Here is a 134,215-nt window from a genome sequence, read left to right as displayed (position 1 = left end):
GCATTCATAAAAACACAAAGCAGTAGCAACTCCGGAGTAACCTGAGGACCACGAGCCCAGGAATGTTCCCTGCAAACTGCTGAGTCAGGATTCAGGAGCTGTGGGAAGAACAGATTACTTCTCAAGTCCGAGGGACTCAAACAACAACAACAAAAACTTGATTTGTTCCCCGAGCACAGTAACTGAGAGGGGAAACTGTAAACGTTGGCGAATGAATGGAATTAGTAAGGATCAGGGTTTAACTACAAAGTGAAACGGAAAAACCTACTAAGAGCCTGAAATACAAGCTGATCTACAGTAAATAAACTAAACTGAGTCAGGAGCAGGGTCTGGAACACAGTCACACCTCGTTTTATTATGATTTTCTCTCTCTTTTTTTTTTATACATTTATTTTATTTATTTTGGCTGGGTTGGGTCTTCGTTTGCTGCGCGAGGCCTTTCACTAGTTGTGGCGAGGGGGGGCTACTCTTCATTGCAGTGCACGGGCTTTTCATTGCGGTTGCTTGTCTTGTTGTGGAGCACAGGCTCTAGGCGCAGGGGCTTCAGTAGATGCGGCACGTGGACTCAGTAGCTGTGGCTCACGGGCTTAGTTGCTCCGTGGAATGTGAGATCTTCCCGGACCAGGGCTTGAACCCATGTAGCTTGCATTGGCAGGCAGATTCTTAACCACTGCACCACTAGGGAAGTCCCCCAATAAAGTACTTTTAAATTAAGTTATGTACATTGTTTTTTTTTAGACATAATGCTATTGCACACTTAATAGACTAAGCATAGTATAAATAGAACTTTTATATGCACTAGGAAACCAAAACACTTGTGCGACTCAGTTTTATTGCGGTGGTCTGGAATCGAGCCATGGTGCCTGTCATTTGGTGTCTGTGGTCCATGCTATGTATTGCAGTGTGTCCTTTCTGTGCCCTACATGCCTGCTGTGCACTGTACCAAAGAGAACGTGTTGAGGGAAGGAGAGCTGGAGGAGAAGGAGGTCATGAGCACACAAAACACAGGCTTCCATTTGGGGAAAAGAACCCGGCTGCCCCCAGCCCACCCCACTGGAGGGTTACTCCTGTGACAACATTAGGAAGGACCACCTCTCTGGAGGGCTGTCCTGGGCCAGTTTCACCACAGTTTATGTTAGACATATACAATTTTTTAAACCTTCTGAAATTATTGCAAACAACTTTACCAGCTACATTGCAATGAACCACATCACTGACCTCTCAGCTTCCAGCTCCATAGTGCCACCTGGCTGCAGGCATCTCTGCCTACTAGACAGACCAGGTGGAGCTAAGCTCAGGGCACCTAAAACTAAACTCAAGCTCAGGCCGGCCCTTCTTCTTCCTGTTCTGTCATAAACGTGCACTACTAACCCAAGCTCAGAGCCTGAAATGTAGCCTTGCATCTTCCACTCTACCTTCACCTAATCAGCTGTTGGGTTCTATTTTTCTTTGGAAAATCTTTCTTTCTTTCTTTTTCTTTCTTTCTTTCTTTCTTTCTTTCCTTCAACTTTTTAATTAAATTTTTATTGGAGTGTAGTTGATTTACAATGTTGTGTTAGCTTCAGTTGTACAGCAAAGTGAATCAGTTATAACATACATATACATATATCCACTCTTTTTTATTTTAGATTCTTTTCCCATATAGGCCATTACAGAGTATTGAGTAGAGTTCCCTGTTCTATATAGCAGGTTCTTATTAGTTATCTATTTTATATATAGTAATGTGTATACGTCAGTCCCAATCTCCCAATTCATCCCACCTCGCCCCCCATCACCTGGTAACCATAATTTTGTTTTCTACCTCCCTGACTCTACTTCTGTTTTGTAAATAAGTTCATTTGTACCCTTGTTTCTTTAGATTCCAGATATAAGCAATTAATTTTTTAAATTAATTTTTATTGGAGTATAGTTGGTTTACAATGTTGTGCTAGTTTCTGCTGAACAGCAAAATGAATCAGTTACACATATACATATACCCACTCTTTTTTAGATCCTATTCCCACATATTTAGAAAACCTCTTGAACCTGCCCTGGTCTTCCCATTTCTGTTGCTTCATTTTGCCCAATGGCGTCACCTTGGAAGCTTACCTCTGCCTGGTCCAGCCCCCCTACACCCTACTGCTGCATTAAGCTCCCAGCTCCCATCCCAGCATTCCCCTGCTGTGAAATCTTCAATCCTGCCTATCTTACGGGGCCCAGCTTTTTCTGTAAGGGGTCATCATATAAAGGGCACTGTGGGCCAGATGGTCTTGTCAAAATGACTCAACTCTACCTGCATAGTGTAAAAGGTACCCATAGGCAATACCTGAACAAACGAGCATGTCTGTGTCCAATAAAATTTTATTTACAAAACAGGCAGTGGGCCAGATTTGGCCTGTGAGCCACTATTTACAGATCCCAGGATTAAAATAACAATTCCTTAGTTTGGAATTCATCACTTTCTAGAATTTGGACTCAAATTAAAACTCTAGCCCTCTTTCCCACCATTTCTCTAAAATATGCCTTTTCTCCCCAAGACTTTTAGAGAGGTAATGAATTTCCCACACTGCAAATATACAAATACTTTTACAGATACAGAACAGCTACTGGTCCTGAGACAACAGTCTTTATTCCCATGTTTTTCATTGTCAGTGAAGCTGACACTCAGCACTTCATTGTTACTTCTAGAAGACATTTTTAAGAGCTACCCCGCATGAAGCCACCACACCATCATGAATGACGACTGCCCAATTAGGTGACTTTATAGTCCAAATTACTCCAAGCTAAGAGTATGGGTGCTTGGGAAAAGCCGATTTCCACATGCAGCCCTACGCTTTCCTTCCTCTGGGTCCAAATCCCAGATTTTGTTCTATGTTCGGTTTATTTTGCATGTTTAGGAATCTGCTCAGAGCTCGAGAGCCTGTCTGTGTTGTCCACACATTGGGCAAATGTTAAAGGAAGCAAGAGGAAACCTCAATTACGAAAGACATTTTTGTTTTTAATGATCACTCTGGGATAAGTACCATGGATATTTCTCAACATGCTTAATTTCAGTGCACGTTAGTCAGAGTTCTCTCATCTTAGCTGTTTTATTGCACAGTTGTCTAAAATGAGAAAATAAATGAATCCTAGAAACTAAAAGTCAGGCTGTGCGGTCAAAATTTCAGTTTTGCCACTAATTAGCTGTGTCGGTCAAGACTCTCTGAGCTTCATTTTCCTTATGTGTCAAATAAAAGGTTTGGACAGATCCAGTGGGACAGAGATGAATACAAAAGTCCAAACCCTGTGGGAAAATGCTGTCTATTTATTTGTGTATATGTTTGTCTCTCCTAGACTGAAGCTTTTGAAAGCTTGTTCATGTCAGAATCCTCTCATTGCTAATGTGGCAACTTGCACAGAATCATTCGATAATCATGAATAATATCAACCTCTAAAATGTGGCAATGCTGAAAAGGGGGAGGGGCATCTTGCTCACTTGGGGTGTATAGAGGTTGCTGCATGTGATGAGGGGAGATCAATTAGATTTGTATTTTAGGGCTTCTTCAAGTTCTTTCTAGTTCTAACTTAGTCTGCTGTAACAATCTTAGAAGAGTTATTCTACTCGATGTAAAATGTAAATAAACATGACTCCTCCCCCACCCCCTTTTATTTTAAACTCATAAGAGTCATGGTTAGTGTACTCATTCCTATGAAATAATGGATGGGAAATCATAGAAGGTTACATTCCATTGATAACCATCACTAAAATGGGTTGCAAAATACCATAACAGGTATTCCTGGCTGATAGTATTTTGCGGCCAGGCAGCCTATGAAAACAAGTTGAAATGGCTCTACCATTCTCCTTTTCAACTCAACTTTCCCTAAATTAACCAGATTCTAGTACACAAAAGAAGCAGAGAACCCTCACAAGTTTCCTGGGAATGTCAATGTGTCTGTCCTTCCTTGGTAGAGCTCAGATGGAAACGGCCACGCAGGGTCCTGCAGCCTCAGCATCATTCTACTGGTGTCACCAAGTTCCACTCAGGGGACACCCACAGGTCATCAACTGAGAAATTCTTTCCCTCGAATTGGTTTTCTACACTTTTAAGATCACTTTTTTTGTGAGGGGAGTGGGTCTCAATTGAATTGTTAAATGTGGTAGGAGGCATGGAAATGCCACCAAGTAATGAATGTTCCAACCTGGTGCCACAATCAGAGTGAAAGTTGTGAAGGAAATGTGACGGCCTTCGAAGTGGCTTAGGAAACAGGGTGTGATGAGGGAAATAGGGCTTTATGAGGTATTAAAATAGGCATAATCCTAAAATTAACAATGGGAGTTATGGGAAGGGCTGGGCAGTAGGATGGGGAATGGAGGAGAAACATCTAGTCCACAGGCAATGGAATCATGCAAACTGAAAAATGAGCCTCAACAATGAGATGCAACTTCACATCCACAAGGATGGCTATTATTAAAAAGACAGACAATAACAAGTGTTGGCAGGGATGCAGAGAAAACAGAACCTTCCTATGTGGCTTTTGGGAATGAAAAAGGCACAGCTGCTGGGAAAAAGAGTCTGGCAGTTCCTCGAACGATTTATCATAGAGTTACTGTCTGGGACTTCCCTGATGGTGCAGTGGTTAAGAATCCGCCTGCCAATGCAGGGGACACAGGTTTGATCCCTTGTCTGGGAAGATCCCACAACCTGCAGAGCAATTAAGCCCTCATGCCACAACTGCTGAAGCCTGCACATCTAAATCCTGTGCTCCACAACAAGAGAAGCCACTGCAATGAGAAGGCTGAGCACCGTAACAAAGAGTAGCCCCCCATCGTCACAACTAGAGAAAGCCCGCACACAGCAACGAAGACCCAATACAACCAAAATAAATTAATTAATTAATTTTTAAAAAAAGAACTGGAAACATATGTCCACACAAAAAGTTGTACATGAGTGTTCATAATTCATAATAACCCCAAATGGAAATAATCCAAATGTCCCTAAACTGACAGATGGATGGATGTACTTAGAAATAGTGAAAATGGTCTATCCATACAATGGAATATTATTTGGTCATAAAAAGGAATGAAGTACTGATACCTGTTACAGCAAGGAGGGGCTTGAAACCATTATACTAAGTGAAAGAAGCCAGTCACAAACTGACACACATTATATGATTGCGCTTATGTGAAATGACCATAATAGGCAAATCCGTAGAGACGGAAAGTATATTAATGTTTGCTTAGGGTTAGGGGGAGGGAGAGAAAGGGGCAAATTACTGTTTCGTGGGTATCAGGTTTCTTTAAGGGGTGAGGAAAATGTTCTGGAACCAGATAGTTGCACAACTCTAACTATACGAAAAACGGTTCAATTGTATACTTTAAGAGGGTGAACTGTGTGATATGTGAATTATATCTCATAAAACCATTATTTTTTTTAATTGAACTTCAAATTTCCTCATTGTTCTTGTCGAAACTATGATCCAGGCAACTGTGAACTTCTCGGCATTGGAAAACCCAACACTTCAAGTCTGCAGAGAACTTCCAGAAATTTCTATACCATCCTAAAAGTTCTGGTTTATGGAAGAGGAGGAGAAAAAAGGTACCCCTTATAACACATATTATTATCTGTTGTTTAAATTTGAGTTTTCCCAGCATAAATCACCTTTAAAGACACACCAAAGTTTTCTTTGCCATCTGTCATTTAATTCTTACCACAGCTAAGACGGAGAGGCAATGAATAGAAGGCACAAAGTTCTGTTCCAATTCATTGATCGAAAGCAGTCAGCATTTTTTTTAAAAAAAAGATCCTTGGTTACACCTGAAACTAATACAACATTGTAAATCAACTGTAGTCCAATATAAAGTAAAAATTTTTTTTAAATCCTTGGAATTTGCACAACTTTTTATGTTTTGCCCTTAAATTAAATGTTCTTTTGATATTTACATTTTGAGTTGTATGAGAAAAAGTTATCTGTATGTGGCCTCATGTACTGTCTCAAAGAAAATCACCGATGTGTTTTCTTCATGTCTTAGTGTTTGTGCACACTGATGTCAGCTTAAAAGGGCTACCTAGTATAGTAGAATTCCAGGACTCTTGGCTTTTTTTCAGCATTCTTGAAATAGAGGTTGACCATATTTTATTATTTAATAATAGCTTATGACGTCAGACAATATTTGTATAGGTTTTCCTACTCAGCTTTAGAACAGATGGTGGTGGAAAGCAGTTCATTCTCTCCACCAGCCTCACGGCTAAGAATAAAATAAGTCACTATAGTCACTTCTATATCATAAAAATTTTTTCCTCTTGATCAGTCATTTTCTGACCCCAAGGTCACAGCTATTGCAAAATTTTATTGTGGCTTGACAAATTCTCCATGTCAACTCCATATTACAAGATCTTTCATTTCTTCAATTAAACAGATGGAAATGGATACCACCTGTGCTGTCACATTTATTATGTCAATAAAGCCCTCCATAATTACACGGTGCTGTTGAAAAATGGCATGCCAGCGAACTGACAGGCATTTGGGGGTCACCATTTCACACAATACCAACCACTGATCAAATTATTTCAAAGGCTTCAAGCCACGGATTAATAGGAAAAAAGACTGTCATATCCTTTTATTTATGTTTTGCCAACCCCTCCACTAAACAAAACATTTATTGTATCAGTCTCTTTACAATTGTAAGGGGAAAAACTTGAAAACATGTTGAAACATGATGTTCTTTGAACTATAACTAGAGAGAAAAGATGTTAAAGTTTACAACAGTGATTCTATACAGATTCCCCTTTAAATAATTATTTTATGAGGGGAGATGTTAATACAGGGCACGTCTTGGATTTATAAGTCTTAATACAATTTTTAATTTATTAACCCACTGGGCAAGACAGTAAAATGTTATAAGGAGTAAGAAATTAGGAATGACAGAGACTTCCCTGGTGGTGCAGAGGTTAAGAATCTGCCTGCCAATGCAGGGGACACGGGTTTGAGCCCTGATCCGGGAAGATCCCACATGCCGCAGAGCAACTAAGCCCCCGCGCCACAACTACTGAGCCTGTGCTCTAGAGCCCATAAACCACACTACTGAGCCCGCTCGCCTAGAGCCTGTGATCCGCAACAAGAGAAGCCACCGCAATGAGATGCCCACGCCCTGCGACGAAGAGTAGCCCCTGCTCGCCACAACTAGAGAAAGCCTGCGTGCAGCAACAAAGACCCAACACAGCCAAAAATAAATAATAAATTAATTAATTTAAAAAAGAAAAGAAATTAGGAATGACAGATTCAAATTCTAGCTCTAAGACGCATCTTCAATTATTAATATCTGAAAACCCTTTACCTACTTTATGTGAATGCTCCCAGAGTTCTGGCCTGAATATAGGTTTGCTATTACAGTGTTTAGGAAGGAGTCAACCTATTAAAATAGAAAAGTTTCCCAGTTGGATCAAGTTTGTCTTGTATCAGTGTTTTTTGTTGTAATTTTAAAATATTAGAGTATAAAGACTGAGTTCTGTTTAGGATAATGATAAAGTTCTGGAAATAGATAATGGTGATGGTTATAGATGCTGTGACAGTATTTAGTGTCACTGAATTGTACACTTAAAAATGGTTAAAATGGTAAATTTTATGTTATGTATACTTTATCACAGACACAAAAAAGAGTGAATTTTACTGGCTCTATGAATTATATCAACTTGAGACTAAACATTTTAGAGAAGTCAAAATTGTGATATTTTCCAGTTTTCTATCCTCTTGAGGATGGCAGAAACGGTTGTTTAATAAAATTGATAGATAATTTTTATGCTGTTCATTGTACTTATCTTTTATCTGGTGTACCTCTGAGTATCCTTCTTAAAGATCTAAAAGTACACTCTAGGTAAACAGACTCTTTATTCCACTGTGATATGGAGGCAGGAGAGTCTAGACAGACTCTTAACTGCCCGGGTCCTAAAAGGCATCTTGATCACTTTCCCAAACATGATTTGCTGTGTTAAAGTGGCTGAGAAACAAAACAAAACATCAAAACCCTGCAAAACTTATAGTCTTGTTAATATTTTCATTAAGACATTAGCGTGAAAGTTTCCCTCTGTGAAAATTTTCTGAGTTAATTGGGACTTTTGCCATTGCAAGTGACAGAAAATACAATTTAAATGGCTTTAAAGAAAAAGATAGTGGTGGTAGTGGTGGATGTAGAGTTTATTCGTTCTAGTAACTGGGAAGTCAGGGTCGGGGACCAGGTGGAGAGAAAACTTCATCCAGGGGCTTAAACGGTGTCCTCAGGTTTCAGCTTCTCTGCATCCCTGTTGGAGATCCTTTTCTCTACAGATGAAACGAAAGGTCTGGGTCTACCCATGTGCCCCAATGTTCATAGCAGCATTATTTATAACAGCCAAGACATGGAAGCAACCTAAGTGTCCATCAGCAGATGAATGGATAAAGAAGAGGTGGTATGTATATACAATGGAATACTACTCAGCCATAACAAAGAATGAAATTTTGCCATTTGCAGCAACATCGATGGACTTGGAGGGCATCATGCTAAGTGAAATGAGTCAGAAAGAGAAAGACAAATACTTTCGATACAAGACAAATAGAATATCATTTACATGAGGAATCTAAAAAATACAACAAACTAGTGAATATAACAAAAAAGAAGCAGACAGATATAGAGAACAAACTAGTGGTTATCAGTGGGGAGAAGGACAGGGAAGGGGTGATATAAGTGTAGGGGATTAAGAGATACAAATTATTAGGAATAAAATAAGCTACAAGGGTATATTGTATGACACAGGGAATATAACCAATATTTTATAATAATTATAAATGGGGTATAACATTTAAAAATTGTGAATCACTATATTGTACAGCTATAAATTATATAACATTGTACAGCAACTATACTTCAATTAAAAAAAAGTTCTAGGTCTGCCTGTCATTGGCTGCAAGTGGGTCACTGTCCCCATCCTGAATCAACCTTATGACCAGGGGATGGAAAACATTGATTGTCTTGGGCCTACTTCAGATTCCCAGCCCTGGAGTTGGGGTGAGGTCGTCCCTCCCAAACCCACAAATACAAAGGAAATTGGGGTTCCTTCTAATGGAAAGGCCAATGGACACTAAGAGGCAAAAAAACCCATGTTCTCTACACTTCAGACACAGAAGGTTGATCTTAGACCTGGGTAACCCAGAGGACAGTTGTCCAGGTAGCAGCAAGAGTATGAGCTTCAGAGTCAGACTGTATCGTTTAGGATTCGGTTCAGCTGCAAACAGAACCGGCTACAGAATGTTCAGGGCCCTGTTCAAAATGAAAACACAGAACCCCTTGTTCAAATATCATTAAGAATTTCAAGATGGCAACAGCAGAGCAGTCAACCAAGGGGAGGGGCCCCTTCTAAGTCAGGGAGCCTGGGCCACTGCAAAGTGGTGCACCCATGAAGCCCACCCTGACTGCAAAGGAGAGTTAAAAATATATATAACAGAGGCTAAAACAAGATGGACGTTTCTTTCTTTCTCACATTGAAGTTCAAAGCAGACACTCTAGGGCTACTTGGCAAAGCTGTTGGGGACCCAAGCTTTTTCCAGCTCTTGCTCTACCACCTCTAGAGTGTGGTCCCATCCTCATGGTCCAGGCTATCCAGGCTGTGTTCCAAGTGGCAAGATGAAAGAAGAGGCATGGGGAGAGGGCAGGCCCCCATCCTTTGCAGGAGATTTCCTGGAAGAACCACACACACTTTGATTTGTGTCTCATATACCCAGGGCTTAGGGAGCTACACAGCCACACAAGGTTTCCAGGGAAGCAGGTGGCAGTGTGCCCAGATAAAGCTCAAACTTCTGTTATCAAAGAAGAGGGGAATGATATTGGGGTGGGTCAGGGGGTGTTGTTAACCAACCTTTTCCGCCCCACAGATGGCCTGAGTTTCAATCCCTCTTCAGTATCCCTCAGGTGAGTTATTTGAGGTGCATTATGTAACCCCTCTGGGTTTCAATTAATCTATAAAATTAAAACAATGTTTTCTCTTACCTCCATCACTTGGCATATGTTCAAGGAACTGAGGAAAGGCAAGGGGCTAGGAACGAGGGGTGCATGGAACACCGCTGGGGCCGAAGGCAGGGGCAGCTAAGAGATTTAATCCAGAGTGTGAGCTGGGAGTGACTGGTTTACTTTCTATTCTTTTTTTTTTTTTTTTTTTTTTGCGGTATGCGGGCCTCTCACTGTTGTGACCTCTCCCGTTGCAGAGCACAGGCTCCAGACGCGCAGGCTCAGCGGCCATGGCTCACGGGCCCAGCCGCTCTGCGGCATGTGGGATCTTCCCGGACTGGGGCACGAACCCGTGTCCCCTGCATCGGCAGGCGGACTCTCAACCACTGTGCCACCAGGGAAGCCCTACTTTCTATTCTTGAAACGTGTTCCTGACTCCCTCACCAGGCTGTGGGCAACCTGAAGGCTGGCATATCTTGTATTTTTACCTCGTATATATCCAGTGACTGGCACAGGACCTGGTACAGAGAAAATGCCCAACAACAATAAAATATATATATGATGGGTGGGTGGGATTGTTTAGACCAAGATGTAGCATTAGCACAGCAGTGGCTCCCTCCCCTGATCAACCCTGGAAGAGCTGGAGAGGCAAAAGGGACAACCTGTGAGCACACCTGGGTGACAGGAGCTCCTGGGTGACAGGGTTGTTTGAATCTTCTGGCACAGAAGCAGCCCGTGGGCTTGGAGGTAAGAACAGGGGAGCGGTGAGCTCCTCTTTGGCCTCTGCCCACCATCACCTTTGGACCAGCAGTGCCTGCCTGCTCCCTGCGCCTGAGGGGCCCCACACTTCTGGTCCAGGTGTCCCCAGGTAGAATCAGGAGGGCCCCAAAGCCCAGCGCTTGTGAAACATGAGCAGAGCAGCTGCTCTCCCGCCACTCCCCGCCAGGACCCTGCTGGAGGAGGACAGTCTGAGAAAGGTCTTCTGTCCTGTGGCTGCATAACCAAAAAACTGAGTTGCTAAACCAACAGAAATGTACTGTCTCACAGTTCCGGAAGCCAGAAATCAAGATCAAGGTACCACAGGGCCGTGCTTCCTCTGAGGGCTCCAGGGCTCCTTGCCTCTTCCAGCTTCTTGGGTTTGCTGCAATCTTTGGTGTTTCTCGGCTCGTAGATTCCAGTCACAGGCCATCTTCACCCTGCATCTTAACATCGTCTTCCCTCTGTGTGTGACTAACTGTACCCAAATCCCCCCTTTTTATAAGGACACCAGTCATATTGGATTAGGGCCCAATCTGCAATGACCCTATTTCCAAATAAGGTCACATTCCGAGGTGCTGGGGCTTAGGACTGAGACACAATACAACCCCTAAGAGGAAAAGATGATAAAGACTTGATCTGAGAGGTCGTTTAATGGGGTGGAGAATGAGCATGGTTTTCTGGATATGGAATGTCCAGATAGGCAAAAACATAGTCTTTCTTTTTTAAGATTTTAAAATTATTTTATTTACTTATTAATTTATTTTTAGCTGCGCCGGGTCTTAGTTGTGGCACGCGGGATCATCGTTGAGGTATGCGGGAACTTTTTTTTTTTTTTTTTTTTGCCGTACGCAGGCCTCTCACTGCCGCGGCCTCTCCCGCCACGGAGCACAGGCTCCAGTCGCACAGGCCCAGCGGCCACGGCTCGCGGCATGAATCCGCGTCCCCAGCATCGGCAGGCGGACTCCCAACCACTGCGCCACCAGGGAAGCCCATGCGGGAACTTTTTATTGCGGCACGCGGGCTTCTCTCTAGTTGTGGCCTGTGGCGTGCGGGTTCCGCAGCACGTGGGCTCTGTAGTTTGCAGCATGCAGGCTCTCTAGTTTAAGGCATGTGAGCTCAGTACTTGTGACGCTCGGGCTTAGTTGCCCCGTGGCGTGTGGGATCTTAGTTCCCTGACCAGGGATGGAACCCATGTCCCCTGCGTTGTAAGGTGGATTCTTTACCACTGGACCACCAGGGAAGTCCCAACATAGTCGCTTTGAAATTAGATTAGTGGTTGCTGGAGGCTGGCGGTAGGAGGAAGCAGGGATTGGCTGCTAATAAGTACAAGGTTTCTTTTTTGCATGATAAAAATGTTCTGGAATTAGAGAGTGGTGATAGTTGCATAATTTTGTGAACATGTTAGAAATCACTGAATTGTGGTTTGAAAGGGTGAATTTTATGGTATACGAATCATACCTCAATATTAATAATTTTAAAGATCACTACCAAGACCTTGTACTAAATGTTGCAACAGTGAAACTGCAAGCCTAAAAAAGGAAAGGACAATGGAATAGTATTTTCAAAATATTAAAGGAAAATAACTTAGAACTTTGTATCCAGTCAAACTGCTTTCAAAAAATGAGGATGTGATAAAAATATTCTAAAGACATACAGGCCTCAGAAGCTTTCAGACACAAGACCCAAGCAAAATTGTTTGGGATGAAGTAGTTAAATAAGAGGAAAGAAACCACAAGAGAAACTACAAAGATATAGGAAGTACAGATGCTAAAATTCCTTGAAAAATATTATTGTTGTTCTTTAGACATCTCTAAGTTTAGATAAAAAGAGAAAATATATCCACAGTAAGACAGAATTAAAAGTCACCAACATTATGGGATGGGAGAAGACCAAGGAATGAGGGTGTGCTAAAGTCATATTATTGTGGGGGAAATATAGACATCCATTTTTTAAGTAAGGAAGGACTAAAAGGAAATGGAGAAGATAAACTGAAATGATAGTAGGAACAAGTCCAAGTATGTCAGTAATGACAATTAATGTAAATGGACTAAATTCACCAGTAAAAAAAACAAAGGACAGGTGGGATTTCCTTTTTTAAGTCCAGGTTAATGAATGGAAAAAAATAATCTTTTACATGTTTGCACCTTCTGCAAATATGTAACTGTGCAATCCAACTCTAAAAGACATTGAAAATATCCAGACCCAGAAGAAAGTGTTTTAGGAGCTGGGAGAACAAAATATGCCATCTAGTTCAGGGGTTGACAAACTCTATCCCATGGACTAAATCTGGCCACCATGTGTTTTGGTTTTTTTTTTGACTAGAGAGCCATACGATAGTTTTTACATTTTTTAATGGTTGAAAAAAATCAAAAGAAGAATAATATTTCATGACATGTGGGAATTATATGAAATTCAAATTTAAGTGTCCGTAAAGTCTTTTTGCAGAGCACAGGCTCCGGACGTGCAGGCTCAGCGGCCACGGCCCACGGGCCCAGCCGCTCCGCGGCATGTGGGATCTTCCTAGATTGGGGCATGAACCTGTGTCCCCTGCATCGGCAGGCAGACTCTCAACCACTGTGCCACCAGGGAAGCCCTAAGTTTTTTTTTTAATAGATCTTTATTGGAGTATCATTGCTTCACAATACTGTGTTAGTTTCTGTTGTACAACAAAGTGAATCAGCCATATGCATACATATATCCCCATATCCCCTTCCTCTTGAGCCTCCCTCCCACCCTACCTATCCCACCTCTCTAGATCGTCGCAAAGCACTGAGCTGATCTCCCTGTGTTATGCTGCTGCTTCCCACTAGCTAACTATTTTACATTCGGTAGTGTATATATGTCGATGCTACTCTCACTTTGCCTCAACTTCCCCCTCCCCCTCCCCATGTACTCAAGTCCATTCTCTATGTCCACATCTTTATTCCTGCCCTGCCACTAGGTTCATCAGTACCATTTTTTTTTTTTTTTAGATTCCATATATATGTGTTAGTGTATGGTATTTGTTTTTCTCTTTCTGACTTACTTCACTCTGTATGACAGACTCTAGGTCCATCCACCTCACTACACATAACTCAGTTTAGTTTCTTTTTATGGCTGAGTAATATTCCATTGTATATATGTGCCACATAACAAAAATAAACAAATGGACCTAATTAAACTTGAAGCCTTTGCAGAGCAAAGGAAACCATAAACAAGACAAAAAGACAACCCTCAGAATAGGAGAAAATATTTGCAAATGAAACAACGGACAAAGGATTAATCTCCAAAATATATAAACAGCTCATGGAGCTCAATAACAAAAAAAACCCAAACAATTCAATTAAAAAATGGGCAGAAGACCTAAATAGACATTTCACCAAAGAAGACATACAGATGGCCAAGAGACACATGAGAAGATGTTCAACATCACTAATTATTAGAGAAATGCAAATCAAAACTACAATGAGGTATCACCTCACACCGGTCAGAATGGCCATTATTAAAAAATATAGAAACAATAAATGCTGGAAAGGGTGTGATGAAAAGGGAACCCTCCTGCACTGTTGGTGGGAATGTAAATTGATACAACCAATATGGAGGTTCCTTAAAAAATTAAAAATAGAACTACCATATGAGCCAGCAATCCCACTACTGGGCATATACCCTGAGAAAACCGTAATTCATAAAAAAAATTCATAAAAACCAATGGTTTCTATAAAGGAATTGCTTTATGGTCAACATGGCTGAAATGCATCGATTATACATAGTGGAGAGTAATTGCATTTGAAGGGCTTGAGTGGCAACCAGTGTGTTTTAGAAACACATTGCTGGTTTGTAAGACAGAAACAAATTGAGCTATGTTTTTTTTTAAATAAATTTATTTATTTATTTATTTTTGGCTGCATGGGGTCTTCATTGCTGCGTGCAGGCTTTCTCCAGATGTGTCGAGCGGGGGCTACTCTTCATTGCAGTGTGCAGGCTTCTCATTGCAGTGGCTTAAATATTGCTAAGATGGCAATACTCCCCAAATTGATCTACAGAGTGAAATGCAATCCCTTCTAAAAATCCCAACTGGCTTCTTTGCAGAAATTGACAAGCTGGTTCTAAAATTCACATGGGGGACTTCCCTGGTGGCACAGTGGTTAAGAATCCACCTGTCATTGCAGGGGACACGGGTTTGAGCCCTGGTCTGGGGAGATCCCACATGCCGTGGAGCAACTAAGCCATGAGCCACAACTACTGAGCCCTCGAGCCACAACTATGAAGCCTGCATGCCTAGGGCCTGTGCTCTGCAACAAGAGAAGCCACTGCAATGAAAAGCCCTCACACTGCAACGAAGAGTAGCCCCCGCTCGCTGCAACCAGAGAAAGCCTGCACGCAGCAACGAAGACCCAACACAGCCAAAAATAAATAAATAAATTTATTTATTTATTTATTTTAAAATAATAATTTAAAAAAATTTTTTTAAAGCTATAGAACATTGTTGAAAGAAATCAATGAAATAGAAAGACATGTTAATGGATTGAAAGATTAAATATTGCTAAGATGGCAACACTCCCCAAACTGATATACAGAGTCAATGCAATCCCTTTTAAAATCCCAACTGGCTTCTTTGCAGAACTTGACAAGCTGGTTCTAAAATTCACATGGGGGACTTCCCTGGTGGTGCAGTGGTTAAGAATCCACCTGCCATTGCAGGGGACACAGGTTTGAGCCCTGGTCTGGGAAGGTCCCATATGCTGCGGAGCAACTAAGCCCGTGCACCACAACTACTGAGCCCACACACCACAACTACTGAAGCCTGCGCACCTAGAGCCCATGCTCCGCAACAGGAGAAGCCACCGCAATGAGAAGCCCACGCACCGCAACGAAGAATAGCCCCCGCTCACCACAACCAGAGAAAAAGCCCGCGCGCAGCAACAAAGACCCAATGCAACCAGATAAATAAATAAATTTTAAAAAATAAAATTCACATGGAATTGTAAGGACCCAGAATAGCCAAAACAATCTTGTAAAAGAACAAAGTTGAAGGAGTCACACTTTCTGACTTCAAAACTTACTTCAAAACTACAGTAATCAAAATAGTGTGGTACTGGTGTAGGCTAGACACAGAGATCAATGGAATAGAATGGAGAGTCCAGAATAAATTCATCCATATACAGTCGATTGATTTTTTGACAGAAGTATGGGGAAAGAATAGTCCTTTTAAGAAATGGTGCTGGGAAAATCAGATGTGCAGATGCAAAAGAATGAAATTGGGCCCCTACCTCACACCATATGCAAAAATTAACTCAAAATGGAACCTAAATGTAAATGTAAGAGCTAAATATAAGAATTAAAACTATAAAACTCTTGGAAGAAAACTTAGGCGTAAGTCTAATCCAACCAACACCTGCTACAACATGGATGAACCTTGAAAACATGATGATAGGTAGGTAAAAGAAGCTAGACAAAAAAGGTCACATATTGTATGAATCCATTTATATAAAATATTCAGAATAGGCAAATCCATAGAGATAGAAAGTAGATTGGTGGCCACCAGGGCCTGGGAAGCAGAAAATGGCGAGTGATTGCTAATGGGGATAAGGACTTTTTTTGTGGGGGGGAGATGATGAAATGTTCTAAAACCGATCCTGATGATGGATGCACAGCTCTCTGAATACACTAAAATCACTGAAACACACACTTTGAAGGGGTGAACACAAAAGCAGATATGAGAACCTGGCTGTCTTCTAGAGACTTCTATGAGGCCAAATAGTAAAAAGATTTGCCAAAATGTAAAACAAAACCACTCTTCTTGCTAACTTTTCTTGTTTATTTTGGAAACTACATTTATTTTTCATAAAACATGTTATTTATGTAAACATCTAATGGATTTATTACTGTTATTTTTAGCCGAGTTAATAAATTTTTAATTTTTTCTCAAGTTTAATTTCTAGTATAATAAGTGTCAATGGATATACCCAGGATTGGCTGATGAGTGTGTAACCTGCATTATCACACAGGGCCCCAGGCTCAGAAGGACCCCATACTTGGCTTCGTGGTCTGCTGTCTTAAACTTCTTATAATTTTATCTTTGAACTTGTGTTTTTTAAGTGAAGTCGATGGGGCAATAGAGCATGTGCTGGAACATGGGTATCAGCACACAGTGTTCCCCCTGCCACAAATCACCACCTACCTCAGACACCCATTCCTCAGCCTTTTGGTGCCTTGGGTCTGCCCACAGGGTTGCCAGATAAATACAAGACACACAAATTCAAATTTCAGATAAACAAAGAATACATCTTAAACTTAAACACAGTTGGTCCTCAGTATCTGCAGCTTCCACATCTGCAGATTCAACCAACCGTGAACTGAAAATATTTTTTTAAAAATCCAGAAAGTTCCAAAAAGCAAAACTTGAATTTACTGTGCTGGCAGCTGTTTACATAGCATTTACGTTGTATTAGGTATTATAAGTAATCTAGAGATGATTCAAAGTATACGGAAGATGTGCAGAGGTTATATGCAAATACTACTCCACTTTATAAAAGGGACTTGAGCATCTGCAGATTTTGGTATGCTGGGGGTCCTGGAACCAACCCCCCCCACAGATAGGAGAGGCACTATATGTCCCCAAAATTGCATGGGACATACTTATGTTAAAGAATTATTCATTGTTTATTCAAAATTCAAATTTAACTGGGCATCCTGTATTTTCATTTGCTAAATAAAAATCCTCCCCACCCAGCACCTTCCTTCTCAACCTGCAACTTCAGTGCCCAGAGACAGTGGGGTGGGGTGGGGAAGGGGAAGCTGTGTTCTGCATCGCTCCACCCCAGAGTGGGAGCCTGGATGCAAATGAGGGAAGAGTCAGGGTCAGGCTAAGTTTCTCACATTGGGGCAAAGCAGCCCCACCCAAGACACCCTCCTCCTGGCAGGTGTGAGCCTCTTGCCTACCCCCATCCAGGTACCTGTGTGGCCAGGCATGGCAGTTTATCCTTAGAGGTTGCCCATCCACCATCCGCCATGGCTTGGAACAGGCCCACGAGAAAGAGCTGCCTGGCTTCAAGCACCCAGCCAGGCCATGGTGCATCACTCCTGGGACTGGCAGGAGGGGGCTGTCAGGCTGGGGTGTGTGAGTCACCCGGCCCTGGGAGCCTGTGAGGGTCCTTGGCCCAGGAAGCATGCCTGGGGCCAGCCCTGCACCTCTTCCTGCTTCCTCACTTCCTGACTCTGCCTCCCGTTTGTGCCTGCCCTGCTCCAGGGACCCTCCGGGGACAAGCTAAACAATACAAATAGAGTAATTTCAGTGATTCTCTATACCAGTTAAATTCTCTCAGGCTTCATTGAAACAGGCATTGCAGGATATAAAGATAGATGGTAAAAGTCATCCTAATATTTAAATTTTTTGTTTCTTAGAATGACGTTAAATAGCTAATAAAATCACCATGACACTTTGAGTGCATGCACGCGAGCCAGAGAGAGAGGGAGGAGAGATTGTGGGAAAAAAAGGAAAGCTGCTATTTTAGTACCTTTCACAGCACTTGCTTCCTGCTTTTTAAAAATGGGATCTCACATTTTCATTTCGCACCAGGCCCTAAGAAGTATGTAGCTGGCCCGGGATTTACTCCACACATAAACAAAAGCCCTTTGGGGTCTTCAATAATTCTTAAGAGTGTAAAAGGAGTCCTGAAACCAAAAAGTTTGAGAACTGCTGTCCTAAGAGACTAAGAGCCTCCTAGCTCAGGACCTTTGTACACACTGTTCCCTCTGCCAGAAAAACACTATGTCTGCTTTCTACCTGTTCCTCCTCCTATTTCTTAGGTTTCAACCCAAAAATCACTTCTCAGGGGAATGTCGATGAGTCCTTGTATTTGTTTCCTGTCGCTGCTGTAACAAATGTAATCTCTTATGATTCTGGAAGTGTAACATCAAGAAGTCTAAAATCAAGGTGTCCACAGGGCTGGTTCCTTCTGGAGACCCTAGAGGAGAAGCCATTTCCTTGACCTTTCTGGCTTCTCGAGGCACCCACATTACTTGGCTTGTGGCCCCTTCCTTGCATCATTCAGATCTTGGCTTCCATCCTCACATCTCCTCTGACTCTGGCTGAAGACTCTGGCTCCTTCTCATAAAGACCCTGTGATGACACTGGGCCACCAGGATAATCCAGGGTCATCTCCCGCCTCCTTAACTAAATCTCATCTGCAAAGCCCCTTTTACCTTGTAAGGCAGCAGTTCCCAACCTTTTTGGCGCCAGGGACCTGTTTTGTGGAAGACAATTTTTCCACGGACAGGTGTGCAGAGGGATGGTTCAGGAGGTAATGCAAGTGATGGGGATCGATGGGGAGCGATGGGGAGTGATGGGGAGCGGCAGATGAAGCTTCTCTCACTCGCCCGCCGCTCAGCTCCTGCTGTGCGGCCGGTTCCTAACAGGCTGCAGACCGCTACCAGTCCACAGCCTGGGGGTTGGGGACCCCTGCTGTAAGGAACATATTCACAGGTTCTAAGGATTAGGACATGGACATCTTTGGGGACCATTATTCAGTCAACCACAGTCCCCCACCTGATGTCCTCCCCCTTCCTGGCACTTATCAGATTGTGGATACCAGGGGTGACTATTTGTTTATTGTCTGTCTCTCTCCCAGACAGACCCTGTGCTCTTCCAGGCAGGGACCACTTGTGCTCTGTTCAAAAGGCACCTCCAGAGCCTGACACATTGCCTGGTGTATGTGGTGCATGCCTGGCACATATTTGGGGAATGATAGAAATTAAGATTCTCTGTGAAACAGCAGCCAACAAGTCCTCCTCAGGCACATCCGAGTGGCAGATGAAGAAGCTAGGCCAGGGTAGGGATGGTTCCAGGGTCACACGTCCTGTCTGATGGGCCAGCACACCTCCCAGGACAACCACCTTCCCTTTGTTTCCCAGTCCCCACCTCTGTCCTTCCTCTCTACGCACCGGTGACCAAGGGGAGTGATGCTCTGCTGTGTAGGAGACACGGTCCATCTGCCCTAGGAGATGACAGAAACCCACTCTGCACCGAGACGCAGAGATGCAAACCAGAGGGTGGGCAGGGGTTCTGGGGCATAGGCACAAGTGGGAGAGCTGGCCTTGGCCCTGGTCTACCCTGTAGCTATTGCCACTGTCAAATCAATCGGCTCTCTCCAAGAGCTCTCCCCTGGCAGGGTTAGAGCAGAAGTCCGTCGTGCAAGGAGAGAGAAACCAGGGTCCAGAGGCCCTGAAAGCAGAAACGCATCTGAAACAAGGAGTCAGGAGGCAGGTACAATGTCTCTGCAAGATTAGTGCACAGGGGGGAAGACAGGCATGAATTCCTTCCCTGCAGACAACTCCATCCCTCCTGCGTTTGCACCATGACAGAGTATGAGAGGGAGGGGTGCTCGAGCCACCCTCGTTCTCCTGGCTTCCCTCAGCTGGGACAGGGGACACACCAACAAATCATACCAGGATGTGAATGCAGGAGGGGGCAGAGGCGAATTCCAATCCAGGGCCTGTCAGCTGTGCCACCACCCCTACTCCCCACCAGCCACCGCCCCGTCTTACTCCTGCAAAGCCCAGCTCCCAACTCCCCCTGGAGGCCTCTGCCACCCTGATCTGGCAGCACCCCTTTGGGCCCCCACACCCCGTCAGCATCCTGAGAGGTTAAGGGTTTGGGCCCTGGGGCAGACCGATCTGGGCTGAAGTTTTGGTTGGGGCTTTTCTCAGCTGTGTGAGCTTCAGTGAGTCACTTGGCCCCTCAGAGTCTCAGTAAAATGGGAACAATGGTTACACCCACCTCACGAAGCCATTTAAGGCTGCAGAGAGACAATCCACGCATGCCAAGGGAGTGATGGGCATGCAGTAAAAATCCAGTAACTGGACTTCCCTGGTGGCACAGTGATTAAGAATCCGCCTGCCAGTGCAGGGAACACTGGTTCAAGCCCTGGTCTGGGAAGATCCCGCATGCCGCAGAGCAACTGAGCCCATGTGCCACAACTACTGAGCCTGCGTTCTAGAGCCCACGAGCCACAACTACTGAGCCCATGTGCCACAACTACTGAAGCCCGCGCGCCTAGAGCCTGGGCTCTGCAACAAAGAGAAGCCACCGCAATGAAGAGTAGCCCCCACTTGCCACAACTAGAGAAAGCCCACACCAAGCAATGAAGACCCAACACAGCCAAAAATAAATAAATTTATAAAAAAAAAAATCCAGTAACCAGCAGCTACAGTTACACCTGTGTCACCAGTACCACAGTGCCAGTCATCACACTGTCAGCCTCACCAGGTGTCTTCCCTGAGTTTCAGGCTGGCAGGAGGCAAACCAGCCCGGCCAGGGAAGCTGGAGTCAACCTTTCCCTGGAGGAGAGAGGAGGGGGCCAGAGGGCAGGCACAGGGAAGGTGGTCATCAAGGCGTGGACAGACACCAAGACAGAGAGCTGGGCTTCCAACAGCCCCACGAGAGTCTCCCTTTCCTTAGGGCTCCCTTGCAACAGCAGCACTTGGGAGGAAGTTCAGCCCAGGGGGCTGCTCTGAGGGTCCCTGCCCACAGAGCCACAGAGAGGGGGCTTCTGACAGTGACTGCGTTGCCGACCTGCAGCTGTGCCCCTGAGGCCTTATTCTCCAGGGCTTCCTGCCCCACAGCCTTTTCTTCCCTCATTTCAGGAAGGAAACACAGGCTAGAGATCCACAGGGCATCTACTGAGCCAGCGTCCACGGAGCACTGTCCAGGGGGCCGGGCCCACACGGAGACGGGATGAGACACAGCTCTGCCCTCGAGGACTTACCTTCTGTCAGAACGAGGCACCCAGATCTCAGAGGCTGTAGGTGAGGGGCCATGACTGAGGCACGTGACCAGGCCTTAACAAGGAGGGGGCGGGGGCAGGGGGTTGGGAGATTCTGGGGGCAGTGAGGCAGCAGCCCCAGCCCAGCATTAGAATCACCTGACAGCTTGTTACACAGAAACCCATGGCCCCGTGGACCTGCTGAATCCCAGAGTGTGGAGGGGCCTGAGATCCCCAGGTGTGTGTGAGGTAGCCAGACTTGGAGAGACTGGGAGATCTAGCCTGACAGCAGCAGGGGACTTGGCCCCCCCAAGGGAGAATGCCCGGTAGGTGGATTCAGGGCCAGCCGAGGGCAGTGAGGTCACTGCTCCCCCCAGACACCAGCCTCTGACAGCTTATCTTGTGCCTCAGAGTCCCTGAGCAAAGGTCAATCCTGGGGTCATTGCTTTGGGGGTCTGTGGTCATCAGAGTGATGGCCCCCCAATGTGTCCACGTCCTAATCCCTAGAACCTGTAAATATGTACCTTACATAGCAAAACAAACTCTGCAGATGAGACTAAGTTAAGGATTTGGGAGAGATCATCCTGGATTAGCCTGGTGGGCAAATGTCATCACAAGAGTCTTTAAAGTGGGGAATCTAGGGCTTCCCTGGTGGCGCAGTGATTGAGAGTCTGCCTGCCAATGCAGGGGACACAGGTTCGTGCCCTGGTCTGGGAAGATCCCACATGCCGCGGAGCGGCTGGGTCCATGAGCCATGGCCGCTGAGCCTGCGCGTCCGGAGCCTGTGCTCCACAACAGGAGAGGACACAACAGTAAGAGGCCCGCATACCCCAAAAAAAAAAAAAAAAAAAGTGGGGACTTTGGGAATTCCTTGGCTGTCCAGTGGTTAAGACTCCAAGCTTCTACTGTAGGGGGCGTGGGTTTGATCCCTGGTCAGGGAACTAAGATCCCACATGCCGTGTGGCACAGCCTAAAAAAAGAAAAAAAAAATTTTTTTAAGTGAGGACCTTTTCCTGGCTGCAGTTGGAGAGATGTAACCATGCAAGAAAGCTCAGAAAGATCTGAGGCATGAAAAGGACTCGGCCCACTGTTTCTGCCTTTGAAGATGGAGGAAGGGCCAGGAGGCGAGGAATGCAGGTGCCTCCAGAAGCTGGGAATGGCCCTCAGCTGACAGCCAGCGTGGAAATGGGAACCTCAGTCCTACAACCACAAGGAACTGAACTCTGCCAATAGTCTGAGCAGGAAACAGACTCTCCCCTGGATCCTCCAGAAGGAATGCTGCCCTGCCCACCCCATGATTTTACTGGTGAGACCCATGTTGGACTTCTGACTTCCAGAATCATAAGATAACACATTTCTGGGACTTCCCTGGTGGCACAGTGGTTGAGAATCCGCCTGCCAATGCAGTGGACACAGGTTTGATCCCTGGTCCGGGAAGATCCCACATCCTGCAGAGCAATTAAGCCTTCGTGCTACAACTACTGAAGCCCACGCACCTAGAGCCCGTGCTCCGCAACAAGTGAAGCCTCTACAGTGAGAAGCCTGCGTACCGCAACAAATAGCCCCCGCTCGCCACAACTAAAAAAAGCCCACGCACAGCAGCTAAGACCCAATGCAGCCAAAAATAAATAAATTAATTAATTTTTTAAAAAACACATTTCTGTTGCTTTAAGACACAAGTGTTACACAACTTTGTAAATCAATTATACGTCGATATAATTTTTTTTAAAAAGCACAAGTGTGTGGTGATTCGCTAAGGCAGCAATCGGAAGTGAATGCTAGGTCCTTCTTGCAATGTCACCAAGCTGCTTCAAGTTGGGAGGCCAAACACCATGTCTCTCTCCCCCATTCAGGACACGTGTTTACTGAGGCCCCACTGTGTCCCCCCAACCCAGGCAGACAGCCCCCACCAAGGCCATCCCACTTCCAGGACCCACGCAGGAGAAGGGAAGTGCCGACTGTTTTTCTCCACCCCTGTGCTACTTTCCTGGGGCTGCAGTAACAAAGGACCTCAGACTGGGTGTCTTCAAAGGAGAGATTTGTTCTCTCACAGGTGAGGAGCCCAGAAGTCTGAAATCAAGTTGTCGGCAGGGCTGGGCTCCCTCTGGAGGCTGTGGTCAGGGGTGGGGGGATCCTTCCTGACTCTTCCAGCTTCTGGTGTTGCTGGGCATGCTTGGTGTTTCTTGGCCTCACTCTTATCTCTGCCCTGTCATCACATGGCCATCCTTTCTGTGTGTCTCTCTGTGCCCTCACCACTTAAAAGGACACCAGTCAAACATATGGACACCCAGCGGGGAAAGCTGGGGAGGGAGGGAATGAATTGGGAGATTGGGATTGACATATATATATACACTAATATGTATAAAATAGATAACTAATAAGAACCTGCAGTATAGCACAGGGAACTCCACTTCGTTGTACAGTAGAAACTAGCACAACATTGTAAAACAACTATATCCCAATAAAAAATAAATAAATAATTTATATTGATTATTTTTATCACTAACTAATAAAAGTACACACACACACACACACACACACACACACAGAAAGGACACCACTCATTGGGTTTAGGGCCCACCCTGACCCAGGATGCTCTCATATCAAGATCCTTAACTAATTGCATCTGCAAAAATCCTATTTCCAAATAAGCTCAAGTCACAGGTTCTGGCTGGACATGAATTTTGCGGGGGATGCTATTCAACCCACCAGAGACCCCTTGGGCAGGTAAACTCCTGTGGCCTCACTTCCTGTCTGCTGAGGCAGGAGCCTCCTGAGAAAAGTCTCAGTTTCCCACTCCTCTCATGTTCAGGGCTCTGAGGGGTCCCTCGGAGAACCTTGGGCCCTGAAGAGTGAGTTCTGCCCGAATCACGCCAAGCGTGTCACAGGACTAGAAATGTCCCCAGAAAAGTTCCTGGTGGCAGCACATACCCTTAACACAACCCCTCCTAACTGCTGCCTGGAGAGGACACAGACTGTTCCCATCACTGTCCACCAGCTCCAGCTTGATGCTGCCGTAGGAAGGAGCCCAGGACGTTGTCATCAGGTTTGGGATTTTTTAGCCCTGGCGTTCCTCCCTTTCCTTGACCTATCCTCCAGACCAGAGGCTCTGCGGGGTGGATGGGGACTTTGGAAGGACTACGCACATCTTCCCCATGACCCAAGGACCTGTGTCTCAAAGCATCTGTGTTTACAGCAGGACAGGGACTAAATGTTTGTTTCTGGCAGGAATTAATATTGAGCTTATGATACTTAATAAAAACCAGACTGTACCCCACAGGGTCTCATCCAGAGTGGCGCCAGGCTTCCCAGTACTTCGGGGGAGGGGTGGTGGGGTAAGTGACCTGGTGCGGGGGGCTGCCCACCCATGAGGACCCACAGGCAGAAACCACTGGTAGAAAACAAACCACTGTCCCGAAGCTTCCAGACTCTCCTCCACACACACCTCATCATCCAGAAAGTGAGTGCGGCATGAACCCTATCTGAGCCCTGCTCCTCTCTTCCAGGACATTCTTCCTGGCTGGCCCACCTTGTTGTGTTTGTTTTCTATGCAGACCAACAAATGACCACAAATTTAGCAACTTAGTTTCTGTGAGTGGGGAATCAGGCACAGCTTAGTTCAGGGTCAGCCAGGATGGGAGGGGGGTCTCTTCTGAGGTCCGGGGACCCCTCCCAAGCTCCATGGTTGTTGGCAGGATTCATTTCCTTGCATTTGTAAGACGGAGGTCCCTGTTTTCTCACTGGCTGTTGGCCAGGACCCTCAAAATTCATGTTGAAATCCTAACCTCCCCAGGTGATGGTATTAGGAGGTGGAGCTTTTGGGGTGATTACGTCATGAGCGTGTAGCCTCATGAATGGGATTAGTGCCCTTATAAGAAGATACACTAGTGCTTGCTTTCTCCCTCTGCTCTCCACCACGTGAGGACACCTAAGAAAACAACCAACTGCAAGCCAGGAAGCAGGCCCCACTAGACAGCAGATCTGTCAACACCTTGATCTTGGACTTCCAGCATCCAGAAAGTTGAGAAATAAATGTTCATTGTTTAAGTCACCCAGCCTGGGGTATATATTGTAGCAGCCCATGCTAAGACACTCCCTTTTTTAAAATTTCTCATTGAGGTGAAATTCACATAACATAAAAGTAACCATTTTAAAGTGAACAATTCAGTGGCGTTTCGTGTATTCACAATATTGTGCAGCCATGACCTCATCTGGTTCCACAACGTGTTTATCACCCAGATAAACCCCTGTAAGAGCCCACCTGATTAGGTCAGGCCCACCCAGAATGCTCTTCTTTACGATGAACTCAAAGTCAACCGATTAGCAAGTAATGACATCCATCAGGTTCACTCTTAGGGGGAGGGGATTTTACAGGGTGTGTACACCAAGGACTGGAGATCTTCAGGGCCATCTCAGAATTCTGCCTACCATGCCTGTCCACCAAGGACCAGCCCTGAGGGGCTGCTTCCTCTCCCCGCTCTGAGCTAGCATCCACTTGAACCACTCACACCACAACACCAGCGATGAGGGCCTGAGCCTCGGGCAGACGAACCTGGGTGTGTGTGCTCTGCCACCTCCTGATAACTCATATCCCTTCTCAGCCTCGGTTTACTCATCTGTAAAATGGGGGTAATGACACAGCTACCTGGTAAATAAAACAGCATTGATTGAGCATCTGCCTGATGCCAGCCCTGCACTAAGTACTTTCAATACATTCTTCTGTGCAAACCTCACAACCGCCAATTCCTGGTACAGAGTGAGTGCCCAGGAAATGCTAGCGGTCATTATTACACTGGTGTCTGCCTCCTTTCCTTCTTTCCCATTCTTTCTAATCCCCCAACTTCTGGGCTCTTTCTGAGCCCCCATGAGGCTGGGAGCTCCCTAGGGATAAAGGGAATCCCGGATTTGTTTCTCCTCCTTCCTCCAGGCCTTTCCTGGGATTCTGTACCCCAGAGATGCTCTCTCTTAGCCTGCGGGCGTCTCCCCACTTCACACCTGACAGGACCAGCCAGTGATGAAGGCATTAAACACCCCTGTGCCCCCCACTCCCCACCAGAGTCCAGACAGTGAGACCAGGGGTCAGACAGTTTCTGGATGCTTCTCCCCCCAAAATCGGTGTGGTTGGCGGAGGGGTCCACCTGCTCCACAGCCGCTCCCTCTTCCTTCTCCTCACATGGGAGACAAGCTTCCCTGCGGCGGTCAGAGCATTCTTCATCTCCAGATTTGCTCTCCATCAGGTATTCCATCCTCCCTCATGGCAGGTGGAAGGGAGTGATAGGATCTGACCTGCGGGTGGCTGCGGGTCGGTCAGCTCTTCCCCCCGCGCTCGGGGCAGCTCAGGAGGCCTGAGAGTGAGACTCAGGAGAACGAGATCTCTGATTGTTCTCCACTGCCTGACTGCGGGCCCCGCTCTCCCCTCAGTCAGAACCCTCGTGTATGAAATCCTCCTGGCAACAGTTTTGCATTAACTGTCTTGGTTGATTGGCTGTTTTGGTACAGCTCTTCCAGAAAAAAGCACAGACAATGTGGCTCAGATTAAGCAGTATAAAGGGAATTCCTCAGCCTCAAAGCCCGGAGCTTGGCTCTGAGCAGGAGGAGGGTCCCCAGCCTCTTGTCTGATGTCCCTGGCAACTTGGGCAGTTCCCATGCTGGTGGTCAAGTTAGAGAAGTCTCATCGTTTCTGAAAGGTGGGGCCGAACGTCTCAGGGCAGCAGGCTCTCGGGCAGCGACATCGCCCAAGGTCGGTGGTCTGCAGTACTTACTCGCCTGGAGGGTATCCTTGGCTTTCATGGGCCACCGTCCATCACGTCTGCCTGGGAACCACCATGGACAGTGGCCTCAGTGAGCCAGGCCTTCAGGGCATTCCCGGCCAGGCCCTACCCTCAGCTGTCAGGATATACAGCCCTGGCGCCCTTATCCAGAGGGTGGGTCCCTGCCTCCAGACCCCAGCACACTGGCCGGCCTCCAGGGAGAGGCCTAGGCCAGCATGCCCACCTTCAACCCCACCCAGGGTTTTGAGCAAATCTCTTCTCCCCAGGCCAGCTTGCCTGGCACAGACTGTGTTCCCAGACATACCACCCTTGCCCTGGCAGCAGACCAAAAGCCTCCAAGGGGAGCAGGGTGGGGTGGGGTGGGATGGGCCGTGAGAGGCTGCTGTACCCGGCCAGTGGACACTGTGTCTCAGACACATGCCCAGCCCAAGGCCCCAGCAGCCCAGGACCCAGAATGTCCCAGAGCACAGTTTATGTCAAAGACAAAACCCCAGTATGATGTGACTTCCCTGGCGGTCCAGTGGATAAGACTCCGCTCTTCCAGCTTCCACTGCAGGGGGCGTGGGTTTGATCCCTGGCTGGGGAACTAAGACCCCACATGCCGCACGGCCAAAAAAAAAAAACAAAACAGTATGAGGGCTGTGGTCCAGGGTTTAGCAAGGGGCCAGGGCTGCAAAGGAACAGCTCTGGCACAAAGGACACAGGGCTGGTGTTCTGACTGTGTTTTCTTAGATTCTGTGCTTATCTATTTCACATCATTAATCTCAGGGCCAACCTACCAGCCACAGCTGTTTACATCTGCCTTGGCTCCAGAGCCCAAACCCCCCACCTCATCCAGCCCCCCACCACCACACCAATATTGCCTCACCTAAGTCACCCAAGCCAGGGACCAGACAAAGACAGACAGCCCCTATGCTGGAACTATTCAAACTAACCCATCTTAGGCTGTCCACCCTGCCCTGCCTTTCCCTCGAAAGCCCTTGGAAGCCCCAGCAAAGGCTCTGGTCTCAGCTTCTCTGGCTTCTTTCTGCCTCCTGGCCAAAACTGGTGCTTCCCCATGTGGCCCTGCATGGGGTGGCATGCCCCTTCTCTTCAGAAATGTAAGTAATAAAAATATTCTTTTATGGGACTTCCCTGGAGGTCCAGTGGTTAAGACTCTGCATTTCCACTGCAGTGGTCACAAGTTTGATCCCTGGTCAGGAAACTAAAGATACTCTATGCCAGTGTGGCACAGCCAAAAAAATAAAAATAAAAGTTCTTTTAATGGCATTGGCCTCTCTGTGTCGTCACTCAGTCGCCTCCATAAATTAAAATCCCAAGGGCATATTTTGAGACAGTTCGCTCACAGTCTGGATCTCTGGACATAATTGCAGGTCCTGGATGTTCACAACCAGGCAAAAGTCATAAGAAAGAATAATCTGTAGGCAGTTTCTGGAGCAGTCAAAGTTGGGGAGAAACCTCTTACCTTCAGAAACACCAAGGACCCCGGAGTTCCAGTGGTTCCTGAGACTCTAGGGAACCGCGCGTGCCCATGAGGCCCAGACGCACCACCTCCAGTGTGTTAGGCCAGGGGTGGTGGGGGCTGCTTCTCCACCCAACACCAGCCCTCTCATCCCCAGTTCTCGCACAAGAAGCCCCAAGACCCTCTTCCCAGAACCTTGAAACCCTCCACCTGACAGCCTTGCTCAGAGCCCACTCTTCCAGGTGGCCCTGGACCCACAAGTCCTTCGGTGGTCCCCTGAGCCCACAGAGCAATTAAACAACCTGGTGTGTGGTTTTCAATCCACCTCCTGTGATACTGGGTTGGTGTGAGTCCATCCCCTGAACTGGATTCTCCACCAGTGAGGCCTGCACATGGTGGCCCCTCAGTGGCACTGTTCCCCAGGTTCAGGCCCAAGGAGCCTAAGTCCCACTTCTCCCTCTCCCCACAGGGGCTGTGTGACCCAAGTGGTCTCGTTCACCTCTGAGATGTCAGGACCCTCCCTACATCTTGGATGGGGGCAGAGCAGACAGGAGGGACGGGAGGGTGACAGTGGGCAATCTGGCCAGCACTCCCCTCTGGCCAGTCCCAGCCTGGGCCAGAGTGGTCAGATTTGCCCAAGGAAGTCCTTTAGGACCCAACCCTGTCAATCTTGGGGGATCCTTCGTGGGTACGTGTCCCATTCCTTGTTGCTAGCAAAGCCAGAGCCCGGCCAGGGCACAAAGCCTTGCCCTGTTCTATGTCTTTCTTTAAGATAACATAGTCATTTCTTTCTCTCTGATGTAAAAGTCTCCACTTCTGGCTGAGATAGAGTAACAGGGGCTGGATTTACCCTTCTGCCTGAAACAAGTGAAAAACAGGACAAAACCTACAAAACTGTGGTTTTCAGACATTGGACAGCGGGCAGCACAGGACAGTGTTGCTGAGAGACAGGAAACAAGGAGGTGAGTCTCACAGTCACCCCCTGGGGCAGGGAGGGTAACCGAGGCAGCCAGGCAACTCCCCAGGAAGAAGAGCCAGACTGAGCCTGCAGGAGACCAGGAGGCTAGAATCTGCAGGAGAAGAGAAAGCCACAAACAGAGCGAGCCCAGAGACCTGTGGAGGGCCCCCCCCCAACGTCGGCTGAGGGCTGAGGGGCACAGGTATGGGACACGTGGCTGGGAACAGGGCATGCTCCCAACAGCAGAGCCAGCTCTGTGCGAAAGTTTCCCTTCAGCCCTCTTGTGGAAGAAGGCTCACTTTCCACCCCTGAACCGTGTCTCACTTAACTTCCACCCTGTTCCGTCTGTGGTCTGCATTCCCTAATGATTCCTTTATTTCCTTGGAAAACTAAGAAATATCTCCCACAAACTTCTCTCTCTGGCCCATCCCTGTACTGCTGAGTTTTCTATCAAGTCCTTTTTTAAAAAAATGGAGGTGAAATTCACATAACAAAATAAACGGTTTTACAGTGGACGGTTCAGCGGCTTTTCGTACATTCACAGGGTTGTGCAGCCACCACCTCTACCTGGTTCCACAACATTTCCATCCCCCAAAAGAGAACCCTGTGCTCATTAAGTGCTCACCCCCAGCACCCCTGACCCCGAGCCCTTGGAAACCACTGATCTGTCTCTATGGATTTGCTATTCTGGAAAGTTTGCATACATGGAATCATACAACATGTGACCTTTTGTGTCTGTCTTCTTTCAATCAGCGTTTTTTTCAAGGTGCTAATGTTATAATGTATCACTACTTCGTCCCTTTTTATGGCTGAATAGTATTCCATTGTATGGATGGACCAGAGTCTGCTTTTTCCTTCACTCATTGACGAACACAAGTTGATTCCACCCTTTGCCTCTTGAGAATACTGCTGCCATTAGCAGTGATGTACAAATTTTTATTTGCACACTTGTTTTTAATACTTCTGGGTGTATACACGGAGGGCTTGTTTTATAGTCACAGTTTTCTTAACCAGCCCTCCATCACCTGACCTCTGCCTGTCTGCCTCCCAACTCGAGGCACCTGCTGCACCCTCCCCCTGTGCTTTTCCTGTTACTTTGGAAGGTGATCCCTCTCCTCAGGGAGCATAAGGTGGACATGCAGGAAAGAGAGAAAAAGCGAGTTCAGAACTGGAGAGCCCCAGGGAGGAGCACAAAGAGCTCCAGGCCACCGGAGTGGGGGCTTCCTGCAGGAGAGGGAGGCCCTGGCTATGGCCATGCCTGGGACCAATGGTTCCCAGTGGCCCAAAGGGTGTCCCCAGGGGAAAAGTGGATGAAAAGGATTCTTTGGGTCCCAAGGCCACCCCTGACTCACTCCCCATCCCCCCTCCCTCCCCATCTTTCCACCTCATTCCCCACCTCCTACCCCCAACCCTCCCACCTTCAACCTACTCCCCACTCCCTACCCCTATGGACCCCCCCATCCCCCACCTGGCCTTTGATTCCAAGGAGGGAGTCCTCAGGAGTCAGCACTTGCCAATTTAAGAGGACACTTCTAGAAAGAGAGAGTCCCACAAAAATGAGCCACAGGGCTCATGGTGTGAGCAAGTCCCCAGGGCCCCACTGCACAGCTCCCGGGGCACAGATGGAATCCAGAGTCCCAGTGGCTGCCGTGGCCACCAGAGGAAAGCATGGAGGTCTGCACGCTGTCCCTGGCTGTCCTGGAGGCGGTGCAGAGGAACCTGTTCAGTCACCACAGTCCAGCAGCTGCTTGATGGGAACAAGGGACCCCGGTGGGCTGGTGAGTTGGGGGGGGGGGCGCGGCTCAGGCCTAGGAAGCCAGGAAAGAGGTGGGGAGCTCCCAAGAGATTCAGCTCATTGGAAGGCGAAGCTGGCTTTCCCTCCACGCATCACTCAAGCCCTCTCACTGTGGCCTGGCACCCTCCTGGGAACAGGACAGTCTAAATCTGTGAAGGGTCTCTGGATCTGGCTGGAGGGACAGGTCCCAGATGTGTCCACCCTGGGCCTCACAGGGACCAGCCATGGGGACCAGGAGGATCAGGTCTTTCCCCAAAGCACCCCTTATCCTGGGACAAAGCGGGTTCACTGGTGCTGCCTGAGGGTTCCCCCAAGATCCAGACTTCACTCCAGAGCCCATCTCCCTTCCCACACCTGGCCCTGCCCTGCAGCCACTCTTGGGAGCCTGAAAGGGGAGCAAGCAGGGTCAGTCTGCCAGGGCCTTCCAGCCCTGCCTGCTCTGACCACAGGAAGGCTGGCCCAGCCCTGGGAAGAGGGGCCGCCACTGAGGACAGGATTCAGCAGGTCGGTGGCCACAGCTGTGTTCTGAGAATCCCCAGGCTGGTGGGGCCTCCCCCGGGGGAGGGAAGGAGCCAGGCTCCGTGGATGGCAGGAGGAGGACGATCAAGCTACCGGGACTTTCTGGGGCTCCTCCCCAATCTAGAATGAAGATGCACGATAGCAAAGTATCTTGGAGCCAGTGGGAAGGGTGGATCCGGGTCCGATGCCTCCCCTGTCTCCAGCCTGATACAGGGGCCACTCGGGCCCTCAGGGTCTGCTCAAGGTCTCTAGTGCCTGTGTGTGCAACGCTCAGAGTAGAGGACACTGTCCTCACCCTGCTGGACCCCAACCCATACCAACCATGGCTAGAAGGTCTGGAGCTGGGAAAGGACCCCCAAGTTAGAAGCAGCCACCTCCCCAGATGTCTGCAAGCCCCCTCCCAGACACCCAGGGCTGTGAAGAGTCCCCAGCCCCACCCACCCCATCCCAGTCTGTCTGCCCCTTCTCCACTGGGAGGAATAGGAAGAGGGTAATTGGATCAGCATTGCTCACTCCATCTGGAACATTCCAAAATGGAAAACCGACTGAACAGCTGGAGAAGCAATTTAGGGATTTTAATTAAAGGCAGTGACTCTCCCATGGAGCCCCACCTCCAGGCACAGCCAGGAGGACCCCCACATCTGCCCTCAGTGTGTTCTGAGACCCAGCTGGGCACCTGGCGCTGGGCATTGGCTCTTAGGCCCAGTTTCCCCTGGGAGGGGGGGTGAACAGAACAAGCCAGTTCACTCTTTCTCCTCGCTGGTTCCAGAGTCTGCCTTCTGAGTTGAGCATAGCCCTCAAACCAGACAAACTAGTGCCCCCCAACCCCACAGCTCTACATCCAAGAAACTTCAGGAAGGGAGAAGTGGGTCATGGTGGCAGGCTCGGGAAAGGAACTCTAAGTCCCTCTAGGGAGGAAATGAGCCAGAGGGAGAGTATAGCTTCCGGTTCTAAGGCTGCCTCCCTCTCAATCTTCACCTTCTGCAGGGAAAGGCATTCCCGGCAGAGGGAACGGCATATGCAAAGGCTATGAAGTAAGAAAGACCATGGCAGGTGGAAGGAGCTGATGGGGCAGAAGCTTAGAAGCGAGAGGAGCACACAGGCTAGGGGGCGGGGGGGGGGGGGGGCATGCCTCAGAGGGCCTGAACAGCTGCAGTCAGACATCTGGTCTTCATTCTAGAAGCAAAGGGGGTGGGGGAGAAGGTTGGAGTGTTTTGTTTTGTTTTCAAAGAATGAATAAATTGCCTTCTTCATTTTTAAAAAAATAAATTTATTTATTTATTTTTGGCTGCATTGGGTCTTCGTTGCTGCGTGTGGGCTTTCTCTAGTTGCGGTGAGCAGGGGCTACTCTTAGCTGCGGTGCGAGAGCTTCTCGTTGCAGTGGCTTCTCTTTGTTGCGGAGCACGGGCTCTAGGCGTGCGGGCTTCAGTAGTTGTGGTTCGCGGGCTCTACAGCGCAGGCTCAGTAGTTGTGGCGCATGGGCTTAGTTGCTCCGCGGCATGTGGGATCTTCCCAGCCCAGGGCTCTAACCCGTGTCCCCTGCACTGGCAGGCAGATTCCTAACCACTGTGCCACCAGGGAAGCCCCATTGGAGTGTTTTAAAATAATGGGGACTGGTTTACTCTGAAGACACCCCTGTGGCTGCCGTGTGTGCAGAGAGCTCATCGCCAGAGAACAAAAGAGGTGACCTGAAGCCATCCGCTCATGAGATGGTGAAAGTTTGGACACGGTTATGTCCGGGAAGAAGAAGAAACACGTAGGGACCAGGCTGAGAACAAGGCCAGAGATCAGGGGCTGTCCTGCCTCCCCTCCTGTCCCTGCCATCCAGGACAGGCTGCCATTCCATCCCTAAGTGTGTCCCCGGTCCAGGGAGTGGGGACAGAGCTGCCAAGGCCAGTGCTCGCCACCCAGCGGGATTCCGAAGCGGAGCATGACCCCTCCTCACCATCGTTACTGCAGATTGTGCCAGCCTTCCCCCACACCCACATCAGAGGTCCGCAGCAGGGAGGAGGCTGTGGGTACGTCTCCTCGACATCTGCCCACATCTGCCACCACATTCCCACCAGCCCTGCCCCTGGCCTGGCCCATCTGATACAGACCTAAGGCCTGGGGAGCAGGGGTCACGGCCAGGTCCTGCAAGGGCCCAGGGCATGCCAGGCCTGGGCCTAAGGGGCCCTGGAGGTCATTGTCAGGGCATCTGGTGGGCATCTGGCAGACAGCACTGTGGCCAGGAGCAGGTGACAGTCATTACTGAGAGGCCCTGCATTTCTGGGGGGAGATGGATGGACAGGGCACCCCAGCCTGCCTGAGTCTGGCCTAACTTGGTTAAGAGCTGAGCTGGCAGCTGGGCTGCAGCTGGGTGTTCATTCTTGCCCATCCCCAGGGGAGGAAGCTGAATAAACACCACAAAAGTGGGGCATGGAGGGCCTGGGGGAGTGGGCGTGCCCTGCAGTCTGGTGGGTGGGGCCTGTGGTGGGCAGTGCCTGGGTAGGTGACGCATGGTTGTGCAGGGAGCTCCTTGGAGGCTGTTAGAAGAAACACGCTGGGACTTCCCTAGTGGTGCAGTGGATAAGAATCCACCTGCCAATGCAGGGGACACGGGTTCGATCCCTGGGCCAGGAAGATCCCACATGCTGCGGAGCAACTAAGCCCATGCGCCACAACTACTGAGCCTGTGCTGTAGAGCCCATGAGCCACAACTACTGACCATTCGTGCCTAGAGCCTGTGCTCCACAACAAGAGAAGCCACCACAATGAGAAGGCCATGCACCGCAACGAAGAGTAGCCCCCGCTTGATGCAACTTGAGAAAGCCCGCACGCGACAACGAAGACCCAACTCAGTCAAATAATTAACTAATTAATTAATTAAAAAAAAAAGAAAGAAACATCCTGCACACGGGAGTCACCTCATACCCACTGTCCAGAGATTCCACCAGGTTTCCAGGAGGGAGTGTTCAGTGGGCACAGGTACACAGAATTAGCTGAGGTCACGGGTGCAGCCTGAAGAACCGGACAGACACAGCTTTAATCCTGCCCCACCACTCAAGCAACCTGGGCCCTCAGTTTCCCCATTTGGAATATGGGACAACCCAGCTTGGCATCCCAGGGCTGAGAAGAGAGCCTGAGGGTGGTCTCCAGAGTCACCAGGGCTGAGCTGTATGTCACTGAGCAGGCCCCAAACCTCTCTGAGCCTAAGTTGCTCACTTGTGACAGATGGCCAAGTTCACTGCCCACCTCGAGGGATAGACAAGGATTGGGTTTTTAACCACTCCCAGCATGAACAGTGCCCAGTAATGTTAGCTGGTAGGATTATCATCCCCGCAGGAGGTGGCACCTCCAACCCCACCCTCCAACCCTCAAGGGCACGTAGAAGAACACAGATCCAAACTTTATTTTGTAAATATTTCTCTCTGCCCAGCCCTGTGTACAGGGCCTGCTCCGGCTGGGTGACAGGCATAAATTAAGGTCACTGAGCGTCCCCAGGCAGGGCGTGGGTTCCCCAGCCCCATTAGTCCCAGCCGAAGTCCTGGCCGGTCATTTGGTAGAACTTGCGATTAAAGGGTCGGTAGAAGGCCCGCAGGCGCTGGACCATGGCCTCAGGCACACGCGGGTGGGGCCGGCCCTTGGACTTGCCCAGGCAGCGGGGACGGCCGCTGCCCTGGGCCTTCTTGAGGCAGGGGAAGCCCTTGGTGGCGTTGAAGTAGAAGTGCTTGTCTGTGACGACCCGCTTGAGACCCAAGAAGTCCTGCACGTGGCCCAGCTCCCCAGCTGGGTCGCTGACCAGGCGCTCGCCACTAACAAAGAGGAAGTGGGACAACGGGAAGTAACGCAGCCAGTTGTCCAGGTGCTGGGCGTACAGGCCGATGCGCACGGCACTCCAGGCCGTGTCCACGGGGCCCAGGCCTCGGCGGAAGGCCAGGGTGCCGAAGCTGGGCAGGCCCGGTGTCTTGGAGAGCATCTGCGCATAGTCAGAGATGGCCCGGGTCACAGGGTTCCGCACAACCACGATTAGCTTCGTGGCCGGGGACATGCCGTGGATGCGGCGTGGGGCCTCCCGGGTCACAAAATAGCTGGGGGTCTTCTCCATGGTGATCTGCCCATCCAGGGTGCGGGGCATCAGGCTCCTGTGGGAAGGTGGGTGGAGAGGGGGGCATGAGCAGGTACTGGCTCTCCTCCAGTCCTCCCATGCTAGACCGGCCCCCAGGCGCCCGAGACTAACCTCCCCTTCCTCCAGGGAAGCCCCATACCTACAAGACAGGCGAGGCTCCCCATCTCCCCTTCCCCACCAGGCCCACCCATCCTAAGTGTCTGGGTGGGCAGCCTGGGGTGTGGGCCGTGAGGGCGCCCAGCCTCAGCACAGGCTCAAAGTAGGGGCCCATCCTCCAAGGCTATCCACACCCCTCCCAGAGCTTGACTGCACCCCAACCTTGACACTGCTGTGCCTCTCACCCCAGACCCAGCACTCCCAGACTTGCCACCCACAAGGCTCCACCCACCATCCCCACCCCCACAGGCGCCTGCACTGTAATTACCCCAGTCACACTTTCATTAAGTGGCTGATGGTGTCCCCTGAATTAGGCCATTAGTTACTGACAAGTGTCCCCAAAAATGGGCAGCTGCCCCTCCTATCACTCCCTCCCCTGCATGGCGTCTCCCGCCTTTGGTGGCAGCCCTGCTAATTCTCCCCGACCTGGGCCCCCCAGAATGCTGAAAGCCACAGCGCAGCCCAGGACACTGGAGAGGTCATTGAGGCAGCCTGAGGATCTGTCTCAAGACCCCAGCTGCCTGGGTTGCCCAGACCCGGCTTGGAACCCATGGTGCAAGGCTGCAGCTGCAGCATTTCTGAGCAATCCTCTCATTCTGACCAGGGGTGGGGGTTGGGGGGGTGGAGGAACCTTGGAACCATCCCAAGGTTCCGGGGGAGTCGGCTGGTGACAGACCCCTGACAACCCCAAATCTGGGGAAGCCCATCCTAGCACTCCACCCAGGCAGTCCAGGGACCCTGGGTAGCATCCTGAGGCCACCCTGCCAGCCAGGTAGAACAGGGTGGGGAGGGGCAGGGTGCAGCAGCAGGGCCAGCTGAGCAAACAGCTCCAAGGGAGGGCTGGGAACTAGGTCAACAGAGGCAGAGGCTATCAGGCTCTGTGCTAGGGACGGGGTGGGGGGTGTCTCTGTCCCCCATCTCTGAAGGAGCTGCCCCCAATCCCACTGACAGCCCTCAGGACTGGCCCCAGCCAGGAGGGTGACACACAGGACAAAATTCAGGTTTCATCCAGCCTAGTGACCCCCAGACACGAGCTTCTGAGAGACGGTCTCCTCTTCCTGCTCAGGCCAGGTGGACACCCAGGTATACAGGCACACGAGTTGGCATGCTCAGCTTGGAGGGTGCTGATGTCGGGACTGGAGAACGTGCACACATGAGTCCCAGGCATGCCGCCAGCTCCCCTGACACCACCCTCTTGGCTCGGGGGAGTGGGGTGGGCTGCAGGGTCTGCCGGCTGTGGGAGCTGCCCCTCCCCTCAAACTAAGGCCCTGGGCAGAGCTGGTCTACAGAAGTCATGGGAGATAATTCTGCTCCCGCCATGTCCCAGGAGTGATCTGGGACTCCTTCCACCCCACTCACTGCCCCACTTGAGGCTCAGAGATGGAGCAGGAAGTGTTGGGATGGATGCCGGCTGCAGCTGCTGGGAGGCGGTGTTGGCTTGGCTTCTGCTCCCAGGAATCCAGGTGGGAATTGCACCCAGCCCTCCCTGTGAATAAGTTCAAAGAGAACTTGGGTGGGAACAAGGCCAAGGGCTGAGGTTCAGGACTGCAGCCTGGGGTAGCCAGCTCAGGGAACCCCCCTTCCCACAAGAGGGAGGACAAAAGAAGGCGGATCTCCCCGCACTGGACCTCGATGCTGAGACCCACAGACATAAGCCAGTGCCGACAGACGTCATCAGAAGTCACCGCCCTCCCTTCATCACCCTCCTGAGGGAGGGAACCAGCCCTGACTGCTCTGGGACCCTCCTCACCGACCTCTGACACCCCCTTCCCATCCCTTTCCTCCCCCAGGTGCCCAGTGACCCCAGGAGCACCCTCTTTCCTTCTCCAGGCTGGGCTCACCTGGTTCTGAGTATCCCCACCCCTTCCCGCCTGCCTGGGGGGAGGGGCTGCAAGGAAGCGGATAAAAATTAGAGGGACCTTAGCACCCACTGCTATTTTCTCTCCAAGGAAGTCAGAGGAGAGGAAGTCAGGGAGGTGCCCACAGCCCCACCGTGGAAGGGGGATGGGAACGGGGATGGGGGAGGCTGACTTTCCAGGCCCACTCTTGCCACAAACCAGCTTTGAGATCTGAGATCTTTGGGATCAATTACTCAACCTCCCTAGGCCTCAGAAGCCTGTCCCCAGCCAGCCAGGCACAGAGGAGCGGGGGATGGGGGCTTCTTGGGGGTGGGAGAGACTGGGGAGAGGATGAGAGGAACAGGACTCTGACCCCCACACGGCAAACATCTGACAAGTTGCTCTGTGGACACTCCCTCCCTGCTCATCTGGTCTGCATTTCCCTGCGGCTTCCATCCAGCCCCAGGCAACTCTCCCTCCTCTGTCTCAGCCCCACCCCCACCCCCCTATCCTGCACCTCGCCTGGGCCTCATCCAGCGGGGCCTGGGACTCAGCAGAAACCAGCTATGGTTCCTGTCTGGAACAACACGGTACCAGGAGCCAAGGGGGTGGCCCTACCTGTATCCCTCCTGGTCTCTGTGCTTTTCCAAAATACTAAGGTCAAAGTACAGCCCCCACCTGCCCCCAGACAGGGCGCCCCCTTCTGAACTGAGACCTGGGGGTGTTTGTCTGTGTGACCCCAGCACCTGCCAAACAGAAGGTGCTCAATGAGTCAGTGACTAGATGAACAAATGTTGTGTGAGCTTGGGGACACTTGGGGGTCACGGTCCCCAAGAAGGAGGATCCTCAAGAGCCTGAGGGATGAGCTGAGGCCCAGGGAGGGGGACTGGTTTGGCCAAGGTCAACTTTGAGCAGCCCAGCACCCCTGCCAAGGCCAAGGGAAGGGCCAGAGTCACTGCCTGGTCACAGCCCAGTGGGAACAGGTGTCCCAGAAAGTCAACTGGGGGCACTGGCCACTGCTCCTCTTCTCACCGTCCCACACCCCCACCAAGAACAGGCTCTGGAGGCTGGGCCCAGGGTCCTGAGAGCAGACAAGGCCACCAGACCCTCCCTGCCCGGGGGCTGGGCATCCTCTTTGCAGCTGGGGAAACAGGCAGGGGTGGGCATTTTCAGAGGTTCACTGCACACTCACGGCTGGTTGGAAGGACAGTCAGGTTCAGAGGCACAGGTGCCTGTGAGCAACACCATGCCCACGTGCACACACATCAGCGCACAGCCTCGTCCCTTGGAAGGCACGTGGACACACGCACTCCAGAAGCTCAGCCCTGCACCAGCCAGTGAAGGGTCAGCACTAGCCAGCCCCGAGGGACAGCTCCAGATTAAAGGGGCGGAAGCCACGGACCTGACCCTCTGCCTCCTCTGCAGCACCCCTCCCCCCAGTGTGGTGGCTGGGCCGAGGAAGGAGAAAGTCTCCTCTACCAGACTTAAACAGGCTGCTGAATCATCCCACTCCCATCTCCGGCCTCAGGGACACCAATGTCCCAAGAGCCCCTCCCCTGTGCTGAGGATCTGACCCCGAACCTGGGTCCAGCTGGCTTCCTCTGAGGCCCCTCAGGCTCCCCAGACCAGTCCCCCAGAGCTGAAGCATGTGCCCAGGGAGGGCCTGGATAGGCTCTCAGGATCCCTGGCTGTTTGGGAGCCTTTTTAGGTCTAAACCCAATTCTAGACTCTCCTGCAGCCCCTCATTAGCCCAGCTTATGGGGTCAGTAGTGAGCTCTGAAATTTGTACTATGGTTAACAGTGTGTCCTTCCCCTTCTCCATCCTCCTCCTTTCCCCCTCCTCTTCTTCCTCTGCACAGAAGTGAGGAATTAGGGATGCTTTCAGATGCTGAAGCACTGTCAGAGTGGGGTAGTGGTTTCTCCCTGAGTGTTGAGAATGCAGGGATTCAGACAGTCAGGTCCAGGGATGGACTCACCTCCCCCGTCACCACACAACTTCCCTAGACCTCTGACAGCAGCAACCCTTCAGAGTTCATGAGCCAGAACCCCCTGTTCTCATTGGGAACCCTCCAAACCCATAAGTAATTCTGATGCAAAAAAGCAAAGATAACAAGGGTGGGGGCAGGGTGGAATCTGGGTACAGAAAAACTGGTAAACCTGGAGGTAAAAAGTCTCAGTCCTGCCACCCCCAACTCACCACTAATTCACCAGGTGACCTTGAGTAGGGTCTTCTCTGGCCCTTAGGGGCTTGGCCCAAGCTTGGGGATGAGGCTGGTGCTGTGGGGAGTGGGGTGACTCACCCTCCATCTGTAAGCTCTCATTTCCCCGAAGGAAGGGATAGAGCGCTGAAGCAGGCTTGTACCCGACTGACAGAGGCAGAGGGCTGGGCCTCACACTCAACCTTCGGTGCTAACCTCGGCAGGGAGGGGCTGGTGTTTGACCAGCCACCAGGACAGGTTACTTCAGCTGCGGCTGGGTGCTCCCCCACATTCCACCACACCCCCCAAGGCCATACTGGGTGGGAGTCAGGGCAGCTACAGAGCCCCATGACATGAGGCTGGGGTCCCAATTCCCATCCCTGGGCATTGACTCAAAGGCACCCTCCTCCTTTCTAAAGATCAGACTTTCTCCAGACACCCAGGACTATGGAGGATTCCTCTCTCCAGGATCAGGGGTCTTAGGTGTGGGGAATGGGTTGACAGATACTTTCTAGGAGGCTGCAGGGAACCCGGAGACTCTTTCTTAAGGTAACTGACCAGAGTTCAGACACGTTCCCCTCAGGGATGCAGGGGAGAGGGCCAACTGAGCATGAAGCATTTCTAAAGCACCTCAGACCCCACAGGCTCCAAACTACTTCTCGCTGGAATCGCACTCTAGCCCCGAACCAGGGCTTTCCCTGGAGTTTTCAAAGTTTCTGGGAGTCCGTGGCCAGTGACCGACCCTCTTTTCCATAAAACCTGCTGCAGGAGGGCCGCGTCCTCCCGGCCAAGCCTCAGCCCCCACGCAGGCTGGTCTCAGCCCCTGAAGATGCCTGGAGTCCTCGCCCCGCGGGGTCCCCAGTGAGACCCCTGGGGCACACCACGCGGTTTCCCGGAAGGCACCCGCCACGAAGCCGATGGGGCGGACGGGACGAGCGCTCACCGGTACCAGGCGAGGCCGCGCTCGTAGCACCTGTCGAAGAAGTGGGGCTCCGAGCCGAGTGCGCGGACGTCGGGGTGCAGCCGCAGAAACTCCAGCAGGGCGCGCGTGCCGCCCTTCTTCACGCCCACGATAAGCGCCTGCGGGAAGCGCCGGCGGCCCGAGCCACTGGCCACCGGCAGGCCGGACGTTCCGGGGCTGCGGGCTGCGCAGGGCGGCTCGGCGGGCGCGGGGGCTGGCACGGGGATGCGGCCGGCCGGCGGGCAGCGTCCGGGAAGAGCGCAAAGGCAGTAGGCTCCGAGCACCAGAGCGGCGAACAGCAGAGGCGCACGGGGCGCCCGAAGCGTGGCCCCAGGCCCGCCCCCGGCTCCCTGGCTGCCTCCTGCCCCGCCGCCCAGGCCGCCGCTACCTGCCATGGGGCCACACCGCTCCCAGGCCTGGGAGCGGGGGCTGCAGGAGGGCGCACATCCCCGCCCGCGCCGCGCTCAGTCCGCTTGCGCCCGGCTTCTGCTCTGCGCCCCACTGCCCAGTCTTCTGGGAGCCGGGAGGGACCAGTGCTAGGGCGGGCTGCCCCGCCCAGCCCAGAGGCCCCGCCCCGCTTGAACCACTGCTCCACCCGGGACTCGCCGGCACCTACGGGCGCCGCGGCGCGACTCCGAGCCTCAGTGACTAGCCGGACGCGCCCGCTCGGAGACCCCAGGCCCCAGCCCGCTCAGGATGCGGCGGCGGCAGATTGGGACGCAGGACGGTGACAGGACTGAGCTGCTGGCCAAAAGACCCGCTCTTAGAGGGCCGATCGCTGCCCCTCCCTGACGAGGGCCGGCAGATGCGCGGGAGGAACAAGCGGGCCAAGAAGTCGCGTGCACCTGGCCCTAGTGAGCAGAGGGGTTCCGGGAAGGTGGAGGGAAGTCTGCGGCGGGAATGGGGCGCATCTTGCTGATAGTTGGCTTGCCATTGCCATGCGTCAGGGTCACGGGCAGGGCGGTTGAAGAGGACTAGCCAAGTTGATTCCCATTTTAAAGTCTGAGAGACAGGCTCAGGGAGGACAGGCGTCTTTCCCAAGGGCCCAGTGAAATTCAGACCTCAGTCTTCTGACCCTTTTTACCATGTCACACGGTCTGTCTGTGCAGCCTAGTCCACCTGGTGTTGCCCTGGGATGTCAGTGACCCATCTCTGGCACTGGCAAAGCGGCTTCTATTGGAGATGTGAAGGATTCAGGAGACCTGTGCTGGGGAAACTAGAAGGAGGAGCCGGGGTCCTGTCCTAGGAGCTTCCTCTGAGGGGCAGGGAGACTCAGGGGCCACTCCCAGTAATGAGACCTGCTGGGCGCTGGACACTCTGCGGGAGTTTTACACACCCCCAGGCTCACTGAACCCCCAGCCCAGCACAAAGAAGGCAGAGGAGAGCTGGCTGGGAGAAGGTGAGCACAGCCCCAGGTAGAGACAGAATGGAACCCATGTCCTGCCTTTGCCTCTACCCCAGGCTTCCTGGCCTCAGGGTTGGTGCAGGTGGGCATGGGCTCCCCGAAGAGGCCAGCCTTCCTCCAGCCAATGCCCAGAGACTACTGCCCTGGCTTCTGCTGGTTAATGGGCTGTTCCTGAGCCTAATGGTATCTGGATCTAAGGGCAACCTGGAGCACTTCCCCAGGGCAGGGGCCTCCATGACCCACCCAGAGGTAGCCTTGGCCGGAAGAGGGCTCTGCAGAGCCAGTGGGGTGAAGACCACTGACCAGGCCCTCAGCCCAGTTCCCAGACGCCATGCCTGCATCTGCTTGTCAGGGCATGACTCAGCCAGGAGCCCTGTCTGTGGGGTGTTGGCACAGCGCTGTCTGGGGTACATGCCGGTACATGCAGGGTCACAGGAAGTTCTTCTTCTGGTCTAGCTTAAAACGGGATTTGTTCCAGACAGTCTGGTTCTCCTTAGAGCCACCCACTCCACCTGCAGCACCCACCCAGAGCCTCAGCAGCCACCACTCAGGGCTCCAAATTCCAGCTTTAAAACCTGATGGCCCCTCTATCTCCCTGCCCAGCACAGGCACTGGCTAGGCACCCCCTAGCCTTTGCTCATGCTGTTCTCCCTGCTGGGAATGCCTTTTCCTTAGTCCCGCCCCCCACCACACACACACACACACACACACACACACTCACACACACACAGATACACCTTGAGGACTTTCCAGGAAGAACTTACCAAGAACAGCAGGACACCAAACATGCTGGGGGTGGGGGAGTGAGGTCCAGGGACAAGAGTCAGCTTGGCGTTTGGCATCTGATCCCCTCTCTCCACCCACCATCTTGTTCTCAGGTGAGGGGTGGGTGCAAATCTAAGGACATCCAGGATGGCAGCCTTGGGAAGTTTGTTCACCAGTGTACCTTACAGAGCCTGGTACCTGATAGGCACTCAATAGAGACGAGCCAGTGGAAGGATGGGAGTGGAGAGAGAGGCTGAAGAAGGCTTTCTAGAGTAGGTGATTGTCAGGCAAGGAGCAGGACAGCATCCCAGTCGGCTGGGGAAAGGCCCAGCAGCAGAGAGCATAGTGATGGGATGGGGGTGGTGAGGAGGAGGAATGGGGTAGAGCCGAGGCTCATCCCTGGGGAGTGGGTCCCAGCCTCAGCTTTCTCTAGCACATGGCCTCAGGCTCCTACCAGCCTAAACCTCTGGTCCCTAAAATAGAAACCTGACTCTGAAGGAAGAGCTTCATTGAAATGCAATTCCCATAACATGCAATTCGGCCATTTAGTTTCTCAAATTCAATGGTTTTCAGTATATCCACAGTGTTGTACAACCATCACAATAAATTTCAGAACATATTCATCACCCCAAAGAGAAATCCCATACCCATTAGAAGTCACTCCCTGTTCTCCCCCACCCAGTCCCTGGCAACCACTAAGCTACTTTCTGTCTCTGTGAATTTGTCTCTTCTCCACATTTCATATAAGTGGAATCATACATTATGTGGCCTTTAGCAACTGGCTTCTTTCACTCAGCATAGTGTATTCAAGGATCATGTATGTTGTAGTGTGTGTGTGTCAATGCTTCATTCCTTTTTAGGGCTGAATAGTATTCCACTGTATGGATGGATCACATTCTGTTTATCTATTCATCAGTCAATGGACACTTCAGTTTTATCCACCTTTTGGTTATTGAGAATCATGCTGCTGTGAATGTTGATTTACAAGTTCTTTTGTGGACATATGTTTCATTTCTCTTGGGTATATACCTAGGAGTGGAATTGCTGGGTAGACAGTAACTACATTTAGCCTTTTATGAAGAGTCCTTTTGAAGGTTAAATCTGGGAATTTCAGAATCTACATCTCCATGATCCTCACCCCCAGAGCTGCTGCCTTCCCTCCTCCCCAGGATGTCTGAGTTGCTCCTCCACTCTGCCTCTGCCCTGCTTTGCCATCAGAGTCCAACCCCAGCTCCCCGCTGTGTGATCTAGGGACAGTGAATCCCCCTCTCTGAGCCACAAGGTGAAAAGTCACTTTGGGGCCCCAAAAGAGACCAGGCCATGGGGGCACAGGGTGGGTGGCTGTCCCTGTGCCCTGAGAGGGTGGCTCAACTCCTGCCCTGTCTGGTCGCACCTCCTATCAAGAGAAAACAGGTGTCAGCCAGGCGCTTCTGCCCAGCCTGATCTCCCCTGGGGCCCCTCGGCTTTGAGGGCTCCACATGGCCCAATTTCAATTCCCCTTTCACCTTGTCTGGACCCCCATGCAGGATGGCCAGGCAGAGGTTCCTCCTTAGGCCAGCCATCAGACAAGCAAATAAGTCGGGTTTGATGTGGCGGCCAGGCAGGAACAGGGAGAATGTGGGAGAGGAGATGGGCTGAGCTGCACAGGCTGCTGGGTCACATACACATCATCTCTGGGGGAGATGACAAGGGGGGCCAGAGCAGAGGGGATCAGAGAGGGCAGGTCTAGAAAGGGAGTCCTGAGGAGCAAGGTCATGGTGGGAGGAAGGCCCAGCCTGGCCTCACAAATGCATGACCCAGCTACCCAGCTATGTCTGTGTCTCCTTCACAGACTCTAATTATTTCCCTGCGGGTGATTTTGATCCCCATCTATCTCCTCCACCTACCCATGAGCTCTGCAAGGGCAGGGATGGGGTCAGTCTTGAGCCCTGCTGTGGCTCCATGCCTAAGCATGGTGAGTGCTTATGAATGTTTGTTGAGTGACTGAGTAACTGACTCTGTGTGTATGTCTGAGAGAGTCTAGATGTGGACCCCTCTCCCACGCCCCTCTCCGTCTCCTTCCCAGCCTGTCCCCTCCGCAGAGTGGGCACCCCCAGCCTAGGCCCCCACAGCATCGCAGGGTGTGCAAGCAGCTGCCCCACTCTGGAAAATGATTAATAACACCGTGCAGTCCCTCCCTTTGTGGGGGACAGCTGGGGGAGATTTCACACATTCGGGCCTTCCAGAAACTTCCTCCCCTAGAACCACACCCTTACCCCCCAGACCCACTCCCACAGCCTGCTGGGATTCCTCAGCCTGCAAGGGGAGCCGAGGGGAGGGGGCTGCGACCAAGGGCGGGCCCAGCTGTCCTTGATTTGTGTGGGATTTTTCCACTTGAGATACCGGATTTGCCCGAGCACATTGAGGATGCAATTTCCTCCTGGGGAGGGACCCCTAAGAGACGTCTACCCACCTACCCCCAGAGCCCAGTTCAGCCTGGTAGGGAACAAGGGGGCCAGGAGGCCATGGGGAGTGGGGTGGGGGGGGTCGTGCAGCACAGTACAGAGCTGACAGCAAGAACTTTTTAGGCGATGAAGGCTGATTCAATCCCAGCTCTACCCCTCCTAGCAGGTGACCTCGACAGGTATCCAGCCTCTCTGAGCTTCATTTTCCTACTTTATAAAACAAAGATGACACCAGCCCCCACCTCTTTGGGTGCCTGGCTTCTAAGCTCTTTATGATTAGGAGGTAGTGGACATGTGACAGTGACCCTGGCACAAGAAGGGGTGCCCTGAAGCTGCTCCCACCCTGAAAGACCTAAGTACTTCATAATTCATCCTCCTGGGGGTCCAGGCTGGAGAGGAAAGGCCTCCCTAGTCTCAAGGTGTCCAGCCAGTCTGGCTTGCTGGAACCCAGGGTCTTATTCCTGGTGACCAGCTAGATGTGGGGACACCATGGGACACAAGGGTGTGCCAGGGCAGACAATATTTCCAGTATCAGGAAGGACATATGAAGGGCCCCTTGGCAAGGAGTGGGGAGGAGCGAGGGCTTCCCCAGCCACCCTGAGTGGTCACACACATGCATGGAGCCTGCCTAGGGCTCCAGGGTTTGCCAGAAGGAGCCAGACACCTCTCCTGCACAGGGATGGCCCCCAGCTTGCTTCCAGCCACCCTCACTCCTTTCCCTTGGGTCTTCCTGGAGGGCTCAGCACAGACAGAGGGCCGTTTGCCACAGGCCCCTGCTTCTCCAGGAGAGGGCAGGGCTCCGGGTTCTCAGGATGCACAACTGGGCCTGCAAATTGCTTCCCACCCACCAGCCTGGCCCAGCTCAATTTACAACAATCCTTCTTGGCTGGCAGTCCCAGCCCTGCAAAGAGAAGGGCTGGTAACAGCCTTTATACCCAAGGTGAGTCTAAAGGGGGAAGAAAGGAGGGTCAGACAGAAACAGGACTCCCTCTGTCCCCACCCCATCCCCACCTCCTCCAGCTTCACAGCCCCACGCCAGGCCTCTGGGCGTAGGAGCCTCTTGGCATCATGGGGAAGGCTGGGAATCATCTAAGAGGCCCCACATTAAGACACTGGGGCTCTGTGGCCAGGTCTGTCCGCCTGTGCCCTGGTGAGGGTCCCCATGGACTGGAAGCTGACTGTGAGCACGTTCTGTCAGAAGCAAGGGACCCGGCGCAGGCTCAGGAACCCCACGCTCTGCAGAGGGCACACGACCATGGGCGTGTACACACACACACACACACACAGGCAGGAGTGGGGTTCAGAGACCTGCTGCCCGGCCCCAGCCACTGTCCCCCACCCAGTGTGGAGAGCCCCAAGTTTGAACCTCCCTGACACGAGTGACCTACTCACAGGTGCACAGCCAGCACAGCCAGTGAACAGTACCCCCACGGAGGGCCACACTCCATCCCCCCGCAATTCCAGGAGAAACACCCCATGCCCACAGTTGGCAAGACAGACATACAGACAGGTATGCAGCCAGTCTTGTTCAGCTGGGGCTCAGGAAGACCCAGAACCCAGAGCCCAGGGCCGAGCATCTTGGGGCAGGTGCCTGGCACTCTGCCCTGCTCCCCGCCAGACCCCTCCCTAAGCGGCAGGCTTCCTGCTCTGACAACAGGACCTTCAAAATTGACTCCCACCCCCTTCTCAGAGAACAATGACTCCTATACCAGTCAGCGCTGTCCTTCCTCTGACTCTAGCTTCCCTGTCCTCCCCCAACTTCCAGACACACCCCAGGGGCTCCGGTCTCAGAGATGGGGTACAAAAAACCTCACACTCTTGAGACTACGGGACCAAAAAGCCACTGCAGTCGGAGATGGGAGGGGGAGCCCAGGGCCACAGGCAGACTGCATCTCGGGGTGAGGTGGGGCAGAGCCCACAGGGCCCGCCTCGTCTCTGCTCCAGCCTCCGGCAGTGCAGCCACCAAGCCTTTTGCAGCCAAGAAGAGCTTGTAAATGTCCTAGTTGGAGATGAAACATGATAAGACATGAAACCAGGGGCTGAACCATGGATAATCTCCACGGTTTTACAAGGAACAAATCACACCTAGAGACAGGTGCTGGGGGTGCTGAGGGCCTGGGGTGGAAGGAGCTTATAGACAGGTAACCCTCAGTCCCCTCCCCAGCAGCCTCCCCTCCTGTCTGCTTGGGAGGCCCACCAACTGTCTTTCCTGGGCTTCTTGCCCCTAAGCTCCTTAAGCAGAGCCCTAGTGCCCAGGGCCAGGGGAGAGTGACAGGTGGTCCCGGGGTTCCTGCATCCACCAGGGCACAGATTCACTCATGCAGATGTGTGGTTTGCTCATCCTGAGACTGTGCAGCCCCTGCAGAGGGAGCAAGCAGAAGGCAGTGCAGTTTGATTCACATTCACCTGATTCTACCTCGGGCAGCACCCCTTCAGGGCTTCGTGTTTGGGGTAGGGAACAAGATTACCCCATTCTAGAATGGACTCTGGCTGGCCTAGAGGCCCAGGTGCAGGGGTTTGGGTGCGGGGGCTGTGGGTAATAAAAACAACATAGTTATGATTAAAACAAAACAAAACAAAACACTGCTATCATTTGTGGAGTGGGAAATCAAGACAGTGGGGGGGTTCTGTGGAGCCTCAGCAAGCAGAGCCAGTGGGAACCCCTGAGGGAAGTTACCTGGTCTGATGATTATTTTGCAAAGACCACACCGGTTGGGACAGCTGAGAGCTGTCACTATTGTGGGGGAGAGAAATGGGCAAAGATGCATGGGAAGTGGAACTCCAGGACGTGGTGCTCCCGGGGTGGGCCAGGGTGGCAGCAGGTACAATGAAGGCGTGGAAGGGCCACAGCCAGAGGAGGTTGGGGGCATCAGAGCAGGCGGGTCCCACCCAGCTGCCCTGGAGAAGGGGCTGAGGCTTGGCTGGGGCTGGGAGGGTCCTGTCTCCACCTTCCCCCAGCCCCCAGCTCTGTCCCGCTCCTGCTGACTCCGGAGGGGGCACCCTGGGCCTCGACTGCTCGCCCCGCACTAGTCACCGTCTTGAAGCCCACCATATGCGGCCCCACCATCACCGGTCGCCGCACCCTCGTACGCCAAGAAGCCTCGGCCTGTGCGCCGGGCACTGGCATGTTGGGCGGGCGCGACCTGGGGGCCAGGTGATGCCGGCGCCGACCACTGGGTGCCGCGGGGAAGCGCAGCCGGGGCGCGGGGCTGGGCTGGGACAGTGCGGGTCGCGGGCGTCACGAGGGGCACCGGGTCGGGCTGGGGCCGGGGCGCAGGACGGCGGAGTAGGGGACGCAGAGCCGGGCTGGGGTGCGAGGCCACTGGGGCGCGAGGTGCGGTTAGGGCGCGAGGACCCGGCCCGAGTGGGGGTCACAGGAAGGGGCGCGGCGTGCGGGGAGCTGGGCGCAGGGACCCGCCCAGACCGTCAGAGCTGTCGCCGCAGCGGCCCCGGCGGCACTACGGGGAACTGCAGCACCGCTCAGGCCCCAGCGCTCCTGGGGCCTGAGCGGCCCCTGCTGGTCCGTCCTGCACACGGTCCCTAGGCCCACTCCCAGAGGAGGGGGCCTTGAGGAACGGTTGACTCAGAAGGGGGTCATAGCGCTAGGCCCCCTACCAGGGCCTTGTACGGGGGTGGGGGCACGGTGGATGACTTGGCGGTGACCGCAGACTTCTCCGGGCTGCCACTTCCACTTGCCGGCCCTGCCCACGTGCCCGCATGAGGTCAGGGGGTCCTGAGACCTACCCACAGGACCTGCCCTGAGCAGCACTCCCCCCAGGGTCACGGCTTTCCCTGGCAATTGTCACTCAGAAGAAAGGAAAGCCTTGGATGAGCGGAAGTCCCAGTCATTGTCAATTCACTTGTCTGTCCCACGTTTATTGAGCTCCCCTCTGAGCCGGTCCCTGCCTCCAGGAAGGGGATCAGCAGAGTCCCAGACAGATTTCTTCTTTCTCCCACTGGTCCGCTGCCCAAGGTGCCCTGCTCTGCCGTGCTGTGCCTGGGCCTGCTGGCTGCTGTTGGCTGGTGTCGGCAGAGCACTAGGAGCTGTCTGCTCCCAAATGCAACACTTGGCTCCAAAGGTCGTGTCCTAGGGGCTCCACCTGGCAAGGAAGGGGGCACGGGTAGGGAGCAGAGGGGGATGGGCTCTCAAAAAGCCTTTTGTTTCTCAAGAAGCAACTGGGGCTGCAAGCCAGAGGTTATGATGTAACCCAGCAGCGAGGGGAGGGGTGGGTGACATGATTCTACCCAGCCCTTGGCAGAGACACTGCCCGGGGCCATCCATTTCCAGGCTCACGATGTGAGGGGACCTCGGGGTCCTGGGGCTCACCCTCCTCATTCCCCTTCTCCAAGGACACTGCTTGCCAGCTCCCACCCCCCCAGTTAACCACCATGTACAAATGAGCATGGGGCCCCTGGGGTGCAGGCAGCCAGGCACTGCTGCTCACAGTTCCCCTACCAGTCTCACCAGCCCCAGCCCCAGTCCACCTGGGCACCAGCAGATCTTCCATCCAACCCCGCTACAGGTCTGAGCCCAGAGAGGCACCCCCAGGGGCATGGCCTGGACACATTGGCCCAGTTTGCAGGAGGAGGCCAGCCTGCTCTTGGGCCGAGTTCACGCTCAGGGAGCCCCCTGGGCCAGTATGCAGAGCCAGGAGTGCTGGGAGAGGTGAGCAAAGTCCAAGGTCCATCCTGGCCCTGGGGCCGAGATTCCTGCTGACCATTCAGCTGGCTTCCTCCCCACCCCTAGCCACCTTCAACATGCTTGCTGACATCAGACTACAGTCAACAGGTGGTCGCGACCTTCCCAGAGCCACCGTTTGTCATTGGGGGTGAAGAAGAGAGGAAACGGACAGGTGTGGACAGAGAGGACCTGAGGCTGAGCGGTCTCGGGCAAGTCCCGCCCCCTCTCTGAGCCTCCTGTTCCTCCCCTGGAGAATGAGTACCTGCCCCACCAGGGTTAGGGTAGAGCTTCAGCACCGTGATGCCCATGAAGACACACTAAGCACTCAATAACTGCTCACCTACAGTGGGCTTGCCCTGGGCCAAAGCTGGCTGCTAGACTTGGCGTGAGCAGGCCACAGGCTGGGCTGGGACAGTGCCCCAGGGCCGGTAATGACCCCAAGTGACTAGGCTCCACTTCAGCCGGTGACCAGTTTGGGACACAGAGGGGAGTTTGGTCAGAGATACGAGCTGGAAACACAGGGTTCTCTGCAAACCCAGCTGGATTTTCTAGCAGCTGCAATCAGTGCTGGCCCCCAGCAGGGCAGAGATGGAGAGGCTTTCTAGACAAGGAGGCTGCCGCACTGTGGGGAGGGGATGAGCTGCAGGAAGCCCCTCCTGAATGGGGGTCCTCCGCATTGGCCTCCTTGGTGCTTTGTCAGTGCTGACCCCTCCCACCCGCCACATACCTTCCCCTGCTCAGCGGCTCAGGTCTAACTCACAGAGCAACATGCACTCAGAATCCATGCATCAACGCCACCTTCCTGCCCCACCCCCATGGCTTTCCCGTGCCCTCACCCAACAGGGAGACAGGCTGGGTTCCCCAGACAGGGGAAGGTTATGTGCACCGCCCAAGATCGAGAAGTAAGCTGGAGGCCCACCAAGGCCCAGCAGGTGAGCCAGCAGCCCCTGCACAGTGACCCTGTGCCAGAGCAGAGACCCCTGACCTGTGGCTGGGGGTCAGGGAAAGGGCAGCACTGGCCTCTCCCTCCTCCCTCCCCAGCCACACCAACCTCATCTGACCACCTCTGCCTTCACACCTGCAGGCTCCACTCTGCCCCATGTGGGATGCTCCCAGCTGCTGAGTAGGTCTGTTCCAATCATGCACTCAGAACTGGAGGAATAACCGCAAAATGGGTTTGGAGACCCACTAGACCCACTGTGAGATGGACCTGAGCTAAAATTCCATTGACCGCCGGGCCTCCATAAGCCCCTACTTGACACAGTTTGTGTATCCTGGAATTGGTATCAGTCCAGAGCCAGTATCCAGCAGTCCCCAAAATGTCTGATTATTTCCGTTTCCCCAATGCAGAGTGACCCTGGTATAGGTCACTTTGGAGAAGGCTGGGAGAAAGATTAACAATCTAAATTTTTGGTGATATAGCAGGGTCCTTCCTCGAGGGGTCCCACCTCTGGTTCATTCAAGGTGTTCTGGGCATGTAAACTGGCTCAAGCCTGGGAATTGAATGAGGGGTCATGACTGTCTTTATGACTCAAGTTAGACTCTTGCTCACTTGACCTAGAACTCTTCTGCTCATTAAGATCAAGTGAGAATTCAGCAGGCTTCCGATCTATTTCACTTCCAGGAGCACCCCGTCCCACTGGCCGATGCTGTAATTCTGTGGGAATCAGACTATTCTGACAGCCACTTTGCCTCTGCTGGCCATCACAGTGAGCACCGCTCCCTTGCCTTTCATCACTGAGCACCACCACGTGGTCCTGTCACCCCGGGATCCAGTGATCCCCGTGAATTTCAGTCTTCTGATTCAGTGGCAGCAGGTCTTCTGTAATTCCTGGCCTACAGAGAACAGTGATCAAAGAGCGCTTCTATGATTCTGGGGCTGCGCGCACAAACTTTCCTCACAATCGTGGTGAGAGGTGTGCTGTCTGGATCCTCCAAGGTGGGAGAGCAGGTCCTAAATGACAGACCCACTCTAACTTTCCTGTCTCCCTAAGCCTTTGGATCCCTCCCTCCATTGAACCAAGGCAGGTCTGGCATTACAGCTCATTCAGTGTTGGCCACTTTTTAGTCCATGTTTCAGCCAACCAACCAACCAAACCGTTAGAGCCCTTTCTGATCCCCCAAGCTATATCATTAAACCCAGAATCTCTGTTTAGTGAGCCCCTATCAATAAATTTGACCTGACCCAACGTTATGTTCCTTCCAACCTTATCCCACCCTTAGTATTCATTCCAACACGTTCCCTGGATTTCTGTCAAGATAAATTGGGGGGAAGCCACCACAATGAGAAGCCTGCACACTGCAACGAAGAGTAGCCCCCTCTCGCCACAACTAGAGAAAGCCCACGCGCAGCAATGAAGACTCAATGCAGCCAAAAATAAATTAATTAAATAATTTTTTTTAAAAAGATAAATTGGGAAAATAGTGTAGTTCTCTTGGAGTACACCACACCTCCTCTCGGGGCCCATTGTGCACATCCTCCTGCAGGGCCTGGGGCAGGCCAAGTCCGTGGCCTTCTCAGGGCCTCTGCATATACTGTGGGAAGCTCTTCTCCTTGCTTCTGTCACCTTCACTGCTGACCTGGCATGACTCCTCCTTGGCATACACCTCCCTGACCACTGGGCCCAAAGCACCAGCCCCCTAATTGCTCCCCCGCCCCCATATTCTAGCGTCTCTCTCTGCTGTAATTATACACAGCCCTTCTCTTCATCTGGCGTGAACTTACTGTCTCAACTATGCCTTAAGACCTTGAGGGCAGGCCCTAAACCAAGATGGCGGAGTAGAAGGACGTGCTCTCACTCCCTCTTGTGAGAATCACAACTAGTTGCTGAACAATCATCAGCAGGAAGACACTGGAACTCACCAAAAAAGATACCCCACATCCAAAGACAAAGGAGAAGCCACAGTGAGACGGTAGGAGGGGCGCAATCACAGTAAAATCAAATCCCATAACTGCTGGGTGGGTGACTCACAGACTGGAGAACACTTATACCACAGAAATCCACCCACTGGAGTGAAGGTTCTGAGCCCCACATCAGGCTTCCCAACCTGGGGGTCCGGCAACAGGAGGAGGAATTCCTAGAGAATCAGACTTTGAAGGCTAGTGGGATTTGATTGCAGGACTTTGACAGGACTGGGGGAAACAGACTCCACTCTTAGAGGACACACAGAGTAGTGTGCACATCGGGACCGGGGGAAAGGAGCAGTGACCCCAGGGGAGACTGAAGCAGACCTACCTGCTAGTGTTGGAGGGTCTCCTACAGAGGTGGGGGGTGGCTGTGGCTCACCGTGGGGACAAGGACACTGGGAGCAGAAGTTCTGGGAAGTACTCCTTGGCGTGAGCCCTCCCAGAGTCCGCCATTAGCCCCACCAAAGAGCCCAGGTAGTCTCCAGTGTTGGGTTGCCTCAGGCCAAACAACCAACAGGGAGGGAACCTAGCCCCACCCATCAACAGTCAAGCGGATTAAAGTTTTACTAAGCTCTGCCCACCAGAGTAACAGTCAGCTCTACCCACCACCAGTCCCTCCCATCAGGAAACTTGCACAAGACTCTTAGACAGCCTCATCCACCAGAGGGCAGACAGCAGAAGCAAGAACTACAGCCCTGCAGCCTGTGGAACAAAAACCACATTCACAGAAAGACAGACAAGATGAAAAGGCAGAGGGCTATGTACCAGATGAAGGAACAAGATAAAACTCCAGAACAACAACTAAATGAAGTGGAGATAGGCAACCTTCCAGAAAAAGAATTCAGAATAATGATAGTGAAGATGATCCAGGACCTCTGAAGAAGAATGGAGGCAGGGGCTTCCCTGGTGGCGCAGTGGTTGAGAGTCCGCCTGCCGATGCAGGGGACACAGGTTTGTGCCCCGGTCCGGGAAGATCCCACATGCCGCGGGGCGGCTGGGCCCGTGAGCCATGGCCACTGAGCCTGCGCGTCTGGAGCCTGTGCTCCACAACGGGAGAGGCCACAACAGTGAGAGGCCCGCATACCGCAAAAAAAAACAAGACCCATCTACATGCTGTCTACAAGAGACCCACTTCAGACCTAGGGACACATACAGACTGAAAGTGAGGGGATGGAAAAAGATATTCCATGCAAATGGAAATCAAAAGAAAGCTGGAGTAGGAATACTCATACCAGATAAAATAGACTTTAAAATAAAGAATGTTACAAGAGACAAGGAAGGACACTACATAATGATCAAGGGATCAATCCAATAAGAAGATATAACAATTATAAATATATATGCACCCAACACAGGAGCACCTCAATACATAAGGCAACTGCTAACCGCTATAAAAGAGGAAACGACAGTAACACAATAATAGTGGGGGACTTTAACACCTCACTTACGCCAATGGAAAGATCATCCAAAATGAAAATAAATAAGGAAACAGAAGCTTTAAATGACACAATAGACCAGATAGATTTAATTGATATTTATAGGACATTCCATCCAAAAACAGCAGATTACACTTTCTTCTCAAGTGCGCATGGAACATTCTCCAGGATAGATCACATCTTGGGTCACAAATCAAGCCTCAGTAAATTTAAGAAAATTGAAATCATATCAAGCATCTTTTCTGACCACAACACTATGAGATTAGAAATGAATTACACGGAAAAAAACATAAAAAACACAAACACATGGAGGCTAAACAATACATTACTAAATAACCAAGAGATCACTGAAGAAATCAAAGAGGAAATCAGAAAATACCTAGAGACAAATGACAATGAAAACACGACGATCCAAAACCTATGGGCTGGGCTTCCCTGGTGGCGCAGTGGTTGAGAATCTGCCTGCTAATGCAGGGGACACGGGTTTGAGCCCTGGTCTGGGAAGATCCCACATGCCGTGGAGCGACTAGGCCCGTGAGCCACAACTACTGAGCCTGCGCGTCTGGAACCTGTGCTCCGCAACAAGAGGAGGCCGCGACAGTGAGAGGCCCGCGCACCGCGATGAAGAGTAACCCCCGCTTGCCACAACTAGAGAAAGCCCTCGCACAGAAACGAAGACCCAACACAATCAAAAAAATAAAAATAAATAAACAAAACCTATGGGCTGCAGCAAAAGCAGTTCTAAGAGGGAAGTTTATAGCTATACAAGCCTACCTCAAGAAACAAGAAAAATCTCAAATAAACAATCTAACCTTACTCCTAAAGGAACTAGAGAAAGAAGAACAAACAAAACCCAAAGTTAGCAGAAGGAAAGAAATCATAAAGATCAGAGCAAAAATAAATGAAATAGAAACAAAGAAAATAATAGCAAAGATCAATAAAACTAAAAGCTGGTTCTTTGAGAAGATAAACAAAATTGATAAACCATTAGCCAGACTCATCAAGAAAAAGAGGGAGAGGACTCAAATCAATAAAATTAGAAATGAAAAAGGAGAAGTTACAACAGACACCGCAGAAATATAAAGCATCCTAAGAGACTACTACAAGCAGCTCTATGACAATAAAACGGACAACCTGGAAGAAATGGACAAATTCTTAGAAAAGTATAACTTTCCAAGACTGAACCAGGAAGAAATAGAAAATATGAACAGACCAATCACAAGTAATGAAATTGAAACTGTGATTAAAAATCTTCCAACAAACAAAAGTCCAGGACCAGATGGCTTCACAGGTGAATTCTATCAAACATTTAGAGACGAGCTAACACCCATCCTTCTCAAACTCTTCCAAAAAATTGCAGAGTAAGGAACACTCCCAAACTCATTCTATGAGGCCACCATCACCCTGATACCAAAACCAGACAAAGATACTACAAAAAAAGAGAATTACAGACCAATATCATTGATGAATATAGATGCAAAAATCCTCAACAGGGGCTTCCCTGGTGGCGCAGTGGTTGAGAGTCCGCCTGCCGATGCAGGGGACACAGGTTCGTGCCCCAGTCCGGGAAGATCCCACATGCTGCGGAACGGCTGGGCCCGTGACCCATGGCCACTGAGCCTGTGCGTCTGGAGCCTGTGCTCCACAGCGGGAGAGGCCACAACAGTGAGAGGCCTGCGTACCGGAAAAAAAAAAAATGAAAAATCCTCAACAAAATACTAGCAAACAGAATCCAACAACACATTAAAAGGATCATACACCATGATCAAGTGGGATTTATCCCAGGGATGCAAGGATTCTTCAATATACACAAATCAATCAATGTGATACACCATATTAACAAATTGAAAAATGAAAACCATATGATCATCTCAATAGATGCAGAAAAAGCTTTTGGCAAAATTCAACACCCATTTATGATAAAAACTCTCCAGAAAGTGGGCATAGAGGGAAACTACCTCAACAAAATAAAGGCCATATATGACAAACCCACAGCCAACATCATTCTCAATGGTGAAAAACTGAAAGCATTTCCTCTAAGATCAGGAACAAGACAAGGATGTCCACTCTCACCACTATTATTCAACATAGTTTTGGAAGTCCTAGCCACAGCAATCAGAGAAGAAAAAGAAATAAAAGGAATACAAATTGGAAAAGAAAAAGTAAAACTGTCATTGTTTGCAGATGACATGATACTACACATACAGAATCCTAAAGATGCCACCAGAAAACTACTAGAGCTAATCAATGAATTTGGTAAAGTTGCAGGATACAAAATTAATGCACAGAAATCTCTTGCATTCCTATACACTAATGATGAAAAATCTGAAAGAGAAATTAAGGAAACACTCCCATTTACCAAGGCAACAAAAAATAAAATACCTAGGAATAAACCTACCTAGGGGAGACAAAAGATCTGTATGCAGAAAACTATAAGACACTGATGAAAGAAATTAAAGATGATACAAACAGATGGAGAGATATACCATGTTCTTGGATTGGAAGAATCAATATTGTTAAAATGACTATACTACCCAAAGCAATCTACAGATTCAATGCAATCCCTATCAAATTACCAATGGCATTTTTTACAGAACTAGAACAAAAAATCTTAAAATTTGTATGGAGACACAAAAGACCCCGAATAGCCAAAGCAGTCTTGAGGGAAAAAAACAGACCTGGAGGAATCAGACTCCCTGACTTCAGACTATACTACAAAGGCTACAGTAATCAAGACAATATGGTACTGGCACAAAAACAGAAATATAGATCAATGGTACAGGATAGAAAGCCAAGAGATAAACCCACGTACCTATGGCCAACTAATCTATGACAAAGGAGGCAAGGATATACAATGGAGAAAAGACAGTCTCTTCAATAAGTGGTGCTGGGAAAACCGGACAGCTACATGTAAAAGAATGAAATTAGAACACTCCCTAACACCATACACAAAAATAAACTCAAAATGGATTCGAGACCTAAATGTAAGACCGGACACTATAAAACTCTTAGAGGAAAACATAGGAAGAACACTCTTTGACAAAAATCACACTTTTGATCCACCTCCTAGAGTAATGGAAATAAAAACAAAAATAAACAAATGGGACCTAATGAAACGTCAAAGCTTTTGCACAGCAAAGGAAATCATAAAGACGACGAAAAGACAACCCTCAGAATGGGAGAAAATATTTGCAAATGAATCAACGGACAAAGGATTAATCTCCAAAATATATAAACAGCTCATGAAGCTCAATATTAAAAAAACAAACAACCCAATCCGAAAATGGGCAGAAGACCTAAATAGACATTTCTCCTAAGAAGACATACAGATGGCCAAGAAGCACATGAAAAGCTGCTCAACATCACTAATTATCAGAGAAATGCAAATCAAAACTACAATGAGGTATCACCTCACAGCAGTTAGAATGGGCATCATCAGAAAATCTACAAACAACAAATGCTGGTGAGGGTGTGGAGAAAAGGGAACCCTCTTGCACTGTTGGTGGGAATGTAAATTGATACAGCCACTATGGAGAACAGTACAGAGGTTCCTTAAAAAACTAAAAATAGAATTACCATATGATCCAGCAATCCCACTATTGGGCATATACCCAGATAAAACCGTAATTCAAAAAGACACATGCACCCCAATGTTCATTGTAGCACTATTTATAATAGCCAGGTCATGGAAGCAACCTAAATGCCCATCGACAGATGAATGGATAAAGAAGATGTGGTACATATGTACAATGGAATATTACTCAGCCATAAAAAGGAACGAAATTGGGTCATTTGTTGAGATGTAGATGGATCTAGAGACTGTCATACAGAGTGAAGTAAGTCAGAAAGAGAAAAACAAATATCGTATATTAATGCATATATGTGGAACCTAGAAAAATGGTACAGATGAACCAGTTTGCAGAACAGAAACAGACACAGATACAGGGAACAAACGTATGGACACCAAGGGGGGAAGCGGCAGCGGGTGGTGGTGGTGGCGTGATGAATTGGGTGATTGGGATTGACATGAATACACTGATGTGTATAAAATTGATGACTAATAAGAACCTGCTGTATAAAAATAAATTTAATTTAATTTAAAAATTAAAAAAAAAAAAAAAGACCTTAAGGGCAGGCCCCATCTGCCTTTCTCATGGCTGCATCCCCAGCACTGAAGCTAGAGCCTGACACTGAGCTCAATAACTATTTGTGGAACAAGTGAAACAGCTGTGCAAAGCCTGACCCTGGGTCCTGGAGTCCCTGATGTTGTTAATAAAGACAGCAAGCCTGGGTTCTGTTTGTTTATTGATCTCTTCCTGATTACTCCAAAGAGGATTCAAGATGGAAGGGACTTCGCCCACCCTCCCTGATGGCAGGACCCTCAGAGCATGTGCAGTGAGGCACAGTCACTGTGTCCCCGGAAATGGTGAACTGTAGGCTGTGAGCTCCGGTGTCCCCAGCCTTGCACAGTCAAGGCGATGGAGCAATAGCTGCTTTCCTAAGCCTGAGTGGGGCAAGCAGCATCCACACAGATGGTGCAACAGGGTTCGGGATTTCTCCTTTCATAACCGAGAGGCCAGAGATCTGACCCCTCTGCCTGCTCCCCCAGCAGGTCACAGATCATCACCACTCTGGCTGCCTGGAAGGGTTTAGTCAGAGAGAATCATAGAGTGACCAGGGCTGGAGCAGCCAACTGGAGCCGCCCCTGTTTGCGTTCTCTCTCCTAGCACAGCCTGCTGGAGACAGGCAAGAGCTTCGGCGAGGGCCAGAGCCCATCTCAGAACTGGGCCTCACCGGGGTGAGTCCAAACAGGCAGGGAGGGGGCAGCGGGCTGAGGAGAGAAGGTAGAGGCTGCACCATCACTCTAAGACGAGCCAGGCCTAGAGCCCCCTCCCTGAGACTACTGTGAGAGCTGACAGTGGGGCCTCCAGGCACCCCCTGGCAGCCTAGTGTAGCCTTCTCCTTTTCGCAGCCTCTTCCCTTCTCCTAGCCTGTTCGGAGGCAAGGCCTCGGGAACCTTCCTGATGTTTCAGCTACCCCTCTCCCCCCAACCCCCGCTCCCCTGTCCAAATGTCTGAGGTTCCACTTCTAAGGTGGGATGTCCAGAGTGTGGCCACAAAGCAGTGTCCATCTGGGTTGGGTGTGGGCTGCCCACCTACTGTCCCTGGGAGGCAGAAGTTTCTTTGCCTGGAAGAAATGAGGGAAGGGAGAGAAAAACAAGTCGCTGCTAACTTAGGTTTCAGACACCGTTCCCTGGCCCAGCCCACTCCCACTGCAGCCTGCAGACCAAGAGAGCTGGGAGGACCCAGACCCGCAGCCTGGGGGTGTCTCTGTGCCCAGTTCTTTCCCTGAGATCTGCAGGAGAACCCAGAGTCTGTCTTTCCTCCACACGTACCGGAGGACAAATAGCTACAAAAGGACAAAAGTATTATCAAAACTTTATCACGCACCGGCCCTCACAGACAGCCTCACTTAACCCCACAGTGAGGGCAGCGAGCAGGTGCTGTTAGCAACCCCATTTTACAGAGGATAAAACTGAGACTAGGGACTGGCCGCAGTCTTGCGGGCAGCAAATGAGGAGAGGGATTTGAGGTACAAAGAGTGCGAAGGAGTCCAGAGGGCGGCTGGGGATGCAGACAGAGAGCAATGGGTCAGAGAGGAGGCTGAGCTCAGATAAAACACACACAAATGAAAAACGGCTCCCAAACAATCTACCAGTGATAAGAATATTGCCAACAGGAGCACATATTTACTGAGCCCCTACTACACTCCAGACCCCAGTGCACTTTCATGCAGCCAGTCTTAACGGGCCTGTAAAGGAGGCTCTGCCATCACGCCCACTACACAGAAGATGAGGAGGCTCAGAGAGGTTGACGAGCAAGCCTGCAGCTGCACAGCCCCAGAACTCAACCTCCGCACCACCCTGCACACAATCAACCAGATGCAGGAGGCAGGACATCTGCCCTTTGTCCCTGTCCCGCAGCCACCTTCCAGTGGCCCTGGGCAGCGCGCTTTGGTGCCCCCATGCTCTGTCACTGTAAGTGCATGAGAACAGTGTGCCCCTGGGCCTCTAAAGGCCTGTACGTAGGCCTGTGCCCAGCTGCCGGCAGGCAAGCTCACCTTTAGGGATGAACTTCAGTGAGCTGCTGAATATTCAGAAGCGGGACTGTCCACGCTTGGGGCCATCGTTCAGGAACTCATGGCCCAGCCCATTGCCACACCTGCCACAGGACACCTGGGAAGACCACAAAACAGCCATGAAAACAGCTGCAGCCATGGCCCCTGCTGCCACCAGCACATGGGGTCCTCCCCATGCCTATTTCCCAAGGTAACTTCTGGCATGAGAGGTTGGCCTTGGCCCAGAACCTGCCCCGGAAAACCATCTTGTTTCCCTGTTCCCACCAGGACCCCAGGCTCTCCCAATAGTTTGGGGTGTCACTCCCCTGGCTGAAGCCAGAGGTCTGGAATAGACAGACCCTAGGCCCCTACAGCTGTAGGGGGAACAGCAGGAAGGGGTGGGGGGCTCTCAGGACCCCCCTGGCTGACACCTCCTCACCGCCCCCCAGTTGCTACCACCCACCTTTAAGGCTCCAGGCTGATTGTGCTCTGGACGCTTGGCCACACTGTCAGCATGGATGGTCTCGGTGAAGGCCGGCCATGGGGATGAGTGTGCGTACTTTGAGCGGCTGGAAAACAGCTCATAGCCACATTGGGCACACACGTAGATGCCTGGGGCGGAAGGGGAGGTAAAAGCAGAGATGCTGGCTCCAGCGCCTTGGGGGTGAGCACCTAAATCCTTGAACCCAGGAGAGGACAGCAGCACTCCGGTTACAGGGTGGGCTGCACACCCTCCCCACTCACCCACCCACCACCCATAAGCCTGGGTATCGGCTCTGTGGGGGAGACACAGCATGGAGCTCACATTTAGCAGTTCTGAGCCTGTGCCAGAGGCCAGGAGAGCCACTTTTCACAATTATTTCTTTCACTCTTCTTAACAGCCCTGTAATGCAGATGTTCCCATTTTACAGATGAGGAAGCTGAGGCTCAGGGATGCAAAATGCTCAGCTACAGGGTGTGCAGCCAGGAAGGAACCCAGGCAGTCTGATGAGGACACAGCTCTGCCCCTCACACACAAGCAGGCCCCACACAGTGGGGGCTGTGGCATGGCCAGCACCACCACTAGCCCCCCGCCCTTCCCACGTGGACCTCCCTCTGCCCAAAGAAGCCGTAAGGTGGATGCCCAGACACCAGCCTGCTCTCCAAGCAGGAAAAGACTGATCCCAGCAAAAGACCTCCAGTCAGACAGAGGGCCAGGAAGACAGAGCACCAGGGAGAAGGATGAGTTTTAACCTACCGCCAAAAGATCACCCTGAGGGGGGAAAAAGAAAGGTTGCAAAACTGACTCGCAGAACAGGAAACTGCTTGGGGGTCACTCGAGGGGTACTGAGTCACCCTTCGCCCCCTGCCTGGCCTGGAGACAGCCTGCCCTGGAGTCTGTGACCTACTCAGCCTTTACCAGTAACTTGAGGAAGAAAAGAGGAAACGGGAGCTGCTGTGGGAGTGGAGTTTCCAGCTTGGCAGAGTAGCCTGAGGACAACCCGGAGTCCCACAGCCAGAGAGTCTGAAGGGAGGACTTTGCCCAGAGGGTCCTATGTCACAGCTGGCTCACAGAGACCAGGGTGTCACATCCCAGCTCCCTCGAGGGCTGACACCCAACAAATCCCACCCAGGGGTAGGTCGCTGCCCTAGTCTTGCCTGTGGACATATTTTTACCAAATTAGTCCATGACCAGGCAGCACAGCCCAGAAGGGGATTCATCTGGGCCTCTCAAAGCCTGGGCCCAGGGCTGACTGCCGGCCATGCCCCCAAACCAACCACTCACCCCCTACCTTCCACCCCTCCTATCTGACCCAGGCTGTCCAGTCAAACTTCACTGGCCATTGGCAGCCTGGCAGCACTCCTGGTTACCCAAATCTGGGGCCCTGGGCAGGTGGGGTAGGCACCCAGGCGGTCACATTTGGATCCCAACAAGACGTGCTTTCCAGCTTACCCCGCAGGTCTGGGGCACCGGGGAGAAGAAAGGGCTGGAGTAATATCAGGAGGATGCCCCAAGGAGAGGCAGGCCAGTCACAGGAGCTGCCCCTGGACAAGACCTTCCACCGCCTCCCCCTAAAGTTCCGATCCTGACCCGGATACCCGCAACGGCGTCACCACCCCCATACCTTGACCCCGCAGATTTCCTCGGAAAAGGCCACGCTCACACTCAAGTTCTGTTGTCCTCGAGGACAGCGACACCCTCTCTCCAATGTCCCTCTCCCCTCAAGTACCCCTACTCTCCGGAACCCCCAACTCCTCCCTTCTCTGTATCCCCTTTATCCACATGCGTTCCTCCCCGCGCGGTCACACTCGGCCCCCGTTCCCGGGACTCCGGGGCTCCATCGCCACCCGGAGGGCTGCGACGCCCCCTCTAATACGCGTCCCCGCCCCCGCTGTCCTCCAGGAGGTCACAGGTCGTACCCGGCTCAAAGTGGTTCTGGAAAACCTCGCCCCCGAAGAAGCTGCAGAACGACATGGCGCCGGCGGGACCTCTGCACGATCGCCGCCTCCAACAGATCCGAGGCCACAGACCTACGACCTGGTGCTTGTGCCCGCCTCCTGCCCCGCCTCCCGAGAACCAATCCCACTCGGATCCCGGACCTGCCCCGGCGCCCTAGGCCGCGCCCCCCAAGGGGACCAATCACGTCCAGAGGTGCGAGACACCCTCGCAGGGCCCGCCTCCCGTTGACCCGCCCTTTCCACGGACCAATCCCACCCCGGGACTAGGGTTCCGGCTTCCGCCTCCAGGAGGCCCCGCCCCCTCCCGAGGACCTGCCCCCTCCGTCTTCCAGCAGGCCCCGCCCACCACTAAGGACCACTCCTGAGCGGTCCCCGCGGCCCCGCCCCTGCCGCCCTGCCCCCCTGCCCCTAGCAGCAGGACGGGGCGCTGAGCTGCGCTGGGTTTGGGGTGGCTGTCGCGGTGCACCACACTGAGCCGCTTACGCTCTCGTCGTTTCCCGGCGCTTAAGCCCCGGGCTGCCGGCCGTTGACCAGCCTTTCCGCGCCCCCCAACTCTGAGACACCGCGGGAAGAGTTGTCTCTGGCTTTTATTAGACAAGGGGACAGGCGGGGGTTGCGCCGCGCTTTTTTCAGGCTCCCTCCATCCCATCCTGCCTACAAGTCTCCCGAGGTTTCCGGCTTTTCCTTCTCAAGATGCTTCTTCTGGACACCCTGGTGGGAGAGGGACAGGAGGAGCGTTAGTCACAGGGGTCTAACCAGCCGCCTGGGTTACGCGGAGTCGGCCCTGTGCCCTCTCCCACTTGTTCCTCCCCTACTTCCTTTCTGGCAAGAATCAGTGCCCAGGACTGGACCCCTAAAAGCCCCCTCCTGTGGATGAGTGCAGGGACATGCGTGCCACCCCCATCTGCTCAGCTTCCCCGCTCTGGGGCAGGTAGGATGTGGTGTCAGAGCCCCAGAGAGCAAGGCTGGTGGGCTCACCATGAAGACCCTCTTCTCTTGGGCTGTCTGGAAGCGGCCATGACCAAACTTGGAGGTGGTGTCAATGAACTTGAGCTCGATGTTCTCCAGGGCCCTGCGGCTGTGGTGCACCAGGAGGGACTGTGGCCGGTGGGAGAGGGGAGCTGTCACCGTGGGAGGTCCCCACTGAGCCCCTCCCATTACCCCCAGTCAGGAAGGTCTTGCTCACCCAGATTCTGTTAGAACCTCTCCCTCTTTGCTTTCCCCATCCCCACCCCTCCTGAAGCAGGCTGGAGGACAGGGTAGGCCAGCCGCCCAACTCCCCCAAGGCCCATGGGGCTCCCACTCCCCAGCTCACCACCTGGCACTGACCTTCCTCAGCGTGATGACCCTCTTCTTGGTGCCCGCGATGCAACCTTTCAGCATGATGAAGTCATTGTTGACTTCCCCGTAGTGGGGGAAGCCACCCTGTGGGAAGGTGAGTCCAGGAAAGGGGCTGCTGGGTTAGGAGGCAGCTGGAGGCCCTAGGAGAATTCCCCTGGCCTAGGGTGACATTCTCAATCACTAATCAGGGCAGCATCTGAGCCACACCCTAAGTCCTTCCCGTGATTATCTTATTTAAAAATCTGCATTTTACAGAGGAGGAAACTGAGGCTCAGAGGGGTGAAGTCACTTGCTCCAGGCCCCGCAGCTGCTACCCACTGCAGCTGGAGTTTGAGCCCAGGCAGCCTGACTCCAAGGCCACAGTCAGAGCTGTTGCACTCCGCACCCTGTGACAGCAGCTGGAGGATGAGCTGTCTGCAGTGGTGGCTCTGAGGATGCAGAAACAGCAGGGGTTTGGTCCACCAGGTGGTCCACCCTGTAGCCTGAGCTCTTGGGAGAGGGCAGCACCCCACAGGCCTGCCCCACAGCCAAACTGGCGGCCCACCCTCACCAGTGGTGTGATGGATTTGTCGGTCACATCGTAGCTGGTGGATGCGTTGTTCTTAACCACCTTCCCGTCCTCCGTGTGCAGCCCCCGACCAATGCGGTAGATCTGCTAGGAGCACAGGGCACATTGGGGACAGCAGGTAGCCTCTGGGGCTGGCAAGATGCCCACACCCATCAGAATGTGGGCTTAGACCCAGGCGCTGGTGGGGGCATTTCAGAGCCTTAGGGGGCCAGGCAGCATCTGGGTCATGCACCCCACTCACTGGGGTGTGGTCACGGGCATCCCCCCTCAAACCAGGCCTGCGGACACACCTTCTTGTTGAGCTCTGTGCGGTGATGGTAGCCCTTCTGCCCAGCCCGGGCGATGGAGCAGCCCACACGGGCAGGGTGCCAGGCACCAATGCAGGCCACCTTGCGCAGCCCCTTATGGGTCTTCCTCGGCAGCTTCTTGGTATGCCAGCGGCTTGTGACCCCTGCCGGTGGGAGGGGCAGGGTGGGTGGCTTAGAGGCCAGTTTGGCCCCCACCTCCTCCAGGCAGCCTTCCTGGAGCCGCCATCCCCACCCAGCCCTACCTTTGACGCCCCTGCCCTTGGTGACGGCAATGACATCAATGACCTCACTCTGGCTGAACACACTGTGCACTGGCACCTGCTTCTCCAGCCGGGCCTGGGCCCAGGCCACCTTCTCAGCCACCGTGCCGCCATTCAGCTGGATCTCCATGATATGGGCCTTCTTCTGCCGGAAGGGCAGCAGCTTCATCTGTAAGACATGGCACGGCCAGTCGGTTCCCAGAAAGTCACACACACACCCATTTGCCGATACGACATGGCCAGCTGGTGATCCCTGGCAGACTTTCACGCATTCATTCATTCAACAGATGATCCCATGCTCTGGTGTGCCTATATGCCACGTTCTGTGCGAGGCACTGGGGATGCAGCATGGAATGAGGCAGACAGCGTCCTGGCCCCCATGGAGCCACCATCTAGTTGGGCGGCAGAAACCAAGTAAACTCTTGGATAGGCCTAAGTGTTGTGATGAAATATTGAGGGTGGAGGGGACAGTTATTGCACATGACGGTGGTGAAGGAGGGCCTCTCTGAGGAGGTGACATCAATGGCAAGAAGGAACCACTAGGTGAAGATCTGAGAGCTTTTGGGGCAGAGGGAACCGCATATGCAAAGGCCTTGTGGCAGGGAAGATGGGGGAGCAGTGGTTGGTGGGACAGAAACGAGACCAGTGTGTCTGGACTGTGGTGAACAGGGAGGAGGGTTCAGGATGGTGATAGGTGAGCAGGGGCCTGGCCAGGCAGGTCTCATAGGGAGTAGCTTGGGCTTTATTCCAAGTGCAGGGTGTGACATGATCTGTTGCACATTTTTAAACATCTCTGGCTGCTGCTGTGTGAGGGGGAAGCAGGGACACGGTTAGGTCACAGCATAGGGCTCAACCAGTACTGATGGAGGACCTGTTGCATATAAGCCTCCTGGGGGGTGTGGTACAGCAGTGAGCAGGGAGCTGTGACCCCTGCCCCCATGGAGCTCAAGTCTATGGAGGGAGATGGATGTTAACCAATGACACACATAACCAGGAACTACAAGTGGGAGAGTAACTCAGGCAGGTAGGGAGGGTCATTGCTCCGGGCCTGGGAAGGCTTCCCTGAACGTTCCAGAAAAAGCCAGAGGGTATAGGTAACCTGTCAACCCACACGAAGCCAGACCCCACTCACGAATGTTGATTCACACCCACATGTGCCAGACCCCAAACAGAGGCTGCCGGACCCCCACACCCAACACTGGGCAGGTGATCCTGGACCTTTGGGGCATTTCAGGGCCTTGGTTGACTGCTGGGTGTGGCCAGTACCCTGTAGCCCTCAGAGTGCACTGATGCCCAACACCCCATCCCCGGGGCTGCAGGCGGCTGGCTGGTCAGCCGACACTTTGGGCCCATGCCCGAGGCTCACAGTATTTTTAGGCTGACATTTGCCAGGGCTCAGGGAAGCCAGGCTGAGGGAGGTTGGGCCCAAGTGGTGGACTGGCTGATCAGTGTGGACCAGGGGGTAGGGGCTGACCTGGGTGTGGACGATGACCCGGATGACCTTGCAGTACTTTTTCATGGCAGCAAAGTCCCTCTGCAGCTGCTTCTTGCCGTCGGCATCGCGCCACCTCTTGCAGGCCTTGGTGAAGGCTTTTTTCTTGCTCTTGTGCCTGAGCCGTGCACAGAGGGTGCTCAGCACGACCAGAATGTCAGCCTCTACTGCATCCTACCAAGCATGGGCTTAGATGTCCCCCTCCTCCCTCCTCCCATTCCCAGGGGAGGCATTGCTGGGCCCCTGGGGTCCCTGGGCTGGTTCCGGGCGCCCTCCTTAAGCACAGACTGTCTTTCCCTCTCTAGGCCTCAGTTTCCTCCTCCGTAAAGTGGGTACCCTCCCTGCCTCCTGGGGCTGAGAGTGAGCAGATGTGCAGGAGCCCAGGGAAGGGGCGTGCCAGCCAGCCATGGCCACGTGCCCACTTTGCCATGGCTGCTGAACCCACTTCTAAAGCGAACAGTCAGGACTGGCCAGGCCCCACACCCCATCGTTCCTAACCCTTGCCAGGATGCTGGAAGGTGGACATCATTATCCCCATCCTACAGATGAAGAAACCGAGGTTCACAGAGGTCAGATGAGGGGCAAGTTGATCACAATTGCAGCAGCAAAAACAAGGCCAGCTGGCGTTCGCTGAGCTCTTTCCCTGTGCTGAGCACTTGACACACTCTGCTCAGCTCATCCTCAGGGCTGCCCCAAGATGCGGAGACCTCTCCTGTTCCCATTTGATGGTGTCTGTGGGGAGTGTGTGTGTGGGGGGGGAGGTGAGGTTCTAAAAGGTCAGTCAGCTTGCCTGTGGTCACACAACCTGCTCTGACACTGGGGCCCAAGGTCCTCGCCTCCCATGGAGGCTACACGTGCCTCTGCCTCCATATGGAAGGGGATGTCTGTGAGGTTCCTCAGGCAGGGGTGCCTTCCCTTTCTGGACTTAATGCCAGGGAAGATTTGAGGCCTAAGGATGCCCTTCTTTCTGATGAAAAGAGCTTGTCAGTTGGCTATTTCCCTTTTCACCCTGGCTACTAGGAAGCTTGGAACCAACTCTGACATTCCATCAAATCAGTTCTTAGTTCACCCTGAGGATGAGAATGTTTGCTTTCCTTTTTCCTCTAACTAATTTCCTCTCCAGCCCTCTAGTCCTTGTCTTTTATTGGAGGGAAGGCATCACACACTCACACGCATACACACACACACACACACACACACACACACACACACTTTTCTGCCTTCCACACGCTGCTGACACTCCTCCTCCTGCCCAACCACCCGGCATCCCTCACCAGTCCTTGTAGAAGCGGCGGCGGCACTCGTCGCTGAGATGTTCCGCAAAGATGGTCTTGAAGCTCCGCAGGCCTCGCGGGGTGGCCACGTAGCCCACCACGCCCACCACCACCACAGGCGGCGTCTCCACAATTGTCACCGCCTCCACCTCCTCCCGCTTGGAAATTTCTGAACGAAACCCAGAGACAGAGGCGTGGAGGGGGGCCTCCGAGTCCCATGGGGAGTTCCATGGAGAGGGGACAGGGGTGGAAGTGCCGACCACAGCCCCACCTGCCCGCGGGAGGACCCAGCACCAGAGCCCCAGGGCTGTTGCGGACAGAGGCCCCTGTGAGCAGGCCCCTGACCTCCAGCCCTGAGCCTCCCCACTCCCAGCCCTTCTCTCCCTGCTCTGCCCTGCATGTGGAGCCACTGCTGGGCAAGACCCCACAGGTGTCCATAGTAGCTCTGACTCAGCTCAGGTAAGGCCTGACCTGCTCCTGCCTTGGTTTCCCCACCAGACCGCCCAGGAGAGCCACAGCCAGAGCAGCGTCCCCCAAAGGGTAGGGTTGGTCATCCTCTAGGGGAGTACAAATGGGCACTATGAATGCATATGGATGAGTTCTAGAACAAAACCTAAGACTTGTCCTAAACCCATGATTTTATAGATGTTATTAATGAGGCTGATCTGAAGTCAAAGAAGTATATGCTTAAAATATATATTAGGGGAATTCCCTGGCGGTCCAGAGGTTAGGACTTGGCACTTTCACTGCCGAGGGCCCGGGTTCGATCCCTGGCCAGGGAACTAAGATCCTGCAAGCCTCGTGGCGCAGCCAAAAAATATATACTTTAGGAGAGATGGAGAACAGATGAGTGGTTGCCAGAAGGTTGGGGGGTGGCGGCTGTGGCTATAATAGGGCAACAGGACGGACTGTTGTGGGAATGGAACGTTCCAAGGTGGTGGGTACACGCATTTACACATGACAGAAACTGTCATTTACACGTGACAGAACCAGAGAACTAAATAAACACACATCTTATTCAGGAGAATCCAGCATAAGATGAGTAGGGTGTATCCATGTCATTATCCAGCTGTGACATATTACAATGGTTTTAAGAGATGTTTCCGTTGGGGAAACTGGGTAAAGGGTGCGTGGAATCCCTCTGTATTATTTCTTATAACCACACTACGATGATCTCAAAACCGGAAGTGTGTAGGGGCACCTGCCCTTGAATCTTAGCTCTTACAAGTTTCATAACTGCTCTATTTCCTCATCTGTAAACTGGGGCAATGACAGATCGGTTCTTGAGGCACGGCCAGCAGTCAACGTTCTGACTGAGGTGCCCATGGGCGGGGCCTGGCCCCTTCTGGGGCTGTTTCCCCTCCGGAAGCCCAGTTGTGGCTCCTAGCCTCTGGAAGAACCTCCAGATCTTCTGGCGGTCGGGGGTGCTCGGCCCGCCCCCCAGGGGCCCCTAGAGGCCACTCACTGAGCCCTGGCCGGTGCACCTCCCGCAGAGTGTGTGTCATGCCAGCCTTGTAGCCCAGGAAGGCCGTGAGGTGCACGGGCCGGCTGGGGTCGTCCCGAGGCCACGTCTTCACCTTGCCCCGGTGCCGGCGGCTCCTCTTGTGTGGCAGGAAGCCCAGTTGTCCATGCCGAGGGGCAGAGAACTTCCGGTGGGACTGGGGACAGAAGGGAAGGGAGATCAGAGCTGGGGTCTCCCTGCTGGGTGCAGCTGGGCAGTCCCAGAGACCAGACCAGAAGTGAGCTAGAGACCCCAGGCTGAGACCTGGTGGCCCTCAGGGCCTGCATCTGTCCACAAGAAAGGAGGGAAACTTCTCCAAGGGCAGTGTCTTAGGGACAGAGCCAGCGGCAGCCCCCCTTACCCGTGGGCTTCCTGTCTCAGTGGCCTGGTCCTGCCTGTCTGGGCCCAGAAGAGGCAGATCCACACTGCAGCCAAGGCCACAGAGGCAGGGGGCCACTGCCATCTGTCCCTCTGTTTGCCTGTCCTAGGCCTGGAAGCCAGAGCTTGGGCCCCCTGCTGTCCCCTGTAATCACCTACTCTGTCACAGGCCCAAGGACCTTCTCTGCTGGGATAGATCCCAGAAGCCCACCTGCCCCTCGCCAGGAAGCTGGCGTGCTTCCCCCCAACCCCCCTCCCACCAGCCCACTGACCATGGAGGCCTGTCCCTGCAGGTTAGGAAGGGAAGGGGCCACCTCACCAGGCGTCGGAGGTCAAGTGGCAGGGCCAGGACGCACAGCAGCCAGATCCCAGATTTAGCCCCTGGCAGGGGAGCTCTGTCATCTCCTGTGGCGGATGTGGGCTCTGGTGTCAGAAGCAGGCCTGGCCCAGGGCAGGGCGAAGGGGGGCAGCCTGGGCAGCCTGGGGGGGTGCACCTGGAGCTAGGGCTGGCACTCGTTTCCTCAAATGTCCTGGGACTGGGTCACACACTTTGTTTTCTGCTTTGTGTGACCCTCCAAAACGGGAACAACTTGGCCTGGTAGGGGGTTTAGGAACTCGGGTTTGGGAGCTTCCCTTGGGCAGCTGCCATTAGGAGTGTCTGAGTCCAGTTTGCTGGCCTTGAAGCAGAGCAGATTCCTGTGCTGTCCTGAGGCTGTGAACCTGAACTGGAAAAACGGTGGGAAGATGGGGAAGTTTGGCTGTGTGCCCAGAGGATCACTAGAGCTGTGATTCAATCAAGGTCCCTTGACTCTAGTAGCTGTGAGCCAAGAACACTTCGGATACTTTTTTTTTTTAATATTTATTTATTTGGTTGCACCAGGTCTTAGTTGCAGCAGGCGGGCTCCTTAGTTTCGGCATGCATGTGGGATCTAGTTCCCTGACCAGGTATTGAACCCAGGCCCCCTGCACTGGGAGCACAGAGTCTTAACCACTGCACCACCAGGGAAGTCCCTTAAGATAATTTTTATGAACTTAAATTCTTTTTTATACTTTTTAAAAATAAATTTATTTATTTATATTTTATTTTTGGCTGCGTTGGGTCTTCGTTGATGCCTGCAGGCTTCCTCTAGTTGTGGCCAGCAGGAGCTACTCTTTTTTTTTTTTTAATTTATTAATTTGTTTATTTTTGGCTGTGTTGGGTCTTCATTTCTGTGCGAGGGCTTTCTCTAGTTGTGGCGAGCAGGGGCCACTCTTCATCACGGTGCGCGGGCCTCTCACTATCGCGGCCTCTCTTGTTGTGGAGCACAAGCTCCAGACGCGCAGGCTCAGTAGTTGTGGCTCACGGGCCTAGTTGCTCCGCAGCATGTGGGATCTTCCCAGACCAGGGCTCAAACCTGTGTCCCCTGCATTGGCAGGCAGATTCTCAACCACTGTGCCACCAGGGAAGCCCAGGAGCTACTCTTCATTGCAGTGTGCAGGCTTCTCATTACAGTGGCTTCTCTTGTTGCGGAGCACGGGCTCTAGGTGCACGGCCTTCAGTAGTTGTGGCTTGTGGGCTCTAGAGTGCAGGATCAGTAGTTGTGGCACACGGGCTTAGTTGCTCCACGGCATGTGGGATCTTCCCAGACCAGGGCTCAAACCTGTGTCCCCTGCATTGGCAGGCAGATTCTTAACCACTACGCCACAAGGGAAGTCCCTGAAATCTCTTATTTTTTAATTCAAAGATTTTATGGTTATAAAGTTCTGTAATTGTAGAATCAGAGTTTTACAGGCCTAAGATATCTCTGCAGGTCTGTGGATTTTGCATCCCTGGTTGCTAAAATTCTATGCTACTAAAATCTACAATTCTTTGTTTTTGTCGTTGTTTTTGAATGACAAAGCTACTTTTAATACTTTGGGCTGAGTCTGGCAGGAAAAAAATCACTGGGAAGGGGTAAACCCCTCAGCCCAGAAATGGCCCTGGGGGAGAGGGGCTCCCTGAAGGAAGGAAGCACAGGAGTGACATGTTGCAGACTCAGGGCCAAAGGGAACACCCTCGGTGCTGGGCCTGGGAGCACACAGTGGGGGCTCCAGCCACACAGGCCAAGGGCCAGAGGGTCGGACATGGAGCCACAAAGCTGCTTGGGTCCCTCCCTCTCATTTGCCTTTTTCTGCTTCTGCTGCGTGATCTCTGAGTCCGTCTGCTGCTGGGTGGCAGCAGAAAGCCATCATCTGGGTGCTTTCCCTTAACTGAGTACTATACTCTGCTTTCTCATATTCCTCTGGTGGGCGAGCTCGTGCTGGTTACTGCGGGTCATGCGATGACTCCGGCCCACCTCCATTGGGTCCCCTCGTTCAGCCCGACATTGCAGGCCAATGTTATGATTAGTTGAGTGTGACAGTTTCTAAGAGTTCATGATTTGAAGATTTAAGGTTACTATGATTCTGGATTCTGTGCGTCCATAGAGTTAATGACTGACCCCAGCCTCTGGGCAGGAAGTGACCAGCACCCATCCTCCCTGGTGCTAGCCAGAGGGTGTGCCAGGTATGGAGATCACAGAGGGTGGCCAGTAGGGCCCTGGTCAGTGGAGCTGCCTCAAGGGCACAACAGTGCTCAGGGCCAGGATGGAACCCTCAGAACCAAAACAGAGTGCCCTGTGCCCAGGGTAGGAGCCACTTCTCCCTAGTCGTGGGGTGGGGAGGGGTGAGGGTGGAGAGGGGAAACCCTACCTCCTGTGCTGTCCCAGGCAGCCCCCTCTCCAAGCTCAGTGGCATCAGCCAGTCCATGAGGGGCCCTGGCAGACACAATGGAGCTCAGAGAGGGATGTAGGGAATGGACAATCCAAGAAGGCTTCCTGGAAGGGTACAGCTTTTGGCAGTTTGTGTTATCTGTTGACTTTGTTATTTGCTCTACCGGCCTGAGTTCTCCAGAAGAGCCCAGCTGTGTTCATCATTCTGCTCCCTGCTGCACTTGGCACGTGCCTACACGCCCTCCGAACTGAATGGTTTCCTTACTCCTGTGTCTGTCTCCCCTTAGAATGTAAATAGGGATCTGTTTCCTTCACCGCTGATACCAGCGCCCAGCACACAGTAGGCGCTCGTCGCGAGTGCAATGGCGCGGCGGTCCCATGCGAGGGCGCTCGCACTGAGAAGCATCTCCCGAGGCCACACTTGGGCAGGCGGGGTGAACTACAAGTCCCATGGTGCCTCGCGGGCGCCGTCGTTGTCCTGCGCAGGCGCGGCCGCTCTCCAGTTGTCCTCTGTGCGGGCGAACTAGGCCGCGGGACCGAGGCGGAGGCCGCGGGATCGCGTCCGAGAGCGCGCGTCGCTGCCATGCCGGACAGCTGGGACAACAACGTGTACCCCGAGCCCCCGCGCCGCACGCCGGCGCCCTCGCCGCAGACCACTCTGACCAACCCTATCACCTATTTTACGAAGGCTTTCGACCTCCTCGTGGATCGGCCAGTGACCCTCGCGAGAGGTACGAGCCCCAGCCGGGCCTTGCGCCCCGGGGCCCCCCACCGCTCCCGGGCCCCCGCACCCGTCACTCAGCCTGGCTCCCCACTGCACCCCAGGCCTCACCTCTTGGGACGACCCCGCCACACACACACCAAGAGCCCTCACTGCTGTATGGCCCTTGCCGCCGTCCACGGACCCCTGGTCTCCGGCCTCGCTCAAATGTTAGGGGCTGTTTGCTGATCGAAGTCATCTGCGTCCTGAGGCTTGTTAGATCCCACTCTCCCTAAACGCTTTGCATCCTGCGTTTTGCACAGCAGGCGGTCACAGAGGGCTGTTGAGGTACAGGGGTTCTCCCAACCCTTTGCATGCCTGCAAAATGGCCCGGGTGGTCATTGATGGCCGAGGCCCCTTCCACCTACGTGTGCTGTAACTTGCCCTCCGTGTGTGCCCACGCTTGAGAGCTGCCCAAATTCCGCCATCTCTGGTCCAAACTAGGTGAACGTTTTAAACCATCGTTGTCCAGTTTGTGGTTCAGCCATCTTGGTGGTGCAGCAGGCAGAGCATAATGCCCTTAGTCACTAGTGCCAGGCGATTCATCAATCGCCTAATTAATCAATCCATTCATTCAACAACAGAACGTTTGGGGTGCATAGTATGCTCTGGTGGCTCTTTGTGGGGGGAGGAACCACCCTCACCCTACCCCACCCCGCCCCAAGGTCTGGAAAAAACAAGTAGTGGATCTGCTCCCTCTTTTGTATAGCAGTTTTTTAGAAAGTGTTTTATACGTCTGGATGGATGAGATCTCACTAGGTCCAACTTGTTCATTTACCCATGGGGAAGTTGAGGCCAGAAGGTCAGCAGTAGCAGAACTGGGACTGGAATCCCTGCTGGTGGCTCCCTGTTGGGGCCTGTTTGCCTCCACAGTGGAATCCCCGTGCTCTGGGGGAGCTGGGCCGGCAGGAGGGACTGTAGCAGAGTGTGGGCTTGCAGAGAACAGGCTCTGAATCCTGCCATCTCTCAGAGCCTGGGTCTCCTCTCTGTAAATGAAAAGGACCTGCCCCGCATACGGTTATCGTGGGGACAAAGTGAGTTAATGTATTATGCAACACAGGGTGGTTCCTGGCTTACAAGAAACTCTCCATAAACCGTAGACATTGCCATTTGTAGCCCAGTCCTTTCCAGGACTGTGTGCCAGCCCACACCTCTTCTTTGGGAGTCCAATTGCCAGTCTTTGTAAAAGCTGGGAACATTTGGGAAACCTGCCTCTTCCACGGCTTATGAGAAATACAAAGCTAAGAGCCCTTTCAAACTGTGGCTTCTCCAAACCAATAAGGCCTTTGGACCTGGGGTTTTCTCTTTGCACCTGGGGTTTTCTCTTTGCAGAGTTTATAGAGCGGCAGCATGCCAAGAACAGGTATTACTACTACCACCGTGAGTTCCGCCGCGTGCCGGACATCACTGAGTGCGAGGAAAAGGACATATTGTGCATGTTTGAAGCAGAAATGCAATGGAGAAGAGACTAGTAAGTCCTCCCCCTTGGGCTTCTGCTCTTAGTCAGTGAATACTACTGAGAGCCCTGTGCAATGAGCATATTCCCTCCGGATGCCATGAGATGGTGGCCAACCCAGATCTAGGGGTGGAGGGGCCAGACCACAGGGCTCCCAGGCCCTGCCTTCATTTTACTTTCCCTGAGTACAGGGAATCCTTATAGACCTTAAGACCAGCGGTCCCCAACCTTTTTGGCACCAGGGACCAGTTTCATGGAAGAGTTTTTCCACAGGGTGGCGGTGGGGGGACGGTTCAGGCAGTAATGCGAGCCATGGGGAGTGGCAGATGAAGCTTCGGTAGCGGTCCACGGCCCTGGGGGTTGGGGACCCCTGTTGTTCATCACCTTTCTCATTTTCCTTTCAGCAAAGTTGATCAGGAAATCGTCAACATTATCCAGGAAAGGCTAAAGGCCTGTCAGCAGAGGGAAGGTGAGAGCTACAGGCAGAACTGTACCAAGGAGCTGGAGCAGTTCACCCAGGTGGCCAAGGCCTACCAGGACCGCTGTGAGTCAGCTCCACCCCAGCCTGCCCCCAGCTACTCCTGCTTCTGCCACCCCACTTCCCAGTCCTCCTTCCAGTCTCTACAGAGCTGGGTACTAGACGTTTTGCTAATTAGCCCAATCTCTGGTGGTTGTAAAAGAAAACCACCTCACCTCATCCCTTATCTGCTCAATAACTTGTCTTAGCTGCCCAAGCCCTCCCTGCATGGAGAAAAGACCACAAATTCCCATCATGGCCTATGACTCCCCTCCCCATCTCTTTCCCAGATCATGACCTGGGGGCCCATTATTCTGCCAGGAAGTGCCTGGCAAAACAGAAGCAGAGGATGCTGGCAGAGAGAAAAGCCACCAAAGAGACTGCTGCTGCCTGAGGCAGCTCGAGCCACCTCATGTGTCTGTCGCTGTTGCTAAAATAAAGAGTAATGGAATCCTTGTGGTGTCATCTTTAGCTCCCAACCTTGACACATTGATAAACCTTATTCAGATTTCTCATCTTATTGGCCCCATTTCCCTTCCAAATTCAGCCACCACTAAACTTGAGAATAGGGAGTTCCCTGATGGTCCAGTGGTTAGGAACTCTGCACTTTCACTGCTGGGGGCCCAGGTTCAACCCCTGGTCGGGAAACTAAGATCCCACAAGCTTCATGGTACGGCCCCCCCCCCAAAAAAAACAAGAGACAACTATAAACTACCTTCATTCACTTTATTTTTTTTATAGAAAACTATGTGGTGGCTACAGCTGGAGCCTGGGTCCTCTGCACAGAAACTCTGGTGTGGGTCTTTACAAGATGGTCAGTGAATTCCTAGAAAAACAAAAGAGGCTTTAGTTGTAACCAAACAGACTGCTACCCTTTGCTTTGCCCGGCCTATGCCTAACAGGGTGGCGGGGCAGGAAGTACCTGATACGGAGACTTGGTGAACACCGTCTCTTTCCAGAGATCAGGAGTGAGATAACTGTAGGTCTTGGAAATGGCATCAAAAGTGGCCTTGGCTGAAAAAGGGAAAATAGCAGAGGATTAGTGAACTGACCTGAGATGAACCCCCAGTTACAGCAAGAAGTTGTCGCACTCCTAGGAACAGAGAGGCCACTGTGGGCCAATCTGTCGTGCATTAGGAGAGCCTTCCTCTCTCTCTCAAAATACACCAACCACACAAAGAATGTGACTGAGCAGAGCTGAGAGAAGCCAGAGTCTACATGTGGGCCACCTACCGAAGTTGCCCAGCGTGGCAGTGCAGCCCCTGGCAGAGGTGTAGCAGTCGTCAATTCCAGCCATCATCAGTAGCTTCTTGGGCACAGGGGCTGAGACGATGCCAGTGCCCCTGGGGGCAGGGATGAGGCGCACCAGCACAGAGCCACAGCGGCCAGTCACCTGGGAAGGAGTAGAGTCAGGAGATGGGCTGGAGAGTCTGCACCACTGCAGGCCCTGCCACGCACCACCATCCAGCCTACCTTGCAAGGGACGGTATGGGGCTTGCCGATCTTGTTCCCCCAGTAGCCTCGTCGCACGGGGACGATGGAGAGCTTGGCCAGAATGATGGCCCCACGGATGGCAGTGGCTACCTCCTTAGAGCACTTCACGCCCAAACCAACATGTCCGTTGTAATCCCCGATGGCGACAAACGCCTGCAAAGAGACTGACGTGGCTGGTGGTCCACTGCCCTTCATAACGTCAGTAGCCACCCACCGCACAGGGTCTGTTGTGCCCCTCAAGGAAAGACTGGCCACTAGGAGACCTATCTGAGATCCTGAGGAGATCCTTTCTCTCTCTCCCCATTACGAAAGTCACACGCATGAACACAAGTGCAACCATGCAGAGCTGAGAGAGTCTCACAAAAGCCTTTGATAGAAACAGCCTAGGAAAATAAGATTGCTGGGGTACCTTGAACCTGGTCCGCTGGCCAGCACGGGTCTGCTTTTGCACAGGCATGATCTTCAAAACCTCGTCCTTGAGAGATGCCCCCAAGAAAAAGTCAATGATCTCAGATTCCTACAAGAAAAAAATTTGTGACAAAACTTTAATAAAACCAAAGGTGGAGCCTAGGACCCCTCAATGTCCAACCAGTGACAAAGCTCCCTCGACCCCAGCCAGGCCAAGGCCCCACCCAAGAAAAAGAGAACCTATGTTTACCTTGATAGGCAAAGAAAAGAGATAGATCTCCTCCAAGGACTTGATCTTCATGTCCTTAACCAAGCGGCCCAGCTTGGTGACGGGGAGCCACTGGAAGAAGAAAAGGCGCAGCAGGTGCCCAGGACCGCCTTCCCGGTGCCGTCCAAGTGCCCGCCTCACGCGCATAGCGCAGACCTACCTCCTTGTCCTCGGCCTTGCCTCCGCGAGCTCCGCGGCCTCGGCCCCGGCCCCGACCGCGACCCCGGCCCCGGCCCCGGACGCCGCTGCCGAAGCCTCCGCGGAAGCCACCACGGCTTCCCATGCCAGGGCCCCCGGGGCCTCCGGGGCCTCCGGGGCCTCCCGCAGCACCGGCGTCATCCGCCATTTGCTAAAAAGAGTAACAAGAACCAGCCGGTCAGTGAGGCCCTGGCATCTACGGACACCTCGGACGCCCACGCCGGGCTTCAGCCCCACAGCGTGGGCGCACCAGCCCGGACCCCGCCCGATGGCGGCGGATTCCCACCGCCCAGGCCCACCGGCCGCAGCTACTAACGTGAATACTCACGTGTTTCTACGGAAAAAAAAGAAGGAAACGTCCCCCAAAGGAGTCTTTATATAGCGCCAAGCGCCGCGAGATCTCGGCTGCCCCACCCCAATCGCTCTTGCGCCAAGGGCCTATAAAACGGCCTGTGATTGGCTCCGAGGGGCCCCGCCCCCGCCGAGCTCGGCGAGTGCCTGCGTGTCCGCGGCCCCGGAATGTGCGCGACTGGGACGCTGCTATAAGGGACAGCTCGGCCTCTACCTCGTCTTCTCCGGCTGCAGGTAGGTCTGTTCATTAAGTACTTCTGCCTGGCACTTTGCGGCGCTGTGGGGTGGTTGGGAGATCGGCGTTGGCTGAAAATCACCCGCGGCTTTGGCCGTGGCCGCAGGTGAGACTCGGCGCCCAGAGCCACCGGGGGCCTCAGCTCACCGCCCGCTCTTCCGTGTGGGGAGGTGAAACCCAGGCCCCGACACGCGCCGCCGCTCCGGGCCCGGTTGCGGCTGCTCTCATGTTCCGGACTCTGGTACCTGATCCCTGATCTCGTCTTCTACCCTTAGGATGCCTGGATGCTCAGAGCCTGAGGCCGACGCCGCCATGACCGGGGGGGGAAGGGGGGGGCTCTGCTTTCGTTTTTCAATAAAGCTGTTGATCTGATTCATCCGTGTGTGGGTGTTCTTGAACCCCCGACTACCATCCTGGAAAACGCATCTGCTGACGTGGGAACCGAGGTGTGCTGTGGAGGGAGACCTTTGTGGGACACCTTCCTGGCCAGCTCAACTCTGCTTTGGATGCCACGCAGGGGTAGAACCCGGTCTTGAAGGTTGGCAAGTGATTTCTAAGATCCCACCCTCTAAAAGCGGCAGAGCCAGGTTTGAAACCATATTATTTCTACTCCTACCCCGTATCTTCTACATCAGCATGTAAAGTACCTTGAGCTTGAGGTGAGTCAGGCTGGATCAGCAAAACACTAACAAGGGTGGGAGTGTAAGACTTGCAGCTCAGAGGCTTGCAGTGGCTCCCTATTGCTCTCAGGAAAGGGTTAGGGTCTTTAGGATTTGATGAGCTCAACACTCAGTGGTATTGAAACTGCAGTTCTCTGTTCTGTGCCTCACACATGGAAATTGGTTTCCCCACACCTTTCCTCATAGGCCTACCCAGGTGGTCAGCCTACCTGCTCTGGGAGGCTCTCCCACATGCTAGGCTCCTGCTGCAGTACCACGGAAATCTGGTCCTCACTCCTGGTTTGTACCCTGGAGCTAGCTCCATAGGTCTCTGATCCTAAGAGACCTGATGATGAGTCATGTCTAAAGCCCCCTGAGCTCTTGGGGATCTGGCCACCTGGGCAGCCTATTTGAGGAAGGAGAGGGGAACAGTCCCTGCGCTCCTGCTGGAGCCTCAGCTTTGAGGAAATAGCCCCTGGAAGCTTGGTTCCAGCCTTAGTGCTATTTGAAGATGGCTGTCAGCCACCCCCAAGGCAGAGGCAAGGCAGGGGCTCCAGAGACCTATCCCGGCTCTGGGGTGCCCTGTGACTCTTGAGAGGGGAGCAAGAGCCAGGTGGTGCCCTGGGCCAGGGCTGTGATTGGCCTGAGCTGGACAATGCCACTGTGATGTCGGCCTGCTCCTGCTATGAAATGGAGGCTCCTGAGCCCCAGCGGTCAGTGGAGCTGCCATCCAGAGATCATGGTGAGCATTTAGACCTGTCCAGAGCTGGACCCCATTCCTCACTAAGATGATGTGCACAGTGGGGTACAAGCTCCCAAATAGGACACGGAAACCTTTCAGAGGGCTCTGGCCAAGTCTTTTTTTTTTAAAAATAGTATTTATTTATTTGGTTGCACTGGGTCTTAGTTGCAGCTCACGGGCTTCTTAGTTGAGGCTTGAGAACTCTTAGTTGCAGTATGCATGTGAGATCTAGTTCCCTGACCAGGGATCGAACCCGGGCCCCCTACATTGGGAGCACAGATTCTTATTCACTGCGCCATCAGGGAAGTCCCTCTGGGCAGGTGTTAACTCCAGGCCAAGGCCAGCTTCTACAGCTGGAGGTTGGTAGTCATGGGGGGTCTTGACCCTCCCCACTGTCGCCTCATAGTGGGTGCTAACCCAGCCCTCCACTTGGGGCTCTCATGTGGCCCACCTCCCACCCAAAGCTTCCTGGGGTCCTTCTCTGGGCATGTGGAGTGGGGAGCCAGATCCTGGTCCCAGCCAGGCCCTAATGCTGTCCTGGCCTTTGCAGAGTGGCGGGTATGATCTCAACCTCTTCACCAGCCCTCCCGACTGCAACTTCCTGTGCTCTGTCTGCCATGGAGTTCTCAAGAGGCCGATGAGGTTGCCATGCAGCCACATCTTCTGCAAGAGGTGCATCCTCCCATGGCTAGCCAGGTGCTACTGGGCACCCAAAAGGCTGGGAGGGCAGGGGTGGGGCTGGGAGCCATTCCTGGGGCCCAGAACAGAGAGGAAGGTCAGCCAAGCACTGGGTCATGACGGCCATAAAGTTCAGCTGCCAAATCTCCTGGGACACTAATTTATGTGAGTCTGGTCACCCTGTGGTATCTGCAACCCTTAGCCCCAGCCTCAGAGCTGAGAGCTCCCTATAATGCCCTCTTATGTCTCTTCCAGCTAAAGAGAAGGAGGGACCACCAGGGGAGGCATGTTGCTGCCACTTGCTCTCCTCCGACTCCCAATAATCACCCCCACTCATGTCTCCTAGGCAGAAGACCTGTCCGTGCTGCAGGAAAGAGGTGAAACAGAAAAAGATGGTCCATGTGAATAAACTCCGGAAGCTCATTGGCCGCCTGGAAGTCAAGGTAGCTCAAAACACCCACTCCCACCACCCTACCCTCCTCACCCCTGTAGGGGTGGGGAGCAGAGCCAGGAGAGAGGTTGAAAAGAATCCCATCCTCAGAACTGAGGGTTTCTACACCAACAGACTGCCCTCCTTGAGGTCATCAGACTTGGCTGAATTTGAGTCACTTCCCTACCACTTACTTGCTTTGTGACTTTGGGCATGTTACCTAACCTTTCTGAGCCCCAGGAGCCCCAGCTGTAAAATGGGGATTATAGAGAATGGAGTGTCTGTTGTGCTGCCCATTACTCTCCAGCCCCATAGTTTTATAGATGGGGAAATTTAGATTTTTTTTTTAAAAACCTGACTGGGCAGTTCCCTTATGGTCTAGTGGTTAGGATTCAGTGCTTTCACTGCCATGGCTCAGGTTCAATCCCTGGTCAGGGAACTAAGATCCCACAAGCCACACAGTGGAACCAAAAAAAAAAAAAAAAAAACCTGGCATACAAACAATCCACCCGACCAACCCAACCATGTAACTCCCTGTTCTCTAAACCTCAGGTCCTGTCCCCCTCCTCTCAGAGATTTAGATTTTTCCCACCTCCAAGCATTTGCTCCACTGTTTCCCTCTCTCCACCAAGCCAGTGGTACATAAGAGCTTGGGAGGCTCCCAGTTCAGTGGTTCCTGCTCAGTGGAATGCCATGGATGGGGGATTCTATGGGGGGCAGCCGGCTCATGGCTGGCAGTGCCTCACCTGGTTTGGCTCACACGATGCTCTCCTCCACCCCAGTGCAAGAACGCCGAAGCTGGCTGCCTGGTGACGTGCCCCCTGGCCCATCGGAAGGGGCACCAGGACTCATGCCCTTTCGAGCTGATGGCCTGTCCCAATGAGGGGTGCACGTCGCGGGTGCCTCGTGGGAACCTGGCTGAGCACCGGCAGAATTGCCAGCATGGTGCCCATCAGCGCTGCCCCCTGGGCTGCGGGGCCACCCTGTGCCCGGCCGAACGCGCAAGCCACAACTGCTACCGTGAGCTGCGCAAGGCCTGGTGCCAGCGCCAGGAGCGCAGCCGGACCCTGGTGCTGTGCCTGCTACGGCGCATGCGCAAGGTGTACCGGTCTGCCAACCACATCCGCCGGCAGCTGGCCCAGCTCGGAGAGTTACTGGAGGAAGATGACGCCCTGCTCTTGGGCGCCCCGCAAGAGGAGGCTGAGGCCCCCCCCAGAAGGCAGCATTGGGGCTGAGATGTGGGGGGCCCAGGGCCAAGCTACCTTGTAAATAGGAGAGTAAATAAACGCAGAGCCCCGGCCTGGCCGCCTCACCACCGCTGTGCTTGCTGGCCTCACGCCTTCCCCTCCAGGCATTACTCACCTCATCTGAAAGGGACATCTTGGCCTGTTTACCTGAACCTTTCCAAGGTCTTTCCCACTAGTTCTTCACACTGGCTCACCGGCTTCTGTGGTGTCTCCCAAGTGCCTAGAGCACTGCTTTGCACGTGGAATGTGCTCAATCAATATTTGAACGACTCTGAAATCACCCGACTTATTAATTTACCTGCGTTATTTCTCATACTATACTGGAAGCCCTAAGGCAGCGCCCGGTTCACAGGCTGTATCTGCTAACTCACCACACCTGACCACTCTTGCCCCAAATCCCAGAATGCCAAGGGGGCAGGAGTCTTGGGATTACTTTAGTAAACATTTCCTACGAATACCTTTTTTGCTTTTTTTTAATACATTTATTTATCTATAAATAAAGATGCGCACGGCCTTTTGCTGCGGCGAGCCGGGTCTACTCTTCTTGCGGTAAGTGGGCGCCTCATTGCAGTGGCTTCTCTTGTTGGAGAGCACGGGCTCTAGACGCACAGGTTTCCGTAGTTGTGGCTTGCGGGCTCTAGAGCGCAGGCTCAGTAGTTGAGGCGCAGGGGTTTAACTTTAGTTGGTCTGCAGCATGTGGGATCTTCCTGGACCAGGGTTCGAACTCATATCCCCTGCAGTAGTAGGCGGATTCTTAACCACTGAGCCACCAGGTACGTTCCCGAATAGCTTTTTAAATGTCCAGTAAGGGCTTCCCTGGTGGCGCAGTGGTTGAGAGTCCGCCTGCCGATGCAGGGGACACGGTTCGTGTCCCGGAGGAAGATCCCACGTGCCGCGGAACGGCTGGGCCCGTGAGCCATGGCCGCTGAGCCTGCGCGTCCGGAGCCTGTGCCCCGCAACGTGAGAGGCCCGCGTACCGCAAAAAAAAAAAAAAAAAAGTCCAGTAAAACGACAGGCAGCTAGAGACCCCAGCACACTGCCAGTCGACCCCAGCCGCTTCCGCGTTGCTCTACAGCCCGCCCTCAAGGCCGGAAACACCTCTGCCATCTTCCGCTTCCTGACGCCGCTCCGCTGCCCTCAGCAAAGATGTCGCCGAGGCCGCAGCGCTGGTGACGTCACATTAGTTGCCGGCGGTGACGCCATACCCCGGCGCCGACAGTGTGGTGTCGCGCCCAGGTCTCCCTCACGCGGCGGCGGCGGCAGCGGCGACATGGCGGAGGCGGCAGCCGGAGTGGGCCGCTTCAAGTCCAAGTGAGCCGGGGCTCCGCCGGGGAGGGAGCCGGCTTCGCTGCCGGAGTAGCGAAGGCGCCTGGCGTGGGTCCTGCACCCATTTGGGGAGGGGGTGAGCGCTGGATACGGACAGGCCCGCGGAGTCCTCGCGGGAGAGCCGGCACTGACTGCTCTCGGAGGGCGGGCACTGGAGTCCCACCGGGTGCAGCTGGCTTCCGCTACTTAAACTTGGAGCCGGTTTGGGGAGGGGGAGGGGGACAAGAAATCCGAGAGAGGGAGGAAGGGGCGAACTGAGCACAGATCGAGGCTGGTCCTGGACGGGAGCGGGACTCCCCAGCGCTCAGGTAGCAGGAGAAGAACCACCTCTGGGGCAGGCGGCCTGGGGGGTTTCATCTGCTGTCCCTTTTCTCCGGGGAGCAGCAGGAAGAGAGGTCAGGAGATGGGCTGGTCCTCCGTGGCCAGGAAGCTCTCAATCCCGTGCTTTTTCAACCCCCAAACTTATGCTGAACATCTAAGTGCTCAGTGCCCGGGACCAGACACACTCAGCCTCGCCCTGTGCAGCAGTCTGGTGGGATAAACATATTAAGCAAATCGTTTCTATCAGGACCTGTGACACGCATTAGCAAGGGGTAGCCCTGATGCCGAGACCATCTGTTGGATGGTCGAGTGGGTTCAGGGGGGCTCCGTTTCATCTTGGCTGTCAGGCTTCCTCCAGCGGAGTCATCCAGGCACCTTTGAAATTCGGGAAGAGAGACCCGGGCCACATACAGGGAACAGCCCATGTGAACACAAAGAGTCAGGAGATACCCCTCGAGGCAGGGTCTCGTAAACGTGTAAGGAGAGCAGAGAACTTTAAGGCAGGGTGATGACATGAACAGAGTTATGTTCTAGAAGGCCTCTCTGGGAGCAGGGTTTGAGAGAGTGATAGGGACCAAATGAAGAGGCTGCAGCAGCTCCCCGGAGAGGAGAGTGCAGTGGCTTGGACCAGCATGGAAGTAGCCAAGAGGGAGGGGAGAGGACAGCCTGACACTTTTGCTGAAATGAGAATCTGCTCAGAGAGTGAGATGGAGGAAGGAGCCGGGCTTGGGGAAGGGGCAGGCTGGACCTCAGGAATGAAAGTGTTGAGGATGTTGAAGAGGATGTTGCTCTGGGCTGGTACCCAAGCCTTGTCTCTCATGGCCAGCAGGGGGCCCCCAAGGCCTGGCTTCCTCCATACCGGGGAGTCTGGGAAGACTTGGACTGCCCTGGGACCCGTGTGGATCACGGACCAGCCCAGGGTCCCAAATCTTCTGTAACATGGGGGTACCCATCTCACAGTACAGCTGAGAGTTAAAGAAAGGAACAGTAGAAGAGCTCATCACTCTTCCTCTCTCATGCTTCCTGCATCCCTGCTGCTACGCAGGAACTCCTCAAGGGCAGGGCCCTATTGGGTTGATCTCTAGGGGAGCATCTAGCGCAGGGCTGGGCACTGAGGACCAAGGGGTGGGTGGTTCACTCTCTCCCCGTCTCTCCTCCAGCTATGCTGTCGAGCGCAAGATCGAGCCTTTCTACAAGGGCGGGAAGGTGCAGGTACTGGCCTAGGGGAGCAGAGTGGTGGGGCAGGCAGGGGCTGAAAAGTGTTACCTTGACTGAGACTCCTTTGTCACTAGCTGGATCAGACTGGGCAGCACCTCTTCTGTGTCTGTGGCACCAGAGTAAACATCCTGGATGTGGCCTCGGGGACTATGCTGCAGAGCCTGGAGCAGGTGAGGGCGGGGGAGGGTCAGGGTAAGGGGCTGGTGTGGGGGGCAGCCTATTCTCATGGCACCCTGTGCATTCACTCTCACCCCAGGAGGACCAGGAGGACATCACTGCCTTTGATCTCAGCCCCGATGACAAGGTATATGGGACCGGGACAAGAGGTGGGCTCCGGTACCTCCCAACCAGAGTTGATGAGGATGGCGTCCATGCCTCTGCCCCCAGCTGAACTGCGTGCTCCCCCAGGTGCTGGTGACAGCCAGCCGGGCACTGCTGCTGGCTCAGTGGGCCTGGCAAGAGGGCAGCATCACCCGCCTGTGGAAGGCAATACACACAGCCCCTGTGGCCACCATGGCCTTTGACCCCACCTCCACGCTGTTAGCCACAGGTAGGACTCCGGCTGGGTAGAGGGAGCAGCTAGAGCCAGGCAGGGGGCTTTGGGCATACAGCCCCTGCACCTCGAATACATTCCCACAGGCGGCTGTGATGGGGCTGTGCGTGTCTGGGATGTCGTGCAGCACTATGGGACACACCACTTTCGGGGCTCACCGGGTGTCATACAGTGAGTAGGGGTGGCGGAGGGCGGGTGGGTGGGGCGTCACAGTCAGGGTGGCATAGCTCACCAGCCCCACTCCACCTGCCTGCAGTTTGGTGGCCTTCCACCCGGACCCCGCACGCCTGCTCCTATTCTCCTCAGCCGCAGACACCAGCATCCGCGTGTGGTCGCTGCAGGACCGGTCGTGCCTGGCCATGCTGACTGCCCACTACAGCGCTGTCACTTCTCTGACTTTCAGTGCCGATGGTCACACCATGCTCAGGTCAGTAGCCAGCTACCCAGGCCTTGGCAGGAAAGGGACGGCCACAACTGAGACTTGGGAACTGAGGTGGCTGTTTCTCCCCAGCTCAGGCCGTGACAAGATCTGCATTGTTTGGGACCTGCAGAGCCTCCAGGCCACAAGGACCGTGCCGGTGTTTGAGGTGGGGCGCCAGGGCCATTGAGTGGGGCGGGGTGGGGTGCGGGGCTGCCACCTCTGACCTGCTCGTCCTCAGAGTGTGGAGGCTGCAGTTCTGTTGCCAGAGGAGCCGGCGCCGGAGCTGGGTGTGAAGTCTGCGGGCCTGCACTTCCTGACAGCTGGCGACCAAGGTGGGTGGGGCCAGGCCAGGGCGGGCAGCAGGGGTAATGGAGGCCTGTGGACCCGTGAGTCCCAGCGGCCCTTGTCCCCACACAGGCACACTGCGCGTGTGGGAGGCGGCCTCTGGGCAGTGTGTCCATGCACAACGGCAGCTGCCAGGTCCCGGGCGGGAGCTGACCCACTGCACCCTGGCCCGAGCCGCTGGCCTGCTCCTCAGCGTCACTGCTGACCACAACCTGCTTCTCTATGAGGCCCGCTCCCTGCAGCTGCAGAAACAGGTGAGCAAGCACTGCCCCTGCTCGGCCCACAGCCCAGGATGCCAGCCCTCCACTCACACAGGCCCTGGCCTGTGTCCCTCCTGCCCCTACAGTTTGCCGGCTACAGTGAGGAGGTGTTGGACGTCCGGTTCCTCGGGCCCAAGGACTCCCACGTTGTGGTGGCCTCTAACAGCCCCTGCCTGAAAGTGTTTGAGCTGCAGACGTCCGCCTGCCAGATTCTCCACGGCCACACAGGTGAGGGCGCCAGGCCAGCGCCCCCGAACTTCACCCAGGACTGGATTGCCCCTCCTTGCCATAACTGTTCTCTAGCCATTTCTTCTCCACCTTTTTCTAGATATTGTCCTGGCCCTAGATGTGTTCCGGAAGGGGTGGCTCTTCGTTAGCTGTGCCAAGGTGAAGCACCACGAGAGGTGCGGGGGACAGGGTCCTGGGTCAGGAAGCCCAGCCCAGCCTCTCCTCACCCATCCCATCCCCAGGATCAGAGCATCTGCGTCTGGAGGATGAACAAGGCAGGCGAGGTGGCCTGTGTGGCTCAGGGCTCTGGACACACACACAGCGTGGGCACCATTTGTTGCTCAAGGTAGTGGTTCAGGGCTGGGGTCCGGGGTGTCACGGAGGCAGAGGCGGGTTTTGCCTTGCTCTCTGAGTCTCCAGCCTAGGAATGTGGACTAGAGAACAGGGGCTGGGGCATCCTCAGATGCTACTGTAGGAGGTTCCTAAGAAGTGATCTTAAGGTTGTGTGGATAAAAGGGGAGGGGTGATAGACCAGGGACAATGACACTAAGCTGCTTCTAGGGGGAGAGGGTGCTCTTTAGGCCTGGGGCTCCCATTGTTGGGACCAAGTCCCCGAGTTTGACAGCACTGAGGGCACACAGTGCAGACTCGAGTGGAAGCAGGTGGTCCCAGAGGTGTTAAGGTGGTGGCACATTAGTTCACATTCTGGGACAGTCTTTCTGGTTTGGACCAAGGTCTGACAGGCCTGAGCTGTGGTGCGCTGCAGACAGGGCTGGCCAGGGCTCAGCAGGTGTCTCCCCCTCCCCCAAATCGGGCCTCAGGCTGAAGGAGACCTTCCTGGTGACGGGCAGCCAGGACTGCACTGTGAAGCTGTGGCCCCTCCCTGAAGCCCTGCCATCCAAGAGCACAGGCCCCGATGGTGGACCTGTCCTCCTACAGGCCCGGGCCACGCAGCACTGCCACGACAAGGTGACCGCACGCAGCACACAGGTGGGGTCGTAGCAGGGCCCTTGCTGGGATGGGGATCTGAGCTGCTGTCTGCTCCCACCACCAGGACATCAACAGTGTGGCCATCGCCCCCAACGACAAGCTGCTGGCCACGGGGTCACAGGACCGCACGGCCAAACTCTGGGCCCTGCCACAGTGCCAGTTGCTGGGCGTCTTCTCGGGCCACCGGCGTGGCCTCTGGTGTGTCCAATTCTCGCCCATGGACCAGGTGTTGGCTACGGCCTCGGCCGATGGCACTGTCAAGCTCTGGGCACTGCAGGATTTCAGCTGCCTCAAGGTAAGCCTCCCTCAGCCCAGGCCTGGCCCCCTACCTGGTGACACCTCACACCTCCCCTCTCCCCACCCTGCAGACGTTCGAGGGACATGATGCTTCTGTCCTGAAGGTGGCATTTGTGAGCCGCGGCACACAGCTGCTGTCCAGGTGAGTGGGTGAGGGCGGGGCAGGGTTAGGGGTGAGCTAGGGGCAGGCCCCAGGGCTGAGCCCCCTCCCAATCCTGAACACAGCGGCTCTGATGGGCTTGTGAAGCTTTGGACCATCAAGAACAATGAGTGTGTGAGGACGCTGGACGCCCACGAGGACAAGGTCTGGGGTCTGCACTGCAGCCGGCTGGATGACCATGCCCTCACCGGCGCCAGCGACTCTTGTGTCATTCTCTGGAAGGTGTGTGGCCTGGGGTGGGGTGGGGGGACAGTGGGCAGGACAGCGTGGGTGTGCCAGTCTGACCCCAGTCTGACCCCAGGATGTGACCGAGGCGGAGCAGGCAGAGGAGCAGGCCAAGAGAGAGGAGCAGATGGTCAAGTGAGTTGGGGGTCTCCACCCAACCCCTCACGGCAAGTCCCATGTGTTAGCACCACCCCTGCCCCTTGGAATAGGGCACGTTGGCGTCCCTTCTCTCTATAGCTTGGGGAAACCAAGGCTCGGAGCAGCAACACAGCTCACCCCCAGCGGGTGCTCAGGCCCGGGCTGCAGACTCCTCAGCCAGCCCCGATGGCTCTGCCTTTAGCCCTAGCCAGGTCCCCGAGTGGTCCTGTTCCCTCCTTCCCCCACCAGGCAACAAGAACTGGACAACCTGCTCCACGAGAAGCGGTACCTGCGGGCGCTGGGCCTGGCCATCTCTCTAGACCGGCCCCACACTGTGCTGACTGTCATCCAGGGTCAGTGCTGCCTCGGGCCAGACAGGCGGCAGGGGTAGTCTCTCGGGTCCTTCCCCAGGGCTCAGTCTCCTCTCTCCTCCCGTAGCTATCCAAAGGGACCCCGAGGCTTGCGAGAAGCTGGAAGCCACGGTGCTCCAACTGCGGCGAGACCAGAAAGGTCTGGGGCAGGCAGGTCAGGGCTGGATGGTGCCTAGTAAGGCTGGGGTGGCCCAGCAGGCAGGTCTGACAGTCCCCATCACCCACAGAGGCCTTGCTGCGCTTTTGTGTCACGTGGAACACCAACTCACGGCACTGCCACGAAGCCCAGGCCATGCTGGCCGTGCTCCTGCAGCATGAAGCCCCGGAAGAGCTGCTGGCCTACGACGGTGTGCGGGCCTCACTTGAGGCCCTGCTGCCCTACACTGGTATGTAGACCCAGCCCCAGGTGGGCGCAGGGGGCCGTCCAGCCAGACTCCTCCTACCCTGATCGCCTGCTGTCCTCCCCCAGAGCGGCACTTTCAACGGCTCAGCCGGATGCTGCAGGCAGCCACCTTCCTGGACTTCCTATGGCACAACATGAAGCTGCCCACCCTCCCCGCGGCCCCCGCGGCCCTCTGAAACACACCAAAACATGTACTTTGCTATCTCAGCTGCCTGTGTCTGTCTGGGCTTTGTCTCACCCCAGGTCCTGGACCACTGCCTGGGCCAGCCCGAGGCTGGGCCCACCAGCCAGCCCCGCCCCCACACTTTGGCCCAAGATCCCCCAGTCCCTGCCCCTCAGCACAGACACTGGGTGGGGGTCAGTCAGGAGAACTTTACTCAGAAGACAAGGGAGAGTGTAGTCTCCTTGCCCCACCAGCCAGGGAGTCCCACCCTCAACTGCGCATCCCACAGCCCTGAGGCTGATGTGGCTGGCAGCCACCATCCTTGGGGTCTGGAGCCTCTGGCCTGCCGCTCCAGCTGTGGGGTGCACAGCGCAGCCCTCCACAACATGCCACACACTCTCAAGGGGGTCCGTGACACCCTGGGTCCTGCCCCAGTGCCTCACAGGTGATGGTGCAGCAGCAGCTCTGAATGGCACTCCGAGATGGTCGGGCAGGCACGGTAGGCGGCAGGGTCGTGGCCTGGGGGGACTTGGGGGAGCTTTGGGCCTCGCCCTCCCTGTCCTCACCACCATCTACCCTGAGGTGGAGCCATGGTCCACTGAGGAGTGTGCCCAGCCCGTCAGGCTGCAGTATTGCAGCTGGGAGAAGACCAGTACGGCCTTGGAACCTGTGGGGGAGGGCGGGGTTTGGTTAGCACTGGGCCCTGCCTCTGTTAGACTGGGCCCACCAGAGCCCCACCCCACGTACCTGCACAGCCACCAACCACAGTCTGATGTTTCCAGCACACGCACGCGTGCCCCTGTGGTCACAGACAGCTCATCTGCTTGGCTGCTCTCGTAGGAATGGGAAGCACAGAACTGGTACCCTGGGAACGGATCCTTGGTGGTCACCACAGAGGCCAGGGCCCCACCTCTTAGTCCCTGCATCATCTCCTGCTGAATCACCACCTCCGGGCTCCCCTCTGGATCTCTGCTGACACCAGGGACCGCTTTAAAACCCAGTGCGGGGCTTCCCTGGTATCGCAGTGGTTAAGAATCTGCCTGCCAATGCAGGGGACATTGGTCCAGGAAGATCCCACATGCTGTGGAACTAAACCCACGTGCCACAGCTCCTGAGCCTGCACTCTAGAGCCCATGAGCCACAACTACTGAGGCCCGCGCACCTAGAGCCCGTACTCCATGACAAGAGAAGCCACTGCAATGAGAAACCTCTGCACCGCAAGGAAGAGTAGCCCCTGCTTGCTGCAACTAGAGAAAGCCTGTGCACAGCAACAAAGACCCAATGCAGCCAAAAATAATAAATAAGTAAATTAAATTTAAAAAAAACCCAGTGGGGCTCCGCCTCACTGTGGGGACCAAGCACACACTACAGGGCCACTGGTACCCGCTGGTCGTCCCAAGGCCTCATTCCCTTGGCTTGCGTGCTGCTTGTGACTCAGCTTTGCCGAACACAGCCCCGTGGTGGTGGGTGTGGGGAGGAGGGTTAGTCTCACCACTGCTCCCTAGGGACCATTCCCCATCTCGTCCCTGGCCCAGGGCCACCTCTTCCAAGTAGGGAGCAGGAAACCATGCCATCTGCTGGTCCTCATTCGCCACCAGCCACCAGCCTGTGCCCAAGATAAGGGCAGGGGGTGTTTTGGTTCCTGAGGCCCACTGGCATCCCAGGGGGCAGAAGGATGTGTCCCCAGATTCCCACCCAGGCCCACCTGAGGGGTGTCGCAGCAGCACATCTAGGGCCTCCTGGGCCCGAGCATGGAAGGGCTGGCCCCATGTGTCCTGGGTGCTGAAGGGCTGCAGACAGTGCAGGCTCTGAGCCTCCTGGCTGCGGATGGCAGGGCTGCCCGTGGGGCCTGGCAGGGGCTCTTGTGGGGCAGGCAGGATCACCAGGCTGGTGAAGGTGCAGGTGAGAGGTGGGATGTCCACCTGTTTATTCAGCCTCTAAGCCTCCCCTCATTGGCCCTTCCTCCACCCCGCCTCCCCCATATTCCAGATGCTTCTGCTGGCAGAGAGTTGGGGGTGGGTCAGGCACCTGCCAGCTGGCAGCACAGGCTCCAAGTCCATGGGTTGTGGTGCAAAGAAGCCAGTGAGCACCGGGCTGTGGGTCACACGCTCCCCTGTCGCCAGCAGCGCCCTTGAGTAGGTCTCCAGCAGCTGCAGGCGTGCCAGGCCTCTGCCAGTGCGGCCCCAGTGCACCAACAACGATGCATCTGTGGCCAGGATAAGGACTGACCGTGAGACACACACCCCAGGGCTCCCCACATCAGACTGCTGCCTCCCCCACCCCTCCTGGGATCCTTGCTGGCCTGACCTGTAAGCTTGGGGAGAATGCGGTCAGATCTCCGCAGCAGACCCGCCTCCACTGGAAAAGTCTCCTTGAGGGTTTTCTGAGGGCGAGAAGGGGCGTGTCAGTCTCCGAGGGCCCACTGTTCCCCTGGGAGGGCGGGGGTCCCTTTCCAGGATCTTAGGGGCTGGAAGCCCGAGTGGGCACAAGGGCAGGCAATGCGGGGTGGTCACGGGTGGGTCATGCAGTTGGGGGAAGTCAGGGTGGCTCCAAACTCACTCACATGGAGTCTCCTGAACTCCTCCCAGCTTCTTCGTGCAAAGGTGTCGCTGTCATCCGACCAGCACACGGAAAAGGCGAACGTCTGTTAGATGAAACAGGTTGGGGGCTTCTTGGAGGCGCTAGGCCAGGAACTCCCTCCCTCCCCCTTGGGGCTGGCAGGGGTCCCATCAGTCCCGACCTGGAGCCTGTCTGTCTGTACCAGAGCTGCCCCACTCACAGACACCGGGTGCCGGGGGCCTGCCATCGCTGTGGCTTCCCCAGATCTCCGTCACAGGTTTCTGGAGTCTGTCGGGTGTGGTCAAGCGTCCCACTGCCTCCCTGCCTACTTGGGGAGGAGGGGAGGCCTTGGGTACCCAGAAGACGGTTTGGAATTCCGGCGATGCCCCAGACCTGCCACGTCCTTGCTGCACTTCCCTGCCTGTGACTGGGTCCTTCACAGCTTCCTCACCGCACCCCTAGCCTGTAGAGGGGCAGGAGCACAGGGCTCCGTGGGTGGGAGGAGAAGCAAAGAAAGAGTGGAAGGGCTGGGGCTGGGACTGCGGCCTGAGGCCCTCCTGCTGGAGTCTGGCGGTGGGTGGAGGAGGAGGAGAAGGAAGAGCCATCAAAGTGCCGCCAGGCCTGGCCACACCTCCCGGCTCTCCCACACCCTGTGTAGTGCTGAGATCGGTCAGAGCCACCTGCCGGCTGTGCCCTTTGGCTCTTTGAACTCCCTGGGGAGCTAACAGCAGTCGTCATCAGGAACCAGTGACCCAGTGTTAAAGGCTTTAAGTGCTTTGTTTGGCTTAATCCTCACATTGGAGGAAAGGTCTCTATAATGTCCCCAAATCACAGAGGAGGAAATTTGTGTTAAATGGATATTAACTGTCAGGGTTTCTTTCTTTATGTGTTGAGGAGAGGCGGACGTCACAGTTTTACCCCATAGGTTCCCCTGTGGTGGAGAGACTTGGGGCAGGATGAAGAGGGTCACCAGCGCTTGGGGGATGGGGGAAGTGGCGACTAGGACTGTTTTGAGAGCCATCTCTGAATTCATGATTTATCATAGTTTGCTGTAAACACAGCCTCTGAGATCAAGAGTGACCATCCCCCCACTAACTGGGGTGGTGAAGGGAAGGCCCTAGAATCCCCAGACAGGTGGTGTGCCCAGGTGCCCCACATCTCTGGACTGCTTCCTTATAGGGGAGATTTTTGGAGCCCCATCCAACCCTGGCACACAGTGGTTCTTCCCCCTGTTGGAGCCACCGGCTCTGTGTTGAGACTCCCTCTACCCCAAGCCCTCGAGGGAGGGGTCAGCCTCTATGGCATCCCTCCAGGAAACCACTCTGGCCTTGACAAAAGGCCTTTGTGTATCTGTCCAACCAGTGGCTCTCTCTGAAACCTTCAAACCTTCCCTAGTCTTGGCCCAGGCAATGAACACCTGTGGACATAGGCCTAATTTTTGCAAAGTGCCTTCAGCCCAGCTGTCACCTTGCCAATCTCAGTGGGGGCCACTGGCCTGGTAGGGTACAGGGTGGGACAGATCCTGCTCCCTTGGAAGACAGAGGAGAGAAGTGGGAGAAGGGCCAGCTTACTCACAGCCAGGGACCTAGAAAGATGCTGAGGCCTCTCCCTATGCCAACTGAGAGCCCCTGCTCTACACCCCCAACAACCTAGATCCTTTCCACTCTTTCTTTCTTGACACCCCCTACCTTCGTCTCTCACCTGGACAACTACCAACAGCCCCATCCTCCCCCAAAGCCTGTGCTCCTCACACGCTACCATGAAATCCACTCTTCAGAGGAATCTTTGCAAAACAGAAATGGGATCAGGCCAGGGTGCCCTGCCCAAAACTTCCCAGCACCTTCCCAGGGTCCTCAGAATAAATTCCCAGCTGCCACGGCAGTTGATGATGTCCTTGGTGGGTCCCTGGCCACCTCTGGATCTCTCCTCCCACCACCCTTCCCGGGTCCTGTCCCACTGGCCTTTCTGCCCATGCAAGTAGCCAAGATCCTCCTCCCTCCTGCCTTGGCCTTGACTGCCCTCCTCAGTTGATTCCTCATCCTTCAGGCCACTGCCTAAGTGTCACCTCCTCAAGGAGGCCTCCCAGATTTACCATGCCCTGTTCATGGCCCCCATCACAGTTTGTACCTGAACATTTATTAGTGTGACTCTTTTTTGTTTGTTTGGTTTTGTTTTTTCCGTCTTGACCACTGGACTATGAGCTGAGGAGGTCACGGACGGACAAATCTTGCTCCTTGCACAGACCAGTGCCTAGAACAGTGCTTAGAACAGATTAGGCACTACACAAATATTTGCAGAATGAATTAATGTACATATGGAAGCAGAGGTATCCCTGAGGCCACTCCCGACGTGGGTTTAACCTCTTCAAGTAGGCTGTAGGATTCGGGGCGGGGGGCGGGGGAGAGAGGCTGCTCGGTACTCGCGGGAGCCCAGAGACGCACCTCCTCCTTTGCAGGCACGGCCCTGCCCCGCGTTGCCAGGCGCCCGTTGCCATGGCGCCGGTCGCCAAAGTGGAACCCGTGGACCCCCAGCACCAACAGCACGCCCTCTGTGCGCTCACGGCCCAGCTGGGCGCTCCCCCAACTGAGGGCACAGAGCCGCGGGCACGCGGGACGGTCAGAGCGGAGCAATGGGGGCATCGAAGACCGTAACACGGACGTGGCCGAGGCCGCAGCCCGAGGCCGCGGCACGGCCAGGGCGCGTCTTCCACAGCACGCTGCTCTTCTACTGGAGGAGGCTGGAGCGCAGACACGGACGACGCAGGTCGGGCACAGGCCGTGGAACGAGGCCCAGGGGCGCGGCCAGGACTCGGGCCTCCGGTTCCGCGCACACCCCGACCCGGGTCTCCGACGCGTCCTTAGCCCGGACCCCTGTCTCTGCCGCTTCCCGGGCGCAGACCAATGCCCCCAGCCCCGCCTCCATGCCGGATACCGCCCCGGGCCCCGCCCCCACCCCTGGCCCCGGCTCAGCCCCAGCGCCCGCGCTCGCGGCGCGCGCGCCCGGCTCCTGTGGCCGCGCCCTGGCGGCTGCGCGCGCGCTGGCCTGGAGGCCGACTTGGAAGCCCATCTGGAGGCCGACCTGGCCCGGCAGGCATTGCGCGGGCAACATGGCGGCGCCCGGCGAGCGGGGGAGTTTCGGCGGTGGGAACCTATTCTCCTTCCTACCCGGCGGCGCGCGCTCCGAGGTGATGGACGACCTGGTGACGGACGCGCGCGGCCGGGGCGCGGGGCGGAGAGATTCCGCCTCTTCGGCCCGGACGCCATCCCAGGCGCCGGCCTCCGATTCTCAGGTCGCCGAGGACGCCTCCCGGAGGCTGCCCTGCCGGGCCTGCGTGGACTTCAAGTCGTGGATGCGGACACAGCAGAAGGTGCAGATGCGGGGGGGCGCCACCTCCCCTCAGAGGCCCGCGAGCCCTGCTGACTCCTAGCCCCGGCCCCCACACCTTGTTCTCAAGCACCCCGGGCCGACTTCCCAAGGCCCAGGCCGAGCGTTCCCACAGGCCCTAAGCCTGAGAGACTTTGCCTCCCGGGTTTGGCTGTTCCTAAACCTTGCCGCCAAGGTAGCCCAGGCCTTTCGGCTCTTAGCCACATGTGGGCTGGATCGGCCTCAGGACTTGTGTCTCCAGTCAGCGGACCTGCGGCTGGTGGGGGAAAAAGGGGAGCTTTGTAGGTTTCTGGTTGGGGAAAACCGAACTGACTCTTGTCGGCCTCTTTCCGCAGCGGGACAGCAAGTTTAGGGAAGATTGTCCTCCGGATCGCGAGGAACTGGGCCGCCACAGCTGGTCTGTCCTCCATACCCTGGCGGCCTACTATCCCGACCTGCCCACCCCAGAACAGCAGCAAGATATGGCTCAGTTCATACATTTATTTTCCAAGTTTTACCCGTGTGAGGAGTGTGCTGAAGACATAAGGAAAAGGTAAGTTGTGTCTGCACAGTCTGCAGGCAGCAGAGCATCCCACCTGGAGCCTGGGCCTGGGGCCCCTGGCTGATGTCATAAAGGGGAGCCTAGAGAAATAAGATGCAGAGATGGCAGAGGGTTGCTGAGAGCAGGGACCACCAACAGAGAAGGGATTGGATCATCTGAGCCATCTTCTTCCTCCTCAAAGGCCAAGCTGTTTGGGGCTGCTGCTGGGTACTGCTTCTTTCTGCAGCCACAAGGCTCCCAGGGAGGGCTTCCCTCATGAGATCCCTTGCTTAGCACTGATGGAGGCTCTGGCAGGTTTCGGAGGACTCCACTTTGCCTAACTTCTGGAGCAGAACTGCCAATTTCAAGACCTTGGGAACTCATTGCTGTTGCTTCCAGGAGCCACCTTTTTTTCACTGGGGAGCCCAAGAACTGTTGTTTGGCACCCATGGCATTTCTGGGCTGGATGTGGGGGGCAGGGCAGCCCTTGCTGTTTGAAGCCTGGGCATTTAGAACAAGGTCTCTTGCTGAGCTGATGTAGCAGGGCCACAGGTGCTAAGAAACAGATCTGTTTTTCAGTTTTGCCTTTATGCCAACCCCACCCCTTCCACACACTGCCTGGGGCCAGGGATGCTGGGGTGAGGATTCCTGATTGTTACCAGGTTGTAAAGTTGAGGCCTCTGCCTCAATGTCTTGCCCAGGGCTCTTGCCACGGTTTGCAAAGCTCCCGAGGTGAGGGTTTGAGCAGGCCTAGGAGTCCACCAGGCCTTGCTGCTGCAGGGTCTGCCCCCTTCTGGGAATTCAGAGCATGAGGGCACTTCTGGGTGTAGCTCACAGCAGTGCCCCAGCTCTCCTCCCTGAATTGAGCAGGCAAGGATCTGGTGGGGCGGGGACAGTGGGAGCACTGCCTGCCATCCTTCTTGTGCTCCCCCACACGCAGGATATGCAGGAACCAGCCAGACACTCGCACTCGGGCCTGCTTCACCCAGTGGCTATGCCGCCTGCACAACGAGGTGAACCGCAAGCTAGGCAAGCCGGACTTCAACTGCTCGCTGGTGGACGAGCGTTGGCGCGACGGCTGGAAGGACGGCTCCTGTGACTAGAGGGCAGCCAGAGCCTGTAGGCGGCCTGGCCAGAGAGGGTGGGGCTTATTAAAGTGCGTGTCAGAGCCAAAGCCTGCCTTGTCTCAGTTGGGTGGTCCCCAGACGCTACCCGTGGAGCCCTTTCCCTCTCAGGTTCTGAGTGTAAGTGGGGGTACCCGTTGCAGGCACCCTGATGGCCTCCTCCTCAACCCGCGCCCCGTGGTGCTGCAGGTGAAGGAGGCAGGAGCAGCCTAGGCTGTCCCTTCCTTAGGATTTGGCCTCCTGCCCACTTGACACCCTGCTGCTACTTCCCCGCACAGGAAGGTGACAGGCCTGGCTGGGCTCCCCTGTCTCGCCCCTCCGGGCCAGGCCACTGTCTCCCCATCTTGTAGCTAGGGACAGCTAGGGGTACAACAGGGACGGTAGCTGCAGAGGCTGTGTGCCATTTGCACTTCAGGAAAGAGGCCTGGGGGCTGAGCTCTGCTGTGCGCCTTCTGTCTGGCTCATGGTCTCACAGAGCCGTCCCAGGCCTGTCAGAGGAGGCTCCGTGGAGCTTGAGACCAAAAATAAAATGCTGGAGAAGTGACTGAAGACCTGGCCTCAGTGTGTTTTGTGCTGGGATTTGCAGCGATGGACAGGGCCTGCCCTCGTCCCTCTGTGGTCTCCTGCTTCCTCCTATCTGGGTTCTGGCTCCTTAGGAAGAGGGAGCAGTTCCAAGGCAAGGGTGGGCCAGGATGTTCCAGGAACACCAAGGAGGCTGAGTTGCTGGAGCCAAGGGAGGATCAGAGAGGTGAGGGGAGGTCACATGGCAGGAGGTCCTCAAGGCCCCAGCAAGGATGTGGTTTTAACACCCAGCTCCCATGGAACATAGTGGAGGGTTTGGAGCAGAGGAACAGCAAAATGTGACTTTTGAAAGGTCCCTCTGGCTGTTGAGCTGGAATGAGGCAGGTGTGGGCGAGAGGAGGGGGGGCAGATACCCCTGTGGCAGCCGAGAGGGAAGCTCGCCCCAGGATGAGTGGGAGGCCTCACTGGCTACACTCTGAAGGTGGAGCCCAAGGTGGCTGTGGGGTTCTGGCCGCTGGAAGGAGGGAGTTGCCCAGTGTATCAGTGAGATGCGGAAGGCTGTTGAGTGGAGCAGGTTTGGGGGTGACCTGCACCCAGGTTTTGGGCCTTCACACACCCTCTCAGGCACACCTGCTCCCAGGCACTGGCTCCCAGCTGGAATGGCCCAGCAACAGTGCGCCGTACCCCTGTGGTTGTACAGCTCTCACCTCTCCCCATAGTGTCTCGGCTCCTCCCTGGGCAGGGGCCAACCTTTGGCACAGCCTCCTTGGCATCTTTACCCCACTGGCCCCACGGGGGTGCTGGCTTCCTCAGGGGCTGCCCAAGGGGCCAGGTTACATAAAGAAATAGGAGGCAGGGAGCAACCAGCAGAGAAGTCACTGCTCTTTCCTCCTACAGATGGACGTCCCCAGCACAGGGCTTGTCTCTGGCCTTTCCCGGGTCACCTGTGCGCTGGGAACCAGCAAAGTTGTGGTCAGCTCAGGAGCACGCCGTCCATGTTTGCTCTCCCTCCTTCCCTGCCTCACTTTCCTTTTTCCCTAACTCTGGCTTCCCCAAAGTTTCACCTCCCAATAAAACTCTTTAACTTTGCCACAGATTCTGTTTTCCAGGGTATCCAGGCTAAGATGAGTGGGACTGTAGTTCAAGGGAAAATTCTGGCTCAAGTTGTTAGCATGGAGACCAAGACAGTGAGCATAGAGCAGGGAGAAGAGCCCCAGGACCATGCCCTGGGACCCCTAAGGCTCAAAGGTCACAGATGGAACAAGAGGAGGGAACCAGAAAGAGATAACAAGAAAGGGCCCATGAAGTAGGTGGAACACGAGGAGAGGGTGACATCACAAGTATTCCTAGGAGGATGGGGACAGGATGGCAGTGGCTGCATTGCCCCTGGGACTAAAGGGAGCAGTGATAGCTGGAGGGGAAGTGGGCTCAGGAATGGAGCAGGTTTAGGCACTGATGTAAATGATCAAGTAAAAGGGGGAAATGAAAGAGAGGAAACTGTCACTGACAGGGGAGAGGTGATAGGATTGGATGCAGTGTCATGGAGTCAACTAGTGGGTGGCACTTCTGGCCACACCTGCCCTGGCACAGTAGGGATCTGGATTTGAATCCCAGCTCTTCACTTTCTAAGTGTGATGAAGGAACTCAACTAGTTTGCCTTTTGTTTGTTCGTTTAAATTTATTTATTTATTTATTTATTTTTTATTTATCTACGGCTGCGTTGGGTCCTCGCTGTGCACGGGCTTTCTTTTAGTTGTGGTGAGCGGGGGCTATTCATCATTGCAGTGCGTGGGCTTCTCATTGCAGTGGCTTCTCTTGTGGAGCACGGGCTCCAGGCACACGGGCTTCAGTAGTTGTGGCTCGCGGGCTTAGTTGCTCCGTGGCATGTGGGATCTTCCCAGACCAGGGCTCGAACCCGTGACCCCTGCATTGGCAGGCGGATTCTAAACCATTGCGCCACCGGGGAGCCCTTTTTTTTTTTTTTTTTTTTTTTTTTTTTAATTTGGCCAACTGTGCAGCTTGCAAGATCCTAGTTACCCGACCATGGATCAAACCCGGGCCCTCCGCAGTGAAAGCGTGAGTCCTAACCACTGGACCACCAGGGAATTCCCACTTGCCTATTTACCATCTGAAGAATGGCAGTAAAACAGTCCCTGCCTCCACAGGTCATGGTGAAACACCTGGCACTGTAAATGCTCAACAAATGCAGACTTTCCTCAATGTCCTAGACAGAAACAGGAGTCATCTGGGCCCCTGCCAGGCTGGCCTGGAAGGAACATGCAGGAAGGGACCTTGTCTAACCTGGAGCTGGGCCATCTGTGGTGAAGACCCAGCGGGGGTGCTGGGAAGCTAGGTACCCACTCTTCCAACTCCCCATCTCTGATGCTTCTCCCCGCTCCTCGGCCCAGAACTAAATATGTCAGCAGAAAGTCAGTTGGGGAGACCCAGGAGTGTGCAGGGCTCAGTGAGCACCCTCGGAATGACAACATCCAACCACAGGAAAAGAGCAGAGATGCCCCAACTCCCACCCATGTGTGCCTCTGGGCTCTGCCTGCCTGGACAAGTGCCCCTGAGGGCAGAGGCCATCCTCCCTCCCTGTTAGGGAGGATAGAATGTGAAGGAGAAGCTAGGGTGCAGTGGGAAGTCATGGGAAAGGCCCCAGTAACCTCCCTCTGGTCTATGGGGACCAGAGGCAGGAAGCTGGGTTCCCTTTCCCTGAGGGCTGGGGGAGACGCTGGAGCCTTTGGACCTGTTACCTCCTTAGGCACTCAGGAAAGGGCCCTGTACAGAGGAGTGGGGTCATGTCGGTCTGTCCACCCACGTGGCTACGGCAAAGGCTGAGCCCAGTGTCCACCTGCCCTGCTGACTCCTGACTACTTGTGAGTGGCCGTGGGGGACTCAGCCCCTTGACCCCGCCTCCTGATGGGGACCTGGCGGATGGTCTCCATCTCGGACCCTGGTCTTGCGGTGAGAGTGGGTGGGGTGGGGTGGAAGGTGGGCAAGGTGGAGGGAGGTGAGTGCTCCAGCCTTGCGCGCGTGGACCAGAGGGAGGGGTGTAGGCTCGGTCCCGCCCCGCGCGCCCCCGCCGCGGCCGGCGCGCACTCCCGGAAGGCGGCGACGGCAGCGGCAGCACTGGCAGCATCGGCAGCAGCCCCGGGCGGCCTCGGGTGGGGTCGGCCCGACGGACAGAAGGACAGAGGGCGCCGGGGACACGCGGCCCGCCCGGGCTGGCCATGGAGGGAGCCTCGTTCGGCGCGGGACGCGCAGGGGCCACCCTGGACCCTGTGAGCTTCGCGCGGCGGCCCCAGACCCTGCTGCGGATCGCGTCCTGGGTGAGTGGCCCCGGCCCAAGCCCCGCCCCGATACCCCGTCCCACTTCGCCTCGCCTCCCTCATCCCTATCACCTGCCTCTAGCCCCCTTCCTCATCCTTGCCGGCCCCTCCCCCGCCGGCCGCAGGTTGGGGTGACGTCACCGGGCAGGGCGTGCCCACCTGCGGGCGGGGGAGGGGCCGGCGGCGACAGCCGGGTACCTTGAGAGGTCACTGCCCGCCGCACCCACCTCTCAATTCTTCCTTAGGTCTAACTCAATCCCCTTCCTCAGCCCTCGCTCGGTTTTTCATGTGCTTACACCCTGGAAGCGGGCACAGGGGTGGGGGCGGGATTCGCGGAGGGGCTTGAGCGCTCAGCCTCAGCACGAGTAAGGGCTACCGGAGCCAAGAGAATCAGGCAGAGCCTACCCCCTACTTCTGCACGCACATCCTCCTGGTTCCTTCGAAGGGAGCTGGCCATTCCCAGGCCCCCCAGTTGCAGTTGTGAGTTGGGGGGTGTGCTCTGGGATTCCTCTGAGTGGGGCAGCTGGAAGGGGCTCTACACTGAGAAGGCTTCCTGGAGGTGGTGTGGGAGGGGCAGATTTAGAGGCAGCCTAGCCTACTGGGGCAACCTTAGGCCCAGTGGCCTGCTCCTCCTTCCCATCCCTCCAGGCAGGAGAGATGGAAGGTGGAATGCTGAGTTATGGGTTTTGTCCACCTGGTGGTGGCTGGTGGTGGCGCGTACTCACCTGTGTTCCAGGAGGGCGGTGCCCAGAGTGGGGCAGGGGCCCTTGGGTGGAGTGACTGGCCAGACCAGGAAGTAGGGACCCTACGTTCTGGTCCCAGCTTTGACCTGACTTGTGGACCAATCTGTGGGTACGTGTCCATATCTTGCACCTTGGTTTCACTCTTGACTAAGTCTCTAGGAGCTGGGGCTGGAAAGGAGAGAAATGAAGTTGAAATTAGAGGTCTTTTTTTTAGAAATATAGGGCTGCCCAGAGCTCAAAGAGCAGCTTCTGGTTTAAAAGGACTGTGGTCCACACTCCTTTGCCTTCCAGCCCTTGTGGGCACAGGGCACTGAGGTTTGACTGAACCCGAGAGGTCAACAGTGTCGCCTTTTAAGCCCAAGCATGTATGGATGGTGTTAATTAGCCACAGTCATGTGGGGCCATCATCCCTGGAGTGCCCACAAAGTGCAGGATGGTGGGTGGGTATTATTCCTGTCCCCAGCACCCCATGAGTTGTGCCTGCTACATTTGGCATGCTAAGAAACGAGGCTGCACAGCTCCCAAATGCTGAGGGTAGGTTCCACTCAGGTCCTGGCTGACAGCTCTGTGCAGCTGACCTTCTGCTGCCTGCCCCCCCCCCATACTCCCACCCTTCTTGCTTGACTCCACATCTACTTCCCCTAGCCCTGCTGACTCGGGCCTGGGGATCACTGGTCCAGGTGAAAGCTCCTGTTCCCACACTCTGGAGTGGGCCATGGGGGACACTACGGGCTCCACAAGATACAGAGGACCCAGCTTGAATGTCAGCCCTGGCTTTTATCAACCATGCAACCCTCCACAAGGCACTTCACTTGTTGGAGCCCCGATTTCCCCATCTACAAAGAGGATAAGAGCAGTGGCACTCTTGTGGTTGTTTGGGAGGATTCCATGAGCAAACACATGTAGCCATTTTACGCACAGTGCCTGGGCACAGTTGATGCTCACTAAATGGTATGTTTTGTCCATACTTACTAAACTTGAGGTAGATATTAAGGGAGGGGGTCCCCGAAGACCCCCACCCAGAGATAGATCCTGTGCTGCAGGGGAACGCAGGGACACTCCCGAGGGCATGGGCACTCACGGTGGGCTAGGAGACCTCGGGCCTCGACCAGGAAGGGGCCATCGCAGGGCCTTGAGCGCTCCCACCGCCCACAGGTGTTCTCCATCGCCGTCTTCGGGCCCATAGTCAACGAGGGCTACGTGAACGCCGACAGCGGCCCGGAGCTGCGCTGCGTCTTCAACGGCAACGCGGGTGCCTGCCGCTTCGGCGTCGCGCTCGGCCTTGGGGCCTTCTTCGCCTGCGCCGCGTTCCTGCTGCTCGACGTGCGCTTCCAGCAGATCAGCAGCGTCCGCGACCGTCGCCGCGCGGTGCTGCTGGACCTGGGCTTCTCAGGTAGGCGGGGCAGTGAGGGGCAGGGCCTGGGGGAGCGCGCGGGGCTTCTCGGGTGGGCGGAGTCGGGAGGGCGGGCTTCGGGGCGGGGCCAGAGGGAGCGCGTAGATTCTCAGCCGATTGGGGCGGGGACAGGTCCGGGCGGGGCGGGAGTGGGCGGGACGGGTCGGGTTCTCGGTCTGCGGATTCTCCTTCCCGGCAGAGCTGGGCCGGGCGTCTCGGTGCAGCATCCCTTGACCCGCCCGCCCACCTGCCCGCAGGGCTCTGGTCCTTCCTGTGGTTCGTGGGCTTTTGTTTCCTCACCAACCAGTGGCAGCGCACGGCGCCCGGGCCGGGCACGACGCAGGCGGCAGACGCGGCGCGGGCCGCCATTGCCTTCAGCTTCTTTTCCATCCTCAGCTGGGTGAGTGCGGCCGGCGGCCTGCGGCCGGCAGGGACTGGGGCCAGGTAAGGGTCGGGGCAGGGTCGGCCCTGGCTGACCCCGGACTCCCCCTCAGGCGGCGCTTACCGTGAAGGCCCTGCAGCGGTTCCGTCTGGGCACCGACATGTCGCTCTTTGCCACCGAACAGCTGGGTGCTGGGGCGGGCCAGACCTACCCAGGCTACCCAGTGGGCAGCGGTGTGGAGGGCACCGAGACCTACCAGAGCCCGCCCTTCACCGAGACTCTGGACACCAGCCCCAAAGGGTACCAGGTTCCTGCCTACTAGTGGCCAGCAGGCCCAGACCAAGGCACAAAGGCTGCCCCACCAATGCAGGATCCAAGGCTTCCTGGGACCTCCCTCAGGTCCTCCTGGCCCAGCAGCAACGTGTGGATGCTGTGGGCCATCTGGGGCCAAGAGAGGGTAGCCTCCAGGGTGCCTGGGCTGTTCCCCCCAAGTTCCTCCAGTCCCTTTAGTCCCCAGCCCAGGGCCAGAGGTCCTGAGGAGAGAACAGCACAGCCCTGGGCACGTGTCCTTCAGCCTCCAGTGGACCAGCCTAGGCAGCGGGCCATTCCCCTCATGAGCCAGCCAGGCAGGGCTCACCTGTACACTCTGGTGTCAGGGGTCCAGCTGCCCTCCATAGCCAGATGCAGGGGCTGCCCTGGACTGGGGGTGACTGGGGGAAGGGACACCACCCTTACCCCGTGGCCACTGTTCCCCATCCCCTGTCCCTGTGGGTAGTGGTGGTCCTTGCTCTGTCCTGGTGGTTCACCCTGTAGGGCCATGTGCTCTGTCTGGAGCCTCCCTCCATTTCCTCTTACAGGCTCACTAGAGTAGCCCAGCCCTGTCGATGTTGTGATTGTGGTCAAGTCTTCAGGTTTCACCTCGTAGTTCCCCACAAGCAGCCCCTCTTTTCTGTGGCCCCAGCTCCGGCCCTTACCTGCCTTGGCCCAGGCCCTTGCTGGGGTGCGGGCAGCTCTGGCCAGGAAAGCACAACATGGCTGTAGGCCTGGGCATCAGCCCTCTCCCAGCCCTTCAGTAAGACCTTGCCCAAGGGAGGCTCCAGACATCTGGGTGCCCAGCAGGACACACCCCTCACGAGGAGAGAGGCCTAGAGGCTTCACCTTCCCACCGTGCCCTGGAGACAGCCATTCCCCGCAAACCCCTTTACCTCGGCTCCCTGGACTAGTCCCTCAGCTCCCCACACTGCACCCCATTTTAAGGCCCAGCCCAAGGTTGGGGGTCCCTTTGCATAGCTGAGTACTCATGCATTGCTCAAAGCTGGCTTTTCACATTAAGTCAATACCAAATGTGGTTGCCACATTACATTTTTACAGACAGTCGCCTCCCTCTGGAGTTGCAGTTGAGTGACAACCCTGTACATTGTAGCATAGACCAATTATTTGTGGATATTTAAGTGAACATGTTTACAATTTTTGTATATATGAGTCTCTCCCTCCCTCTTCTGAAAGAACAATCTGTGATTGTGTATTTTCAGTGTCCCATGTTCCAACTGCAGCTTCTTTACAATAAAGACTGTAAATGAGTTTACTGTGGCCCAGACACTCTTGGAATCCTTACTACTCCTGCCCCTCCAGTGCCAGAGGTTGGGACCTGAGGGGCACCAGGGCCAAGAATCCAGAAAGGGGCACAGGGAGGTGGAGACCAGGCTGATGCCCATGTTCTGGAGAGTGCTGGGGAAAGCAGTCGTGATTTCTCCAGATGTCTGCTTCTTACCGCCTTCTGCTCCTGGGAGACCACCATGTGTACCATGCAGCATCCAGAGCCACGTTCCCTGGCCAACTCCCCTTTGGAGATTTCCCCAGCTTGGTCTTGTTTACTTTTGAATTTGTCTATTGGGATTCTTATCTCAGTTACTTTTTCATTTCTGACTTATTGGTTAATAACATTCTGGTTGAATGAAGCAGGTAAGAGCTGGAGCTGGAATGCTGGCTTGGCCGTGTTCAGGCTTGGTCTTTCTGGGCAAGTCTCTCAGCTTGTCTGTGCCTCAGGCTCCCCTTCCGGAAAAGGAAAATAGTAGTTGCCATCATCAATAAACGTGTGTGTGTGTGTGTGTGCGTGCGTGCGTGCGTGCGTGTGTGTGTGTCTTTAAGAATCGGTATTTTCAGTATTGTTAATGAGATAGCTCATCTTCCAGGTTACTCTTTGGGGGTGCTGCTTGTGCTCAGGTCTGCAAAGAGGGCATCAGCTATGAGGGGCTTCTCCGGTGTGGTGGGGAATGCAGGTGGCCTCTAGGCAGTCCCATGGAGAGTGAAGAGCGTGAAGTCTCTGTCTCCTAGTGGGCTCCGAGCATGGCCATCACCCAGGAACTTGCTCCAGTCTCAGCCACAGGCAGGCAGGCAGGCCCTCGGCTTCAGATAGGCAGTACCCATGCAGCCGTGTGGCTCTGGCCTGGCCCCACTGCAGGCCACGTCCCCTTCATCACCTGGGGTACCCCCTTCTGCTTCTTTTAGAAAGACATCTCTTTCTTTTCATCTAAGGATGTTGCCTTATTTGGATGTAGCTATGTGTTTAGACCTTTTTTCCTACTATTTATATGTGTTTGTGGCAGAAAGGAGAGAGTTCACTGGGTGTCTGGTTCCTTTTCAAAATACTGGATCCAAATAATTAAGTACAAATTATTTTCTTTCAGTATTTCAGATATGCCCTGCACTGTTTCTAAATTGTTCTTGTTGATCTTTAGTAGCTCCTTCACTGGTCTATGGATTGAAACCTCAAGTCTGTGTTACTCCCAGGTTCTGGAAGAATAGTTTTACTGGGTACACAGTGTAGGTCAAGCATGGCTGTCTCTACTCCTGGAAGGCTTGGGCGGTGCTCGACCTCCAGGACTGGAGCCCAGGGTTGGCTGCTTCTTCCTGTGAGCAAGCCCAGCTCTCCCCACAGGTCTTCCCCGCCCCAGCACTCACTGGTGACCACCTGAGCTGTAGTGTCTGACAACTGTGAGTGGGGTGACCCCGGAAGGCAGAGAAGCTCAGCTATGTGCATTATTGCAAAATAAATTTATTTGAAGATAAACTGTCTTATAAAAGGTCAGAGGCAATTTGAGATCCCAGTTTCAGCTAGTCTCGTAAAAAGATTCAACTTCAAGTAGCACGATTTCGTGTCTGCTTTTAATCCTGAACGTTCTTGAATAATGAAACAGCCAACTGTTTACACAACACACTCAACATCTGACTCCAGCACCCCTGGCCCCACAGCTCAGGGACCACGGTGCCGCAGCCCTCAGGCTCAGGCGGTCCCAGATTGGGCCACCGTGGCCACCGGCTCTGACAGCACACACAGGTCCTGGCATCCCAGCCCTTCCCTCCCCAGCACCTTCCAAAAGCATGAGAATGTAAACCCAGACCAGCCTGCTGCTGAGGCAGGGGTCTTTCTCCAGTTCCCAGGAGAAATCCAGATGGACTCCTGCATGACGGTGTGCTGACAGGGTGGTGCGGGCCTTCCTGGTGATCCCTGGCAGGCCGGCCAGCTGAGGGGCCTGAGCGGGTGGCCTCACCTGGCTGCCTGGCAGCCCAGAGGGAGGAGGAGGGAGAAAGGAGGCTCATGGGTGTGGCGGCTCCTGCCTGCGCTGGCAGGAGCTACGTCCGGAGCTACGTGAGGATCCTGGCGATGGCCTGCAGGGAGGGGAAGTCGTCGTCCCGGGCAGCGTGCAGCGCCTGGTGGCTGTTGACATCACCGTGCGCGAGCACCTGCTGGCAGGTGGGGCACACGCAGCAGTCCAGGCCCGCCTGCTGGGTGCTGGCCTGCCATGCACTCTTCTTGCTCTTCTTGGCCTTGGTGCCGGGAGGCCTCTCACGGCCTCGAAAGCCTGTGTGTGCAGACAGCAGCTCCTGCTGCTTGGCCGTGTCGGGCAGGAGCACCAGCAGCTCGTTGAAGATCTTCTGGAAGTTTTCCCCCAGCAGGTCCCGGCAGCTTTTGTAATACTGGGCTGCGGAGATCACGCCCTGCCACCCAGAGCCAGACCCAGTCACACCTGGCCCAGGCCTGGGCCCCAGGTGGCCGGGCTGGCCCCCACACCCCCGCCTGCCTGACCTGTCTGAACTGCCCCGAGTGGCTCTTGAACTTGCTGAAGCAGGCCTCGTCGCTCTGCAGAAAGTCCTTGATGGACCGGATGAGCTGCAGGTTCCTTTCCCGGAAGTTCTCGGGGATCAGGTAGGCCCGTGGCACGGGTGTTGGCCTGGGTTTGGAATCAGGACATGGGGAGGAGGTGGAGGCTTCAGCCTTTGGAGTGGCCCAAGGTGAGGGCACTCCCCCCACAGGGGCATGAGGCCAGATGGCCCACGCACACTTACGCTTTCGTGGTGGTCGTAGTGCTGGGAACACAGGCCGGGTGGGGGCTAGGCAGAAGGCCAGAGAAGCCAGGGGGTGGCTTGCTGACAGGGGGCACCAGACCCGGTGGAGGTGGAGGCGGAGCGCCCTTCAGGAGCACCACGGTGTTGAAGCCTGTGGAGGATGGGGGGGCACACAGGAAGATCTCAGGACGTGACCCTCGCTGGCCAGGCAGACAAGCCTTGGTCCCCCACTTCCCATAAGCTGCCCATCTCACCAGGGTCAGGGTCAGGCTTTGTCCACAACCGCACCTCCCCCACAAAGCAGGCCCAGGGCCTGATGATGCCAAGAGCCGGCATGCATGCTGTGCTCCCTCATAGCAAATGCTGGCCTAAGTTAACTCATTTTTGCCTTCATCTCAAGAGAGTGCTAGGAGCTTCCCTGGTGGTGCAGTGGCTGAGAATCTGCCTGCCAGTGCAGGGGTCACGGGTTCGAGCCCTGGTCTGGGAAGATCCCACATGCCGCGGAGCAACTAGGCCCGTGAGCCACAACTACTGAGCCTGCGCGTCTGGAGCCTGTGCTCCACAACAAGAGAGGCCGCGACAGTGAGAGGCCCGCACACCGCGATGAGGAGCGGCCCCCGCTCACCGCAACCAGAGAAAGCCCGCGCACAGAAACGAAGACCCAACACAGCCAAAAATAAATAAAAGGATGCAGAGAAGTTATGTAGCAGACCAAAGTCACGCCGCTCACAGACATGGAGCCTGCATCCAGACTTGGCCGTCAGGTTTCCAAGGAAGCTGGAAACCACCACACAGGCTCATCTCTCCCCACCTGCACCTGCACAACCTCGGGCTATGCTCCTCTTGGGCCCAGGGGCTCCAGCCTGACTCAAAAACCTGGCCCCTTCCCAGATGCCCAAAAGCAGGCCTGAGCCAGGCACACATACCTGGGGGCGGGGGCATCCTGGGTGGGCAGGGGCCGCAGAGCGCTGGGAAGTCTTCCTGGGGCGTGGGGCAGGGGAGGGGCCCCAGGGGCCTTGGGAGCCCAGGGGGTTCCTTGGGGATGCTCCGAGCTGGGACCAGCCCCTCTGTGTGTCCGTTGACGATGACAGCAGCTGACCCCTCAGCTCTGCCAGTGGGGGCCGCGGGGGCCTGCTCAGCCCCGGGGGGCCCATCTTTGTCAGGGGGCAGTGGCGGGGGAGATGAGGCACCCGACTTCTCGGAGCCCACCTTCTTCTTCTTGCCGACCTTGGTGAAGGTCTGGGTGGAGGCCACAGCCAGCAGGGAAGAAACGGCGACTGTCGTGGGCACGCCCCGCACCTCCTGGGTGGTGAGGCTGGAGCGGCCATCCTCCTCCTCCTCCTCCTCCGCGCGGGGCAGTCCGCTCTTTTTACCACCCTTACCCCCCTTCCCAGCCTTCCTGGGGGGCTGGCTTCCCCCGCTGGCAGACTGGGCCCCTGGGGCGGGATGCGCCACCTTCTTGCTACCACTGCTGTTCCAGGCAGAGATGAGACTGGTGGGGGCAGCGCTGGGCTTGGAGGCAGAGGACACCAGGGCAGGAAAGTCCTCCTCCTGGAAGGTGCTCCTGCCCCTGGCAGGGACAGAGTAGGCCAGCGCCAGCCCCACGGGGCCCAGGGAAGCTGCTGTGGAGCAGGGGGAAGAAGTGGAGGCACAGAGACTGGGGAAGTCTTCGTCCTTGAGCTTTGAAGTGGGGGGCGGGAGAGCACTGTGCCGAGAAGAGGAGAGGGGTCAGTGGCCTGCCAGGCCCTGGCCTGCCCGGCGGCCACCCTCCACCCACCTTACATAGGAGCCCCGGTTCGTGCACACATGTACCTTGGAAATGTGGCTCCTGCAGCCGAGCCAGTTGCTGGCAAGGCCTCTTGGCTCACAGGACCATTTATTGAGGCTTCCTTGGAGCCTACAAGACACAAAAGAACCCTAGGTCAGGGCTGACCAACGCTGAAGGGCAGGATCAGACCCTGTGGGGTGATTGGCGAGCACACGGGTTCTCACTGGCCTTGTGGGTGGAGGCCCTGCGAGTCCGGGCACCGCCACGCTGGTCAGGAGCCCACCTCCCACCTCCTGCACCAGAGTAGAGTTGCCTACAGGGAAGGCCCACTCACCTGGGCCTTCGCCCTGAGTCCGGGGCGGGCGCCAGGGGCCCCGGGGCTCCTCGGGACCCTGCGCACCTGCCTCCTCCTTCCTGGGCCTGCTGCCCTCCTCCTGGTCCTCACTCCTGCGTGTGTCCTGCTGCTGCTGCTGCTGCTGCTGCTGCTGTTGCTGCTGCGCAGCCACCGAGGCCCGGATGGCAGCTGCCACTTCTCGGTCTTCTTCTTCCCTGGGATGGGGATGACTTCAGGCTGGGCAAGGCCCAGGACTACAGTGACATGCAGGATGAGGGGCTGGGGAGGGGCCTTGCCCCTGGGAAGCCTGGACACCAGGAGGCTGCCTGCCAGGAGCCAGCGGGACCGGTGCCAGCCCAGCCTCCCTGTCCAGGAGAGGGCGCTGTGGAGGGAGCTGGACCATCCACCTGCCAGCCTCAAGCTTCGGCTCCCTGGGCAACACCCGGCCCTGTTCTCTGGGGTAGCATTTGGGGTCCACAGATGCCTCGATCCAGCCCGGCCATCGGGGGCAGCCCAGCCTGAGTGCGTGCCTGCCACGCTGGGGCTTCATGGCACAACTGCACTGAACCCCCAATGACCCAGGATCCCCCTTACCACCCCAATCTGCAGGGTCCCAGTGTCTCTGGCTAAAACTAGGGGAAAGTGAAGGAATCCTCACTGAGGACACCTAGCAGACCTGTTGCCATGCCCAGGACACCAGAGGCCAGAAAGCCAAAGTCCCCTGACAGCGGTGCCTATCCCCAGCCCAGCTGTTGGCTGCTGCCACCGCCTCAGGGGTGGTGCCAGGAGAACGTTAAGTCCTGGCGGCACGCAAATCCTCCCACCTCTTGTACCTCCAGCTTCCTCGGCGGCTCTGCTGGGCTCCACGACCACTGGCCCGGCCCGTGCGGCCCTGGCGGTTGTACCTGTCCAACTCCTCGTAGTCCTCGCCACCAACGACCCCTGCGGCCAGCACACAGCCCCGTCACGGGCCCAGGCCAGACCGAGGCCAGTGCTCTGGCTTAGACAGCAGAGGCCTCCCCACCCACCATAGCACCTGAACCTGGGGTATGGGCGCAGACACCTCTCAGGGTTCACAGTGGTCCTGGGCCTCTAGCCTAGGCACCAGGTCAGAGCAAGAACTGGGCTGGGAGAGGGGCCTGGGCCTGCTGGCCCCACAGTCCCAGGAGGGACCTACATACAGTGGGCACTCAGTCATCCTCCTGACCTGGGGAAGAGTCCCAGGGACCCCAGAACAGCAGATCTGAGAACCCTCAGGAGCCAGTGAAGAGCTCCCTGTCCCAACATGCTCAGGTGCTTGGGGCTCCTCAATGGGCTGGGGGGACACAGGCTCAACAGGCTTGTCCCTTGTCCCCGCTCACACGTGAGGGGTCAGATCAGGACCTGGGTCTGAGGCCTCCAGAGCAGGGCTCCGCAACGTGAGCCCTGCCTTGGGGCCCCCGCTCGGCAGGGCGGGCCCCACTCACCCTCGTTCCGGCGCGAGTGCCGCGGCGTGTAGCTGAACTGCAGGTCGATCTGGCGGTTCTGGCGGGCCTCGGCACGGCTCCGGCTGTGGCAGGCCATCTTGTGGGCCTTGAGGTCGATCTCCGTACGGAATGCGTGGGTGAACTGCTCGGTGCTGCAGCGACCCTCCTCGCACAGAAAGTGCTTTTCTCGGAAGTGCTCACGCAGATACGCGTAGTCGCTGCCAGAAACCGGGTGTCAGCAGGGGCCCTCGCCCAGCCCGCTTGGGTGTCCCAAGGTTGCCGTGCGCCCACTCCCACCTGTAGTAGTCCTGGGCCCCGTCTGAGTCGCAGAAGTGGCAGAAGTAGTGGTCGCGACGCAGGTGCTTGAGCAGCTCGTCGTTGTCCAGGTAGCGCTCGTCACAGAACTTGCAGAGCGGGTGCCCACGGTGCGACGTGTCGTCAGGGTCCCCCTGCATGCGGTGCCGAGCCAGGTCCTTGCGCGAGTACCACTTGCGCTCATATGTGAAGATCTGCAGGGAATGGGGGGCTGGGAATGGGGTGGGGGCTCCCAGGCCTCCTGCCCCTTCCCACGGCCCGACAATGCAGGGGACCCTGTGGCATCAGTTCTGCCCCAGAGCCCCAGACACCAGCAGCCTGGAGGGCTCTGTGAGGCAGGAGAGCTGGGGATGCTGGGAAACCCTGGGGATCTGGCCTGTCCAGGGCCAGAGGCAGCAACAAGCCGCTCACAGCTGTCTGGCTGAGCACCCTGTGCCAGCCTCTACCGGGCCTGGCCTCCACCCACCTCCACCAGGTGCTCCCTGAATGCCCGATCCCCAGGCAGGTGCCATGGGGTAGGGTTCACCTTGAGGTGTTTGAGGCACAGCTTGCAGCAGAATAGCTCATGTTGCTTCCGCATATGCTGCTCCAGGTCCCCAAAGAGGCCAAAAGGTGGCAGCTCAGGACACCGTGGGCACTCGTGCTGCAGCAGCTGCCTAGGGAGACATCGAGAGCCACCAGTGCCCCCGAAGGCACTCAGCATCACTGTCCAGAGGGGCACTAGAACCACCCCACGGCCCCTCACCCAACGCCCCTGCAGATGCCCTGGAAGCAAGAGCCAGGAGGATGGGCACTCCTGCCCCACCGTGCATTTCAGCACTCTGACCACTGAGCCAGATGGTGCTGGGCCCAGGGCCTGAGCTGAACAAGGCCACGGGGTGGGGCTGGGTCCACGATCCAGGAGACTGACCCCTGCATCAGATGGACATGATGACTGAGCCCACACAGGTGCCTGCCCCCTCACCTGGAAGATGAGGACCACCCTCAAAACAACTGTATCCCTTTATGAGGTTTTTCTGCCATAGGCTAAGAGCTTGATTTGCAGAAGCTCCTGACCACCTCAAAAAGCCCCAGAAAGCAGGGCTGTGTGCCTTCCCTGAATTCACCCCTTGTCGCCCACTGCCCCCTCTTTACCACCACCCCAGGAGGGGGACTGTGAGCATCCCCCGTTACAGTAGAGAAAACCAATGATAGAAACCAGCCACCTAGCCTTGACATCTGCACCACACCAGTGCCCCCTCCCCGCTGAGGGATGTGAGGAGCAGAGGAGGTGACAGTCCGTCCCCACCACAAAGCATCCCACAGACCCTCAGAAACCCAGGCCGAGAATTCCCCTCTCACCTGTACAAGGCAAACACTTTTCCATCGGCAAAGTAGATGTCATACTTCTTCTCATGCTGAAGCTGATGGATAGGGATTGTGGCAAAGGTAGGAAGCTTCTTCCCAAAGACCACCTGAAACCAAAAGCAAAAGGGACTGGTGAGCCGGACCATGGACGCGTCAGGCTGAGGAGAAAGGGAGGCACTCAGGGCCCCTCCTGGGAGGCTTGAGGCAGGTCCCAGCAGGAAGCACCCTCTGCCAGCCTGGGCCAGCCTTGTCTCCTCTCCCCACCCGCAGCCCACCCACCTAGGGTTGCCAGGACAGAGACGCAGCGGCTAGCCTTGCCACCAGGGGGCAGCCGGCTCCACACTCATCCACACACAAACTGGCACCTGCCAGAGAGACAGAGGCCGCCCCAGGGGCAGAGACAGGGATCAGACAGCCAGGCAAACCGGGGCTTAATCACATGGGTATTGGGCACAGGATGACTTTCACCAGGAGAAAGGAGAGACACAGTCCAAGGAGCAGCTAAGGAAACAGTGAATGCTACCAGGCCAGATTGCATGCGTCAAGGCCTGGCTACCCTCCACGCACCCATGATGCTTCCATGATGGCAAAGGGGGAGAAGGGCTCCCCCACAGGACTCGGTCATGGCCCCCGCCCGTTCTTGGCCAGCTTCCTGCCTGTTAACTGGGCTGTCTGGGGGTGCCAAACAGAGGAGCTAGTGTGCTGGTCGTGGACACCTCTGCAGCCTGGCCACTTCTCCAGCACTCTCAGGTAAAGCCTGCTGAGCCTGGCCCAGCAGCCTGCTCTGCCTCTCCACAGACCCTGGCACTGGACGATGACCAGACCCCTGTTCCAATGCCCCCAGCCTGGCCCCCAGGGCCCCCGCACAGGCTCAGGCCTACCCTCTGAGTCAACAAGGGCACTGCTCCCTCCAGGGCTCCCTCATCCTCCAGTCCCCCTTTCTCTCTGTCCCCTCCCCCTTGCATCAAGACCACACTGGCCCATCTCCTCCTCTCCGTGCCCCTTTCCGATCCACCACTGTCCCCCAGCCTGGAGCTGGCCACTCGCCTCAGCTCAGAGTCCTTACCAGCACACCCAGGGGGACAGCCTTTCCTTGGTAAAGGCCACATCAAGATCACCCCTGCTAGGTTTAGGCCCAGTCAGGGAGGATGTCTGGGGCCAGGGTGGCCATGAACTTGGGAAAGCGTAGGACTGGCTGGGGAGAGTGGGTGGTTACACCATCCCCAACAGCAGGGTGGTTAAAACTGATTCCCTGGGGGCTCTGGAGAAGGAGATGGGGAGCTCAGCCTCTACTTGTGAGGACATGCTTGGGGGTGTGGAGAGCAGGCTGACAACCAAGCCTGCCCCCCACCCGCCCCCACAGGAGCCCAATGGAAGCATCATGGTCCAGCCACAGCCATTCTGGAGGGTCAGAGCGGGTGGGAGGGATGGGCAGCGCCCCAACAGGCTTTTCTTCCCCTTGTCACCATGTCTGGCAAAGCTGGGCAGGATGAATGTGGCTGCCCACCCCTGCCCCCGCCACACGCTGAGCGCACCTCATCCCAGCTGCACCCTGTGACCCATCTTCACAGGGAGGTCTTGGCTCTGCCTCCAAAGGGTCACCCTCCGCACCCTCTGCCCCAGTTTTCTCCGTAGTCCCAAAGGGACATGGGGAAGGTCCTCGAGCCTTCCACTGGCCTCTTCTCATGGGATCTGCCCTCCTAGAGCAAGCCCACATCCAGCCCTGCCTTCCAACCACTCCCAAGGGTACCTTTCCAGCACAGACCCCAGTTCCTGCCTGGGGATAGGCGCCTGCAGGTGCAGGGCCATGAACCACTCAGGATGCTGCTGGAGGAGCACAGAGAACAAGGAATTAACCACCGGGACTCGGTGCCCATAACCCCAGCCTCGAGGGGAGCCCCAAAACTGCCAACAAGCATCCAAGCTCGACAGACTCAGCAGAGGAACAACTTCCCTCCCAGAGAAACCTGTGCCAGGAGGGCCCGCGCCCCACCCTCACCCCGTCACCCTCCTTTCAGAGGTCTGCTCTGATCCACCACAGGTGGTATCTCTCCTTGGGCTGTGAGCACCCTTGCCGTGGACTGAGTGACAGTCAGCTTGGGTGGGGTGTCTGTCCCTCCCGAGCAGTCTGGTAGGGCAGCCCAGGTTGGGCACAGCTGAGCCAGGGCAGAAGGGGGACACTGGGTTGGCTCAGGAAGAGATTGGAACCACAGAAGAGGCTTGGGAAAGGAAAGTGTTCATTTGAGAATGAGGGTGAGCAGGTTTGGAGCTGGGGGGTGGGATGGGGAAATGCTAACTGCCCCTCACAGACAGGCTGGGACCAGGACTGGGCCCCCCGGGCCTGCACCAGACGATGGGATGGCAGTGCAGCCTGGAATGGCCAGTGTCCCTGCCCTCAGCAGAGGGTGAGGTGAGACACAAAACTGCATGGATGGAGGAGGATGAGGGTATGCTGGCCTGGCCAGGGATGGGCAGGAACCCATTAGGGATCCAACCAGTGTGGCCCAAGACCCACCCACGCTGGTGATCACCCTGATGGGAGGGGATCATGGGTCCAAGGACAGAGGTACAGGCCAGGCCTAGATACTTGAGGAGGGACCGCCCTGGGCAGCCCCTGGGTGGGCCAGGTAGTAAATGACTAACGGGGCAAGGGTGCCTCTGGGTGGGCCCCAAGATCAGGTCCTGAGGAGAGGCAGATGGGGGCGAAAGTCCCCTCAGACTCCCCCACCACAGGGGTTTCTGCCTGGGGCCTTGCTGCTCCCCACTCCCAGCGTGCAGCGAGCACTCACGGAGAATGAGTGCGTGAGAGGACAGGGATGGGTGTCAGCAACGACCAGTGTGAGAGCGGCTGGACGGGGAGAGTACAGGGACCCAAGGAGCCAGACGTGGACAAGCAGGTCCTCTCAGAGGAGGCGGGCCAGGACCAGGTTCGTGGAGAGGGGGCAGGGACAACAGAAGTACATGGCCTGAGTCAGCAGGTCCTGCCTCCTGACCTGCCTTCAGCTTCCCCTCCCAATTCCTACCTATGAAATGGGGCAGTGGGGCTGTACCAGGTGGCCTGCAGGGCCCCTCCTAGCTCAGACACATCCCACTTTGTACAGCAGCCCCATCAAGCCTCTTCAACATCACCGGGGATCAGAGCAAGGTGGAAAGTAAGACAAGAATTGTCTTTTAGAAGAAAGTGGCCTGGGGGAAAGATACAACCAGGGAAGACAGGAACCCAGGACTTGACAACAGTCTCAGCCAGTGTGCCCTCAAGACCAGCGCTGCTGCTACCCATCAGCTGGGAGCCTGCCTCGGCCTCCACCCTGAGCAAGTGCCGGGCAATCTAACTGATCTGGCTCCTCACCCAGGCCGGCACAGGGAGGCACCAGGTCAAGATGTAGGAATTAACTAGCAAACGGAGCTGGCCTGTCGCAAAAAGCATTTTGGCACACTTTCCTCCCAATTTTTTACAAAGACTTAGTCCCATAAAAGAGACAGAGGAGAGGCAGGGTTCAGGGGTTTGGGGCCGCTGTGGGATTTCCGAGCAGGCATGGGACACAGGACGTATTCAGAGGACAGTGCAGGACTCAGCAAGGGAACAGAAGGGATACAGGGGCGTTCAGAGTTCAAGAGTGAGACGCAAACAGGATGAATGGAGAGGAGCATCATCTTCCCAAACTTCCCAGAACACCCTCCTGCTACCTAGCAACTAGGAGCAGGCCTGAGAGGAAGGCCAGACTTGGCCAGGGCACCTGATGCCAAACCACACCCCAGCTGGAGCCAGCTGAAAGCTCATGTCCACACCCCCTTGCCACAGAGTCCTTGAAGGGTATGGGACCCACAAGGTATGAGAGAGGCCAGATGCTAGCTACAACACCCATATATAGGTGTCTGCTTACTTCCTCAGTGAGACCTGCAGTGCCCAAGGCCGGGGCCTCCGCTGCACGTGCCTGCCTGCCTGCCTGCCTGCCTGGAAGGAAGCTACAGGTGTGCTGGGAAACCTGGCCATTCAAGAGTTACATCACGTTATGCAAGACTGGAAGGCAAGGCAGGCTCTGGTGAAGTTGGGAGGTGCCTTCTGACTAAGTCACAGACCCAAGGTTTCCCCAACTGCTCCTGCACCCCAGATCCCTCCCAGGTCCGGGTGCATCTCTGTCCACCCCATTACAGACTGACAGCATCTCCAAGTGTCTTTTTCAGATAGGGCACAGAGTAGGTGCCCACAGAGTGCTCATGGGATTACAGCATTTTCTTGGCTCCTTTAACATAAAAGTCTACTTTTAAAAAAGAAAGTGAAGAAAGGATGTCGTTTCCTTTCGTTTCACAACTCTGGAAGCAAACATATCTCAAAGCACAGCAAACCAAGGGAGCTCCAGCTAGGTGCTCCCAGCCAGCAGCTGGCATTGCGGGGAGGGTGGGAGAAAGCTCCGTGGAGCCCTCTGACCTCACTAGGGCTTCCAAGTCTGGACAATCAGAAACTCCCTCTCCTCCACTCTGGAGCTGAGCCCCACCCCGCCCCCCCGCCACGCCACCGCCACCAGGTGGAACCGGCAAGGAGGAAAACTTCGCAACACTTTTATCCCCATCCACCAAGCACCCTGAGGAGACCTCAGTGGTTCTGCCTTCCCCTCTGGTGGTGATGGTGAGTACAACCATCACTTAATAGATAGAAATGCCATTCTCAGAAGGAGTTTGCTCAGCGTCACCCAGAAAGGCCCAGAAACACAGCTAGGCTGGAAATGCCCAGATTGACCCTCTGCTTCCAGGACAGATTGCCACTGAAGGTGCCCACTTTCCCTGTTGCCTCCACCGGAATGGAGACCTCTGATGAATAATCTCCCAAGACGAGCAGGTCTAGGAGCTCCTGCTCTGATCATGCCCCTCCTGTGGCCCGGCAGGAATTCCCGGGGCTCAGGAGGAAAGCCCCCAGACTCTGTCCCCACAAGGACCGCTGCCTCTTCAAATCAGCTCGGCCACCTCCTGCCTCCCGCCCCCACACGCCCCACAGTCGGCCCCACGATGGGGACCCCGCCCCGGGTGGCCCCGCCAGGCCTCTCTTTTGGAAGCCGGCGCCACTAGGCCTGCAGCCGGATACCAGGAAGGCAAAGTCCCCTTCCGGCCTCCGGGTGACCAGCCGCCCCGCCCGGCCGCGCCCCCGCTCCCGCCCAGTTGCCCCGACACGCGGCCCTGCCAGCGCAGCTCACCTGGCGCAGCTCCTCGCGGCACACGGCGCAGTAGCGCTGCTCGCACAGCACCCGCATCTTGGTGGAGCAGCGATAGCACACCGGGTGGTCGCAGCGGCCCAGCGCCGTGGCCTCCAGGTCCCCGCAGCACAGCACGCAGCTCCCGCCGCCCCGCTCAGGTGCCGCCACCGCCGCCTCCAGGGCCGCGCGCCTCCCCTCCGGGGCCGCCGCCGCCGCCATGGTCCGGGATCCGGCCCCCTCCCGGCCGGCGCGGCGCGGCGCGGGACGGACTGGCTCCCAGCGGGCCCGCCCCTTCCGGGGCGACGTCACCGCCCCGCCCAGCAACGGCCCCACCTGGCGGAAGTGCGCTCACGACTTCCGCCTCAGCGAGGCGCCGGCTAGAGCGGCGCCACCGGCACCGGGCGCTCTAGGCGGAGTGGGCAGGTTGTAGGTCAGCCGCAGGTCCGGCGCCGGGCTGCGGGCATCAGGCCCTCCTCTCCTCTGACCTTAGTCTTGGGCCAGCTCTGTCCTCCCAGAGCAAAATGTTTAATGCTCCAAATATTGATGGGTCATACTTATACTAAAGTGTTACTCGTTGTTCATCTGAAATTCAAATTTAACTAGAAGTCCTGTATTTTTATTTGCTAAATATTTTGCAACCCTATTAGGAGCTCAAAATCTCTTTCCAACCCAGATCTTTCTTTTGAATTTGGGACACACACGGGCGTGGTCATAGGGCACACACACGCGCTTGCGCACTCACAAACACAATCCCTATCAGAAAAGACAACACGTGGTGACATCAGTCTCTGAACTAGGAGCGGTCTCCCCCAGTCCCGATAGAAAGGCGGGTAGAGAACCTGTCCTCTTCATGGCTGGGCCCACCCAGCTGAGCCCGGAGGCTTGACGCAGAGAAACATCAGGGCAGGTTTGCTGATTGGACGGTTGTGAATCCTGGGGCTTTGGGTCTCTGCAGCTGTTGGGGGGCCTCCTCATTACCCTTGGGGGCCAGGCACACTCAGGACCTCCCTTCTGCTATCACAGGAGGCTACTCCGGATCTGAACCCTTCCAGAAAAGAGGCAGTGTGTTGTGAGCGGATGAGCTTGGACTTTAGAATCAGAAATGGGCTGGAGGACTTCCCTGGCTGACCAGTGGTTAAGACTATGCCCTTGGGCTTCCCTGGTGGCTCAGTGGTTGAGAATTTGCCTGCCAATGCAGGGGACACAGGTTCGAGCCCTGTTCCGGGAAGATCCCACATGCCACGGAGCAACTAAGCCCATGCACCACAACTACTGAGCCTGCACTCTAGAGCCCGTGAGCCACAACTACTGAGCCCGCGTGCCACAACTACTGAAGCCCGTGCGCCTAGAGCCCGTGCTCTGCAACAAGACAAGCCACCACAATGAGAAGCCCGCACACCGCAACAAAGAGTAGCCCCCGCTCACCACAGCTAGAGAAAGCCTGCGCGCAGCAACGCAGACCCAACGCAGACAAAAATAAATTAATTAATTAAAAAAAAGACTATGCCCTTCCACTGCAGGGGACAGAGATGTGATGCTGGAGAACTATAGAAACTTGGCTTCACTGAGACATCAACTCAGCAAACCTCCTCTCATCACCCAGATGGAGCAGGAAGATGAAATGGAGACAGTAGAGAGAAGAATTCATCAAGATACCTGTTCAGATGAGCTGATTCTCCTTAAAGCCAAACAACCACAGCAAAAACAAGGTATTTTGGAGAAATATACACTCAATGGCAAGAAGGAACAAACTCTTGGAGGCAATCCCATTCAATGCAGTGAAATTGTTGAAGCCTTGAGTGTGAAATCTAGCATTACTCACAGTAAAATTTACCCTAGCAAGAAACTCCATCGATACCTTGACTCTGCAAAAGTCCTTAGAGATTCTTCACATCTTAAGCCACCTGAGGGAATTCTTCCTCGGGAAAAATCTTATGAATGTAAAAAAGATGAAAATGCCTTCCTCAGGAGTTCTAACTTAGCTGGGTTTAAGAGACAACATACAGAAGAGACATCCTATGAATGCAGTGACTGGGGGAAAGTCTTAAATTCAATCTCACACCTTAAGAAGGATGAAAAAACTCACATTAGAGAGAAACCTTTTGAGTGTAATCAGTGTGGTAAAGTATTACAGAGCCATTCATCCATTAAGTTGCACATGAGAACCTACACTGGAGAAAAACCATTTAAGTGTGATCAGTGTGGGAAAGCCTATAGCTCAAGCTCTTACCTTACACATCACAAGAGAATTCATACTAGAGAGAAGCCCTATGAATGCCATGACTGTGGAAAAACCTTCCGAGATAGCTCACTTCTCAGACAACATTCAGGGACTCATTCAAGAGAAAAAGCCTACAAATGTAATCAATGCAGCAAAACCTTCAGTAGAAGCTGTAGGCTTACCATAACCAGATAACACATACTGGAGAGAAACCCTATATGTGCAGTGATTGTGGGAAAACCTTCAGTATCCTCCCATATTTTAAAAGACATAAGGCAATCCACACTGGAGAGAAATCCATTGAATGTAGCCATTGTGGTAAAGCCCTAAGTAGTAAGTCATCTCTTAAGATACACCTGCGGATACATACTGGAGAGAAACCTTACAAGTGTGATCAATGTGGGAAAGCTTTTAGGCTGAGCTCCAACTTTATCAGGCACAAGAAAATTCATACTGGAGAGAAACCCTGTAAGTACAATGACTGTGGGAAAACCTTCAGGGATAGTTCATGCCTTAAAGAACATGTGAGAATTCACACTGGAGAAAAACCCTTTACATGTAATCGATGTGGAAAAGCCTTCAGAGTGAAATCTTTCCTCGTTTTACACAAGAAAATTCACATGAAAATGAAACATGAATGTAAGGAATGTGGGAAAACATTCCGTGGTCTCTTATCTCATAGGAGGCATATGAAAATCCATACCAGGGACAAGAAACCTTTTAAGTGCAGTGAGCATGGAAAAGCTTTTAGCAGGCATGTGTCCCTAACAATACACATGAGAACTCACATGGAAGAGAAACTCTATGAGTGTAATCAATGTGGAAAATCCGTTAGTGTAAAGTGTAATCTCATTGCACACAAAAGAATACATACTGGAGAAAAACCCTATAAATGCAATGTCTGCAGGCAATGTTTCAGTAAATCCTTACCCCTTTGGTGTCATGAGAGAACTCATGCTCAGTAAACCCCCTTTTAATGATATCCATGTAAAGTAGCTTTCAGTGAACTCTCAATCTTTAAGACATACAACCAAATGGTAAGTGAAAAGAACTGGTTGTGAAGAATGTGAGAAAGCCTCTAAGTAATGCATATATGGAAGAAACCTAAGTTATACAATGATTGTGAGAAATCGTTTATTCATTCATTATCCCTTAGAAGATATGTGATAACGCTGAAGGGAAAATGTTTTAATATCTTCAAGACTTGTTACTTGAGAAAAATAAACACCTAATGTTTTAAGTCAAAAAAAAAAAAAAAAGAAAGAAAAGCTGTCCTGCTGTCCAGCTGCCCTACAGTGAAGCCCACACTCAGCAAGCCATGCCCCCCAAAAAAGGAGCAGCCAACCAGTGTTGCAGGGTCTCACTCACAACTGTGCACAGGCAACAAATGATCTCCAGACTCATGAGGAAAGCCTGCAGTGTGTGATACAGGGATGAAAACAAGCAGACCCAGAGATCAGAAGGAAATTTTAGACAGATCATAAACATATATATCTATATATATATTTATATATATATATATATAAGCCACAGAAGCAATCCCAGAATAGGAGGGGAAAATCTGAACTTGGATAGTGGCAGTGGAGATTAAAAGGAGGAGAAAGAGGGCTTCCCTGGTGGTGCAGTGGTTGAGAGTCCTCCTGCCGATGCAGGTGACACGGGTTCGTGCCCCGGTCTGGGAAGATCCCACATGCCGCGGAGCGGCTGGGCGTGTGAGCCATGCTGAGCCTGCGCGTCCAGAGCCTGTGCTCTGCAAGGAGAGAGGCCACAACAGTGAGAGGCCCGCCTACGGCAAAAAAAAAGGAGGAGAAAGATTCAAGAGATGTTCCTCCCTCCAAGGAGATATATATATATATATATATATATATATATATACATACACACACACACATATATACATATATGTATAATTTATATATATTACTTATATATATAATTTATATACATATATATTATATATATATATATATGATATTCACAAGAAAGATATTCCTTCCATGAAATGAGACTAGGATGCCTTGAACAACCATAACAACCACAAAGCAGAGAACAAGAAAGAGCCCTTAGAAATTAAAAATTAAAAACATAACAACAGGGACTTCCCTGGTGGTCCAGGGGTTAAGACCCTGCACTCCCAATGCAGGGGGCATGGGTTTGATCCCTCATCGGGGAACTAAGACCTCACATGCCACATGGCGCGTCCAACAAAACAAAACTAACAACAACTAAAAGTTCAAGAGCAAAGTGGGAAGATAAAGTTGAGGAAGTCTCTCAGCAAGCAGAACAAGACAACTAGATAGAAAACAGAGAAAATAAGAAGATAGAAGTCTGAATCCAGACAGTGTAGTATCTAACTAATAGGAATTTCAGAGAGAACAGAGAAAATGGAGAGGCGCAAATTATCAAAGAGCCAATAAGGCAAGATATGCCAGAGCTGAAGGACATGAGTCTCCACGTTTAAAGGACCCAATCAAGTAAAAAAGACCCTCAGTGAGGGACATCATCATGGAATACCAGAGTACTACAGATAAAGCAAAGGGCCTGAGAGCTTCAGGAGGGAGGGGGTAAGGAGGGAGAAAAACCTGCATGATGGATTGAGAATCAGACTTACAATCCTGGGACACTGGAAGCTAGAAATTCTCTCCAATTTCTGAAGGAATATGATTTCCATCCACAAATTATACACCTAGAATAACTTTCCATCAACGCATAAAGCCATCAACATAAAAAGGACAAAGTATTTAGCTCCCATGTCCCCATTCAAATGATGCCTGTGCAGAGGCTTAGAGAGTGGATGTCCAGATTGGAGCAGGAGGCCAAGGGCTCCCAGAGGGAGATTTCCAGAGTAAATAAGGAACTGATGGTGGGTGATCTCCTTGTGTGCTTGAGAATCAGGAAAATTTATTGCAAGGAGCTTGGAGCTCCTTGGAGCATTTGGGGGGAAATAACAAACTAAGAATATAGAAAAACAAGGAAAGAAAGATAATAAGACAGCTATCAACAAGAAAAAAATGTAATTATAGTACACTACTTGGCTCAGCAGAGAGTAATATTTACATGGTCAGAATAATACAAATGCTGACTAGTGTCAACCAAAAATTATGATAAAATCATATTGGGAGGATGGAGAGATGAGAAGTGAGGTGACTGGGGTGGGAGAGAGCCAAAGCTTCATCTAAATTAGGAGGAAGCCATGGGACTTCCCTGGTGGCGCATTGGTTAAGAATCCGCCTGCCAGTGCAGGGGACACAGGTTCAAGCCCTGGTCCAGGAAAATACCACATGCTGCGGAGCCCCTGTGCCACAACTACTGAGGCTGTGCTCTACAGCCCATGAGCCACAACTACTGAGCCCACGCGCCTAGAGCCCGTGCTCCACAACAAAGAGAAGCCACCGCAATGAGAAGCCTGCACACCACAATGAAGAGTAGCCCCTGCTCTCTGCAACTAGAGAAAAGCCCGCGCGCAGCAATGAAGACACAACGTAGCCAAAAATAAATAAATAAATTTAATAAATTAGGAGGAAGCCGTTTGATGCCTAAAAAAAAAGGTAAATTTAAAAGCAGCAGTTTATAATCTCAGTTAGTGTTTCTCAATTGGAAGTGATTTTGGCCTCAAGGAGACGTGGAAATGTCTGGAGACATTTTTGGTTGTCACAGTGGGGTGGGATTGTTACTGACATCTACTGATGCATTAGTTTCCTATTGTTGCTGTAAAAAAATTACAACAAACAATGGCTTAAAACAACCCAAATTCATTAGATTACAGTTCTGGAATTCAGGAATTCAAAATGGATCTCACTGGGATAAAATCAAGGTGAAGGTGGGCTGCATTCCTCCTGGAGGCTCTAGAGGAGAATCCATTTCCTTGGCTTTTCCAGCTTCTAGGGGGAGCCTGCATCCCATGGCTCGTGGCCCTTCCTCCTTCTGCAAAGCACATCACTTCACCCTCTGTTTCCATTGTCACCATTCCTTCTCTGACTCTTCCTCCCTCCTCCACGCTAAAGAACCCTTGAGATTACATTGGGCTCACCTGGATAATTCAGGGTGCTTTGCTTATATTAAATTCAGTGGATTAGCATCCTCAATTTTATCTGCAACTTTAATTCCCCTTTACCATGTAAAGTAAATATTCACAGGTTCCAGGGATTAGGGCATAGATGTCTTTGGGGAGGGGCTATTTTGCTGCCTACACAAATGAGTAAAGGCCAGGGATGCTGCTCAACATCCTACCATGCCAGAACAGCCTCACAAATGCCAACCATGCTGAGGTTGAGAAAATTCCGATCTGAGGTGATAGATGAGTTATTCTGGGGCTTCTGGCTAGGAAGTGGCGTAAAGGAGCCCCCTAGGGAGCTGAAATCTTTTCTACCTTGATCTGGGCTGTGGGCACACAAGTGTAGGCATATGTAACAAATGCAATTGTTAAGATGTGCACACTTTACTCAAAGTATCTTATACCTCCTTAAAAAGACCACCCATTTTTAGAGTAGCAGTTAAGTTTATGACTTCAAAATATGGAGGCAAATACTAGGAAAAATAGCTGAAAGAGTTGGAAGTAGTTGCCCCTGGAGGGCAGGATGGGGATGTGAAAGGGTGGAACAGAGACAGCTTTATTTTGTCCCTTATACTAGCATTTGACTTATAACGTATATGACCTTGATATTATAAAATATAATAATTTTTAAAATGACAAAACGGAGAGATTTCCTCATTTACTGTGTCATTAGGATGGGGTTCCTGTTGGCAGCCAGGCTCTGTGCCTGGGATGGGGGCCGTGAGTATGAGGCAGACATGGTCCCAGTCTCTGGAGGGCTTGGTCCAGTGTCAGGGGAGGTGGTGTGCAAATAGTCAGAAGCCATGATCAGTCAGCTTCTAGAAGGGGCTGTGTGTGGATGAAAGGAGTGGTGAGCCCCAGAAAGACAAGGCAGCTCTTATGGACCATTAGGGCCACTACCTCCTCTGGCAATAGACTTTGGCTCCAGAGTCCTGGATGGGGGAGGGCTGGCAGAGACATTTGTCCCTGGGCCCCTGGGGTCAGGGCTAGGTAAAGCACAGAGCCCCTCTTCCTGAGCACCCCAAACTAGGAGCCACCAGGGACCATCAAGTTGTTCTGTGCTTTTCTCCCTTACCCAGCCCTGGGCTCCCTGCCTGCCTGCCTTCCACACACCTCCAGCTGACAGGCAGCCGCCCTGCTCTGTCCTAATGTGGCCTTCATCCTTCACCTGCACCCTGACATTTTCACTCTCTCTGGTTCACAGTCATAAACAAGCGGGAGGGATTGCTGGTATTTAAACTTCAGACACCAAACGTATCATTGTGCAGAGCATTTTTTTCTTTGCTCAACGTTGTGTTTTCAGATTTACCATGCTGCTAATTGTAGTTCTCTTAAATTTTCCAACTGCGCAGAAACGTCCGTTACAGCATAGGCCATGATTGATCAGATTTCACATCGATGACATTCTCCCTGCAGAAGCTCCCTGTCTGCCCAGGCTGCAGTCCTCTGCATCCCCTTATTAGGGAGGGGGCAGCAGTGCCAGGGGACCCTGGCAGCCCGCTTGTGCCACACTGCCCGCCCACCAAGCACTCTAGGCAGCTCTCAAGGTGGAGGGGCCCCAGAAGAGTGAGGCAGAGGTGGGAGGGGCAGCTTTCCACTCGGCCCACTGGTCCCTTCGGTCCTCCAGGCCCTTCCAGGTACGCAGGTGGCTTCCTCTGTACCCCCTCCCTGCCTGGTCCCAGCGCTGTCACCCCTCCATCAAAGGGATTTCTCTGACAATTTAGGGGACTAGGCAGCCGCTAGAACAGCAACAGCAACAGCAATTAGATGGTAGCCACGCCATTTATAGAGCGCCTACTGTGTGCCAGGCACAGTGTCAAGATGTCAAGGCCCAGCCTGGATTTTTTTTTTTTAATATTTATTTATTTATTTAGGCTGCGCCAGGTCTTAGTTTCGCATGCGGACTTCTTAGTTGTGGCATGCATGTGGGATCTAGTTCCCTGATCAGAGACTGAACCTAGGCTCCCTGCATTGGGAGCGTGGAGTCTTACCCACTGGACCACCAGGGAAGTCCCCCAGCCTGGATTTCTTTTCTTTTTTAAAAAAAATTATTTTATTATATTTTTATTTTTGGCTGCATTGGATATTTGTTGCTGAGTGCAGGCTTTCTCTAGTTGGTGAGTGGGGCGTTGTGGTGCGCGGGCTTCTCATTGCGGTGGTTTCTCTCATTGTAGAGCATGGGCTCTAGGCGCTCAGGCTTCAGTAGTTGTGGCTCATGGGCTCAGTAGTTGTGACTCACAGGCTGTAGAGCACAGGCTCAGTAGTTGTGGGGCACGGGCTCAGTTGCTCTGCGGCATGTGGGATCTTCCCGGACCAGGGATCGAATCCGTGTCCCCTGCATTGGCAGGCAGATTCTTAATCACTGCACCATTAGGGAAGTCCCAGCCTGTATTCTTAATACTCACAGCAAGCTGACCGGGATTATCCCCAGTTTACAAATGAGGAAACTGAGGCAGAAGAGGTTGAGGCACTTACCCCTCCCCCCCCCACCACCATCAAGCCTGGGTCACTGGGCTCCAGGACACATTTCTCAGCAGCTCTGCAGGGCCTTTGTGGGGAGAGCTGCTGCTGCTGCTGCTGCTTCTAGAGCTCCCCAGGGGATTACCAGAATCTCTCTGCCCCTCATGCCTCAGAAGCAGACACCGTCCTCGGCACCCCTCAGCCCCTCTGTTCCTCTTCCAACATGCAGGTCTGAGAGGAAGGACAGACTCAGACTGTGTTCCCCCATGCCCCCGGGGTCACCCCTCCTTTTTGCTGAAGAGACAGGCGGAGGGGGATGGGAGGTTTCCATTGAGCACTGCAGCTGGGGTCCCCAAACTGGAACTCTCAGGCTGGGGGTCTAGGTTGGGCCCCACTCCCCCTAGTGCTTACCCAACAGGTGACCTGGAACAAGTTAATTTTCCCCATGCCTTAGTTTCTTCATTGGTAGATGGAATCAATAATTGTCCCACGTTGTGGCATTGTTTGGAGATCAAAATAAGATATTTCAGGATCCTTGGTGTCTGGGATCTAGAAGGTGCCCCGTGAGTGGTGTGGTTGCTGGGGGGTGGGGTGAGGTGTGATTATTTTGAGGGCTGCATCCTCCCTGGTTTAGGACTCAGGCAAGAATGGGTCAGGCCCTGTCCTCTGGAAGGGGGCTATTAAGCCCAGGCAGGCACAGAGGGATACTCTGGGAGACTATTCAGAGAAGGGCTATCTAAGCAGGATCCTGAAGGATGAGTAGGAGTTTGCCAGATTGAAAAGGATGGAATGTCCCAGGCACAGAAGCACAGAGGTGGGCAAACTCATGGGTTGTTGGGTATGGCAAGTGAATTGAGACTGCCCTGGCCAGAGAAAGTGGTTTTGGGGGGGATCATAACCAAAGAGGAGGCTGGAAGACTGCAGAGCTTATCCTTCCCAGGCAGTATGAGGGGCTGACTCTTTATTCTGGGAGCCTAACCTAACCACTGTTTCAGAGAGGGTTTGATGCGGCCAAACTTGCAGTTGCAAGCATCCATCCAGCTGCAGCTGGGAAGTGGGTTGTTGGGGAGAAGCTAGGGGTTAGGGAGGAGAGGAATGGGTGTGGGAACAGATTTGATAGCTGTGTTAGGCGAGGACAGGGAACAACCCTCCAGGGGGAACATACACAGAGGGGTCTTGAGTGGTGCAGAGGGCCCCCACCAATCAGCTCTCCTGCTTTACCCCAGTAGGGCTCTGCCGGCCTCCCTGTCTTTGCTCTGCTTGTGCCCCACCTGCAAGAGCTCTGGCTCAGGGAACATCCTGTCCCCCCATCCCTATGCCTGGAAGTTCCTCTCTTTGGGGGGAAGAGGCAGAGGGGGGCTAAGAGAGGGGAGCAGGGGAGCCCCAAGCAGAGCGTCAAGATTAATTCTACATAGAGGCCCACTCAGCGAGGGTGCTTCAGTAACACACGTCCCCGCCTCGCAGCCTGGGCTCCTCCTCTCACTTCATCCCTCCCCCTACCCTTGGGGAGCCCCTCAGGTACCGCGGGGGCGAGCAGGGGCGGGGCCACCGAGCAGTTATAGCTGGACCCACCCGCACCAACTCCTAGCCTGTAGCCTCCCGCACTCCAGCTTCCCGACACTGCGCGCCCAGACACGACTGAGCCAGTTTCTGGTCCGCCCTCCGGGCGGCGGTCAACGTGAGCACCCTGGCGCGGGGCACGGGGGTGCGGAGCCCCGGGCCGGGGCCCACTGCGAGCCGCTGGCTGATCGCATTGCTGTTGCTGCTGTTGCTGCTGCCGCTGCCCGCCGCCGCCTGGTACAAGCACGTGTCGAGTCCCCGTTACCACACGGTGGGCCGCGCCGCGGGCCTGCTAATGGGGCTGCGCCGCTCGCCCTACGTGTGGCGCCGCGCACTGCGCCCGGCTGCCGGGCCCCTTGCCTGGGACGGCTTCGGCCTGGGCGTGTCCCCCCAGGGGCCATCTGCCAGAAGCACCGTCTCTGGGGGGCCCGCCGCCCGCGATGCTCTGTTGCTTCCCTCCGGAGTTCAGAAACTGTGGGAGGTGCGACGCAGCAGCTCCCGCGCAGGGCTCCCGGTGAGTGCGCCTCGCAGCCCGCGCGCCCCGAAGTCCGCGCCCCAACCGGAGCTGCGGCTGGGATCCTACTCCTGGACCTCTGAAGAGCGGGCCAGGTACGCGGGGAGAGGAAGGGGACGGGGACAGCAGTGGACGAGGGTGTCTCGGGAGATCTGAGACCGGAGCGCACGTCTGCCTGCCCACAGGGCACCCTACAACCTTTCCATCCCCGACTCCCAGTAGAGGAAGGCTTTCCTGGGGCAGTCCCTACTCTTCCAGCCTGGGGAGTCGGGGGAGCGGTAGTGGAGGTCGCACAACCCTCTTCCCACGGTCCTCTCTGTTCTTTCCAGAGCCTTCGGAGTGTCTCCTGCTCAGTCATGGTCTGCGCAGGGAACCGCCTTCGCCAGCCCCCGCCTCTCCCCAGAGCCGTCCTGATCGCAGCCCCTGCCCACGCCCCCACGCCTGACGCAGGCGGAATGTCTTCTGCCAGCAGGCCGGCCATCTGGTCAATAAAACCTGCCTAGTTGCCGCGCCCCGGTGTTTGACCCTTTTCCTCCGCGATGTGTACTTTACATCTAGCTTCGGGGCGCAAACAGCCGCGCCCACGCCCTGGCAAATGTCAGGAGCCCTCCAGCTGGCCCGGGCAAGCTCCCCTCAACAGCCGAGATCTGTGTGTCCTTGCGGGGCAGAATGGGGGACGGAGGCTGACTCTGCTGGGGGCTGGGTCCCCTTCTCCCTTCTCTGCCAGTGCTGCCCCTCCTGTTAGGGTGTGAGGTCATTAGACCAGGTCCCAGGGTCCCCCAGGAGGGGAGGGGTATCCCACGGTGGGGGAGGGCAGTCAGACGCTGGGTCCTGCTGCCACTTACCAAGGTGTGCAGGAGGAGAGCAGTAGCTCACACCCTCCGCGCTGAGCTGGAGCCCCCACTCCAGCCTCCTAGGAGGCCCACAGGAGGTCCCCTCACTATGCCCCCTGGCCAGCATGGGGAGAATGTCCTCCCCAAGGGGGTGGGACCTTAAGACCTGGCAGCCCATCCAGTCTTTTCCCCATCTCCCAGAATTCATTTCAAACCCGGATCTCCTTGGAACCCCTCCCTCCCCTCAGCCAAGGGCTTCCAGAGACAAAGTGGGAAACACCTGGCCCCCTTCTTCATCGCCATGGCCGTGATCTCTCCCTAGGGAGGAAGGGTCCCTCCACCTGAGACCCCCTTTCCTCCTCAGGAACCCCTCCACTTCTTATCCCCTTCTGCATTTCCAGTTATTATCTCCAGTCCCCCCATATAAATGTGCTCTGCCATCTTGAATAGCAAGGACACCTGGGTCCCCTTCCAGTGCCCCCCTCACTCCACCCTTCTGCTCCCCCTTCAACCCTCTTCAGTGTGGTCTCCGACTCCCACAACTGTCCTGGACCTCGAACTGCCTGGTCACTGTGCCCTGATGCTGTCTGCCCTTCTAGTCCTCCCTTGGCCATGTGGCAAGGCTGCCCTTGGGGCACCCAGCAAGGACAGGGGAGGGGTGGCCTCACGTCTGTCTAGCTCTTGGTTTTGGGGTGCCCACATGGAGCCAGCTCCCACACTAACCTCCTTGGCCTCTGGAAGCACCCTCTGGAGGCCTCTTCCCACTGGCAATTTCCTCTCACCTCCTGGGTGCATCTCTCTTCCACATGGTCTGCTAATATGGGTACTCTGTTTTACTCCACCCTTCCAATTCTTACGGACTCCAGAATTTATTTACTCTGATTCCACTCAGTATTTTTTTCTTCTAGGATCTGCGCTGGGGGAAGTCACAGACCACTGAGGTCAACCTCCTCTCCCCCAACTCCACCAGTGCTCTCGCCCCTGCTCCTCACTGAACTTGGCCTTTCAAAACATGGGTGTCCTGACCTTGTCACCCCCAGTCCACAACACCTCAAGGGCTCCCACCACCCATGCAATGAAATCCATGCTCTGAGGCCAGGCCCTGTTCCACAGTCTCATTCCTCCCTCCCCTTCCCCACACAGCCTGCAGGAACTCTAGGCAGATTCCAGAACAGCCCTGTGGTTCACCCTGCCTGAGGACTCCAGGGCCCCAGGCCAGGTTAAATGCCCCTCCTGGAGGCTGCCCCAGCCCTGGGCTTCCCTTGCCAAGGTACACAAATCTGTTTCCCTGGGTCTCAGTGATGTTTCCCCAGTGCTCGCCAGGGCCTGGCACCAAGTGGCCTGCAAATGTTTGGTCACAAGTGCTGGAACACTCGGTGAGGGGCTAGATTTCATGGTGCCTGAAGATACCCCAGTCCAGAGAGGTTGGTGCCAGATTCAAGACGAGAAAGCAGAGCCTGTTAGGAGCTCAGCAGAGGCCCAGCTTCTCTGCTACCACCCCCATGGCGCCCCTATGCTCCTGCAGTGCAAGCAGCCCTAGGGCGCAGGTGTCACTCCAATCCCCCACTCGGCAGGGCTGGACCAGTCAGAGACAGAGAGGTGGAACCTTGGGCAGCTCCCCGGACGATGTAATCCCACTCATCGCCGGCAGGAAGCGCTGCGCGGCTGCTCTCCCGGGCTACAGTCGCACTCCGCTCCTCTGGCGATGGGAGGAGGTAGGCGGGGCCATCCCTGGGTGGGCGGGGCAGTCCACCTGGGAGTCCTTGACCACGGGCCTTATGCACTTCCGCACTCTTCGATCCTCGAAGCCTCTCCAATTCTCTCTCCCTCTCATCTGTGGGTCTCTTGTTCTCATCTCTCTTCCCGTTGTGCTGGTCCCGCCTGCTCCAATATGGGGCTCTGAAGAGAGGCCTGGCGAAGTCTAAAGGAAAGGGTCGTAAGCGACGCCTGGTCATCGCGCGAGGCCCTTAATGCCTATTAGGGAGGGGGCTCCGGCCCTCCCTCAGGAGACAAGGCCTCTGCTCACGGTCACACCAAAAGAGTCTCTGCCCAGACCCAGGCTCTGCCCCATCTCCGCAGGGAGGTAGGTTCAAAGGTCAGAGGAAACCCCCTCCCCCCAGACAGGAGCACAGGACAATCCTACACCAGGTGGACCTAGGGGAGGGAAGGACTGGAAGATCTGACATACTTCCTCTCCCTCTGTCGCATCCCAGCGGACCAGGATGGCTGGAGTGGGGTGAGCACAGGAGCGTGAGGGGGTGGGGGTCACCCAGACCTCTGCTCACCTGCAACCTGTCCGCCTTCCCGCCTGCTGCTGGCCTCGTGCTCACCTCCCCCAGCCCATCCCCAGCGACCCAAACAGCTTCCAGCCCAAACACCTTTCAGTGCACACTTCCGGGCCGCTGCCCAGGCTTCTCCCTTCCCTTTGCTGCCTGGACTCTCTCTTCTTGCACCTCCGCACAGTGCGGCTGAAGGAAGAGGCCTGGGAGAGTTTGGCCAGAGAGCTGCTGGGTCACCTTTCTTCACCTCTGTCACCCCAGGTGCTCCGTACTCACCCTGTTCCCTCTCACTCACTCCTGCTCTCCCTTCCGAGTGGTTCCCTGCTGCCTTTATTCTGTTGCTTTTATCCACTTCCTTTGCTATCTGTCCCCTTTGTTACTATGATGTTAGCTTTGTTACTCTGCTAACCTTTCTTGGTACCTCCTTGGCTTCTCTTTTGCTTTGGGGCCTCCTTTGTTATTCTGGGGCACAGTGTTCCTGGCCCCTGGCTGTGACCACATCCCTTGGTTACCCCACCCTCCAGTGGTGTTCTGTTCCCATCCATTTCACTCACAGGCTGAGTCCTGGGCTGCAGAAGGCTGATCTGGGAGTGTCTGTTCTACAGAAGGGGAAGAGGTCTCCAAGCCTCCTGACCCAAGGGATCAGGGGTCCCTACCTTCCCTTCCCCTTGGTCTGGGGGTCTCCCCTCCAGCCACCTCCCTCGTCTCTGGTATGGCCTCAAAGCTATAGCATGGCAGGTCCTGGGTGGTCCTGGTTGCTATAGGGTGACCCCTAAACCCCACCTGGGGTGGCATGTGGTGGACCCCACTGTCCATACCCACCCTCACTGCCTCCGGGGACAGCAGTACCAGGTTGGGTTCAGGGAGGCCAGTCACAGGCCAGACAGGCAGCCTCTGGAGAGACAGACAGACAGATGGAGGTGGCTAGCCAGGCAGCAGCCTATGGCAGCATCATCCAGGGGATGGGGGAGCAGCCTTGCCGCTTCAGCCTAAGTGGCTTTTAGGGACAGCAGCTGGGGTGTGGACACCCAAGGGGCTGTGGCCCAGGAGGCTGCCTAGAGGCAGGCCCTGTGCTTGGGCCGGGGCTATGAGCCCAGGCTGCAGGCACTGGCAAGGGAAGAAGGAGCAGCAAGGACTGGGCCTGAGCACAGCCTACTTTTCCCCTCATGGGGAACTGTCTGGGCTGGCTGTGCCTGACCCCTGGGGGCCAGGCATGTGCAGGGTGCTGAGCAGGGCTGGGGAGGGGCAGGTTGAGGGTGAGCCTGCAGCTCAGCTGTCTTCCTGTATGTGTGACTGAGAAAGCTGAAGAGGGTGGACTTGGGATCTCACCACCCTGGGCCCAAGGGGAACTGGGGAAACTTGCATGGGTCTCTTCCCTCTCCAGACCTGTTTCCTGATCTGTAAAATGGCCTGAGACCCCTAGGTTTTTTCCAGGTAAAATGTACTCAGAGAGGTACACA

The 134,215-nt window shown here is 54.6% G+C and overlaps 12 protein-coding genes, 3 non-coding genes and 1 pseudogene across 24 annotated transcripts; 7 read left to right on the top strand and 9 right to left on the bottom strand.

The window, feature by feature from the left end:
* Window positions 1–34,784: 34,784 nt before the first annotated feature.
* Window positions 34,785–43,091, bottom strand: HS3ST6 (heparan sulfate-glucosamine 3-sulfotransferase 6). Its single transcript, XM_027117840.1, has 2 exons — window positions 41,184–43,091; window positions 34,785–36,064 (listed from the first exon to the last, which is right to left on the bottom strand). The coding sequence occupies exons 1-2, from the start codon at window positions 41,594–41,596 to the stop codon at window positions 35,449–35,451; spliced, it is 1,029 nt and encodes a 342-aa protein (XP_026973641.1). The 5' UTR covers window positions 41,597–43,091; the 3' UTR covers window positions 34,785–35,448.
* Window positions 43,092–59,127: 16,036 nt separating this feature from the next.
* MSRB1 (methionine sulfoxide reductase B1) lies at window positions 59,128–63,488 on the bottom strand. The gene is made up of 4 exons (XM_027117841.1): window positions 63,358–63,488; window positions 61,421–61,569; window positions 60,961–61,075; window positions 59,128–60,027 (listed from the first exon to the last, which is right to left on the bottom strand). The coding sequence occupies exons 1-4, from the start codon at window positions 63,410–63,412 to the stop codon at window positions 59,996–59,998; spliced, it is 351 nt and encodes a 116-aa protein (XP_026973642.1). The 5' UTR covers window positions 63,413–63,488; the 3' UTR covers window positions 59,128–59,995.
* A 483-nt stretch (window positions 63,489–63,971) lies between these two features.
* On the bottom strand, window positions 63,972–71,001 carry RPL3L (ribosomal protein L3 like). The gene is made up of 10 exons (XM_027117839.1): window positions 70,838–71,001; window positions 70,105–70,297; window positions 68,640–68,808; window positions 67,348–67,483; window positions 65,856–66,042; window positions 65,596–65,756; window positions 65,288–65,389; window positions 64,726–64,821; window positions 64,375–64,494; window positions 63,972–64,107 (listed from the first exon to the last, which is right to left on the bottom strand). Exons 2-10 carry the CDS (start codon window positions 70,142–70,144, stop codon window positions 64,051–64,053), a joined length of 1,068 nt encoding a protein of 355 aa, XP_026973640.1. The 5' UTR covers window positions 70,145–70,297; window positions 70,838–71,001; the 3' UTR covers window positions 63,972–64,050.
* Window positions 71,002–72,460: 1,459 nt separating this feature from the next.
* LOC113626612 (small EDRK-rich factor 2 pseudogene) lies at window positions 72,461–72,815 on the bottom strand (annotated as a pseudogene).
* An 882-nt stretch (window positions 72,816–73,697) lies between these two features.
* On the top strand, window positions 73,698–76,434 carry NDUFB10 (NADH:ubiquinone oxidoreductase subunit B10). Its single transcript, XM_027117838.1, has 4 exons — window positions 73,698–73,978; window positions 75,340–75,478; window positions 75,868–76,007; window positions 76,271–76,434. Exons 1-4 carry the CDS (start codon window positions 73,831–73,833, stop codon window positions 76,372–76,374), a joined length of 531 nt encoding a protein of 176 aa, XP_026973639.1. The 5' UTR covers window positions 73,698–73,830; the 3' UTR covers window positions 76,375–76,434.
* Window positions 76,435–76,689: 255 nt separating this feature from the next.
* Window positions 76,690–78,499, bottom strand: RPS2 (ribosomal protein S2). Its single transcript, XM_027117831.1, has 7 exons — window positions 78,311–78,499; window positions 78,133–78,222; window positions 77,884–77,991; window positions 77,454–77,627; window positions 77,214–77,373; window positions 76,903–76,994; window positions 76,690–76,806 (listed from the first exon to the last, which is right to left on the bottom strand). The coding sequence occupies exons 1-7, from the start codon at window positions 78,494–78,496 to the stop codon at window positions 76,726–76,728; spliced, it is 891 nt and encodes a 296-aa protein (XP_026973632.1). The 5' UTR covers window positions 78,497–78,499; the 3' UTR covers window positions 76,690–76,725.
* Window positions 77,061–77,187, bottom strand: LOC113626652 (small nucleolar RNA SNORA64/SNORA10 family). Its single transcript, XR_003435207.1, has one exon. It is a non-coding gene; the product is annotated as a small nucleolar RNA SNORA64/SNORA10 family (small nucleolar RNA).
* On the bottom strand, window positions 77,697–77,830 carry LOC113626651 (small nucleolar RNA SNORA64/SNORA10 family). The gene has a single exon (XR_003435206.1). It is a non-coding gene; the product is annotated as a small nucleolar RNA SNORA64/SNORA10 family (small nucleolar RNA).
* Window positions 78,499–83,145, top strand: RNF151 (ring finger protein 151). 5 transcript variants are annotated; one of them, XM_027117835.1, is made up of 5 exons: window positions 78,499–78,933; window positions 79,210–79,472; window positions 80,886–81,031; window positions 81,360–81,456; window positions 82,226–83,145. In XM_027117835.1, the coding sequence occupies exons 3-5, from the start codon at window positions 80,973–80,975 to the stop codon at window positions 82,676–82,678; spliced, it is 609 nt and encodes a 202-aa protein (XP_026973636.1). In that variant the 5' UTR covers window positions 78,499–78,933; window positions 79,210–79,472; window positions 80,886–80,972; the 3' UTR covers window positions 82,679–83,145. The 5 variants fall into 5 exon arrangements, with proteins under 5 accessions (XP_026973636.1, XP_026973637.1, XP_026973633.1 ...); XM_027117836.1 differs by having other exon boundaries at window positions 79,210–79,521; window positions 80,886–81,007; XM_027117832.1 differs by having other exon boundaries at window positions 79,210–79,521.
* On the top strand, window positions 79,001–79,127 carry LOC113626658 (small nucleolar RNA ACA64). The gene has a single exon (XR_003435213.1). It is a non-coding gene; the product is annotated as a small nucleolar RNA ACA64 (small nucleolar RNA).
* Window positions 83,146–83,900: 755 nt separating the features above from the next.
* On the top strand, window positions 83,901–90,155 carry TBL3 (transducin beta like 3). 3 transcript variants are annotated; one of them, XM_027117825.1, is made up of 22 exons: window positions 83,901–84,001; window positions 85,498–85,549; window positions 85,630–85,725; window positions 85,812–85,859; window positions 85,964–86,105; window positions 86,195–86,279; window positions 86,365–86,535; window positions 86,620–86,695; window positions 86,768–86,861; window positions 86,947–87,128; window positions 87,221–87,362; window positions 87,463–87,521; window positions 87,605–87,708; window positions 88,184–88,331; window positions 88,417–88,647; window positions 88,721–88,791; window positions 88,875–89,031; window positions 89,111–89,169; window positions 89,422–89,525; window positions 89,611–89,682; window positions 89,771–89,929; window positions 90,013–90,155. In XM_027117825.1, the coding sequence occupies exons 1-22, from the start codon at window positions 83,961–83,963 to the stop codon at window positions 90,120–90,122; spliced, it is 2,403 nt and encodes an 800-aa protein (XP_026973626.1). In that variant the 5' UTR covers window positions 83,901–83,960; the 3' UTR covers window positions 90,123–90,155. The 3 variants fall into 3 exon arrangements, 2 of the variants coding, with proteins under 2 accessions (XP_026973626.1, XP_026973624.1); XR_003435121.1 differs by lacking the exon at window positions 89,111–89,169 and having other exon boundaries at window positions 83,906–84,001; window positions 90,013–90,130; XM_027117823.1 differs by lacking the exon at window positions 85,964–86,105 and having other exon boundaries at window positions 83,906–84,001; window positions 86,415–86,535.
* Window positions 90,156–90,328: 173 nt separating this feature from the next.
* Window positions 90,329–95,373, bottom strand: NOXO1 (NADPH oxidase organizer 1). The gene is made up of 8 exons (XM_027117830.1): window positions 92,850–95,373; window positions 92,673–92,753; window positions 92,417–92,492; window positions 92,138–92,315; window positions 91,815–91,996; window positions 91,602–91,715; window positions 90,857–90,974; window positions 90,329–90,776 (listed from the first exon to the last, which is right to left on the bottom strand). The coding sequence occupies exons 1-8, from the start codon at window positions 92,913–92,915 to the stop codon at window positions 90,509–90,511; spliced, it is 1,083 nt and encodes a 360-aa protein (XP_026973631.1). The 5' UTR covers window positions 92,916–95,373; the 3' UTR covers window positions 90,329–90,508.
* A 293-nt stretch (window positions 95,374–95,666) lies between these two features.
* On the top strand, window positions 95,667–101,183 carry GFER (growth factor, augmenter of liver regeneration). 2 transcript variants are annotated; one of them, XM_027117827.1, is made up of 3 exons: window positions 95,667–96,035; window positions 96,388–96,584; window positions 100,983–101,183. In XM_027117827.1, exons 1-3 carry the CDS (start codon window positions 95,775–95,777, stop codon window positions 101,089–101,091), a joined length of 567 nt encoding a protein of 188 aa, XP_026973628.1. In that variant the 5' UTR covers window positions 95,667–95,774; the 3' UTR covers window positions 101,092–101,183. The 2 variants fall into 2 exon arrangements, with proteins under 2 accessions (XP_026973628.1, XP_026973627.1); XM_027117826.1 differs by lacking the exon at window positions 100,983–101,183 and adding an exon at window positions 97,513–99,307 and having other exon boundaries at window positions 95,698–96,035.
* Window positions 101,184–101,232: 49 nt separating this feature from the next.
* On the top strand, window positions 101,233–105,658 carry SYNGR3 (synaptogyrin 3). Of its 2 annotated transcripts, none has more exons than XM_027117828.1 (4): window positions 101,233–101,550; window positions 103,449–103,686; window positions 103,944–104,086; window positions 104,181–105,658. In XM_027117828.1, the coding sequence occupies exons 1-4, from the start codon at window positions 101,452–101,454 to the stop codon at window positions 104,388–104,390; spliced, it is 690 nt and encodes a 229-aa protein (XP_026973629.1). In that variant the 5' UTR covers window positions 101,233–101,451; the 3' UTR covers window positions 104,391–105,658. The 2 variants fall into 2 exon arrangements, with proteins under 2 accessions (XP_026973629.1, XP_026973630.1); XM_027117829.1 differs by lacking the exon at window positions 101,233–101,550 and adding an exon at window positions 102,455–103,244.
* A 1,445-nt stretch (window positions 105,659–107,103) lies between these two features.
* Window positions 107,104–119,085, bottom strand: ZNF598 (zinc finger protein 598, E3 ubiquitin ligase). 2 transcript variants are annotated; one of them, XM_027117821.1, is made up of 12 exons: window positions 118,835–119,085; window positions 113,640–113,752; window positions 112,825–112,954; window positions 112,281–112,492; window positions 111,984–112,201; window positions 111,342–111,459; window positions 110,518–110,732; window positions 110,228–110,312; window positions 109,342–110,120; window positions 108,416–108,566; window positions 108,156–108,300; window positions 107,104–108,067 (listed from the first exon to the last, which is right to left on the bottom strand). In XM_027117821.1, exons 1-12 carry the CDS (start codon window positions 119,051–119,053, stop codon window positions 107,714–107,716), a joined length of 2,739 nt encoding a protein of 912 aa, XP_026973622.1. In that variant the 5' UTR covers window positions 119,054–119,085; the 3' UTR covers window positions 107,104–107,713. The 2 variants fall into 2 exon arrangements, with proteins under 2 accessions (XP_026973622.1, XP_026973623.1); XM_027117822.1 differs by having other exon boundaries at window positions 111,351–111,459.
* On the top strand, window positions 119,052–129,865 carry NPW (neuropeptide W). The gene is given in 4 exon segments (XM_027118366.1): window positions 119,052–119,204; window positions 129,180–129,228; window positions 129,231–129,738; window positions 129,829–129,865. Coding segments are annotated over 4 exon segments (747 nt in total).
* The last annotated feature ends 4,350 nt before the right edge of the window (window positions 129,866–134,215 follow it).

The sequence above is a fragment of the Aethalodelphis obliquidens genome, unplaced genomic scaffold (assembly GCF_003676395.1).
Source record: "Aethalodelphis obliquidens isolate GAN/ISIS:26980383/991018 unplaced genomic scaffold, ASM367639v1 scaffold18, whole genome shotgun sequence".
Taxonomy (NCBI): domain Eukaryota; kingdom Metazoa; phylum Chordata; class Mammalia; order Artiodactyla; family Delphinidae; genus Aethalodelphis; species Aethalodelphis obliquidens.
Note: the sequence above shows the minus strand (reverse complement) of the source record. Positions and strands in the feature narration are given on the sequence as shown.

What these genes read in the sequence shown, in the direction of transcription:
- HS3ST6 (XM_027117840.1), bottom strand. Translation starts at nt 41,596, where the DNA reads ATGGCAGGTAGCGGCGGCCTGGGCGGCGGGGCAGGAGGCAGCCAGGGA. An exon ending in CGCGGCCTCGCCTGGTACCG is followed by an intron (nt 36,065 to 41,183) that starts GTGAGCGCTCGT and finishes ACCTTCCCACAG; the next exon opens with GAGCCTGATGCCCCGCACCC.
- RPL3L (XM_027117839.1), bottom strand. Translation starts at nt 70,144, where the DNA reads ATGACACACACTCTGCGGGAGGTGCACCGGCCAGGGCTCA. An exon ending in GGTGCACCGGCCAGGGCTCA is followed by an intron (nt 68,809 to 70,104) that starts GTGAGTGGCCTC and finishes GGTTTCGTTCAG; the next exon opens with AAATTTCCAAGCGGGAGGAG. An exon ending in GCACAGAGCTCAACAAGAAG is followed by an intron (nt 65,390 to 65,595) that starts GTGTGTCCGCAG and finishes TGCTCCTAGCAG; the next exon opens with ATCTACCGCATTGGTCGGGG.
- NDUFB10 (XM_027117838.1), top strand. Translation starts at nt 73,831, where the DNA reads ATGCCGGACAGCTGGGACAACAACGTGTACCCCGAGCCCCCGCGCCGC. An exon ending in GCCAGTGACCCTCGCGAGAG is followed by an intron (nt 73,979 to 75,339) that starts GTACGAGCCCCA and finishes TTCTCTTTGCAG; the next exon opens with AGTTTATAGAGCGGCAGCAT. An exon ending in CAAGGCCTACCAGGACCGCT is followed by an intron (nt 76,008 to 76,270) that starts GTGAGTCAGCTC and finishes TCTCTTTCCCAG; the next exon opens with ATCATGACCTGGGGGCCCAT.
- RPS2 (XM_027117831.1), bottom strand. Translation starts at nt 78,496, where the DNA reads ATGGCGGATGACGCCGGTGCTGCGGGAGGCCCCGGAGGCCCCGGAGGC. An exon ending in GCCAGCGGACCAGGTTCAAG is followed by an intron (nt 77,628 to 77,883) that starts GTACCCCAGCAA and finishes GTCTCTTTGCAG; the next exon opens with GCGTTTGTCGCCATCGGGGA. An exon ending in CCCATACCGTCCCTTGCAAG is followed by an intron (nt 77,374 to 77,453) that starts GTAGGCTGGATG and finishes ACTCCTTCCCAG; the next exon opens with GTGACTGGCCGCTGTGGCTC.
- RNF151 (XM_027117835.1), top strand. Translation starts at nt 80,973, where the DNA reads ATGAGGTTGCCATGCAGCCACATCTTCTGCAAGAGGTGCATCCTCCCA. An exon ending in ATCCTCCCATGGCTAGCCAG is followed by an intron (nt 81,032 to 81,359) that starts GTGCTACTGGGC and finishes CATGTCTCCTAG; the next exon opens with GCAGAAGACCTGTCCGTGCT. An exon ending in TTGGCCGCCTGGAAGTCAAG is followed by an intron (nt 81,457 to 82,225) that starts GTAGCTCAAAAC and finishes CCTCCACCCCAG; the next exon opens with TGCAAGAACGCCGAAGCTGG.
- TBL3 (XM_027117825.1), top strand. Translation starts at nt 83,961, where the DNA reads ATGGCGGAGGCGGCAGCCGGAGTGGGCCGCTTCAAGTCCAA. An exon ending in CGCAGCACTGCCACGACAAG is followed by an intron (nt 88,332 to 88,416) that starts GTGACCGCACGC and finishes TCCCACCACCAG; the next exon opens with GACATCAACAGTGTGGCCAT. An exon ending in GGCCCTGCTGCCCTACACTG is followed by an intron (nt 89,930 to 90,012) that starts GTATGTAGACCC and finishes GTCCTCCCCCAG; the next exon opens with AGCGGCACTTTCAACGGCTC.
- NOXO1 (XM_027117830.1), bottom strand. Translation starts at nt 92,915, where the DNA reads ATGGCAGGCCCCCGGCACCCGGTGTCTGTGAGTGGGGCAGCTCTGGTA. An exon ending in GCTGCTGCGACACCCCTCAG is followed by an intron (nt 91,716 to 91,814) that starts GTGGGCCTGGGT and finishes TCTTGGGCACAG; the next exon opens with GCTGGTGGCTGGTGGCGAAT. An exon ending in ATGGTCCCTAGGGAGCAGTG is followed by an intron (nt 90,975 to 91,601) that starts GTGAGACTAACC and finishes ATCCGTTCCCAG; the next exon opens with GGTACCAGTTCTGTGCTTCC.
- GFER (XM_027117826.1), top strand. Translation starts at nt 95,775, where the DNA reads ATGGCGGCGCCCGGCGAGCGGGGGAGTTTCGGCGGTGGGAACCTATTC. An exon ending in GGATGCGGACACAGCAGAAG is followed by an intron (nt 96,036 to 96,387) that starts GTGCAGATGCGG and finishes CTCTTTCCGCAG; the next exon opens with CGGGACAGCAAGTTTAGGGA. An exon ending in GCTGAAGACATAAGGAAAAG is followed by an intron (nt 96,585 to 97,512) that starts GTAAGTTGTGTC and finishes CCCCACACGCAG; the next exon opens with GATATGCAGGAACCAGCCAG.
- SYNGR3 (XM_027117828.1), top strand. Translation starts at nt 101,452, where the DNA reads ATGGAGGGAGCCTCGTTCGGCGCGGGACGCGCAGGGGCCACCCTGGAC. An exon ending in GCTGGACCTGGGCTTCTCAG is followed by an intron (nt 103,687 to 103,943) that starts GTAGGCGGGGCA and finishes ACCTGCCCGCAG; the next exon opens with GGCTCTGGTCCTTCCTGTGG. An exon ending in TCTTTTCCATCCTCAGCTGG is followed by an intron (nt 104,087 to 104,180) that starts GTGAGTGCGGCC and finishes ACTCCCCCTCAG; the next exon opens with GCGGCGCTTACCGTGAAGGC.
- ZNF598 (XM_027117821.1), bottom strand. Translation starts at nt 119,053, where the DNA reads ATGGCGGCGGCGGCGGCCCCGGAGGGGAGGCGCGCGGCCCTGGAGGCG. An exon ending in GCACTCGCGCCGGAACGAGG is followed by an intron (nt 111,460 to 111,983) that starts GTGAGTGGGGCC and finishes TGCTGGCCGCAG; the next exon opens with GGGTCGTTGGTGGCGAGGAC. An exon ending in GGAAGCTGGAGGTACAAGAG is followed by an intron (nt 110,733 to 111,341) that starts GTGGGAGGATTT and finishes TCCCCATCCCAG; the next exon opens with GGAAGAAGAAGACCGAGAAG.